At 41.4% G+C, this 136116-nt stretch overlaps 2 protein-coding genes across 4 annotated transcripts; one reads left to right on the top strand and one right to left on the bottom strand.

The window, feature by feature from the left end:
* Positions 1-28895: 28895 nt before the first annotated feature.
* On the bottom strand, positions 28896-79943 carry TECRL (trans-2,3-enoyl-CoA reductase like; the record flags this gene model as incomplete). Its single annotated transcript, XM_081344823.1, has 12 exons — positions 28896-29020; positions 29694-29739; positions 34837-34922; positions 37175-37232; positions 38199-38242; positions 38958-39030; positions 47472-47577; positions 58815-58930; positions 67496-67599; positions 73624-73668; positions 77647-77698; positions 79710-79943. 12 exons carry the CDS (start codon positions 79941-79943, stop codon positions 28896-28898), a joined length of 1089 nt encoding a protein of 362 aa, XP_081200949.1.
* Positions 79944-127996: 48053 nt separating this feature from the next.
* On the top strand, positions 127997-134181 carry LOC308677084 (ribonuclease P protein subunit p25-like protein; the record flags this gene model as incomplete). 3 transcript variants are annotated; one of them, XM_081343247.1, is made up of 2 exons in its annotated part: positions 127997-128081; positions 133511-134181. In XM_081343247.1, 2 exons carry the CDS (start codon positions 127997-127999, stop codon positions 133873-133875), a joined length of 450 nt encoding a protein of 149 aa, XP_081199373.1. In that variant the 3' UTR covers positions 133876-134181. The 3 variants fall into 3 exon arrangements, 1 of the variants encoding a protein (XP_081199373.1); XR_014028418.1 differs by lacking the exon at positions 127997-128081 and adding an exon at positions 129194-129316 and having other exon boundaries at positions 133511-133644; XR_014028419.1 differs by lacking the exon at positions 127997-128081 and adding an exon at positions 132565-132868 and having other exon boundaries at positions 133511-133633.
* Between the last annotated feature and the right edge of the window lie 1935 nt (positions 134182-136116).

Below are 136116 nucleotides of genomic sequence, written 5' to 3'. Positions count from 1 at the left end.
CTTTGCTTAGCCATTTGCTTTCTTTTAAGGCTTTAAAATTTATTCCCCAAGTATGCAGTTGCTAGTCTCTCAAAATAGGGGGAGGAAATTTTTGGAAAAGTCCCACAGGAAGGTAGTTAGGGGAATAAGAAAGGTAAGATCTCACCCAGGTCCTCCAGATTGCTTCATTGTGCTAGATGGTGCTTTGGACTTTCGGCAGGGAACGGCTTAATGATCGGCCATCTTGATGGCCGATCTCTTCTTCGAGCCAAAGGAGCTGCTCCGGATTCAAGCGGAGGGCTGCCACCCTTCCTCGATCACAGGGAGGCCCTCCTTGCAGTGGTCACCCCTCCAGGGCAACTTTCAACCTTTTTCAGGGTCCTCCAAGGAAGAAGGATCGGACGGCAGGGAGAGAGCTCTTCCTGGACATCCGCAAGCGCCACACGCGCAAACCGGAAGCTGCCTCAGAGTTCTTTGAAGAGCTCATCCATCAGAAACTTGACAGAGTGTTTTTAGGATGTTTGCTATCTCATCTGTTTTTATAATGCCTGCAAATGTAACTATATTTCCTAATTCTTTTATACATATGCTGAGCAGCACAAGAATTAGAACATGATCATGTGGTATACTATTCAACACTTCCTTCCAGCTTAATCATTGGCGTATCTGATTAAATATGATTATTCAACAAAATCTGCATATAGTGTGCTGTCTTCTCTACCAGAATTTCATGGGAGACTTCACAGATACTTTGCTTAAATCAAGGTTCATTTGACTACGAAGTTCCTATGGTTGATTTTTAACTGGTTATTCATACTTTTTTTTCTAAACATTCAAGCCAACTGCTTAGTAATCTGCTCAAAAAATTAGTTGGTATTAATATCAAGCTGATGGAGATTATTTAATCATTTACTCTTTTTGAAGACAGACATTTTCCCTTCTTGGACCCTCTATAGTTAGGCCTGACTTCTTTGATTTTTAGAGGTCACAGAAAGGGGCTCCAAGATTATATCCCAAGCACCTTTAAGACTCTTAGATGTAATTACCACATTTTTCCATGTATAAGATGCTACTTTTTTCCTGCAAACACAGATGCATTTTATACAAGTGCAGCGTCTTATACACGAAAAAATAATGTTAACCTCCGCAGCCCAGGGCATGCCTGTGTGTGTTCTTTACATGATGCTGCCATGCTGCCTGGTGCAGGTGTCAAGCCCCTGTGGGCTTGCCATTAACGGGAGGGAGACGGGGCAAGATTGTCAGATGGCGGCATCCAGAGGGGACTAGTAGCATGGATGGCAGCGACAGCCCTTTCTCTCCCTCATACCTGTATGCTGGCTGGAGACCCTGTGGAACACAGCTGCGAGGCTGTCCTGCTTGATAATAGTGGCCAGCCAAACTTCCGGATTTGCTGGCTCAGCTGTTCGGCACTCTGCTGAACAGCTGATCAGTGTGGAGAAATGGTGGGGAGTTTAAAACCTGTCTTCGCTTCCCTTGCCTTGCTGTTGTGCCAGTGCTCATGCCAGTTTTTTTACCAGGGTCGGAATGCTGCTGTGAACTGACTATGCATGCTCATCATGCCAGATGCTGGTTAGGGGGGTGGGGCTGGCTAGGAGGCATCTATTTAGAACACTGGGAGGCAATTGCTCCCAGCGCTGACTTTATTTGCTGTAAGCTTGGAACTTGCATGCTAGAGCACGTTATACAAGGTGCGTCTTATACACGGAAAAATACGGTAGTCTGATTTTGGAGACTTAAACTAATTCATTGTAGCACATGGTCCCTAACATCATTTAACTAATCTGAATTTGTCATTTCTTCCTTCAGCTATTTATTTTCTTTAGGTGCAGTTTCCTTTTGGGAAGAAGACCAAAGTAAAATAAGAGTTGAGCTATCCCCCTTTCTTCATATGTAATGTCACAGTTCCTTTTAAATAATTACATTTTTCAATTCTTATATTCCATTTGGGAGTTTCATTTCATCAGGTTTCAGTAATGCCTATTTAATCATATGTGGCTTCCTGCATTAAAACTTTAAGTTCTTCCAGTTTGTTCCTGAAAGAGACTCTGAAAATCTTGAGTCTTATAACTTGTTCTGTATGTTTCTCTACTCATGTGTAGAAAAAAAATCATATACTTATAAAACAAGCTAAAGGCAGCTAATTTTTTTGCTACAGTAAGAGAATTTCAATAGTTCCAGTAACATCATAGTTCAATATATCACTGAATGCCAATGTTTGATATTCAGGATAGGCACCCTGTTCAGTTTTATTATATTCCCCTCTCCCGCCCCTGAAGCACCATGTTAGAGGAATCTGAATGCCACTTTCTCACAATGTCTAGGCATGCTAACATAATTATTCCATCAGCTGTGCTTCATTATATTCCCTACCATATGTTGCTTTTCATCATCCTAAATGTCATTATCATACAGTTAGGAATATTAAACAACGAAAGATAAATATCTCTGAATTGGTTACACTGCTTGAATTGGCACATACTAGTTCTTTTCATAGGTATTCAAATTTATTCATTTATATTTTAAGCCCCCACCACTATTATTTAAGATATTAGCTTGTCTGAATTGATCTGGTATGAATGTAATTTCAAATAAAAGCAGAAGTATACAAAATGACCTGGTGATTCATGTAAAATATGATATTCAATGCTTCCAGCAATTATTGTCTCTTCTTAAAAACTTCCAGTGTTGTAGCGTTCACAGCTTCTGGTGGCAGGTTGTTCCACTGGTTAATTGTTCTAACTGTCAGGAAGTTTCTCCTTAGTTCTATGTTCTAGGTAAAACCTCTGGAAAAGTAAGCCTACAGCCTATTCTGCTAAGTTCCTGCCCCAAGCTCTGGGAATCATTCTGCACAGAGAGTACATCTTTTTGGGACAGATCGTTAGTGCCAAGATGTACAATAGCCTCCACATAACAGTCCTTGTTGGCATTCTTGATTATTTTAGAAATACGCTTCTTGTCCCTACTGGCAGTAGCACCTGGAAGACACCTGACCTTTTTCATAACCTCTGTATCCTTTCCTAAATTTACATCCCCTATAATTGAATCACCAACCAAAAGGTGGCTTCTCTTTTTGGATGCCTTTCTGTTCTTGCATGACTGGTGTGTAATACCAGATTCAGACTTCTCCCTGTCGAAAACAAGTTTTTCATCTTGGACCACGATCCCCTGCATATTTGAGTTATTATCACAGATACCTTTACCTGTCTCCTTAATGTCCCTATTAAGGTCAGAAAGGGCACTGTATCTGTTGTGCAGGGACACAGTGAAAGCTTTGGGTTTATGGTTCACAGATCTCACCCTGCCAGATCCCACGGTTGTCCACACTGCCCTTCTCCTGCAGGATCTTTGTGGTAGAGGGGGCTGATTGCACAGAGGCTCAATAGAGTAGAAGGGCTGAACTGGACACCTAATTTCTGCCTGAAGAGCACAGATTACAGACCCTAGATAAATAATCTGTCCTTGTAGACTAGTGATTTGTTTACAGATAGGACAGTTTCCAAGTTTGAAAAGGGTACTGTGAAAGACAGCTGCAAAACAAGTGTTGCACTGAACTAAGCCAGACATTCTTAGATACAAGGAATCTCAGACGCGCTTGCCCTGAATGTACCACTGCTGTTTTTTATTTTTAGTTATATAACCCACTACTTTTCTGGTGCAGCCTCCCCAAAACTTACAGAATGTAGCACTTCCCAGCAGCTCTGAGCAGTTGAAATACTGCTCAAAAACGATGCAGATCCAATCAGGGCCTCAAATGCAGTTCAAATACAATGCAATCCAATCAGGGCCCTAGCTACTTTTCTGGTGCAGCCTTCCCAAAACTTACAGAATGTAGCACAGAATGTAAGGAACACCCGCGATTTTCTGTTTGACCATACAGTTGGAGGATTGGAAGTTAAGAGAGAACTTGCAGTAGCAATATCACTTAGCAATAATGCTTAGACTTACTATATATACCAATTCACAGTGCTTTACAGTCCTCTATAAGCAGTTTACAGCATTAGCATATTGCCCGAACAATCTGGGTCACCATTTTACCAACCTTGGAAGGATGGAAGATTGAGTAAGCATTGAGTCAATGAGAATGATACAAAGTTAGAATGTCCAGGAAAAAGTTTGTGCGGGTATTCTTCATATGATGTCTTCCTTTTAGAACTGTAATTATTAGATGAGGATGTGGATGTGGATGTAGTAAAAGCAAAAGTAGCATCTAGAATCTAGATTGAAAGTTGAAGAAAGAATGCTACAGAACAAAAATAAAATTTCCATTCTCCCCACCATCACTACTACTTCTATCTCCCGTGAGCAACACTGGACTTACCCATAAGTTGCTCATTCTGCTCCAAGTAGGAATCAGAATCTACCTGAACATTCTTATGCTGCTGGCCAGAAGAACTGAGAATAGAAAAGAAAAAGAATACATGGGATGGAAATAGAAATGTTAACCCAGTTTTCCTTTCCATCTTACAGAATTACTCTTTCAGCAACATAAGCCTAAGGGATTCTGATACTTCCTTACTATCAAATTATACTAATATCTATTAGTCCTTAATTCAGCAGAAGAAGAGAATCAGAATAGAGCTGGAATAGACCTTGGAGGTCTTCTAGTCCAGGGCTTTTCAATCTTTTCACCCATTGTACCACTTTTAGGATAAGGCAATGTCCTAGTACCACCAGTCACCCAGCAGGTTGTCAAATACTTGACCAAAAACAAAAAAAGCAAAAAATGATAAAGTACAGGTAGTCCTCAACTTACAGCAATTCACTTAGTGATTGTTCGAAGTTATGACGGCCCTGAAAAAAGTGACTTATGACCATTTTCCATACTTATAACTGTTGCAGCATCCCCAGGGTCATGTGATTTACATTCAGATGCTTGGCAACTGATTCATACTTATGACGGTCACAGTGTCCCAGGGTCATGTGATCACCTTTTGCAACCTTGTGACAAGCGAAGTTAATGGTCGGGGGGGAACTCATCACTCAGGTTGCAGGATGCCTGTGTGCGGGGAATCCATGGGTCTCTGATGGAGAGGGGTTTCACTGGGGTGGGTGCCCTCCTTCCTCCCTGTCTCCAATTGTCCCTTCCTTCCTTTCTTTCCTCCTCCTTTGTCCCTTCCTCCTTCCCTCCCTCCCTTCCATTGTCCCTCCCTCTCTCAGATTGCGGGGTGCCTGTGTGTGTGTGTGTGTGGGAGAATCCATGGGTTACTATTGTGAGTGGCCAGGAGGGAAACCAAACTTTTCAATTGGCATGTTATTGTTTACTCCTACTTTTCCTCTTTCCTTCCTTTCTTCCTTCCCTCCCTCCCTAAGTCTAAGGCTTGGGGGGGGCAGGGGGGCTGGTGAGGAGAGAGCAGAGAGAATCCACCAGACTCTGCCTCTGGCTGCAGCTTCTCCTCCAATTGGTCCTGCTTTCCCTGCGCAGACCAAACAGGAGATCCACTCCAGGTTTTCAAGCAGGGCGCCTTCGCTTGCCAGCCAGCCCACCTGCCTGGTTCCCGAGTCAGGTGCGTCCTTAGGGCTAAGGCAGGGATAGGCAACCTTGGCTCTTTTTGTGACTCGTGGACTTCAACTCCCAGAATTCCTGAACCAGCATAGCTGCCCAGGGGCTGCTCTGGCTGCTGCAATTGGACAGCCCAAGTGACAGAGAAAAGCCGACGAGTGAAGGCAAGCGTAGTCAGGCTGCTTCCCACAGCTGTGGGAGAAGACACCTCGGGGGTGGGGTGGGACAGCTTCCTTCCCCAGGAGAAGCCAGCAGTCCAGGTGGCGGCCGCAGCAGGCATGGAGGGCTTCAGCTTCCTGGAGCTGGGAAGAAGGAAGCTGAACTTGTTCCGGATCCTCGTGCACCACAGCAGGGCAGCTCCACCCAGGGCTGGCTGCTCCTTCCAGTGGCTCCCAGCGCATGGCCGGAGGACACTGCCTCCTGCCTGCTCACTCAGCCTTATCTATGTCGAGACAAGGACACCATGAGGAGAAGTGGAGGGAGAGGAACGGAACGGAAGGGAGGAGAGGAGGGCACCAACACCGCACCTCCCTAGCCTGCTCACCACCACAGCAGCCTTCACCAGCTGGAAGCAGTCTGCATGGGAGCCTCTGTGTTACAACCAGGAGGGAGGGCTGGCAAAGGTGGATGGAGGAGTGACAGGCAGCCATGTCCCTGGCTTGGAGATGTATTGGCCAATCAGATTTTTAGATCGCCCATTCCAGCCAGCCACTTTTGAGGGCAGCTATGGGTTGTTAATTGAAAAACATGGGGAATAGTAGTAAGCTGCGGTGTCAGGCATTGGGTCACATCTCCTGCTCAGCAAAGAGAAATCACCTCAGCAGGTCTTAAGTGGAGCTACCAAATCTGGGCTGCTGATATCCAATAGATGAGAGAAGGCCTCGCGAACAGGACAGCCACACTTGGCAGAGGCACTGTTCGGGGCTGGAGGGGAGGCTGGGCAGATTGCAGGCACTGGCAGTGGTGCCAGCGCAGAGGGCGCTCATGCGTACAATCACCCTCCGGCCCTGAGCAGTGCCTCTGCTGTGTGCATCTGTCCTGCTTGCGTGTGCATTTGCCCTCTGTGCTGGTGCCGCCGCCAGTGCCTGCAATCTGCCCGGCCTCCCCTCCAGCCCCGAGCAGCACCTCTGCTGTGTGTGCCTGTCCTGTTTGCGTGTGCGATTGCCCTCTGCCCCAAGCACCACCCACAATCTATCTGGCCTCCCCTCCGCCTGCTTTACACAACTCCTCCTGGGGCCCCCACACCCGTTAACCCTCCTGCTACCATGCAGGGTAAGGTGACCACCCCTGCCCCGACCCAGATGCTCTTGCCTCCCTCAAGCATTTTTTTAAGTAACCTGCTTTCAGCTACATTCCATTTCTCCATTCCCTTCTCAGCCTTCCCCACGTGTTTGTGGAACTATCAGTAAAAAAGAAAAAAAAGTTCCATGAGACTTTCTAACTTCTTGTGAGATCTCACGAGAAGTTAGAAAGTCTCATGGAACTTTTTTTTGTCCCACAAACACTGAAGGCTGAGAAGTGAATGGAGAAACAGAATGCAGCTGAAAGCAGGTTAGTAAAAAATGCTTTTTTAAAACTTTTTTTGTTTTACATTTTTTTTACAGTGCTGTTCAACCAGTCCTATGTGTACCACCAGCCACGTGCTCACGTACCACTAGTGGTACGCGTACCACCGGTTGAAAAGCCCTGTTCTACTCCAGTCTTTTGTTCAAGCAGTAGACCTTATACCCTTTCAGACAAGTGACTGTCCAGTCTCTTCTTAAAAGCCTCTAGTGATGAGGTACCCGCAATGTCTAAATGCAAGCTGTTCCACTGGTTAATTGTCCTTACTGTTAGGAAGTTTCTCCTTAATTCCAGGTTGTTTCTCTTCTTGATTAGTTTTCATCCATTGTTTCTTGTCTTGCCTTCTGCTGCTTTGGAAAATAAATTGAACCCCTCCTCTTTGTGACAACCTCTCAAATACTGGAATACTGCTATTAAGTCCCCCTTAGTCCTTCTTTTCTCTAGACTGGCCATACCCAAATCCTGCAACCATTCTTCATATTAGTGTTTACCCTTACCTTGATGGAGGCTGAATGGTTATCATCACCAATATCCTTTTGCCCTTTTCTCCTTTGACCATAAATGAATGAAAGCAATTTTATACAATATGTATCTTGTACACATACACACACATTCCTCTTGCACAATTCCTTTTGGAATAAGCAACATAATGTAGAGTACAAGAAAAGTATAAGGAATAGTAAAGCAAAGAAATTAAAGGTATGAGATAAAGAAAAGGAAAGAAAAGAAATATAGCTAAAATTAGTATACACCAACATTATTCACTATGCCTATCCATACCTTCCTATCCTTGAAAGCCATCCTATCTAGATACTTTTTCATATAATACCTTTTGTTGTGTCTCTCTTTTGGAAGAGAAATCAACCATGATTTCTCAGCTTTCACTTTCCTTTCATTCTTCATATATTTCTTTTGAAATCTGATATTCATTCTTCTCTGCATATGAGAAAACAACTTTAACATATTTTTTTATTTCCATTACTTACTTTTGTATTAGATTCACATTTATTCACTGCTCAATAAGGTTAGTCTGATAATACATGAGTCCTGGATGAATGTGGACCGAGGACTAAAGGCTGTGACCAATACTTTCTCCTATTAACATTGCAGGCTTTATGCTATCATATAAACAATGATAGCATAAAGCATGCAATAAATAAATAAATAAATAAATAAATAATTAACAATAACTTATTTTGTAATATAAAATATAATTACTTAAAAAGGAGTGCTAATTTTCTTCTACATTTACTTCAGAGCCACTGAAGAAGACATTTTCATGTAGGAAAGTCATGAGGTATATAGCAGGGAACAACTTACAACCTTCTGTTGGCATCCATATTGACTTTGTTTGTGGGATGCCAGTAGGGAAAGTTGCAAATGGTTGTGATTGTGCAATGTGATTGTGATTGCACAATGCTGTAATGGCCTCAGCTTTGAAGATTGGTTGTAAGTACCACTCATTCAACTTCAAATGGTTGCTGAACAAGTGATTGAAAACTTAGGACTACCTGTATTAGAAGTGTATGAATTGATAAAAGTTCACAGAGAGTATGAGCATGAAGGGAAAATAAAGTGGAGCTGAGGCTCAGTTAAATTGGACTACAAAAGATTGGAAGTGTACATGTAGATTGAAAGAAGCAATTGACACTATGAACAGACCATATGCATTTAAATGTCTTGTATCAATTTCTATAAAATTTTGTGCCTTTGAATCATAATGGTCTAACATCTGAAATAAATCTCCCATTCTGATACAAAATAAAAAACTTGGTGTCAATGCTGCTAACATCGAAGGTGGTGAGCACAGCACAAGACATTGTGGGCGGTCCCCTGACATCACTGGATGACATCGCCAGGGCTCGCTGCCTTGGAAGAGTGAGGAAAATTCTCAGGGATGACTCATACCCTGGACGGTATCTCTTTACTCTCCTACCATCGGGTAGGAGATATAGGAGTATAGCCAGCCGTACTAACAGGCTGAAGAACAGCTTTTATCCATGGGCTGTTAGGCTTTTGAATGGGAAATAATATAATATAATATAATATAATATAATAAATATAATATAATATAATATAATATAATATAATATAATATAATATAATATAATATAATATAATATAATATAATATAATATAATATAATATAATATAATATAATATAATATAATATAATATAATATAATATAATATAATATAATATAATATAATATAATATAATATAATATAATATAATATAATATAATATAATATAATATAATATAATATAAACTTAATAATATAAACTTTATGCATAATTGACTTGCAAGGCTGGTGCATTGTGCAATTAGCTCACAGGGTGTAATAAGATTAAATTTCATGTGACTATTTCACCTGGGCAATGTTCCTGAGTGATGCAGGTTGGGCTGTAGGGCTGGGTGCCAGGGCTGCTGCCCTGCTGTGGGACATGATGTTGCTATAGTCGCAGTGGCAGAAGTGGTCGCTTCATCACTCACCATGGCTGGAGTTGGCTGGGCAGTGGGATACATCACTTGGGCCAAGGCTTCACATGCTCTGAGGTTATCAAAAGCCTCCCACAAGAACTTTATAGCTTGCTCGATCCAGTTCCCTCAGTAAATGGTTCCTCCTCCAGTTCCACTTGCTGCTCCCACCAGCAGCTGGGTTTTTCTTCCCAGTTTTCCTTCTTCCTGACCCCAAGGGACCATCAGGGTCTTGATGGATCACTACATATCTCCATGTCTCCTAGCCATTGAGAGAGGTCAGTCCTGGAGAGGGTTTTGAAGATGCCTCCCCCCAGGCTTTGATCTCCTCCTGATCACCCCGTTGAGCAGAACTTGTGTGCATGATCCCCACTTTAGAGGCAGCTTCTTCTCTAGGTTGACCACAATTGCAATTCTAGCCTAATGTCAGACCTGCCCAGTCTATTCTCTTAGGGAAAAAAGCTCCTTGACTCCATTTGTTGAAGTGATAGGTCTTTTTACTAAAAGATGTTGGTTGCAGTAAAGTCAGGCTAGAACTAAATTTCCCATGCTCAAAAAATATGCAAAGTTTCCCTGCATCCCACCTCTTCCCCCATGACCAGTTCATCTTCAGACAATAAGAGGCAACCTAGGTGTTTTTATAAGGCTCTGAAATGTTCACATTCTTTCACAGGGTGCAATGCTTTGGGTGCTGGCACAAACTGGTTCTGAGCTCTGCTGCTCTTTCTGAAGCTGTCATTCCCCCCTCCCAATTTCCTATCATGTATACAAGCAGGTTGATTGCCCATTTGTCCTCCCCCCAATGTTTCCCTCTTCTGTCCTACCATCTGAGGGCAGGATGCCAGTAAGGCTCCAAGCTGAAGATGGCAGACCTGACAAATGATATATACCAGGATGAAATGTAAATAGTAAATGTAATAAATGTAAATGAAATAAATAGGACAGTATTGGCATCCCTATCAAGAAGCCTCTCTCTGATATTTTCTTTGTTCCAAGAGCTAAATTATCTCTGAGAAATAACATTTAGAGAATAGGAGACAAAGGTTTGGTCCATTGATTCTCAGCCGTATAAGGAAGAAAACAATGTTAAATTCTTGAAGGCTTTCCAGTTTTTCATAAGAAACCAGTGTGGTAAAAAAACATTTCCAACCCCAAAAGCCAGCTTGGAAAACTGACAACTCAATACACCAACCCTGAAGTCTGTACATAATTTCAGTACTATTAATCCTCCAAAGATAGAGGGTCTGGGACCAAAGGGGAAAAATAGTTTTAGCCAACATTTAGCCATTTATGTATCCATAATCTTTATGTGACTTTCCTTATGTGATCCTCTACACTCAGGCTAGGATTCTTAATACAGTGAATGGCCTAGAACACCATCTTAATGATCTAAGTTGGACTTGATCCAGTGCAACGAAGTTGGGAAAAGGATCTAGCTGTGCACTAATGAGCATTTATGCCAGTGCTTTTGCTTTAAATAGTTTGCAATGATTTATGTCGAAACCATTGCTCTCGACAAAACCCAGAGCATCCAAAAGTAAATCAGTAAAATGGTATCTAAAGATAAGCTGCTGACAGCTTGCCTGAAGTAGCAGCAGACATGGGAGAAAGACTGAACAGAGAAAATGTCATGGCAAGTCAAGACCCTGCCATTGGCAGATAGCAGACAGCAATCCTAAAAAAAGTGGTTGCACTACAATTATTTTTAATTTTTCAAGAATACTGTCTATACATATAGGTGTATTCTAGGTATATAATGATTTCTTATTAAGAAACTATATAGTTTATTAGGTTAATCACTAGCTCTGCAGGAATTACAATGCTTGATATTTTCAGCTAGAGTCTGTTGCCCAATCCAGGCCTGCTGCAGACAGTTTTCATCCCTCTATTATTTTCCCCTCACACTAGGAACTTTGAGGGGAGAGGCATCTGAAAATAGCAGTAGCAGTGGCTAAAGCAAGGCCTACTCAGTAAATGAGGTCACTCTTATCTTTTTTTATGATAAATGGCACACCAGAAAGTAAAATTTGGAATAAATTCAAGATTGGTTCTTCTATAATAATTAAACAGGTGAAATTATGATTTTAATCATTCTACTTGCAAACAGTTTACTTTCCTGATTGGGTAGGATGTCTCCATTTCCAAAATCATGATCCTCAGATTATTTGAACTGATTTAGTCCAAGTGGCTTATTATTTTGTAATACATGAAAAAGGACTTTTGCCTCTGATTTATTATTTTAAAAAACCTGATATTTTTAAATATATTTAGAGAAATCTCATTGTTTCATTTTCAGTCATTGCCTGATTTATTAATGTTACTTCAATGTCTTTTTTATTTTCTTCCATCCTATAAATTGATATTTAATAGTCAGTTTTTAAAATAATCTTTAAATAATAATATATTGCTTCAAATCTTTAGGAGAGGTGTGAGAGCTAATAAAGAAAAACATTATTTACATTGCAATTGTAGGTCTCCAATTTGTTTTTTTAAAAAACAATAAAAATATAATATGAGATTCCCAATATTTGCTTGGACATTTAAAAATAAAACTGTGGCTGTTCCTGTAGACCTAGTAATCTTTCTGAGACCTACATGCTGTTTTTCTGATTCTCTGAATATTTAAACTCATTTTGCAACTGTTACCAAATAAAGGCACCTAAGCAAAAATAATAGACATTAAGTCTCAAGATGTACTAAGCAAAACAGGTAGTTTATCAAATTCAAATTTCTGGTCTTTAGGAAGCAAAAACAAAAATATAATTTTGAGAAATAAACACTCAAATTTAAAAGACGGAATTTATATATAAAAAGAATATATTGCTGTAACAAACATTTGCAAAGCTATTAAAAAAACACTGAAAGAATATTAATAGCATGTTAGATCCTGCATTAAACAAAACCCCCAACTTTACCATTGCTCTTTGGCTTGTACAAACTTTCCCATTTATATAACAGACCTCATTTGGTGTTTGTTTCAATAGATTGTATCTGAGACATTGTCATGCAAGAATATCTGATTGACTGTAGTCTTGTAACATCAACTGAGTCTCTGGTTGGGCACAAATCATAAATGTTCCAGCCATTCCCTAACCCTAGCCCTTACCAATCATCCAATAAACCGGAAATAGTCTCAGGAATGGAGGGAGAAAAAGAGATACACATATTCACATATTGATATGTTACAAACAAGGGAAAATGATACATCAATGATAATACATTAAATATACTATATAAATTACAATGATTAAACTAAACACGGGGAGGGAAGAACTATGCAAGAAAGAAAACATTCATAAGGTATCAATATTAAACTAATTTTAATTCTTAAAACTTATTAACTTATTATAACTTATTAAATCTAGACAAAATAAAACTTCCTCCTTTTTCTCATTTTTAGAATATGAAGTTTTATTCTAGATATGTAGTGAACCTGTCAGGGTCCGCTTCAAAACCTCATCCTAAGAAAGCAGAACTCATGGAAGCAAACTCTTCCAAAAGGAACTTGTATTAGGAGAAGCTGATAGCAGGCATAATAGACAGGATCTGAGTTTTCCCATGCAGATCGATAGATTAAAGTGTCCCCAAGCAAACCCCACTCCATAGTCCAGTCATTTCAAATCAGCCAATCCCCAGATGTTAAGTGGGAAAGGGGAGATAACATCAGGGCGGCTCTGGTTGTAATAGCGATGTTTAGGCAACTCTTCGCACCTTCTCTCGAGAGTGCAAACCAGTTGCTGGAGGTTACATTCCTTTCTCCCTCCCCCCTTTGCTAGCTGACAGTAAGGGAGAAGAAAGTTCAGAAAGAAACAACAGAGGAAAGCAAAGTGTTACATTGTAGCAATAGAGAAAATCAAGGCAATAAACCCGCAATCACTCTCCCCTCCCCTCCAGGAGTATGGCAGAAGCCAGGGAGAGAAGAGAACGGGAATTGGGTCAGGGAATGAATATGAAGGAGAAGTAGGAAAGCAAGATAGATATGGGTTCTGACAGAACCTTAAGCCATAATAACAAGAATATAAATTTATTTCCATCTAAGACATCATTCTTTTTGAAAAGCCTCAGGCTTCTTCATAAAATATCAAAATTCATATTTCAAACATATAATTCAGCATCAAATTTATATTTTAATTACTGTCAGGAACTACCTCAAGCCCACATCTTAAGAAAGCAGAACTCTTGGAAACAATTTCTTTTTTTAAAAAAATATTTTATTAGTTTTCCCATATTTACAATAATATCTTTAAAAAGCAACGTGGTGTCTGAGTTACAATAGTTCCATTTCAGACAAATACATATTATTACAAATCTCCATGTTATTTATAACCAATACTTCCTCTCTCTTTTTTCTTCGATATATACTATCTCTTATCTAAATTAACATATTTCTTATTACTATCCATCAATCATTTAATAGTTTATTTTATTTTATTTTTTGGATATATATCCATCAATCTTTTAGTATATTTCATATTTTAACATTCCATCTTTAAGACATCAAACACCTTATCTATTTTTTCTAGCTTTAATTTTTCATTGATATTAAAATTAAAATGTTTAAGATTTCTCAATTTCATATTACTAAATAACCTCTTTTCCCTTTATACAATTCTCTTCAATACCTAGTAATGTAGTCCAGTTCTCATTTACCTCATTTCCATATCTATATCAATTATACAATATTTAAAATAGTAGTCATTAGTCACAAATTGCGAGGAGAAAAAAAAGAGAAAAAAGAGGGAGAAAAAGAAAAAAAGAAGAAAGAAAAAGAAAAGAGGACATAAAATATTCTTGTTTCTCATTTATAATTTCCACATATTAAAAATTAACCAAAATTTGTTCCATTTTAACATTCAATACATCCTTCATGTCTCTGCATCCAAATATATTAGTTACATTCTATCATTCTTAGCATATTTACATCTTAACCCATATCATTTAGAAAAACTCAATATTTCAATGTTGATATTCATACATTTGTATTTTGTTTTTTATTTTTTTATTATTAGTTAATCAATATTTTTATCTACTCATCAAAACATTCTCGTAATCCCAGTACCATCCTGTCTATTTTAATATTATCTATTTCAGGCCTTTTAAAAATGTTCATATTTCTTCAATCTTATTCTTGCTTTCTTCCTTTGCCATGTCATCTTGCGCTTCTTTGCCTCAGGGTCATCAAAGCATTCTTGTATTACTATATCATATTGAAGTGGACCTCCAGTCTCCACCTTTGAAGAATTAAAGAATCTGCCAACAGCACCACATCTTATTATTTTCACCTCTTGATACAATTGTCCTGGTCCAAATAAACTTCCTTCCATATTTTCTCCATCACCATCTTCAAAAACCTGTATTTGTTGACTGTTTAATTCTTCTGCCAATGTATTTAATTGTTCAATTTCTTCTGTTTTCTGTCCCAGTAAAATATTAGTTGTAGTCACAGTTTGAATTTGAGTTTGTTTCATTGAAATGCTTTCTAATTCTTTTCCAAAAGCTCTTATTTCATCGCCAGCTGTAGAAAGGAGCTGATAAGTTTGGTAAGATATTTCCCACAGAGCATGAATTTGTTTTTGAAACTCTTCCATTGTAGACTTTCACATCTGATGTTCAAGGTTACTCTTTATCTTGTTTTCTTAAATATTTTATTGTTTTTTTTAAAGAGAAAGTCAAAATTGCAATTTCAAATTTAGCCACTGAGTGTCCCCCAAGTACTTTAAGAGTTCTTCTCTTTTGTTATTTCTTTCTTAAATGTTCTTTTGTTTCCAAAAAAACACCCCTGAGTTTGTTCGTCGCCTTCCGAAGGGAGGGTTAAATTCCCCCTCCCTCTCCAAAGGGAGGAAAGTACTTAGCAGCTTAATTAGGTGAAAAGAAGATGATTAAGGTACAAGAGAGGAATCTTACCCTCATCTCTTCCACGCTGCTTTAATGTTGCCTGATGGTAGATTTGACTTCGGCTGTCTGCAGCCTAGGAGCTGGCCACATTCCTATGGTCAGTCTTTCGTCCGCCGGTACAAAGAGAATGTAGGCACTAACTAGGGGGTTGCTGCCCCCCCGCATTTCTGCAAAAACCCCTTCTGTCTGGACACCCCTCCATGGCGACTCTTTAGGACCCCCCAGCGATGCGAATCTGGACGTGGAAGACGGGAGCTGTCCTCCAGGCATCCATTTACGGCTGTCGGCAAACCGGAAGTCCTTGGAAACAATTTCTTCCAAGCAGGAACTTTTATTAAAAGTAGGTTATAGTAGGCATAATAGACAGAATCTGATATGGGATAGCCAATCCCCAAGTTTTAAGTCCGTTGTGGGAACCGGGGAGATAACATAGGCTTGTCTCCAGCTGTCACGAGGGTTGGCGGCTTCTTCACACCTTTGTCTGAGAGCGTAGACATAAACCAGGCACTGAGGTTACATTCCTTATTTCCTCCTTTGTTCTTAACTAACAGTTTAAAAGATAGAGTTCAGAGAGAGAGATAACGCAGGATACAGACCCAATAAAGAAACTAAAGGATTACATTGTAGTGAATAGAGGAAGTGAAAGTAATAGCCCTGCAGGCACATCCCCCCTCCCCCTTGGTAGTATGGCAAAACCCAGCAAAAGGTGGAATGAAATAGAAATGAAATAAAATAAAATAAAATAGGAATGGGTTTTGACAATTACTGTATTTTTGTCAGCATTATATTAACCTACATTGTAACTTCAAACTGAAAGTTAGCCAAATTTAACATTCATGCTATTAGGTAATCGATTGCACATGTATGGTGGAAGTACAAAAGAAGATTAATTGATAAAGTGCCACTTTGGCTATCACCTCATGAAGCGCTACATAGATGATATCGGAATATAAATGGATGACATAAGGAGACATTGATATTTGAAAAAGAGGGATTCAAGATAAAGACAAGAGAACAATTAGTAAGTGCCAGGGGTTTGATCCTCACCAATAAAAGGTTGACTCAGCCTTTTATCCTTCCAAGAACTGTAAAATGAGGACCCAGATTGTTGGGAGCAATAGGCTAACTTGGTAAACTGCTTAGAGAACACTGTAAAGCACTGTGAAGTGGTATATAAGCCTAAGTGCTATTGCTATATCTTATATTTTGTAGAATTTCAAGTACCCCTAAAGCATCTGGATAATATTGTTTTGTCAATATATGTTTGAATTGTAAATATTGTTGCCATGCAAATGCTGCTGGTAGGTGATTGTTAGGATTGCTTAAAATAATCATTTGCAATCTTTGATAAGCCACATGGTTTAGACTGTTTGTCCAGGTCTTTGACTAAAACTTCTTCCCTGTTACTTTCAAATTTAGATTAATAGATTATTCAATAGTGTTAATTTATCATGTGATTCCAATAAAAATTTAATTGTTTACCAATCCAACAGCTTTCAGAGCTGGAACAGACAGACTATAATTACTATAAATTATGTCTAAAATTGGCAGCATTCAAAAACGCTCTAAACCTACATAAATATATATGTTAAAATGAAGGCCCAGGGGTAAAATTGAAAATCTAGTAAATTAACTTGCCACCATCATAGGACAACCTTAATTTAATCAATTTTTAAGGGTCTTAGCTTGTCATAAAACTATTACTTTTCCCCTGTGGCTATAGCCTCACTGGTTCTCAGAGACCAGTTTAAGCCACAAGTCTTTAAGGTTTTTTTGGACTATTATTAACATCTGAAAATTCCAGGATTCTCCTGTTGAAAAACCTTATTGTTACCATCACATTCTATGTTTGAAGGATCTAAGCTTTACCATTACTATAGGTATTCCAGCGAGAACTTTGGTTCCCCCCCCAATACTCAATGATTTCTCTCTTTGCATGTCAATGTGTTCTTAGCCAGTGGCGTAGCGTGGGTTGTCAGCACCCGGGGCAAGGCAAGTAATTTGCGCCCCCTAACCCTTGGATTTTAGCACTCGAGTCTCTTCCACTAGATTAGTTAAAGAAACCCTTACCGCCAAGCACATGTATTGTTTGTTATGAAAATACTGATGTAATTAAAGTAAAATGCATCTAATGCGCCCCCCCAGATGTTGCGCCCGGTGCGGCCGGCCCCCCCTGCACCCCCCACGCTACGCCACTGTTCTTAGCAATTTTCTCCAAAAATACACTTTCAAAGATATCAGTTCTATTTTATTCAGCCTTTCTCAGAATCCAGTTTTCGTAGTAATCAGTTACAGCTGAGCAAACCAGGACTCTATCAATGTATATCTTTATTGTCACTGTGATGTCCCTTCCTTTAAAAATTGCTTCTAGATCTGTCATAATTTTTCTTCCAAATGAACTCATTCTTCTCCACTTATTTGTATTAATTTGATATTATTGCCTGTTGACTTCTTATAATTATCATTATCATCATAATCAAACAGCTTTTTGCATTTTTTTCACTTTCATTTTCATCCAGGTAATAATATAAATAGCAAACATCCATGGTTATTACTTTAAAATAATTTTAAAAAATCTGGATTTTTTTAAAGTTTTATTGATTTTCTAGTTTTACATTAAAATATTTAAAAAGCAACATGGCAGCTGAGTTAATCGATCATTCAATAACATACAAATATCTTTAGTACAAATCTCCAACTATTACATTAAATATTTCCTCTCTTTTCCCCTTAGCGTTTACTGTCTCATGTTTAAACTAATACAATTCTTATTATATCAATTAAATAAAAATAACTTTCTTACATTTATCAATGTTGTTGTTAGCTGCGAAGTCATGTCTGACCCATCGCAACCCTCTGGACAACATTCCTCCAGGCCTTCCTGTCCTCTACCATCTTCTGGAGTCCATTTAAGCTCATGCCTACTGCTTCAGTGACTCCATCCAGCCACCTCATTCTCTGTCGTCCCCTTCTTCTATTGCCTTCAGTCTTTCCCAGCATTAGGCTCTTCTCCAGTGAGTCCTTCCTTCTCATTAGGTGGCCAAAGTATTTGAGTTTTAGCTTCAGGATCTGGCCTTCTAAAGAGCAGTCAGCGTTTGATCTCCTCTAGGACTGACCGGTTTGATCGCCTTGCAGTCCAAGGGACTTGCAGGAGTCTTCTCTAGCACCACAGTCCAAAGGCCTCAATTCTTTGGCGCTCAGCCTTTTTTATGGTCCAACTTTCACTGCCATACATTGCAACTGGGAAGACCATAGCTTTGACTATACACACTTTTGTTGACAGGGTAATATCTCTGCTTTTTACTGTGCTGTCTAGATTTGCCATGGCTTTCCTCCCAAGGAGCAAGCGTCTTTTAATTTCTTGGCTACAGTCCCCATCTGCAGTGATCTTTATCAATAGTTTTTAGTTTATACATATCCTAAGTATTTTAAAATTCAAACTTTATAGACTATCAACGTCCTAATTAGTTTTTCCCAATTTTTAGTTTCCTAATAATGTTTAACTTTAACATTTAATATTTATAATTTCCAAGTTTTAAATAACCACAGTTCCCTTTATCCCAATTCATCACCAAATCTAATGTTCAGGATACATGTCTTATCTATTTGAATATATTCTATTTCTCACCATCTTACATCAACTAATTAATAATATAGTATAACATTCTTATTTTCTATTAATTTCCAAATGTCTTAAATTTAGTAACCAAAATTTCTCTTATTTCAACATTAAATACTTCCTCACTTTTTCTCTTGGTGTCTACTATCTCATATTTCAACTGGTAATTTTTATTATAGCAACTAAATAAAAACATATTTATTATAGTTATCAATAGATTTTTAGCTTATATATATCTTAATTACTTTTACATTCAACTTTTATAAGCAAATCAATATTCAAATTTAACTTTTAATATTTATACTTCCAAGTTTTAAATAACCAAAATTTTCTTTAAATCAGCTCATAACAAAATCTACTACACATCTTGTCTATTTGAGTACGCTCTATTTTAATTCTCACTAATAAGTCAAAACCCCAATTTTCTTCAGCCTTATTCTAGCTTTCTTTCTTTGCCAACTTGCCTTGTATGTCTTTGCTTTTAAGTCATCAAATAGATCATGATCTTTATATTATCCTCTGTTGATACGAAAATTTTCCTTAGTTCTCTAAGGAACTAAGAACTACATATCTATGTAATGATCTTGTATCTGTTATTTCTTGTCCTGCATTCAAATGCTTTGGAGAATAGGTTGAAGTCCTCTTCTCTCTGACAGCACTCAAACACGGGAAGACTGATATCATGTCACTCATAGTCCTCTTCTTCATTACACTAGGTATATCCATTCCCTCAAGCATTCACCATACATTTAGCTCCCAGGGCCCCTAATCATCTTTGTTGCTCTTCTCTGCACTCTTTCTAGTATCATGGACCATTTCAAATGTGGTCTCACTTTTCATGATCTTTATACTATCCTCTGTTGATGCAACCTAGGACTGTTAGCTTTTCTGGCAATTACTGCACACTGTTGGCTCATATTTAACAGGCAGTCTACCAAGTTGTTGAAAGAAAAAATCATCAGGTCCAGTTCCATGCCAGGAGTAAATAAAATGGAGGGTAGGTTGCTGGAAATAAAAAATGGAGGCTGGTTATGAAAGAAGTTTCCAGTTTATTGATGAGCAGAACTGCAACAGCATGTAGTTCTGGGAAAGTTGACCAAATGTAATTGAGAGTGGATGGATCTTTATAGCACTCTAAGACTTTGAAATGGAAATGTTTCTGGGTTGTGCAGTGAGGTGGGCTTTTCTGTCTTTCCTAGTCTAAAGAGGGTGTAGGATTAATCCTATTATGTCCTGTTCTTGGATTTTGGGTGGGGGAATATAAATTCTTAATCCATCAGCTATGGAAGCTGAAGACATTTTGCTTATGAATGGTGTGCCCTAAATCTGCATTTCTAAAAGCTGGCCGCCTGAGTTTCTGCTTGGAGTGGGGCTGGTTTCTGCCTTTAAGATTTTTTTCTCCATTATTTCTTTGGGGAAATATAATATTCTGCCTTTTTTAATATCCCCCAAAATATTTCCTTCTGTGGGTGCTGACTTTCTACAAAGTCATCTAGATCCCTCTCACAATTACTACTGTTGAGTCACGTACCTCCTATTCTAACCTATTTTTCTTGCCTAAATGTAGTACCTTACTTTTCTTACCATTGAATTGCATTATATTGGATAGGGACCAGTTCTAAAGTATGTCATGATCCTTCTGAATCTTGAGTTTATCTTCTAAAACCTAGACTGATTTTAGAATTTATATTCCAGGCAATTCTTCATAAGATTATTCCTGGTATTTGTATCCAATCCCAGTCCACACTTTAGCTAACTGATTAGCAAAATGTTCATCTATTTTCTCTGCTGGGATGGCCTATAGTGTATACTTTTTGGGTTAGAGGCGGCTGGTTCTGGATGTGTTGGGGTGGGGCTTCAAATCCCCACGATGATAGGGAATGGCAGCAGGTGTGTGCACGGAGGGCCGTATCGACATCCGGGATCGCGCCCCCGCTGCTTGCGAGCGGTGACGTGCTCCAACCCTCCGGTTAGCACCCTTTTGCCCAGGGTTGAGGGTGATCAGGCCCCTGAGCTCAGGCTGGTTTACCTTAATGCCAGATCCGTTAATAAGTCTCCCCTTGTTAGTGACTTGATCGAGGAGGAACGCACGGATCTGGCATGCATTACAGAAACCTGGTTGAGCTTGGAGGGAAGGGTCCCTCTGACTGAGTTATGCCCCCCAGGTTTCCGTGTGCTACACCAGCCATGGGCTCAGGGTAGGAGCGGTGGGGTGGCGGTGGTTATCAGGGAGACTTTATGTCTGCGGGAGACCACCATTGTCCAGATTGGTGGGAGTGAGTCCCTCCTCCTGAGATGTGGTTCTCGGGTTCAGATGAGCTTGCTGCTTACATACCTGGCACCCAGCTGTGTGGCAACAGCTCTGCCTGAGCTGCTCGACACCCTCTCAGGGTTGGCGGTGGAGTTCCCCAGGCTCATAGTGCTGGGTGACTTCAACCTGCCTTCCCTGGGAGGGTCATCGGAGTTAGCCCGGGAGTTCATGGCTTCCATGACAGCCATGGACCTGACCCAGGTAATTCAAGGCCCGACTCATGTGGGGGGTCACACTCTCGACCTGGTGTTCCTGTCTGGACAGTGGTTGGATGATTTGGGAGGGGGTTTATCGGTTGTTATTCCCCTGTCATGGTCCGATCATCATCTCCTGCAGCTGGTCTTCTGCTATGCCACCCCCCACCACTGGGCAGCGGAACCAACTAGATGGTTCCGCCCCAGGTGCCTAATGGACCTGGAACGGTTCCAGATGGCACTGGGGTCCTTACCCATCGCCCTCACTCACAGCCCAGTTGATGCCTTGGTGGATGCCTGGGAAAAGGCGGCCACTGAGGGACTCAACTGTGTTGTACCCTTGCGACCTCTGACCCGGCGCAGATCCCGTTGGGCTCCATGGTTTTCTGCGGAGCTCCGGGAGATGAAGCGTCGGAGATGGGGTCTAGAGAGCGGTTGGAGGTCTAGCCATTCTGAATCTGACCGATTGCAGCTAAGAACCTTTATAAGGTCTTATCTTGCTGCGATGAGGACGGCGAGGGCTAATTACTTCGCTGCCCTCATCGCGTCCGCAGATAATTGCCCGGCTGCCCTGTTTAGGGTGACTTGCTCCCTTCTTAACCAGGAGGTGAGGGAGGATCCCTTACAGGGACAGGCCGAGGAGTTTAGTCATCATCTGATGGACAAAATCGCTCAGATCCGGGCCAGCTTGGACTCTGACTGGGCGGAGTCTGATGCGGAGAAATCGGACGGTCTTGAGCATGTTATCTGGACTGAGTTCGATCCTGTTTCCCCTGATGATGTGGACAGGATCATGGGGAGGCTAAGCTCCACCACCTGTTTGTTGGATCCGTGCCCCTCCTGGCTGGCTGCTAACTCTTTGGGTTTTATACCTAGTTCCTCATAGTCTCTTGATATTGTTTTCAGGTTCTTTGTTGTATCATTTATCCCCAGATAATTTTTTGGTTAAATTGACAAAAATATTTAAAAATTAAAATAAATAAATAAAAAACCATTTTGGTAAATGGTTATCAAAAGAAGGGATGTTTGATTTGATAACCTTGGGAATGTTTCAGGGACCAAAGATTAGAAAGTGGGCAGGATAAATTCCATGTTTCAGAAAAGGAAATAGCAGATCATGGGATTGGGAGCAAGCTAATCAAACATTGGCACAAAAAATGAATGCTCACTACAAATTTTATAAGGTAGGTAAGATAGATAATCTTATTTTGTAAACTGTGATTGTAAGGATCCTGTTGGATCAGGTAATCGTGGTATGCTTAGAATTATAAAATTCCAATCAAATGGTTAAGGCATCAAGACTCACCCATAAGCTGCAACATGAGAAAGCATGCCTATAACAGCCCTTCTGGCAATCGATTCTGGTAGGTCAGACTAAGACCAATGATACCTAAGCAGAGGCCTACAATGGTGCTCCTTAACAGAAGCAAAATTCTCACATCATGAGATGGAAACAAATAAGGTATCTTACAGACCTTCAAACCAAACTTTTTAAACTTAATCACTGATCTTACCAAAGAATTTTTTTTATCAATTCAGATAAAAATAGATAAAAACAGAACTTGGTAAATAACAATTCAAATAAAATTGAGTATGGTAGCAAAAGCGTTAGGGGCATGGAACCTAGGGAAAACAACTCTGTAATGTCCCTTTCTTTTGGTGCTTTAAGCAAATGCTTATTTTACTAAATTGTTAATTCATCATAGAAGTCAGGTTTCCCTTACCAGAGAAAATGCACAGAGATTTTATGTGCAAACAGATTTACTTCATTTTCCTCTTATTTATATTTCTGTTGGAATAATTTGAAGCAGGTAGAAAGAATCAGAATCAATCTTTATTACAGTCACAGACCAGAACAAAAGTTAAAGATTAAAATAAATATATTCTCTAAAAATTATTGAAAAATAACTAAGCAAAGTAGTAATATGAATAAGGATCTTTAGTTCTTTAGGTGTTTTTTTTCCTTATTATCATTGCAGCAGCACAAAATTTTGCTACTGCATGAGTGGTGGCTGGATTTGAATCCTGAAGGAGATGGTTCACGTAGAAATTATCTGATCGCCCTAGAAGTCTCTCTAATAGAGGGAGCATGTTTATTTATTTATTTATTTTTATTTTATTAGATTTATATACTGCCCTTTCCCGAAGGACTCAGGGCGGTTTACAGGGTATTTAAAACAAGAAATACAAAAGTTAAAAACAATTTAAAAAATTACATCAATCCCTGAAAAAAAAGTAAAAACCCCAATTAAAATTAAAATTAAAATTCTCAGCCTGGGCCAGAGAGCTTGAAGATCCAGGTCTTCAGGTCCCGGCGGAATGAACGGAGGTCGGGGGCAGTCCTGAGCTCCACGGGCAGCTGGTTCCAGAGGGCAGGCGCACCCACTGAGAAGGCTCTCCCCCTGGGTGTTATCCACCGGCAATCTTTTACTGGTGGCACCCTGAACAGACCCTCCCTGTGGGAGCGCATTGGACGAAGGGAACTTGATGCTGGCAGCAGGTGTTCCCTCAAATATCCCGGACCCAAGCCATTTAGGGCTTTATAGGTCATCACCAGCACCTTGAATCTCACCCGGAGGGCAACCGGGAGCCAATGCAGCTCGCGGAGTAGAGGTGTTACATGGGAGTATCGGGAAACCCCCATCACAACTCGCGTGGCTGCATTCTGCACCAGCTGAAGCCTCTGAGTGGTCCTCAAGGGCAGCCCCATGTAGAGAGCGTTGCAGTAGTCTAAATGGGAGGTTACGAGCGCATGAGTGACTGTGCGTAGGGCATCTTGGTCAGATCATTCACCAGCGCGACCAATGCTGTCTCCGTGCTGTGCCTGGGCCTGAAACCCGATTGGTATGGGTCCAGATAATCAGTTTCCTCCAGGAACAGAGGAAGCTGATGCGCAACCACACTCTCAACAACCTTCGCCAAAAAGCGAAGGTTGGAGACTGGACGATAATTATTTAAAACAGCCGGGTCCAGGACAGGCTTTTTGAGGAGGGGGTCTCACCACCGCCTCCTTCAAGGCGGCGGGGAAGACACCCTCCTTCAAAGAAGCAGTTATTACTGCCTGGAACCAGCCTTGTGTCTCCTCCCGGGCTGCGTAAACCAGCCAGGAGGGGCACGGATCCAACAAACAGGTGGTGGAGCTCAGCCTCCCCATGATCCTGTCCACATCATCAGGGGAAACAGGATCGAACTCAGTCCAGATAACATGCTCAAGACCGTCCGATTCCTCCGCATCAGACTCCGCCCAGTCAGAGTCCAAGCTGGCCCGGATCTGAGCGATTTTGTCCATCAGATGATGACTAAACTCCTCGGCCTGTCCCTGTAAGGGATCCTCCCTCACCTCCTGGTTAAGAAGGGAGCAAGTCACCCTAACCGCTCTCTAGACCCCGTCTCCGACGCTTCATCTCCTGGAGCTCCGCAGAAAACCATGGAGCCCAGCGGGATCTGCGCTGGGTCAGAGGTCACAAGGGTACAACACAGTCAAGTGCCCTGGCGGCCGCCCTTTCCCAGGCATCCACCAAGGCATCGACTGGGCTGTGGGTGAGGGCGATGAATATAGAACCAAGCGCCATCTGGAACCGTTCCAGGTCCATTAGGCGCCTGGGGCAGAACCACCTGGTCGGTTCCGCAGCCTAGTGGTGGGGGGTGGCGTAACGGAAGACCAGCCACAGGAGATGATGATCTGACCATGACAGGGGGACAATGGTTGGTGAATCCCCTCCCAGATCATTCAACCACTGTCCAGACAGGAACACCAGGTTGAGAGTGTGACCCCCCACATGAGTCGGGCTCTGAATTACTTGGGTCAGGCCCGTGGCCATCATGGAAGCCATGAACTCCCGAGCTAACTCAGACAGCCCTCCCAGTGAGGGCAGGTTGAAGTCACCCAGAACTATAAGCCTGGAGAACTCCACCGACAACCCTGAGAGGGTGTCGAGCAGCTCGGGCAGGGCTGTTGCCACACAGCTGGGCGCCAGGTATGTAAGGAATAAGCCCAACTGAGCCCGAGGGCCACATCTCAGGAGGAGGGACTCACTCCCGGCCATCTGGACAATGGTGGTCTCCCGCGGGCATGAAGTCTCCCGGACAACCACCGCCACCCCACCACCCCTGCCCTGAGCCCGTGGCTGGTGTAGCACACGGAAACCTGAAGGGCATAACTCAGTCAGAGGAACCACTCCCTCCGAGCCCAAACAAGTCTCTGTGATGCACACCAAATCCGCACATTCCTCCTCAATCAAGTCCTAGATGAGGGGAGCCTTGTTAACGACGGATCTGGCGTTAAAATAAACCAGCATGTATGTTGGTCTGATGTCCCGGTAGAACCTGCAGTACAATAGAACATGTGAGATATCTTCAAACCTCCCCCCCACATGTACAGATTTGCTCAGCTTTGGGGGTTTAATCATACCTGCCCTGCAGAAGTCTGGAGGGGAGGATATTAATTTTGGCTCTAAAAATGCTATTCAACTCTTAGGAAAAGTCAGGTCTTTCAGATACCTTGTTGGTTCTCACGCATCCCATTTAATTTGATTTGTGCTGTGGAGAGATATCCTGTTAAGTTCTAGCTGGAATTCCATGTCTCTTATTCTATTGGTTATCACTTGCTTGGCTTGATCATAGCCTAAGGATATTAAAAACGATGGGGAAAGTCCATAGCAGGATTTTACCAGTAAAACCATCTTATGAATTATCACTTGTTATCTGTCAGGACTTAAGGATTCAAGCCCTCTGGGAAGAACTGAAGTACTAAAAAGTTAATTATATAATAAAATAATAAAAATGAGAAGAACTGCTGCAAATGTATGTTGTTGGGCTGACAGTTCAGACTCCTCTGAAATTAGGTAGTGGGAGAGCTGCTACCACTGGCCCCAGCCTCTCCATCCCACTGTCTGCTTGCCTGCGGCCACAATGAACCAAGCCCACAGTGAAGCCTGGCCTCCGACTGGCCTGCCTGCTGGCCCTACTGTTGCTGGGACATTTCTTGACTGCATTGGTGCCATGTGTCTGCTGAGTGGCTGCCTATGCTGCTTCTGGCCTTGTGGGGGCTCTTTGCCCTCCTGGCCATGCTACTCTGGGCTGTCCTGATGGGCTGCTCCTGCCTGGTGCAGAGCGAGTCGACCCAGATCTTCCATTTGACCTCCAAAGTGCCCCCCACTGGTCTGCCAGAGCCCTTTGCTTGTGGCCACTGGTGGAACTGCACCACCAGCACCTCCACCTTTGAGCTGCTGAGCGCCATCCTGCATGCCTACTTGATGCTGCAGGTGCAGGTTTATGGGCTGAACTTGGCACTCTTTGGGCCCCGGCAGGCACTGCAGCTCTCATGCCAACTGTGCACTTTTGGCCTCTACCAGTTGCTGCTGCTGGCTCACCTTCTGCCTGGCTGGTTGCTGCCACCACCATGAGTCAAGGCAGGTGGCAGTGGGTGGAGCTGCTTCCCTCCACCTGCCATACACTTGCCAAAGCTGTGCAGAGTAAGATTGCTGCACCCCTCTGCCCAGATGCCCTTGCCTCCCCCAAGCATTTTTCACTAACCTGCCTTTCAGCTGCATTGCATTTCTCATTTGTTTTTTGCTGTGTGTTTGTGGGAATAAAAAAAAAGTTCAATCAGACCTTCCAACTTCTCTCCGATAAGTGTCCCAGGAGCAGAAGGGCCAGCAGGCAGGGTGGGGGGAGACTGGGGTGCACCAACAGCTTGGCCTGAGGGCACTGCTAGAATAGCCACAGAACTGTGACCACAGCTGAGGTCATGTGGGCAATAGTAGGTTGTGCAGCAGCCACATGGCCCACACAGGGAGCCACTTCTGCCTATCAGCCTGACCGAAGAGCACCACTGGCCCCCAGCAGCAGCAGCAGGTGCAGCAGGCACAGCATCCCAACCTTGGTGCTTTTTTAGGTTGCAGCAGCGGCAGCTTCTGAAATCGATCCAGGGAAGAATGGAGTTACATTTTTTCCCTTTTAGCCCCTTCTGCAGTCCCTTAAGAGCCAAGCAGCGATTGCTCAGGGAAAAGGTGGGAGGGGTGAAGAAATCTTCCTCTCCCCATAGGTACTCCTAACAGTCCCAATGTCAGTGGCCACACCACTCCATCTGGCTGATGATACGACTGCAGCTAGTGCTTACTTTTGGGGTAGGGGTTACTTTCGGGGAACCACAGTATCTCCACTTTCTGAATTGGACTACTGTATGTATTAGTGATATCCAATAAACTTGCAAAAGAAAAGTGCTGTATATTTAGGAATGTTAATGCAAGCAAAAGCAACTTTTTATTTAAAACAAAATTCATACAATTTCCAGAATAGGTAAGGAAAGAATATGATTTAATTTATTGACTTAACAGTTTCTGTGTCAAATGTACACTTAATCAATTTAATAAGAAATAATACTGGATTATATATAATATACATGCAAATTGATTGAATGAAGCATTATAATTTCATCAAACTCAAAATCCAAACAACTTATATTGCATTATTTAAACATACCTCATTATTGCAAACAATTTCAACATATTTCTGGTGCTCATTAAACAAAATACAATTTTTAAGACATGAAAAATAGCATTTTCTGATCTTAATCTCATTCTCACTCTTTAAACGTACCATCTCAAAGGTTAGGTATTAAATCTACCATCTAAATATTAAACTAAATGTTACACTTACCATCTAAACTAGTTATTGGAAGTAAGTTACAGAAAGTTCAGGGAGCTTTCTCCCATGTTTATATTAGATTCATTGTTGCTGTTGATTTTCTTAACTAAGTTTCAAAAGTAGTTATGGAAATAAAGCCAAAAAAAGAGAGGCTACCCCTAACTAAGCCTTACACAGTCAGACAATTAGTTTGTTTGATAGAAATACTTTATAAGATGTCAGACAGAGTGTCAGTGAGTGGAACTCCAAAGAGGTACTTTGCTTTTATAAAACATGGAAGTTTAATTGTGAAGCAAAGCAACTTTTCATTTTTAAGCCATGGACCAGCTTGCTTATCTAGTCTGTACATGCAAAGAAGCCATTTTGAGATGATATAGCTAGTTGGAGCATACAGTCCTTGATTCATTGCTTTGTGAAATTGAGCATGTCTCCTTTGCTGTACAAAGCATCAAAGAGTAATCTGGCATCAAGTTTCTCCCTCATATATCTAAATTTATATATCTAAAAAGTCATTCATATATCTAAATTGTCTTGGTATTGATTGGTTGTTGTTGTTTTTTAAAAAACCCATACATATGAATGAATATAAATCAATGTTCTACTATGTTTCTCTTGAAGAACAGAATGAATTGTATTACATTACTTTCAACTGACCAAGATAATGACAAACCACTTTGATATACATTCATAATATAAAGGGAATCATAGCTTTTCTCCATTTGTGCATAATACATTTCTTCAGATATAGTTGGTGCTTCTTTCGAGCCAATTGTACCATCTGGACTGACATTAGTAATGCAAAAACACCAACTAAAGAAAAAGAAGGAAATTGCTGGTCAACTGGGGCATTGCCAGAAAATATATTTTCTCTTACCCAACCTCTCTACCCAGACAAGATTGCTTTAGAACTGGGGAGGTTTTTAGTGCGTTACAGCTTAAGTGATGGAATTCATGCATTTTTGGAAGTAGTTTGATGAGCTTTTATTTTTAACAGCTTCTATGTTTACTGAACATTATCTATTTGAAAATAATGCTTCCTCAAATTGCCTGATTTGAAAGGAAAAAACTTATTATTGAAATGTTCTTCACTGCTGGATCAAAAATGTATTAATGGAGGGAAATTAAATTAAATAGTGCACACACTGTAAACAACTAGATTTTAATATCATATTTTATAAGATATGTTCTTGGTTTTCCTAAGTCAAAGTTCATCTTTGGGGTGGGGGTACTTCATTTTCTGGTAAGTGGGTATTTGTATTAGCAATCATGGCAACTTTTTTTGCAGGGTGTGTGTGCAGCCATTTTCATTTGCAGCATGTGATCCCAAATTCCAAGTGTGCCTTTGTCTAAGAAATTGTTGTTGAATTAAGAAAATAATAGAAATAAATCCTAAACTGATTCTTATTCTGCATAGTTCTGTGGAAGGTGAAAAGAGTCAGCTGCTACATAGTTCCTAATTAATACAAATCATATGTATTCTTACCTGGCAGAGTTTGTGTCATCACTGTAAAACACAACCAAGAGCCAATCTATTACAGGAATAAAAGAGAAAACCTTCACCAAATGGTAATATAAGTACCTTCTTTGCTTATTTTGACAGAATTGCAATTGTTGGACTCACATTGGTCTTCCATCAGTGGAAACTTTTCCATTTCCCAGGGACCATCTAGGGCAGTGATGGCAAACTTTTTGAGCTCAAAAGTTTGGAAAATACCTAACATGACTTTGTAGACATATTGCACACATTCATCCATAAAAAAGTGAAACAATTCTCCATCTCCCTCCCCCATCTACACTACCCTGAACAGAGGAACTTGGTAACAGCACTAAGGCTGCATCTGAGGTAAAGGCCTTGACTTATCAAAAGAATTTTAAACTAAAACTGAAGGGGGAGGGTAACCAATCTTTAAGAACTTTAGGATGTAATCCTAAGCATAAACCCCAAGACAATGAAGTAGAGAATGATGGTAAGGAAGAAAAACTCAGATATAAAGTAGGAGATATAGGAAGCATACCCAGAGTCAGTCTTAAAGGAATCAAATACCTATATTCAAATGCCCAGAGTTTTAGAACAAACAAAATGAACTTGAAATACCAGTAAATGAGGGCAAGTATGGTAGAATTACTGAAATTTAGTGGGATGAAATGGATGACTGGAATGTACTAATGGAAGGATACAAACTGTTTAAAAGAAATAGAAGTAATAGAAGAGGAGGTGGAGTTGCATTATATGTAAGAGATCATTACATCTCTACACAGATGCACAAAACCAAAACTGAAAGTCTCCTAGAATGCATATGGGTCAATATAAAAAGAAAAAAAGAATGACATTGCCATATGCATACACTACAGACCACCCAACCAAGCAGAAGAAATAGATGAACCTTTTGCTAACCAGTTAACAAATGTATGTAGGAAACACACTACAATAGTAATGAAGGACTTTAACTACCTTGACATCAACTGGGAAACAAACTGCAGCAAGTGGGAGATTGAACAGGTTCCTGACCAATCTGGCTGATAACTTTGTGATGATGATGATGATAACTTTATTGTCACACTTTGAATGTACACCAATCGGCATACATCAAAATGAAATTTCGTTGCATACAGCTCTCAAAGGGTCACCACCTCCGATATATACTTCTTGTTCGTGGCCCGCTCAAATTTCACATTGTCCATTTTAGTCTCTAGGAGTGAACGATGGCACACAGGACAGATGGAAATGGGGCTCCATGTGGATTAGCCCTCAAATTCGCTTGTATTCTGACAACCTCGCCTTCTTTCCTTTTTCTGATCCTGACTCTTCCACCTTTTCCTTAAAGAGACCTTGCTTCTTTTCGCCCCTGGAGCACGCTGCTGCTGCCACCAACTCCTCCAAAAGCCCCACTCCCTTCCTCTGGGCCTGCCGACAGCCTCATCCAGTTCCTTCACTCCATAAGCTCCAGGTCCTCTCCTCCTCTGCCTCCTCTGGAAACAGCCCTGATTTGCAATACAATCCATCACTGGGCCAGCAGTCAGATCTTGCTGCTGGTAGAACAAATTCAAACAGTGCCAACAACTTTTAACGGTCTCACCAACAGTTCCAAAACAACTAGAAACTTGCCATGCCAGCAAAGATTGTCGGTCGTATGTCGTATGTTACCTTAGTTCCACCATGTTGCTCAAACACATTAAAATCTTCCTGATCATGTGGCCTATAGCCCTTACTATCCCTCCCAAAACTATTTGCCTTCAAGAGCCAATGCAGCCGCAGCCATTCCAGGCGCCACCATCTTAGATCTTTTGTCATCCAAAAGGTAGAGGAGGGAATTTGAGGGACAGCTATACTGGATATAATTCTTATTAATAGAGAAGAAATGATAGAGAGGGTTGAAATTGCCAGAACTTTGCGGGAGAATAACCATGTCATATTGGAATTCAATATAATGCAAATGCAAATAATAGAACATAATCAAACCAGTATCTCAGCCTATAAAAGAGCTGATTTTAACAAACTTACAGAAAGCTTCCAAAGGATTCCATGGATTAAAATCTTAAAAGGGAAAACAACTCAAGAAGCTTGGGAAACTCTGAAAAATATGATTATAAAACCCCACTCCAGTCAAAACCACTGGAAAAGAAAAAAACAAGAAATCCAGGAAGAAACCAGCATGATTATACAAATAACTTTCTCATAAACTTAAAGACAAAAAGGGATAAGTAGAAAATATGGAAAGAGGGACACACTACTAAGGCAGAATACCAACAAATAGCCTGAATTTGCAGTGATGAAGTCAGGAACACTAAGTCTCATAATGAACTAAGATTACAAATAATAAAAAAAGTTTCTTTCAACTTTTAAAAAAACAAGAAAAAAGTCAAAGAAACAATTGGTCCACTAATGAGAGATGGCAAGAAAGTAACAGGAAGTAGAGAGAAAATAGAGCTGCTTAATTCATTCTTTGCATTTGTCTTCATGCGAAAACATAATACAGTCCAACCTACCAAAAAACATAACTGTAAAAAACAGATTAGGAATACAAATTAAAATAAGTAAGAAAATGGTAAGAGAACACCTATTCACTCTAGATAGCTTCAAATCACTAGGACCTGATGGATTACATCCCAGAGTTCTGAAGGAGCTGGCAGATGTGATTTTAGAACCGTTGAATCATATCTTTCAAAGATCCTGGAGCACCGGGGAACTAATAAAAGACTAGAAAAGGGCTGATGTGGTTCCCATCTTCAAAAAAGAGAAGAAAAAAACAGATTCAAGAAACTACAGACCAATCAGCCAGACATTAATACCTGGAAAGAGTCTGTGAAACATAATTAAGCAACAGATCTGCAAAAACATAGAAGCAAGCAAAGTTGTAACCAGAAGCCAATACACGTTTGTCAAAAACAGATCATGCCAAACAAATCTTATTTCATTCCTTGACAAAGTGCCTAAATTAGTGGGCCAGTGAAATGCAGTGGACATAGTATACTTGGATTTCAGTAAGGCATTTGACAAAGTATGCCACAACCTGTTTTTGATAAGTATCACCACAATAAAGGTAAAGGTAAAGGTTCCCCCGCATATGTGTGCTAGTCGTTTCCAACTCTAGGGGCCGGTGCTCATCTCTGTTTCAAAGCCAAAGAGCCAGCGCTTGTCTGAGGACATCTCCGTGGTCATGTGGCCGGCATGACCAGACGCCAAAGGCGCAAGGAACGCTGTTACCTTCCCACCGTAGTGGTCCCTATTTTTCTACTTGCATTTTTATGTGCTTTCGAACTGCTAGGTTGGCAGAAACTGGGACGAGTAACAGGCGCTCACTCTGTTACGTAGCACTCGGCATTCGACCCGCCAAACTGCCGACCTTCTGATCGACAAGCTCAGCGTCATAACCCACTGAGCCACCATGTCCCCACCGTGTCCCCACAATATGGATTTGCAATTGGCTGACAAACATGTAGTCCTTAATCTACATGGAGGGAAGTGAACAATGGGGAAGTCCAAGGTTCCATTTTAGACCCAAAATTCTTCAACATCTTCATAAATGATTTAGATGAGGGAGTAGAAAGGGAACTCATCAATTTTGCAGATGACATTAAACTGGCAGGAATAGCTAACAACCCAGAAGATAGGCTCAAGATCCAGAGGATCTCAACAGACTTGAACATTGGGCTCTATCTAACAAAATTAAATTCAATGAAGAGAAAAGTAAGGCAAAAAAAAAATCAAATGCACAGCTATAGAGTAGGTATATCTGGCTCAATAGTAATAACTGCAAGAGGGATCTTGGAATTCTAGTGGACAGTCACTTAAATATGAGTCAGTAATGTGCAGCAGCAGCTAAAAAGACAATGCAATATTAGGTTGCATTATCAGAGGGATAGAATCAAGATCATGAGAAGTAATACTATTGCTTTATAAAGTCTTAGTAAGACCACACTTAAAATACTGCATCCAGGTTTGGACACCACATTATAAAAAAGATGCTGAGATGCTGAAAAGAGTGCAAAAAGATTATTAGTGGGCTGGAGGCTAAAACATATAAAGAACAGGAACTGGTTATGTCTAGTCTAGTGAAAAGAAGTATTAGAGGTGGTATCATAGCAGTTTTCCAATATTTGAGGGACTGCCAAAGAAGAGATGATCAACATATTTTCCAAAGCAACAGAAGAAACAATGGATAGAAACTAATTAAGGAGAGAAGCAACCTACAACTAAGGAGAAATTTCCTAACACTGAGAATTATTGCTTGCCGTCAGAAGTTGTGGGTGCTCCGTTACTGGAGGCTTTTAAGAAGAGACTGGACAGCCACTTGTCTAGAATGGTGGTCTATTGTTATTCCGACTTCAGCCCTAGCACCCCCACTGCCAATCAAAAGGCCACCTCACATCATTCCCCAAGACTGACATCCCTCAGGATCCAGCACTCCCTAAGATGTGTCACATTTATCATGCTTCCATTAAGCCAATGTTCTTTTTCTGTTGACACAATCCCCTGTGGCATACCCGAAACTGTCCTCAGTCACACAAAGCCTTTGTATTTGAAGGAACCTCAGAAAATGCTCTTCTTTGACCTTTGCAGCCTCCAAAAAATATCTGATTCTTAGAAGCTGCAAAGATTATGCAAGAGCATAGCCCTCTAGTGTGACTTCCAGAGATCATGCAAGACCACAACACATTCTTATGTAACCTCAACCAGCCTCTGAAAATCAAATGAGAGTGGGGCATATTTTTGAGAACAATTGTTGTCAAGTGTGGTGAGTGCTGACAGGCCACCCAAATGACATGGTGTGTGGTGTTTAACATTTGTGAATCATCTATTGAGTAGAAGGCAAAAAGACAGAGAGCAGAACTGGGATCACTATAAGGCTCATTGTTCCAGAACATTGAAGGAGGAGAGAATGTGAAAAGAATGATCAGTCATTTGAAAAACATGACTGGCATATTGGTGGGAATGTTAGTTGACTAGGTAGCCAAGTCATGAACATTACTGTGGAAACATGGTGATCTCTGAGCTTCACTATTTTCTTTATCAAAATAGATAACATCATCAGTAGCAATATTACTTTTACATAAAATATTGGCCATTTTAAAAGTCAATTCTTTTGAGGGAGGGTAGGAGGGAGGGAAGGAGGGAGGGAGGATACCTCATATGTGTAATTTGGACAGGAAACAAGTGTAAAAATCCATGTGAAAGGATTGAGTGTTGGATTCGGAAAAGATACTTTATTTCCTGTCAGGAAAAAGAAAAATGGAAATATTGAGTGCCAGAAGAGATTTATTTATTCCATTGCATGCATATTTATTTTCATTTACAGAAAAGATATTTTCATTATAAGTTTATTTTGTGTTCAAGTATTTATGTTATAAATGTAATTCAATTCAATTCAATTCAAGTTTATACAGGATTCCAGGAAAGAAACTGTATTCATTCAAAATGTTTAAGTGTAGCTCTGTCAGGGTAGAATGTGTACTATGAATGTGTATTTATGTAAAGTAGCAATATTACCATAAGGTTATGGGAAAAAATGTCCTGCACCTAGACTGGAAAAATCAAATGCACAGGTATAGAATAAATGGTACTTGCCCAACAATAGTAACTGGGAGGAATCTAGATGGCCTAGTGAATCACCATTTAAGTATGACCCAGCATTAAGAGTCTTATAGTATTAATGTATTTTTTAGTGTAGTAATAGAATAACAAGGGACCTTGGAGGTCTTCTAGTCCAAACCCCTGCTCAAGCAGGAGACCCTATATGATTTCAGTCAAGTGGTTGTCCAGTCTCTTTTTAAAAGCCTCCAGTGATGGAGCACCCACAACTTCTTAAGGCAAGCTGCTCCACTGGTTAATTGTTCTCACTGTTGGGAAATTTCTCCTTAGTTCTAGGTTACTTCTCTCCTTGATTAGTTTCCAAACAAGATGTTTCTTGTCCTGCCTTTAGTGCTTTGGAAAATAGGTTGATCACCTCTTCCTTGTGGCTGCCCCTCAGATATTGGAACACTGCTATTAGTCCTTCTTTTTACTAGACTGTTTATATAAATGATATTTAAATGTAAATAGTATTTATAATATAGTATTTATAGTAAAGTATAGTTGCACATTTCCCAAACGTGGTGCTCTTTAAATGTGTTGGACTGCAATTTCTATCATAACAACAAGGCACAAAATGGATAGTACTATGCAAGGAAGGCTGCTCTAGAATGTCAAGAAATCTTCAATCTAGGATGCCACAATGATTTTGTTATTTCTTAGAATTATAGGGCTGGAAGGGACCTTGCATGTCTTCTAGTCCAACCCCTGCCATATCAAGAGGTTTATATCATCCAGGCCAAATGGTTGTCCAATCATTTCTTGAAAACCTCCAGCAATGGTACACCTATAACTCTGGGATAAAGTTGTTCCATTCATTAATTGTCCTCACTGCTGTCAGGAAATTTCTCCTTAGTTCTAAGCTGGATCTCCATTTCACAAGCTTCTATCCATTGCTTCTTGTCCTGACTTCAGATGCAACCTTTCTTGCATAGTACTATCCAGTGTGTGCCTTGTTGAGTAATGATGGGAATTCATTTAAATAGCACAACATTTGGGAAATCTGTAATTCTACTTTACTATGTAATATACTGTAAATACATTAATATTGCAAGACTCTTAATGCTTCAGTGAGTCAATGGTATCAACTGTTCTTTCATAATAAAGTTTAGCATTATATGGATACCTTTTTTCTGTGACTATGTTCAGTTTGATATAATGGTTAAGACATTGGCCTAGGAACCAGCAAACTGTGAGTTCTAGACCTGTCTTAGGCATGAAAGCTGAGTGGGTGACTATGGACAGTCATTCACTCTCAGCCCAACCCACCTGAAATGTTATTGTTGTGGGGAAAATAGGAGGAAGAACAATGATGTATGTTTGCCACCTTGAATTATTACAAAAGCAGATTAAAGAAATAAATAAGCCAATGCACACTGCATAATAGACTGCTTTTCCAAGATTCTTCAAAGAATAACACAGTAATTTTGTCCATCTTCAACTTTTCAGAAGTGTGATTATGTGCCATCAAGTTATTGCTGGCTTTTAGTAACCACATAAATATTCTTCATCATTCAGAAATGTAAATAATATGTATTTAAAATAATATTTGATCAGCATTTTCAGAACACAGTGATTCTACAATCAGTCTTTGTATGAAGGCTTAACTTTCTGACTGATAAGGCTTAACTTTTGTTCCAAAATTAAATAAAAAGTCTTTTTGCCGTACAATTAATAGAATTTTAAATAGATTCAAGAAGATCAGGAACTACAAAAGAATCACAAGAGAACATTTTTAATTGATAGGCCTCCTGCCAACATTAAGAGAAGACTTTGGAGAACCAGAAAGAAACATTGTCCTTAACCAATTATCTGTTTACATGAAGGTAGTTTATGGTACTCAAACCTATTTCCCAAACATATTAAAAGTTAGAACTGAAAAATAGACTACAAACCTGACTGATTTTGATGAACCAAAGCCGCATTGATAAAATGGTTTCCAGCTTCACATACCTGCAAAATATTTCAAATTTATTTCACTTTTATTTGTACATTTGGACACTATAATTTTGTAACCTGTTGATATATTATCTGGTGAGCCTTGAAATTTTAGGTTAGCAAAAAGCAGGAGAGCCCTATTTATATTCTCATACTGTTCAAGAATATCAATATCAGGAATATCATGAAAAACAAATATGCTGCTTACAAAACGTAAAATTTTTCCAACAGTAACAATATGAACTGTGTCCTCTAGGCTTTCTTCACCAGTGATTTATGGAGTACTCACTGCTGTTTTTATGAAATGTTACACTGCTAATATATAGCTATTAATGGAAAGTGTGCCTGCTCCAGAGTTAGCTAGCATTTAGCATTAAATAGGTTGAGGGTTCCCAGCTTAAATTAACAAAAGCCCAACCAAAAAGTGTTAGATTATCAATTACAACACTCAGAAGGCTTATATATGTTTAAAAAGTGGGGTGGAGAGAAGGTAAGATGGACTAAACATGAGAAAAGAAGCTAATGTTCCAAATGGAAGACAGTGACATCTTGGCCTTTGATAAAATCCTATTAAGGATGGCAGCACAGTGATTTCTCATTTGGAACCATCCCTGACTTATACAGTTGGTTCTCATGTTGTGACTTATAAAGATAAATACATGTAATTAGCTAAGCATTGTTTGCTGTGCACTGCATGGCCTGCAATCAGTTTTCCTGACTTAGCAAATTAAACTTTTTAACCTTAAGAAGATGCAGTTTATGAAGAAAATCTTACATGTTCAACTATTATAGTTTTGATATCAACATTAGAATTGCAGCTTTTCAGTTTCAATTCAGAAACAAATTCAGATAATACAAAACATAGGGCCTTCAAAGGAACTTTTAAAAATCCTCCACAAGTGTAATTTCTCTAAAGACATTTATATATACTAGATATTTTACATACTCATATTTATTCTTCAGCTGCTTGCCTATACATACCAGAAATCCAAAGGTAGCCAAAGAAACTTGCTTGTTTCCAAATGCTAGAACATACAATAAAATCATACATCAGCCTTAGATGATTGTAGATACTAGAGAAATATTCTAATATCCACAATCATATATAATTGATATATAATTCATAGGATTTTTTTCCTGTTTGGAAACCTAATTCTTTGATATCACTGTGATTTGTCCATCAATCTGTACTCAAAAACAAATGGTTAATTCACAATATTTAAATCAATATATTTCTACATATTTAACCCAACAAAAAGAAACAAAAATACTGATCTATCTTACATACATAATTATTATTTTGCTACAGATTTCCTACAGTTTATTGGATTAGTCCATTTCAGACATATCATTCTGGAATAAACCAATTAAGATATTAAATATCTGATGGGAAGTCCCCACCCCAAGATGGACTCCATACTGGATCAGTTCAATGAGGTCAGCTATGTTTCTCCTATACAAATGCATCTGTAATTATGTTACAATATTTATAGCTTCTACATCAAAATTTTATGCAGTAGCGTGAGCCTCACATTCTAAGAAAAATTCCATCGCTTTTCCACATTAGGAATATAAGGTGGAAAGAAAGAATGGGATGGAGTTCCTCTTCTAGCAAATGTTTACAAAAATAAGTATTTTCACTGTAAAAGTTATTTTTTAAAAAAATACCAATGCAAAAGTAAATCACTTCCACTCATGAGAATATGCAAAAAGAATGCTATCTAGATCTGTTCTACTTACATGGAGGAGTATACTGGGGGTGGTTGATGTAGTAAGCAAACCAAGAAGTAAATCCCCAGTAAAAAACACAGCCCTATAATGGAAAATACAGGTAAATAATAATAATAATAATAATAATAATAATAATAATAATAATAATAATAATAATAATAATAATAATAATAATAATAATAATAATAATAATAATAATAATAATTATTTAATTTTTATACCGCCCTTCTCCCGAAGGACTCAGGGCGGTGTACAGGGCAATACAATAAAATACAATATATAAAAATTAAAAGAAATATTAAATACAGTAGCCCAATTAAATAAATTAATACAAAATGTTAAAATACCCCTAAACCCATCAGACCAGGCCGGCTTGTTCAAATAAATATGTTTTTAGGTCACGTCGGAAGGAGCGAAGGTCGGGAGCCATCTGGAGCTCCACCAGTAAACGGTTCCAAAGGTCTGGCGCGCCCACAGAGAACGCCCTCCCCCTGGGGGCCGCCAGTCGACACTCTTTGACTGACGGCACCCTAAGGAGGCCCTCTCTGTGGGAGCACACTGGACGAAGGGAAGTTGATGCTGGCAGCAGATGCTCCCGTAAGTAACCCGGACCCATGCCATTTAGGGCTTTATAGGTCGTAACCAGCACCTTGAATCTTACCCAGAGGACAACCGGAAGCCAATGCAGCTCACGGAGTAGAGGTGTTACATGGGAGTATCGGGAAGCCCCCACCACCACTCGCGCGGCTGCATTCTGCACCAGCTGGAGCCTCCAAGTAGTCTTCAAGGGCAGCCCCATGTAGAGAGCATTGCAGTAGTCCAAACGGGAGGTCACGAGTGCATGAGTGACTGTGCGCAAGGCATCCTGGTCTAGATAGGACCGCAACTGACGCACCAGGCGAACCTGAGCAAAGGCCCCCCTAGTCACAGCTCCTATATGATCATCCAAGGAGAGCTGTGAATCTAGGAGGACACCCAAGTTACGAGCCCTATCTACGTGGGGTAATATCTCACCCCCCATAATTAGCGATGGAATATTCTAAATTTCCCGAGACGCCGGCACACACAGCCACTCAGTCTTGTCAGGGTTGAGTCGAAGCCTGTTCCTCCCCATCCAGACCTGGACCGCCTCCAGGCAACGGGACATCACAGAGAGGGCATCACTGGGGTGGTTCGGGGTGGAGATAAAAAGCTGGGTATCATCAGCATTTTTTTTTATTTTAATTCCATTTATATCCCATCCTTCTCCGAAGACTCAGGGCGGCTTACAAGCTTAGCAGTAGCCTTCATTCTACAGGTATGTATATGCCTGCTTATTAGGGCTTTCACACACACCCCCAACCCCAAAACCACGAATGATCTCACCCAGTGGCTTCATATAGATGTTGAACAGGAGAGGCGAGAGGACCAACCCCTGAGGCACTCCACAAACAAGAGGCCTCGAGGCCGACCTCTGCCCTCCTGCCAACACCGACTGCGAATGTCCCAGGAGGTAGGAGGAGAACCACCGTAAAACGGTGCCTCCCACTCCCAACCCCCGAAGACGCCGCAGTAAGATACCATGGTCGATGGTATCAAAAGCCGCTGAGAGGTCTAATAGGACTAGGACAGAGGAACAACCCCTGTCCCGAGCCCGCCAGAGATCATTCACCAGTGTGACCAATGCCATCTCCGTGCTGTACCCAGGCCTGAAGCCCGATTGGTACGGGTCTAGATAATCAGCTTCCTCCAGGAACAGAGGGAGCTGCTGCGCCACCACACTCTCAACAACCTTCGCAAGAAAGCGAAGGTTGGAGACTGGTCGAAAGTTGTTTAAAACAGCTGGGTCCAGGGCAGGCTTCTTGAGGAGGGGTCTCACCACCGCCTCCTTCAAGGCGGCGGGAAAACTACCCTCATTCAGAGAAGCAGTTATCACTGCCTGGAGCCAGCCTCGTGTCCCCTCCCAAGCCAAATAAACCAGCCAGGAGGGGCACGGGTCCAACAAACAGGTGGTGGATCTCAGCTTCCTCATAATCCTGTCTACCTCTTCCGGAGTCACAGGGTCAAATTCCTCCCAGATGACATTGACAAGATCACCCATGTTCTCACCGTCAGACTCTGCCCAGTCGGAGGCCAGACCGGTCCGTATCCGAGAGATTTTGTCCGACAGATGCTGGCTAAACTCCTCGGCACGACCCTGCAAGGGCTCCTCACTCACCTCCTGATTCAGGAGGGAGCGAGTCACCCTAAACAGGGCGGCCGGGCGATTATCTGCAGACGCGATGAGTGCAGCAAAGTAGTTTGACCTCGCTGTCCTCATCGCCGCGAGGTAAGACCTTGTAAAGGACCTTAGTCGCAATCGGTCGGATTCAGACCGGCTAGACCTCCAACAGCTCTCTAGGCCCCGTCTCCGACGCTTCATCTCCCGGAGCTCCACGGAGAACCACGGAGCCCACTGGGATCTGCACCGGGTCAGGGGCCGCATGGGTACAACTTGGTCGAGTGCCTCAGTGGCTGCCTTTTCCCAGGCTTCCACTAGGGCCTCGGCCGAGCTGTGAACTAAGGCGGCAGGTGGGGACCCGAGGGCCGCGTGGAACCGCTCAGGGTCCATTAGGCGCCTGGGGTGGAACCATCTAGTTGGTTCAACAGCCCCACGACGGGGGTTGGCAAAATGGAAGACCAGCCGCAGCAGATGATGATCGGTCTATAGATGTTGATATAGATTAGGATATACAAATACATACTATTTTGATACAATTTTATTAGTTTTTACAAAAAAGAGCATAAATACCTTGCATGACTCTAAAATAAGTACTAGGTTGAAGTTGTTCTATAGAGAATTTTCCTGTATGATGAACCATGCTCTTTCCTTTAAGTATCACATCAGAAAGGACATCACAGGAACATAATATAAACAGATCGCGATCTTCCCTTACATTTTTTTTGTTATCCAAAGGATTGTTGCATATTTATGAGCAAACACTAAAAACTACAGAAGAGCTCCAATTTCTGTTCAAAAGTATATATCCCAAATTAAACTTAGTGGGAGTTTCTTATTTGGTAAGATCAGGGCTTTTTTGTCATAGAACGCTCAGAACGGAGTTCCAGCACCTTTTTTGGATGGAACCTTGTAGGGTAGGCAAGGCAGGTTGTATGACATGTGTGAGTTCCGGCACCTTTTTCTTTTACAAAGAAAGCACTGGGTAAGATTGCTATTAAGTGAAGAACTCCGAGATATATAATTTCTCTGAGGCAATCACATGATGTTGATATTATGATAGCTCATGTTCCTGCAAAGGAGACATTACACTTAATATACTTATTGCCTCCTGCACTAAATGCAGTGCACACCTATAGTATGTCATCCAAAACAGCAGTAACAATTAAATATTTTTATTTTTCCAGATAGAACAGTATATTCCAGCAGCACTGAAGTTATATTTAGCTAAGGCTAAATTATTCTTTAATGCTCAGCTGGCACGTTACTCCTTTTATTCCTTTGGAAGGGATGCAGTCCAAACTCCTAAGAGCCATATTTTAGGTAGCCCATTGCATCCCAAATTCAGTATGTCGATGTGATATAGTTGAGGCAAACAAACTGCCCTCCTTCTCCCCTCACTGGAGTTGCACAGCTGCAATTGTAATTAGTTGAATCAGTTTATTAGGTGTAAGTCAAAAAAATATCAGGAAGACTGCTATTGCAAACTTTTTTTCCTTCTCTGTCTTTATATTGTTTCCAAGTCTGAGATAAAGGTCACTGTAATATGGTGAAGTGAAATACAGTGGATCTCAGGAAGAACAGATGGGGAAAGTAATAAACAATGCATAGGAGTAGAATTAAACTGTTTTTAGGGAACATTAAGGAACATTAAGTCTCTGGACTTTTCCTTGATAGGTATTTTAGCCATCCAGTTCATTTGGCCTATATTCTTGTATCTTACATTATTAGGCTCTTATCACTTCATCACCCACTCTCCTCAAATAGGATAAAAGTGCTCATATTGAGGTGATGACAAGAAAAAAGAATATTTTATCTTTATCAGAACTAATTGTCTTCAACACTTTCTTTGGGGAAGTAGAAATTATATATATCCTGCCAGGAATTACTGATAGCAAAATCCTTTTAGAAAGTTTTTTTACAATTAATAATAATGATATTTAGCAAATGGGAAGAACTATGATTTTTCATTAGTTACAACATATAGCTATTACTGAGCACCATAGGTTACTCACAGGAAAAAAATTGCTCCTAGCATTTGCCCAGTGGTTCTCCCTCCTCAGCCTTCTAACTTTCCTAAAGTTTTAAAGGACATTCTAAAACTGAAATACAAATATTACGTATCTGATGACATCAGCTTAATCAAGTACAATTTTTAGAAGACTAATCAGTTATACTGATGATTTTTTTATTATTCTTTCATACTTCATATAGTGTACTATGAAACACTTGTAATAACTCATAAAGGATACTCTTCTTATATAATGGGAATCAAATAATTAGCAAATTCTGTATATTTTAAACAGAATAACAGAGTTGGAAGGGACCTTGGAGGTCTTCTAGTCCAACCCCTTGCTCAAGCAGGAGACCCTATGCCATTTCAGACAAATGGCTTTTCAATCTTTTCTTAGAAACCTCCGGTAATAGATCACCCCCAACTTCTGAAGGCAAGCCATTTCACTGATTAATTGTTCTGTCAGGAAATTTTCCGTTTCTAGGTTGGTTCTTTCCTTGATTAGTTTCCATCCATTGTTTCTTGTTCTGCCTTCTACTTTGAAGAATAGGTTGACACCTTCCTCTTTGTAGGAGCTCCTCAAATATTGGAACACTACGATCATATCACCCTTATCTTTCTTTTGATTGGACAGGATATATCTAATTCCTGTAACCTTTCTTCATATGGTTTAGTCTCCAGTCCTGTAATAATCTTTGATCCTGTTCTCTGCTTTCTGTCTAGAGCATCAGTGTCTTTTTTATATTGTGATGATCAAAACTGGATGCAATATTCCAAATGTGGTCTCACCAAGGCATTATAAAGTGGTAATAATACTTCACATGATCTTGATTCTGTTAATGCAGCCTAAAACTGCATTGGCTTTTTTAGTGGCTACAGCACACTGCTGGTTCATAATTAAGTAGTTGTTCACAGGGACATCTAGATCCCTTCCACTGTTACTGTTATTGAGACTGGTACCTCCTATTCTGTACCTGTGCATTTGGTTTTTCTTGCCTAAGCATAAAATCCTACTTTTTTCACCACTGAATATCATTTTATTAGATAAAGCCCAGTGTTCAAGTCTGTTGAAATGCGTCTGGATCTTGAGCCTATCTTCTGGAGTGTTGGCTATTCCCATCAGCTTAGTGCAGATATGTCAAACTTGTGACGTCACGTGATGTCACGCAACATATCGGGAGAGCTTTGCCATTGCGGAAATGGGGTGGGCATGGCTTCGAGATGATGCGCCCAGCCCATGGTCCGGCAGTTTAACACCCCTGGCTTAGTGTCAAGTGAAAATTGGATGAATTCTCCTTCTCCTCCCCTCATCTAAATTGTTTATGAAGACATTAAAGAATACTCGGCCTAAGCCAAAATACTTCCCTTCATGTAGATGCAGTTTCATTAAGGACCACACACTGAGTAATGTCACTTAGCTACTAATCCATCTGGTAGTGATGCTGTCTAACCCACGTTTTTCTATCTTATCAAGGTTGTGGTCTACTTCATCAAAAGCCTTACTGAAATCTAAGTAAATTACAGTATCTCCACAGAATTTTGCTGGTCCGCTAATTTAGTCACTTTGTCAAAGAAGGCAATAAAGTTTGTCTGGCATGATCTGTTTTTAACAAACCATATTGGCTTTTAGTTATAGCTTTGCTTGCCTCTAGGTGTTTGCAGATGCTTGATTATCTTTTCCAGGATCTTCCCTGGTACTGATTTTAGGCTGATCGGTCTGTAATTTCCTGGATCCATTTCCCCCCCCCCTTTTTTGAAGATAGGAATCACATTAGCTCTTTTCCAATCCTGTCGTAGTTCCTTGGTGCTCCAGGGTCTTTGGAAGAATGGTACAGTGGTTCTGAGATTACATCTGCCAGCTCCTTCAGAACTCTGGAATATAATCCATCTGATCCTGGTGATTTGAACTTATCTGTGGTGGGCAGGTGTTCTCTTACCATTTTGTTGCCTATTTTAATTTGTATTGCTAACCTGTCTTTTATGATTCTGTGTTTGGTAGGTTGGGCTATTTTTATTTTTTGCATGAAAACAAATGCAAAGAATGAGTTAATCAGCCCTGCTTTCTCCTTGCTGCTCATCATTTCCTTGCCATCTTCTCCCATTATTGGACCAATAGTTTTGCTGTTGTTGTTAGCTGCGAAGTCATGTCCGACCCATCGCAACCCTATGGACAACGTTCCTCCAGGCCTTCCTGTCCTCTACCATCTTCTGGAGTCCATTTAAGCTCATGCCTACTGCTTCAGTGACTCCATCCAGCCACCTCATTCTCTGTCGTCCCCTTCTTCTATTGCCCTCAATCTTTCCCAGCATTAGGCTCTTCTCCAGTGAGTCCTTCCTTCTCATTAGGTGGCCAAAGTATTTGAGTTTTAGCTTCAGGATCTGGCCTTCTAAAGAGCAGTCAGGGTTGATCTCCTCTAGGACTGACCGGTTTGATCGCCTTGCAGTCCAAGGGACTCGCAGGAGTCTTCTCCAGCACCATAGTTCAAAGGCCTCAATTCTTTGGTGCTCAGCCTTTCTTATGGTCCAACTTTCACTGCCATACATTGCAAGGACCAATTGTTACATTGACTTTTTTCTTGTTTTTCACATGTTGAAAGAAAATGTTTAGATTATTTTTTACATGTTGAAAGATTTTTTTTTACAATTGCTGCAAGTCTTAGTTCATTCTGAGCCTTAGCTTTCCTGACTTCACCTTTGCAGAGTGAGTGTGCTGTCCCACTCACACACAATCCCACAGGTGTTAGGAGTCTTTATTGAGGCTTCCAAACCTGAATTAATATTCTCCCACAATTCCCTGTGCTAACCAGCTCACCTTAACAGGCTACTCAAAAGAAGCCAGCAACAGTTCACAAGCAAAAGGCAAATACATTACACCAGGCAAAAGCATCCCAAAGCAAAGGCAAATCCACAGAGCAAAGGCAAGGCCACAAGGCAAAGATAGATCCACAGTTGAAGAGGCATGATCCAAAGTTCAAAGCAAGAACACACAGCAAGGAAATGGACATATTTTTCTCAGCATCATTTCACTTCCCTTGCTGAACTAAATAATTGCTTCCTAGTGCAGCCCATCAAGAGGAGCAAGTCTGCCTCCTCACAAGTAGTCTGGTTGACTTTCTTTGTGCCTGCCTCCTCTCAGCCCTATGTGCTCTTGGAGGAGGAGGCAGATTTTTTTCATCCCCATTGACCAGCCCAGCTGTGTGCCCTCTCCATCCAAAGCCTCTGGGCTTCCCAGCTACAGCTGTGCCTCTCCTGTCTCTAGCTCAGCCAGCTGTTCATCTGGTTGTGTTTGGCCCCTCCACTCTGGTTCATAGCCCTCAACTTCCTCCCTTCCTGATGTGCCTGGAACCGGCTCATTCTCTTCCAAACTAGCATTTGGAGAGGCATCTGGAGAAGCATCTGGGGAGTCATCACAGGCTGTGTGCTGGTATTCTGCCTTAATTATGTGTCTCTCTTTCCATTTTTTATATCTTTTTTGTCTTTCAGTTTAGTAGAGAGTTCTTTATGCAACCATGCTGGTTCCTTCTTAGATCTCTTATTTTTCTTTTTCAATTGCATTCCAAAGATGCTTTTTCATGAGGCAATTGGAGTTTCTTGTTTTTCTTTGAAGACATTTCGCTTCTCATTCAAGAAGCTTGAATGAAAAAAGATTGAAAGAAAAAAAATCTCAACTGAAAAGAAAAAATGAAATATGGCCTGTAATTAGTGTTAAAGTTTATTAAAAATCAGTTTATAATAGTACAGATGAAATTCTTTTCTTTAAAAATTTTGTAGTTTTTATGGTTTGTATTCCAAAAGGAAATAGAGTAATGATTGCAGAGAAATAGAAACTGAGTATCTTATTGTGTTAAATTTTGTTAAGTATTTGTCCTTATTGCCTGAAGTGTCATATTATTGCTTTTTAGTAATCTTCATGGATTGTTCAGGTCAGAATTATTAAAAACAAAGAAAGTTTTTTGAATGCTAAGATAAAGAAAATCTTGATGTGTATATTTTATATGCTTTTGTATGTATATACACATGTCTATCTGTCTGCCTATTTGTCTGTCTGTCTGCCTGTCCATCCATCCATCCATCATTTCATATACATAAAGCACACACAAATACTCTGCCTGCAATTAAGTTCTCAGGGTAATTTGCTGACTTCTACCTATCATTTTCTCTTAGCCTAACCTAAGTTGGAGGGGTTGTTGTGATAGAATCTAATGCACCACATGAATATCTTGGAAAGCAGGACAGAAATGCAACAAACAGGCTGATAATACCTTTTTAATGCTTATTCATTTCTATAGAATATTTTTTGAACATTAATCACCTTGATCATATTTTTCAGTGGTGTATGTCCTTCTGAAATCTTGTGCACAAAGAGAGTTTCCAGAAGAAGCCTGATATAATGTAAACAGTGACAGATGCAGGCCAAACTGCAGAAATAATCAAGAGTAAGAAATAAACATTTTGAAAAATATGATGCTATTGTATTATAGCAAAGAATCTAAACAACTTGCTCTGTCTATGCTCTGTCTAAACAACTGCTCTGTCAGTTTGCTAAGTAGCCTATAGCAAATCATTCTGATTTTGAAAAATGGAGATTATTATAATGCTGAGGTTTTTTTTCATTGAAAAGATCATGCAGATGAAATATTTTGGATATATTAAGACATAATTTTGAAGTATTGTTATTAAATGGAGAAACTTTAGCCAACTTAAAATTCAACTTACTCAATTTATCAACTGAATTCAACTTAGCCATCTTATTTAATTTGAATATAACTACTAAAAGTTGCTGAAATTATTTTATTTCATCTGGTTTTTGTTGTGTTCATTTGTATTTATAGACTAAGATAGAAATTGCAGAGAAGACATGGTTCTGCAATAGTTAAAATACGCATGCATGATTTGAATTAACAATAAGTCCATGCAGTTTTATCATTTAAAAGCACAATGTATTTCAGTTAATTGTTTGCTATATTTATTGTTATATTGTTATATTTATTGCTATATTGTTTTATATATTTATATTTATGACTTCAAAACTACAGGACATTAGAATAGCTTTTTAAGAGAATACACCAGGGTTTTTCAACCAGTGGTACGGGTACCACCTGTGGTACATTGGCACCTGGCAGGTAGTACATGGCCATCCTAAAAAAGTGGTAGCAGGGGAGGGGAATGAGCTGAACTAGTGGCAGGCACCGCACAAGCCTGAACGAGAGATGGCTGGAGCTGCAGCTTTACAGCTGATTGGCGCTTCTTCGGGGCTATCGGCTCAGTGGAAGCGCCAGGATCAGCACTAGGCTCCAGCTGGAGCTCGGGGCTGATCCTGGCGCTTCTGCTGAGCCCAGAAGAAGCACCGATCAGCTGGAATGTTGCAGCATCTCTAGGGTCTTGTGATTTACATTCAGATGCTTGGCACCTCATTCATATTTATGACAGTCACAGTGTCCCAGGGTCATGTGAAGTGACCAAAACCTGCTGCAACCACCCAGCAGATGGGGACCAATAAAAACCAAACACCATCCCCCCGCTGCCAATCCTCAACAGAAATGCTCACAACAATGAAAACCTTGGACAGGAGGAAGAGCGTGCTGGACAGGCAGGCATGTGTTTTGCTTGGCTGTGGCTTGGGGGGCACTTTTTTCAGTGCCATTGTAACTTCAAACAGTCATTAAGCGTACTTTATCACCTTTTTCCTTTTTTTTGTCATCAAGTTTTTGACACCTTGCTAGGCGACTGGTCATACTCGGATGTTGCCATATCCTAAAAGTGGTACAATGGGTGAAAAGGTTGAAAAGCCCTGGAATAGACAGTCTTATCTTTCATCATATTCACAATGTTTACATACAAACACATTTATTTATTTATTTATTTATTTATTTATTTATTTATTTATTTATTTATTTATTTATTTATTTATTTATTTATTTATTTATTACATTTATATACCGCCCTTTCCCGGAGGACTCAGGGTGATTTACAGGGTAATTAAAAACCAAAAATACAAAAGTTAAAAAACTTTCCCAAGGATATTATTTCAAAATTCAGATATATAACTATTTAGAATTTATTTTTATTAATTTGAGTTTAGATACTTCTTTGGCCAAGGCCACTCTAAAAGTGTTCAAAAACAATAGTCACAGCTGGCCCCTTTCAAGATGGCTGCTGCATGGTAAGAGTTTCATTTTTCTCTTACCAATAATCTGCTGATTTTACTGCTAAAGATGCTTCTTTGGCAGTTCTGTTTCCTGGTTTTGAATGGGAACACTTAAGAATGGCCAAGGTGACTTTTTAACAATGGTGGATCCAGTGAGGAAGTTGTGTTTTTTTTTGAAAATTCTAATTCTCTCTGGAAGCAATTGAAAAGTCACTGGACGTATCCACCTTCCTGTCAGGTAGGAAAATTGGAAACGTGGGAGTGGGAGGCACCGTTTTACGGTGGTTCTCCTCCTATCTCCTGGGCCACTCACAGTCGGTGTTGACGGGAGGGCAGAGATCCGCCCCAAGGCCTCTCGTTTGTGGAGTCTCTCAGGGGTCGGTTCTCTCTCCCCTCCTGTTCAACATCTATATGAAGCCGCTGGGTGAGATCATTCGTGGTTTTGGGGTGGGGTATCATCAGTATGCTGATGATACCCAACTTTTTTTCTCCACCCCGAACCAACCCAGTGATGCCCTCACCGTGATGTCCCGCTGCCTGGAGGCGGTCCGGGTTTGGATGGGGAGAAACAGGCTTCGTCTCAATCATCCCAAGACTGAGTGGCTGTGCATACCGGCATCTCGGGTTAACCAGACTATTCCATCATTAATGATGGGGGGTGAGGTATTACCCCCCGTTGATAGGGCTTGCAACTTGGGTGTCCTCCTGGATTCATGGCTCAGTTTTGAAGACCATATAGGAGCCATGACCTGGGGGGCTTTTGCCCAGGTTCGCCAGTTGCGACCCTACCTGGACCGAGATGCCCTACGCACAGTCACTCATGCACTCGGGACCTTCCGTTTAGACTACTGCAACGCTCTCTACATGGGGCTGCCCTTGAGGACCACTCGGAGGCTTCAGCTGGTGCAAAATGCAGCCGCACGAGTTGTGATGGGGGTTTCCCGTTACTCCCATGTAGCACCTCTGCTCCGCGAGCTGCATTGGCTTCCGGTTGCCCTTCGGGTGAGATTCAAGGTGCTGGTGATGACCTATAAAGTCCAGGATATCTGAGGGAACACCTGCTGCCGGTATCAAGTTCCCTTCATCCTGTGCGCTCCCACAGGGAGAATGCCGGCGGATAACACCCAGGGGGAGGGCCTTCTCAGTGGGTGCACCTGCCCTTTGGAACCAGCTGCCTGTGGAGCTTAGGACTGCCCCCGACCTTCGATCATTTCGCCGAGACCTGAAGACCTGGCTCTTCGAGCTTTCCGGCCCAGGCTGAGTTTTAATTGGGGTTTTAACTGGGGTTTTATATGTTTTATATTTTTTTCAGGGATTTAGTTTAATCTTTTTTAATTGCTCTTAATTTTTGTATTGATGTTTTATATGCCCTGTAAACCACCCTGAGTCCTACAGGAAAGGGCAGTATATAAATTCAATAAAATTCAAAATTCAAATTCAAACTTTAATTTAGTTCTGTTTTATTATTATTGCTTTTCCTGTTATCACTAATGTAACATATAGAAAACAGGTCAACAAATTATTAATAGATTTAGTAGTTTAATTTTTTTTGGAGGGCCTGTTTTGCAAGGGTGGGAACTAATATTGTAGTAATATATTAATCAGCATTCAGCTAGAAGAGATAATATGTGTATAATGTGCTGTTGTGGTGATAGTGCAGTTTTTTAATGTTTTGATTGCTTTGTGTTTTGTGTTTTCTTTTATACCTTTTGGGATTATTATTTAGTGTTATATTTTGCATTTTAACTTTGTTCTGAATAAAATAATATGCATGTACACATGCACATGCACATACACATACATATACAGAATAATCGTGGCTGATGCTATTAAAATAATAAAGGTTCATTCATTCGGAGTTCAGTATAATCACTATACACCTGATACCCAGTTTATACCTCAGTTTTGGGGTATATTTTTTCAATGAAATAACAGAATAACAGAGTTGGAAGAGATCTTGGAGGTCTTCTAATCCTACCCCTTGCTCAAGCAGGAGACCCAATATTTAAAAGCCTCCAGTGTTGGAGCATCCACAATTTTTGAAGGAAAGTTATTCCTCTGGTTGATTATTCTTACTGTCGGGAAGTTTCTCTTTAGATCTATGTTGCTTCTCTCTTTGTTCAATTTCCATCCATTGCTTCTTGTCTTGTGTTGTGGTGCTTTGGAAAATAGGTCTTCATGGCAGCCACTCAAATATGAGAACACTGCTATCATGTCAGCCCTAGTTCTTCTTTTCATTAGACTAGACATATCCAATTCCTGCAAAACTTCTTCATATGTTTTAGCTTTGAGCCCCCCAAACATGCTCTTTTCTGCATGTTTTCTAGAACCTCAACATCTGTTTTATATTGAAGTAATCAAAATTGGATGCTGTATTCCAAGTATGGTCTTACCCAGTGCTTTTTTTCTAAAAAAAAAAAAGGTGCCTGAACTCTCATCTTGTTAATCTGGCATGGGTGTGGCCCACTGTGTGGGCATGGCCAGCTCAACGTCACTTGTGTCAGGGGCACTTGTTTGGAGCTGGGCAGGACTGGGGCAAATCTGAGAGTCTCCGGCAGAGGAGGGATGGGACTGGGGTGAGCACTGGGTCATGATCCACTGGAGGAGCCTCACTGATATTAAAGGGGGTGGGGGAGAGACATTAAAGGGGGTGGGAGAAGAGATTAAAGGGGGTGAGGGAAGACATTAAAGGGGGTGGGGGAAGACATGATATTAAAGGGGTGGGGGAAGACACTAAAGGGGGTGGGGGAAGACATGATATTAAAGGGGGTGGGGGAAGACATGATATTAAAGGGGGTGGGGGAGAGATATTAAAGGGTGTGGGGAAGTGTGTGTGTGTGTGTGTGTTTGTGACAGAGAGAGAGAGATCCCCTTTTTGTAAGCTTGCTTACTTTGCAATGCTTTCCTTTCCCTACACTTTTGCTTCCCTGATGGCTCTTTCTTTCTCTCTGCCACTTCTGCCACCCAGATCTATGGCTGCAGAGCAATTTCGCTTCCCCCCATGGCCAATCTTGGCAGCAAAAGCATTTTTGAAGCCTCTGGAGCTTGCATACATGGCCGTGGGGTGATTTTACGATGCTCCAGCGGCCCAATCCGGGCTTCGGAGGCCTGCAAAATGCTTCTGCTGCCCAAATTGGCCATGGTGTAGTAACAACAACTTGCACCTAAACATCAGCAAGATGAAAGAGATGGTGTTAGACTTCCGGAGAAAAAAGGAGGAACCTGCCCCACTTCACATCGGAGAGAACTGTGTAGAGAGAGTTTCCTCCTTTAAATTTCTGGGAGTCTACCTCTGTGAAGATCTGACCTGGAAAGTTAACACAACTCAGGTGGCTAGAAAGGCCCAACAGAGGCTTCACTTTCTTAGGGTCTTGTGGAAGAACAGGGTAGAACAACAGCTAATGACCCTCTTTTACCGGTCTACTATAGAGAGCGTCCTCTCGTATGGTATTGTGGTTTGGTATGCTGGTCTGACAGCCGCGGATAGGAAAGTATTACAGAAGGTAGTGAGCACAGCACAAGACATTGTGGGCTGTTCCCTGACACCACTGGATAACATCGCCAGGGCTCGTTGCCTTGGAAGAGTGAGGAAGATTCTCAGGGATGACTCACACCCTGGACGGTATCTCTTTACTCTCCTACCATCCGGTAGGAGATATAGGAATATAGCCAGCCGTACCAACAGGCTGAAAAATAGCTTTTATCTGTGGGCTGTTAGGCTTTTAAATGGGACATAATCTTATGCAGAATTGACTTGGGAGGCCGGTGTGTGGTGTAGTTGGTTCACATAGTGTGGTGGGATGGAGGGTTTGTTGTCACTGTGTGTTGGGGGGAGAGAACACGGGGGGAGGCTCAGCTAATCTCAATGTACACATGTTGTACTTTGACAATAAAGGTTTATTGTTATTTAATCATGTGGGGGTAGTGAAATTTCTCTGCAGCCCTAGATCTGGGCAGCAGAGGCATTTTGCAGGCCTCCGATGCCTGGATCGGGCCACTGGAGCATCGTAAAATCACCCCATGGTCATGGATATGATCTCCAGAAGCTTCAAAAACGCTTCTGCTGCCCAGATTGGCCATGGGGAGGGGAGCGAAATCGCTCTGCAGCCTAGAATGCACGAGTTTGGAGTTTGGAAAAGTGAGAAGGGCCTTAACATAAAAGGCTGGTTCTGCTTTCAAAAATAGAGAAAGGAGGGAAGATTATTGGGCTCCTTGCATCATTCCCATTTGAAGCCATTCTTTGAACAAGGAAAACTCCAAGCTACCCAACATTTCAAATATGTGTGCACTGAGAGGATAGCTATTTTTAAGATGCCAGTCCTGCACATCTATATCTAGGAATAAATCTCATTAAACGCATGAGGCTGTGAAACACAGAAAGGAAACACACCCAGAGACACACACAACGGCTTAGCCCATATGTCCAGTCTCAAGGCGCATGACAGGCTAATGATGCATCGGGAACAGCCAGTATCAACTAGCACTTTCAGGTCTATTTGTGCCCCTGACTTAGGGACTATGAGTTTAGCAGGTAATAAAAAAGGTAGGATGCGTCCACCATCGGGTCGTTCTCCCCTTCATCGTTGCTGTCAACACCGGGTAAAGTGGGAGTGGATCCGGTTGGTGGCCCAGCATCCTTCTGGGTGGGGCACGTAACCTGGATAACAGGCTCCTGGGTGATCCAGTTGGATTTTTCTCTCAGTGGCAGCTGTGAGGGTTTCTTCCTTGTTGTTGGATCTGGTCTACTCTGCTGTTGCGGGTAAGGACCTGGGCAGGTTGCTGCTTGATGTCCCTGCTGTCCACATCAAAAGCACTTGATTGGCGGACCTGTAGGTAGTCTAAGTCTTTTGGCAGTAGCAGACGTTGGGGGTTTTTGGGGTGGTGGTAGCCATCGGGATCCTGGTTTTGGTGCAGTTTCAGGTGGGGAAGGCTTTTTATAGCGGGCAAGCTGGACATCTAATTTCACCGCTGCCTGGTACCATTCATGCAGCTGGTCAGGTACAGCTCAGTAGATACATGCCTGAGAGAGGTGGTCATCTAACCCTTCTCTAAAAAGATGAATTATTGATTGCTCAGGCCATCTTTCTATCCGACCTGCTACCTTTCGAAACTCCCACACGTATTCTAGGGCAGGCTGGCCAGCTTGCTTTATCTTATGGATTTGTTCTTCTGCTTTGAGGGCAATGGATGGGTCCTCAAATCTTTCCCTGAGCCCCAGGAGGAAAAGGTGGGGATACTCCAATTCAGGGGCCTGCTTGTTATATAAATTGTTCAACCATTCAGATGCTTCTCCCTCTAGGTTGGATGCAATCACATTGACCATCGCACCCGGATCCGGGTAAGTGTGACCCCAGCAATTCAAGTGAGAGCGTATTTGGTTGAGGAAAAAAATCAGTTTTCTCTGGGTCCCCATCAAAGGTTGCTTTGAAGGGTGGGCTCATCATTGCTTGCTGAGGCCCCCTGTTCTGAACCAGCCCTCTTCTCGCAACCCCTAATTAAGAGAAGAGTCTGGAGAGCGTCCAAGGCTAAAAGGCTTCTGCCAAGATTTAATTACGCAGTTAACAAAAACACAAGAGCTTGTCTTCTCAAGCGGAAAAGTTGCTTTCAGCAACCAGCCCCTCCCCAAACACTTCTTTTATAGAGAGCTCAGGGCGTGGTCTCCCTGTGCCTCCTCCCGAGGAGTCCCATAGTCTTTCTTTGTTTGTCCCTGCTCGTCTGCCTCCTACGTCGGGCGTCCTTGAACAGGGCCAGCTGTGGGTCATCATCCTCCGCACTCTCGGGCTCACACAGCTGAGAAGAGGTCCCCGGCTGAGGACTCTGCAAAGCCTCCAAATCATCATCAGCCGGTTCGTTTCCCTCCTCCCCCACATCTGAGTCCTCCGATACATCGGACCCGGCTGTCGGACCCACAGGCTGGCCCTGAGTCACAACACCCCCATTGCTGCTGGCCCCACCCTAGTTGTTGGTTCAATGGCTGCTGGGGCCCCCATCACTGCTGCCCCCCTTGGTTGTTGGATCAATGGTTGTTGGGGCCCCCACTGCTGTTGTTGTGCCCCCAGTTGCTGCTGCCCCCCTCCTGGTTGTTGATTCATTGGCTGCCAAGGGCCCCACTGCTGCTGTTGGACTCCCAAATGCTGTCTACCCAATTGGTGCTGTTGTAGGCCCAGGGGCTGCACATTTGGGCCCTACTGCAGCCTTCCCTGCTGTGGTTGTCTGAGGGGACGGTGCTGTTGGTTAGCGGGATGTTGTGGCACCATCTGCTGTTGTAGACCCCTCAATGGTTGTTGGATGGGAGGGGTTTGCTGTTGTCTGCTCTGGATTTTGGCTGCAGGGAATGGTGGCACCCTCTGCTGCTGATCCACTAACAGTCGTGTTAGCCTCAAAGGCTGTGGTGCCTCCCTCACTTGCGGGCCCCTCAGTGGCTGCTTGGCACTCAGGGGTGGTGACCAGTCTCCATGGGATTGTTGTTCCCCAATTGGCTGTTTCCCTCCAGGCTTCTGCAGCACACCAATCTGCTGCAAGGCCTCTATCAGCTGATTTAGGCTCAGAGGTTGCTACCCCTCCTTCTGTGGGGGCTGCCACACTGCCCACTGCTGAGGGGGCCCTAGTTCCTCTTCTTCTGTGGGACTGGAGGCCCTAGCAGGGAACTCCAGGGGTTGGAGGGCCGTTAGCTCTGAGAAAAAGGGGCTGGGGGCCTCTTTTGGCAGGAGGTGTTCTGCACTTCTCACTTCTAGTTCTTCAAACTTTTCTGCTAAATTGTCAACTGATTGGCTTTGGGCTGTAGACGGATATTTCCACTCACCTGAGTCTTCAGTGTCAGCTGGCCTGGCTGCTCCCCACAGGTCTGGGGAATACGATGTGCAGGATTCTCTTTGTTGTCGTCCCACTTCCTCTGCCTTTGAAACCCTTGGGGATGGTCTGGCTGCTCCGAGGCTCCTAGACTCTTCTCTGGGCTTAATCCACTCTGACAACTAGACCAGTCCTCCTGGTTGTTTGGGTCTGGCTCCCAACTGGTAGGATTGCTGAAACTCTTTTCTCTGCCAGCTTCTTCGCTGGCCCTTCCCCCACTGGGGAGGCTGCAGGTGCCGGGGAACTGGCTTCAGGCAATTTTTCTTCCTCCATTGTGGGATCTTCTCCAACTCTTTCCTGTCTGCCTCCCAAACTTAGAGAAAGTGACGGGAGGTCGGAACTCCCTAATTAGTTTAAAAAGTAGGTAGATTCCAGCTTGATATCAAGTTTCCAACGTATGGGCTTTTCAAGTGACTCTGAGGCATTGTTTACCTTAAAAGTTCTTTATTAGCCTAATACACCGGCAAATGCTTGCTCGAAGGAAGCTGGAATCTGAAATCTCCGCCCCTTGCACAATATATTAAAACACAATTTTCCACCTTTCTAATTTTGTCATTAATCATATTCTCCAATTAATTTAAAGAATCAGCTTCCCTTCATTAGAAGAACCGCCAAAGCCTTATCTTCTTTAGAGAGACAAATGGCCTTCAAAGTGCATTCCTACTCTTTCCTCCCACCAATTTTAAACTAAAACAATACACAAGTCTTAAAGTAATACACAAGTTTAACATATGAAATAGCTACTTCTTCATCTCTTGTCAAGCAATAACATTCAATGTTAGCAGCGTTGACACAGAGCTTCCAATCTTGTGAGCAATTCCAACAGCTAAATTAGCCTGAGAGAAGTTCCAAATCTCCTCACCTTTCCAAACTCCAAACTCACATGGCCTACTTCCCACGCTTGCCTTCTCCAACTCCAAACTTCTCCAACTCCAAGATGAGCATCCTACACTTGTCTTCCCAGTTTGGAGTTCAGAGAAGACAAGCGAGGGAAGTAGGCTGTGAAACACAGAATACACACACAAACACACACACACACCAACACACCCACTAGCTGCTGAATGAACCTTCCTCTGCAGAGACATCTTCAGTGCCTTGTCGAGGCCAGGGGTTTTTGTCATGCTGCAAGTCTGCTCTCTGCTCAGCGCCTGCTAAGGGCTGGCTGATGGCAGAGGGAGTGGTAGTTTTGCGATGTGCTCCTTGCCAGCCCGCTCCTGTGCAAACTCTCTCGCTGACAGTGCTGAAGCGGCAGTCGCCATTGGATGCACACCTTCCCAAACTCCAAATTCACGTGTCCTACTTTCCTCGCTCGCCTTCTCCAATTCCAAACTCACATGTCCTAGTTTGGAGTTTGGGAAGGCAAGTGAGGAAAGTAGGACGTGCAAGTTTGGAGGGAGTAGCACAGCTTGTGCAAAAGTTTGTGTGTGTGTGTGTGTGTGTGTGTGTGTGTGTGTGTGCAAAAAAAGGTGCCGGAATGCCATTCTGAGCGTTCTATGAGGAAAAAAGCCCTGGTCTTACCAAGGCATTATAAAGCAGTAATATTACTTTTCGTGATCTTTATTCTATCATTCTGTTAATACAAAAGCCTAGAATTGTGTTGGCTTTTTGATAACTGTGGGACATTGCTGGCTCATATTTAAGTAAAAGTCTACAAGGACTCCCAGATTCCTCTCGTAGTTGCTGCTGTTGAGCCAAGTTTCATCTAGTCTGTACCTATACATTGCCTATTTTAACTTGTGTTTCTAGACAGTCTTTTAGTGTTATGTTTTTGTTAGGTTGAACTAGATTTTCTTTTTGCATGAAGACTGATGCAAATAATGAGTTAAGCAGCTGTTTTTTCTCTACTGCCTGTTACTTCTTTGCCATCATTTGCCATTAGTAGGCCAATTGTTTGCTTGACTTTTTTTGTTTTATATGTTAAAAGAAACTTTTTTATTGTTTTTGATATTAGTTGCAAGTCTTACTTCATTTTGAGCCTTAGTTTTCCTGACTTCATCTTTGCAAGTTCAGGCTATTTGTTGGAATCCTGCCTTAGTTATATATCCCACTTTCCATTTTTTATATTTATCTTTGTTGTCTTTCAGTTTGTCAGAGACTTGTGTAACCATGATGGTTTCTTCTTGGATTTCTTATTTTTCTTTTCCAGTAGTGTTGTGATAGACTGGGCATTTATAATCATATTCTTTTCACAAGCTTCTTGGGTTGTTTTCCCCTTTAAGATTTAAAATAGATAGATAAGAGAGGGAGGGAGATGATAGAATTTCCTATAATGTACAAAATATTTTCTGAATAATTTTTTTTGCATATTTGTGGAAGATCAAATAACATTAGGCAAATTTTAAATGTAAGAGGAGAACATGAATGGAAAACTACTTTCAGGAGAAATAAAAAGTGGAAAAGATGGTGACATCATAGACAGCCAATAACTGCCAATATTAATAAGGGTATTGGGTTTGTATTCATAGCTCACTACATAAAAGGAATTTTATTTGTTTCCAAGGGGGACTGAAAATAAATTCCAGAGAGTAACAAAATCTGACAGCCAGTTGTTTTCTTCTATCACTTTCTGTCTCTCTCTTTCTCTATGTGTGTATGTGTGTTGTGCACACATTTATGTATCTATGTAAATAAATATTAAATGCAGGCATTCTTACTTACTGAACTACAGGATGGCGTAAACATCTTGCACTTTCTTTTGCATCATAAATAGTTGAGAAGCGAAAATAAAACAACAGATAGATTAGAAGAGGACCTGTATATTCAGTTAGGAAAACCTGAAAAAACAAAAATAAAAAAGGAACAGAGAAAGATTGGTTAATATAAGGAGAACAGTAAGATAAGGCCTATATTCCTGAGAAATGTTTTACAGCTCTTTCAGCAAAAGCCAAAAGATCACGACACCTCCTTGCTCTAATCCTTGAAACAATCTAAATCTAGGGCAATCTAAATTTGCTCTTTTGTTGTAGCCAGATTTTTCTTTGTCCCAAGCATTAGGCCAGCAGATGTACTAACAGCTTACTATGAGACAAATTAAAGTGCAAGGATTGACGGAGTAATCCACTTATTGCCCTCCTCAAAGTCAGCTGGTGACTTTGATGCTAAATTTACCATGAATTCCCAAATACTGTCAGAAAGCCTCTGCACAATATTGACTCTCGAATAGGTTATCCATATAAATCCCTCTCATCTGAGGGATTAGTAGATGCAGTATAGGAATTATGGTCTATATTCAGTTATAGATTTAGATACCTTGGTTGAAAACAACTTGTCCTATGATGCACCATTTCATCCAGTAAAAGTTTACAGATACAAGAGTTTAGTAGGATGCTGAAAAAGCCTTTGATCAATTGGATTGGCAATTTTTGATCAAAGTACTAGAGAAAATGGAATTTGGGGACAAATTTCTGCAACCAATTAGGGCAATATATCAAAAGCAAACAGCCCGTATAATAGTTAATAATAGTTTGACTGAACTATGTAATATTGAAAAGGGCACAAGGCAGGGGTGCCCGTTGTCACCTATATTATTTGTTTTAACATTGGAAATATTACTGATTAAAATACGTGATTCGGGAAAAATTAGGGGAATTCAAATAAGAGATCAGGATTATAGATTGAGGGCGTTTGCAGATGATCTGGGTGTTACAGTAACCCAGCCGGATTATTCAGTTGTAGAACTGATGGAGATAATAATGTTATATGGGAAAGTTTCTGGATTTAAGATCAACATACAAAAAACTAAAATATTGTCTAAAAATATGACAGTATCACAAAAGGCTGTTTTAGAAGAGCTAACAGGATTTGAAATAGTTAAAAAGATTAAATATTTGGGGATATATTTGTCAGCCTCAAATGTGAAGTTATATAAAAATAATTATGAAATGTTATGGGGAAAAATACAAAAAGAATTAGATAGTTGGAAAAAATTACAATTATCCTTATTGGGAAGAATTGCAGCAGTGAAAATGAAAGTTTTGCCAAAATTTCTATTTTTATTTCAAATGATACCTATACTTAAAAAGGATTTAAATCTGGAGGAATGGCAAAAAAGAATTAATAAATTTGTCTGGGCAGAGAAAAAGCCACGAGTTAAATTTAAGATAATGCAAGATACGTGTGAAAGAGGTGGTCTTAAAATGCCTAATTTTAAATTATATTATGAGGCTGCTGCTTTGTCAGCGATAAGTGACTGGTTTAATTTGACACAAGGGAGATTATTAAAGCTTGAGGGTCATGATTTGTTATTTGGTTGGCATGCATATTTATTGTATGACAAGAAGGTGGATAATGTGTTTAAGATACATATTTTAAGGTATGCTCTGTTGAGAGTTTGGAAAAAGTATAGACATAAGTTAAATTATAAGATACCCATTTGGGCAATACCTAAACATGCAATAGAAAATATAAATGTGCGATTTAAACATGATGTGACTACATATAAGGAAATTTTAAGCTTAGAGAGGAATGTATGGAAACTAAAGTCATATAAAATTCTAAAAGAAGAAAAAATTGTACAAACTTGGTTTCAGTATGGGCAATTACAGGCTAAATGGAAAGAGGACCAGAAAGTTGGTTTTTCGATGACTGATGAAAATTTGGTAAAACAAATTAGAGATCAAGGTCAAGCACATATAAAAAGGATATATAATGCATTGATAGAAATTGATTCAGAAACGGAACTTGTTAAAGACTGTATGATAAAGTGGGCTCAGAATTTTCAAGAAGTTATAACAATGGATACTTGGGGAAAGATCTGGGTTAGAAATGTAAAATTTACACAGGCCCAAAATTTAAGAGAGAATTTTTATAAAATGTTTTATAGGTGGCACCTAGACCCTAAAAAATTAGCAAGTATGTATCCGAATTGCCAGCCCAAATGTTGGAGGTGTGGTTGTGAGGATGCAACGTATTTTCATATATGGTGGACTTGTAAAAAGGTTAAAGCTTTTTGGATTAAAATTTGGTGGAATATGCAAAAGATATTTAAGAAAAGGATAAAGTTTTCTCTGCAATTGTTTTTATTGGGTATTATTACAGATACTACTGTTATAGATGCTAAGTTGATGTTGAATTTAATTACGGCAGCGAGACTTTTAGTAGCTCAATATTGGAAGAAGGAAGAACTGCCGACTATAGAAGAATGGACTTTAAAAGTTTCTAACTTGGCGGAAATGGCAAAGATTTCAGCGTATTTGAAAGACCAATCGCAACAGAGATACATTGTGGAATGGAGGAGATGGATTGAATATATTCAGAATAAATATGGGACTAAAAAGTTTCATTTAGCATTTGAATAAGTAGTGGATTTATATGATGTATAATTAGTTAATAGTTATTTTATTAATAATTTGACGATGGAGAGTTAAAGTGCGATAGAACTTAATGTTTTATTGTTGTTAGCATATTTTAGATTATGTTTGTTTGTATTTTTATACCCTGTATTCAGCTCTGGGAAGTCGGGGAGGGGGGAAGGTAGAGTAGGGACGGGTTGGGGAGAGGGGAGGGGGAGGAGGGGGGGCGCTTTTTTGTATTTAAAAATGTATTGTAAAACTTTTCAATAAAAAAAAGTTTAGTAGGTACAGTCAAAACACAGTTTTTACATAAAATACGCAGCAGTAACAGTATTAATAGAAATTGATATTCACTTCAAATATCTTGTTTGAATCAATGAAACAGAGTTACATCATATAACAAGTTGTTGTTGAAGAAAATTTGACAACTAAAAATAAGACTTTAGAGCAAAGGAATTCAACTGCTCTTCCATGGAACAGTTATGTGCCACAAAAGATCTGCAGATATGCCATATCAGAAAGTCACAAACAAATATCAGAAAGTGGTGTATAGCTGTGTAGCCAGATCTCCACCTTTGTGACATCACCAGGGGCAGACTGCCTCTATTTCTGCTTGTAATTCCCAGCCACATGTGATGTCACAGAATTCCATGTTTGTGGTCCAAATGAGCTGTTTATCTTGAGTTGAAAAAATTGAATACAATTGCTATCACTAAAAGGAATTAAATGTAGAATTTATCTGATGCAGAAAATTTCTTATTAAATTTTGATTTAAACCAAGAATCTGAGTAACATTCAAACTTGTCTTCCAAGAGTTGAAGCTATAGCACTAAATTGTAGAAATCTGGAGAAGGAGGGAAAGAGAGAGGAAGGGAGAGAAAGAGCAAGAAAGGAAGGAAGAGAAGGAAAGTAGAGATATAAAATAGCAGGAAGGGAGGGAAGAAAGGGAGGAAGGAGAGGAGGGAGGAATCCTTGCTTAATGTTCTTTTGATGATAAATGAGTAAGAATGTGAAAAAAGGCTAACATCTGGTTTAGATTTGAACTATGATACAGACAAAATTCAATTCAAAATGTGATTTGAATTTTTAGAGCACCAAAATTAGATTTGAAACAATTTTTTTTAAAAAAATCCATTTATATCCCGCCCTTCTCTGAAGACTCAGGGCGGCTTACAAGCTTAGCAGTAGCCTTCATTCTATGTATAAGCCTGCTTATTAGGGCTTTCACAAACACCCCCAAGCGGCATTATTACAAAGTCGGCTTAATTGCCCCCAACAATCTGGGTCCTCATTTTACCTACCTCGGAAGGATGGAAGGCTGAGTCAACCTTGAGCCTGGTGGGATGCGAACCTGCACTAATTGCAGGCAGCTGGTGTTACTTAAGGAGGCATTAGCCCACTGCTCCACCAATTTAAAAGTAAAGACCACATCAAGTTTCAGCAATCATTTATGGTATAGAAGCATAAAAATGACTGCAAATGCTTTTTCTTTTTTTATAATTTATATAAAAAGAATTGTATATAAAAGAATTATATAATTCTTTTTATATAACAGGGTGAAGTTAATAGAGATGCTGAACTGTTTACAGATCTTAATTCTCCATTTTCAACTGAAGACTTTGAAGAGTTTGCCATAATCAAATTTCAAAATATTTTTCCCATGCTTCTTTTAAAAATAGTAAACATGAGAATAGGAAAGAATAATATAATCAGAAGGCTGAAAATGAGCTTGGAAGTCTTCTAGTCCAACTTGCTGCTCAAATTGTCTGTTCTGGACAAAATGTTGTCCAGTTTATTCTTGAAAACCTCTAGCAGCCAGAACTCCGGGAGGCAAGAAGATTAATTCTTCTCACTATCAGGAAATTTCTCATTGCTTCTAGGTTGGATTTCTCTTTAATGAGAGATCAATGAAAAGCAACCCATTGCTTCTTGTCCTGTCCTCAGGTTTTATAAGTCTTCCCCTCTTCTCTGTGACAGCCCCTCAAATAATGGAAGACAGTAACCAAATCACCTCTAATCCTTTTCTTTGATATGCTAGACATATTTAGCTTCTCTGCACACTTTCTATACTCTCAGCATCTTTTTTTGTATAATTGTGACCAGACCTGAACACAGCATTCCAAGTGTGGCCTCATTGTTGCAGTAAAAAGCAGTACTATCACTATCACTTAATGCTAATCATCTATTGATGCAACTTAAGACTATATTGGCCTTTTTGGCAGGACTTCTGGCTCATATTTAAATGGTGGTCCACTCTAGATCCCTGTCATACTTACTTATTGCTCTCATTTTTTCAAAAAGAAAAATATCTGCATCCCATATTATTTAATACTCTTGTCTTGGTTTCCTACAGTTGAAAATACTGAAGCAGGTTGAATTTTCACAAAAAAGGTCAAATCCAGCTGATACAAAATGTACTGAATGATAAGTATGCTTCTACTGTATATATCATCTATTTATACATGACTGAGAGATAGTAGGAGGACAGGAATGTGTCGTTTGATTCCATGAATACCAGAGTCAATATTCAGTTCAGACCACAAATTTCATATGCCTGGCTGATTCATTTAGATTCATCCTACAGTGATAGTAATGACTCAGCATTTTTGGTTAGCAGTAAAAAACAAATTGGGGACCAATGGCTTTTGTGTTTTCAGAACTGAAGAAAGCTTTGTATCCTGGGTGAAACTAGATACCTAATGTACCTTTCTCTAACAAATGCACTGAACTACTGAAAACTTAGCAAAAGATCTTTTGGCTGTGACATCTGGTCTAATATTTACATTGTCTTGTTTTTCCCCCATGATCAACTTTTTGTAACATTCTTCCTAAGAAAATTCTGTACAATCGGAAGCTTGATTCCCACTATGTATCATTTTAATTGATCTTATTAAAAATTTTTTTTTGCTATTTCATCTAGAATGGTCCATTCTTCATTTATCATATTCTATAATTCTTCTGAGATTACTGTTAGTGGCAATTTGGTTTTAAATTTGATAACCTATAAAAATAAAATCCACCTCTTGGTGATCTGGTTAGAATGCTTCTGTAAAGAAAGTGGGTTACTTTTTAAATGTCTTCCTCATCTTGTCATATGATATTATATACATATACCCAGTTACATGCATATGCATATTTATACATATACATATAGATATTATTTATATCTCAAACTTAGAAAATCACCATCATCCTCATAGAGTGATTCTGATCAGTCTACAAGTAAAATATGAAATATAAATTCTATATATAAATTTTAAATTTATTTATTTATTTATTTATTTATTTTAATTCCATTTATATCCCGCCCTTCTCCGAAGACTCAGGGCGGCTTTACAAACTTAGCAGTAGCCTTCATTCTATGTATATGCCTGCTTATTAGGGCTTTCACACACCCCAAGCGGCATTATTACAAAGTCAGCTTATTGCCCCCAACAATCTGGGTCCTCATTTTACCTACCTCGGAAGGATGGAAGGCTGAGTCAACCTTGAGCCTGGTGGGATGCGAACCTGCACTAATTGCAGGCAGCTGGTGTTACTTAAGGAGGCATTAGCCCACTGCTCCACCAAGGCTAGTGGTCAAACTAGATAAAATTTGAGTTCAAAATAAGAGGAGGATTTCAAGGTGCTAACTGGGGCCATGGTTGCATGCTTTTGTGAGCCTCAAGAGACATTTCTGAAGGGCCAAGAGAGTGGGGGCCCACTTCACCTCTGAGGAAGAATGTTACAGGGGCCAGAGGCAATGGCAGAGAAGACTCTCTTCCTGGACCACACAGTCAAAATTATCATGCCATGAGGCTTCCAGTTTGTGATTGCGGCACTGGCAGACATGTGGGGCGATAGCTCCCTCCACCATTTGGTTTTCTCCTGCTACGGGACCCTTAAGAGGGTCGGAAGTCACCCTGTAGGGGCGACAAGCATGAAAAGGACCCCCGAGTAATTGTGGAAGGGTGGTAGCCCTCCTGTTTGATCCAGGGCAGCTCTTCAAACTGACAGGGAAAAGATCGGCCATTTATGGCCCATCATCAAGCTGCTGACAGCCGAGGCCAAACTTACTAACAAGCACCTTGACAGCAATGTGGAGAAATTGGGTGAGATTTTACCTTCTCTGTACCCCAAGTACTTTTCCTGTTAAAAGCTTCTTTAAAATTTATCCCCACCCTCCAAAATGGCGGCATCTGCTTACTCAGGGGAAACAAAGCTTTGAAAAGATCTATTTAACACAATTGGATATCTATTTTCTGTTTGGAATTTGAGGATCCAAAAAGTTCTTATTCTTACTGGAACCTGCTATTCTACTTTATTTGCAAAAAGAACTTAAATCCGATAAGAACCTAGCCTGGGATCTGAAAAAGACTAAATACTATCAGGGACATCCTGTGGCGAATCTTGGTATGCCAGTTTTTATTACTTCTGACAAAGAGACTTGCTCACAGCCCAGATCTGACCTTGGTATTATCTATGAGAGACTTATCTTGGAGAAAGCAGCTGGGCAGTGAAATTGGCTTCTAGGAATGGTGGAGGTGAACATTTCCTGACTCTTGTTTAATAAATAGCCTTCACTAGAAAGATCTTCTCTATGTCAGAAATGGAGGAGGATCAACAAAAGACGATATGTTAAAATCTTTACTTAAAAGCATTTTGGCAAACACTGAGAAACTCAAACCTAATCTGAAAGACAAAGGTGCCAGTTTACCACCAGAAAGTGAAACCCTGATTGCAGCTAGAAAACTACTAACTCAAAAAACAACAGGAGATACCAAGTGGATACCAAGACAGAGGGCTTTACAGAACAACAAGCACAGTCTACTGAAAATCCAGACAATGAAACAATAACTCCCAAACTGGAAATGACCTTCTAAGCAAACCAGAAGAAATTTGAGAAACAAAAAGACCAGATCGAATTGAAGATAACTATATCAGAAACACGGGGATCTGGGATATCAGGGTGACAACCTAATGATTATAAATGGGCCAGATCTTTCAGAAAATTGGCAATGAAATGGTCTCCTTTAATTCAAATAATATATACAAGAATGAAGGGAGATCTATCTGATGATTTAAAAGCATTGGTATGGAAGCCTGGTTGGCAAAAGAAGAAAGCTAGAATTAGGTTGAAAAACTGGGGCCTTTTGATTTATTAGAGAGGATCCTAAACTGTCAGCTAATGGGGTAAAGGGAGATTTTGAGACAAAAAGAAATTTGATTACTAGATTTGAAATAGTTGGAAAATAGTAAAAAATAAGGGATTAATCTGTTTAATATTGAAGATTTCGATTTGCAAGGGAAATGAAAAGTAACTATTAGAAAATAGGTTTGAATTATTGACTAGCCCAGAAAATAAAGATGATGGATTTGAACTAATAAAGGACACTCTATTATCAAGGTGGTGATGTAGTAGAAAATGTTTATGGAATAGAATAAGAATATAGTTAAGTAACTAATATGTGCATTTTAGACATCATAATTTTTATGAAGTAAGATAAAGGAAATTTGGGTTACCTGAAAGTTAAATACTATGGATACTACAGATCAAACTGGAAATACATAATTAAAAATTAAAATTAGGTAAAATTTAATAACAGGACATTGATTGTTCATTGAGATTTATTGATATGTATAAGCAAAAAAATGTATTTATAAATGTGATAATGAAGTTTATATTAAGTTTTGAAACAATTAGAAATTTGTTAGCTTAAATATGAAATAGCAAATGTTAAGGGAAACAGAGAAGAAATATTTGATGATGTAACCTGAGATAGCTACTAAAGATTGTATTACTGAACTATTGTTTAACCCAATTACCACATTGTCTTCTAATTACTTATATGTAAAACTGGAAAATCAATAAAATATCTTTAAAAAATAATTATCATACCATGTTATATATCATATTATATTTACATCCCATATTGAGATTGAAGGAGACACATACTGCCTATAGGAATGAGAAAGGGTTTTTTTAATATACATTTACATTATATGAGCTGTTTTAGAACTGAATTATATGGCTGTGTATATTGGTGCTTCAAGAAAACTTATACTTACTGTTATCCAGCTCACTTGCTGTCCCATGTCTGTGAAATACAGTGTAATAATAGAAGATGCTGCAAGACTCTTTATATTAACAGAATCTTTTAAATAGGGCCCATCTGTTAAAAAAGAAAGCAAGAACAGGAGACATAATTATATCCTGCACAATATTTCCCTGTTAATATGTATGAGCAGAAAGAAATTCTGATAAAAAGCCTAACAAATGAAATACTATGTTTGCTTTTCTATGGTACCAAATGAAATTGTCAAATAATATATGTACCAGCAGTCCCTAAACCACTACTGAATGCAATCATGGGGATATAGTAATTGTGCATCAGGGATATTTACTTGAGTGCCTTTTAATAAGCCATAGTGTTTTCTGACTATGTTTCTGCAGAGTACAAATGTAACCTGAGCAATAACTTAGTGCAGCAGTTCTCTGTAACTTTAACAGAAGGAAGGATTATTAAAAGAAGAGATGGTGGAATTGTAAAGGAAAGTTGGTCAAGCAAAACCACCTATTTCCTAATTAGTTACATACCAACAGGGAGAGCATCAAAAATCAATGTGCTAGGAAGACAAAAGCAACCAGGGAAAGTGAGAGATAAAGAAATACAAAGAAGAAAATCCTAGCTTGTTGTCTATACCATCACTGGCCTTTGTTGTCAGTAGGCTGAGAGGTGCTATAGAGTCAATGCAACCGAAGTCACCCTGATAACAGTTTCAACCTGGTAATAACTTTGGGGAACTACTGTAGCCCAAATTTTCTTCCTTCTTTTCGTCTCTCTGGACATGTCTTTTTGTGTACGTGTACAGCAAAGAATCTGCTGAACTGTGAATGCCCCATACTGACTGCCATCTGTGTGGGTTTCCTCAACTCTTACTTATCTTATGGTTTCTAATACTTTCTGTCTGATGTTTTATTGTCCTAGTTTGACTGTAGTTATTTATTTATACATCTTCTCTCAAGAAGCCTTTTCACATAATTCCCAATTTGCTAATTTCAGCAAGAAAATTGGCACAGTGACACATTTCACATTTGTACATTGTTGTTGTTGTTAGCTGCGAAGTCGTGTCCGACCCATCGCGACCCTATGGACAACATTCCTCCAGGCCTTTCTGTCCTCTACCATCTTCTGGAGTCCATTTAAGCTCACGCCTACTGCTTCAGTGACTCCATCCAGCCACCTCATTCTCTGTCGTCCCCTTCTTCTATTGCCCTCGATCTTTCCCAGCATTAGGCTTTTCTCCAGTGAGTCCTTCCTTCTCATTAGGTGGCCAAAGTATTTGAGTTTTAGCTTCAGGATCTGGCCTTCTAGAGAGCAGTCAGGATTGATCTCCTCTAGGACTGACCGGTTTGATCGCCTTGCAGTCCAAGGGACTCGCAGGAGTCTTCTCCAGCACCATAGTTCAAAGGCCTCAATTCTTTGGCGCTCAGCCTTTCTTATGGTCCAACTTTCACTGCCATACATTGCAACTGGGAAGACCATAGCCTTGACTATACGCACTTTTGTTGACAGGGTGATGTCTCTGCTTTTTAGTGTGCTGTCTAGATTTGTCATGGCTTTCCTCCCCAGGAGCAAGCGTCTTTTAATTTCTTGGCTACAGTCCCCATCTGCAGTGATCTTGGAGCCCAGGAAAATAAAATCTGTCACTACCTCCATTTCTTCCCCATCTATTTGCCAGGAATTGAGAGGGCCAGATGCCATGATCTTGGTTTTCTTAATGTTAAGTTTCAACCCAAGTTTTGCACTCTCCTTCTTCACCCGCAACAAGAGGCTCTTTAGTTCTTCTTCACTTTCTGCCATTAGAGTGGTATCATCTGCGTATCTTAGGTTGTTGATATTTCTTCCGGCAATCTTAATTCCAACTTTTGATTCATCTAACCCTGCCTTTCTCATGATGTGCTCTGCATATAAGTTAAATAGGCAGGGCGACAGTATACAGCCTTGCCGGACTCCTTTCCCAATTTTGAACCAATCAGTGGTTCCATGTCCAGTTCTCACTGTTGCTTCTTGACCCGCATATAGGTTTCTCAAGAGACAAATAAGATGGTCTGGTACTCCCATCTCTTTAAGAACTTGCCACAGTTTGTTATGATCCACACAATCAAAGGCTTTAGCATAGTCAATGAAGCAGAAGTAGATGTTTTTCTGGAACTCCCTAGCTTTCTCCATGATCCAGCGTATGTTGGCAATTTGATCTCTAGTTCCTCTGCCTCTTCGAAATCCTGCCTGTACTTCTGGTAGTTCTCGATCCACATACTGCTGAAGTCTAGCTTGTAGGATTTTAAGCATGACTTTACTAGCATGAGAAATGAGTGCAATGGTGCGATAGTTTGAACATTCTTTGGCACTGCCTTTCTTTGGAATTGGAATGTAAACTGATCTTTTCCAATCCTGTGGCCACTGTTGAGTTTTCCAAATTTGCTGGCAAATTGAGTGTAGCACTATTACTGCATGGTCTTTTAAGATTTTGAATAGCTCAGCTGGAATACTGTCACCTCCACTAGCTTTGTTGTTGCTCAGCTTTTCTAAGGCCCACTTCACTTCACATTCTAGGATGTCTGGCTCGAGGTCAGTGACCACCTCATTGTGATTATCAGGGACATTAAGCTCATTCTTGTATAGTTCTTCTGTGTAATTTTGCCACCTCTTCTTAATCTCTTCTGCCTCTGTTAGGTCCCTGCCATTTTGGTCCTTTATCATGCCCATTTTTGCATTAAACGTTCCCTTCATCTCTCCAATTTTCTTGAAAAGATCTCTGGTCCTCCCTATTCTATTGTTTTCTTCTATTTCTTTGCACTGTTCATTTAAGAAGGCATTCTTATCTCTTCTAGCTATTCTCTGGAATTCTGCATTCAATTGGGCATATCTATGTTTTTCTCCCTTGCCTTTCGCTTCCCTCCTTTCCTCAGCTATTTGCAAAGCTTCCTCAGACAGCCATTTTGCTTTCTTGCATTTCTTTTTCTTTGGGATGGTTTTGGTTGCTACCTGTTGTACAATGTCGCGAACCTCTGTCCATAGTTCTTCAGGCACTCTGTCTATCAGATCTAATTCCTTAAATCTGTTTGTCACCTCTACTGTATATTCAACAGGGATATGATTTAATTCATACCTGAGTGGCCTAGTGCTTTTCCCTACTTTCTTCAGTTTAATCTTAAACTTTGCAAGGAGAAGCTCATGGTCTGAGCCACAGTCAGCTCCTGGTCTTGTTTTTACTGACTGTATAGAGCTTCTCCATCTTTGGCTGCAGAGCATATAGTCAATCTGATTTCTGTGATGACCGTCTGGTGATGTCCATGTGTAGAGCCGTCTCTTGGGTTGTTGGAAAAGAGTGTTTGCTATGACCATCGTATTCTCTTGACAAAATTCTATCAGCCTGTGCCCTGCTTCATTTTGTACTCCAAGGCCAAACTTGCCTGTTATTCCAGTTATCTTTTGGCTTCCTACTTTAGCATTCCAATCCCCCATGATGATAAGGACATCATTTTTTGGTGTTAGTTCTATAAGGTGCTGTAGGGCTTCATAGAACCGGTCAATTTCATCCTCTTCAGCACTGGTGGTTGGGGCATAGACTTGGACTACTGTGATATTGAATGGTTTGCCTTGGATTCGAACTGAGATCATTCTGTCATTTTGAGGATTGTATCCCAGTATTGCTTTTCCTACTCTTTTATTGACTATGAAGGCTACTCCATTTCTTCTGAGGGATTCTTGCCCGCAGTAGTATACCTGGTGGTCATCTGAATTAAATTCACCCATTCCTGTCCATTTTAGTTCGCTGATACCTAAGATGTCGATGTTCAGTCTTGTCATCTCTTGTTTGACCACGTCCAGCTTTCCTTGATTCATGGATCTTACATTCCAGGTTCCTATGGAGAAAAAATCTTTACAGCATCGGACTTTCCTTTCACCACCAGACACATCCACAGCTGAGCGTCCTTTCGGCTTTGGCCCAGTCGCTTCATTCTTTCTGGCGCTACTAGTACTAGCCCTCTGCTCTTCCCCAGTAGCATATTGGACACCTTCCGACCTGAGGGGCTCATCTTCCAGCGTCATATCGTTTTGCCTTTTGGTACTGTCCATAGGGTTTTCATGGCAAAGATACTGGAGTGGGTTTCCATTTCCTTCTCCAGTGGATCACGTTTTGTCAGAACTCTCGGCTATGACCTGTCCGTCTTGGGTGGCCCTGCACGGCATAGCTCATAGCTTCATTGAATTATGCAAGCCCCTTCACCACGACAAGGCAGTAATCCATGAAGGGGTTTGTACATATAGGCTAGGAAAGAATGATCGCCATAAACATGGAATATATTTATATAAATCAGTCGGAAGGATATGCATTCTCTTTGTTCAGCCTGGTTTGCATTTACAGAACACTTCTGACAAAGAATGAATAGTGAAGAAGTGAATTAGAATCCTTTATATACTGCTCAAAAAAATAAAGGGAACAGTTAAACAACACAATGTACTGTATTTAATAGTAGGATGTCTTATTTTCTGTTCCCTTGATTTTTTTTGAGCAGTATATGTTCCTTCACACCTCCCCGTTATCAAAAGTATTTGAGGTTCCTATGGAAACTCCTAGAGGGAATCTCAACTCTTTTTCAACATTCCAGCTGACCATCCCTCAGTTAAAAGAAGTAGACATCTGTTTATAAACTCTTGCCAATATTAGTGAAAAGCTTAGCAACAGAGTATTTGCTAAACTCTTTTTCTTGATTCATTGTTTAACAATTGAGTGTAAGGGATATTTTTGTTATGATGGTAACAAATATAAATTGTTGTTGTTGTTAGTTGTGAAGTCGTGTCCGACCCATCGCGACCCTATGGACAACGTTCCTCCACGCCTTCCTGTCCTCTACCATTTTCTGGAGTCCATTTAAGCTCACGCCTACTGCTTCAGTCACTCTATCCAGCCACCTCATTCTCTGTCGTCCCCTTCTTCTCTTGCCCTCAACCTTTCCCAGCATTAGGCTCTTCTCCAGTGAGTCCTTCCTTCTCATTAGGTGGCCAAAGTATTTGAGTTTTAGCTTCAGGATCTGGCCTTCTAAAGAACAGTCAGGGTTGATCTCCTCTAGAACTGACTGGTTTGATCGCCTTGCAGTCCAAGGGACTTGCAGGAGTCTTCTCCAGCATTATAGTTAAAAGGCTTCAATTCTTTGGCGCTCAGCCTTTCTTATGGTCCAGCTTTCACTGCCATATATTGCAACTGGGAAGACCATAGCCTTGACTATACGCACTTTTGTTGACAGGGTGATGTCTCTGCTTTTTAGTGTGCTGTCTAGATTTGCCATGGCTTTCCTCCCAAGGAGCAAGCGTCTTTTAATTTCTTGGCTACAGTCCCCATCTGCAGTGATCTTGGAGCCCAGGAAAATAAAATCTGTCACTACCTCCATTTCTTCCCCATCTATTTGCCAGGAATTGAGAGGGCCAGATGCCATGATCTTGGTTTTCTTAATGTTTAGTTTCAACCCAAGTTTTGCACTCTCCTTCTTCACTCGCAACAAGAGGCTCTTTAGTTCCTCTTCACTTTCTGCCATTAGAGTGGTATCATCTGCATATCTTAGGTTGTTGATGTTTTTTCCGGCAGTCTTAATTCCAACTTTGGATTCATCTAGCCCTGCCTTTCTCATGATGTGCTCTGCATATAAGTTAAATAGGCAAGGCGACAGTATACAGCCTTGCCGGACTCCTTTCCCAATTTTCAACCAATCAGTGGTTCCATGTCCAGTTCTCACTGTTGCTTCTTGGCACGCATATAGGTTTCTCAAGAGACAAATAAGATGGTCTGGTATGCCCATCTCTTTAAGGACTTGCCACAGTTTGTTATGATCCACCAAATATAAATATCTAGGAACAAATGCTTAATAAAGTGCTCCCATATCCTGAAAATTAAAAGACTTCCAAGGTTCCTTCCAACCCTGTCATTCTATATTCTATGTACAAACATTCCAATGATTCACTTTTTGGAATTGCATTTTCTGTACTGTAGAAAACAGATATTTATGTACTTAGAATTTCCAACAGAAAATATGTGTACCTAAATCTATACAGTATGTAGTAATGTGGGAAATGAATTATTTTCCTCAGGGAAAGGAGACTTTAAAATATTTTGATAGGAAAATGAATACTTACTACGTTCTAGTCGCAGGCCTATGCGAGATGGGTACCATTGTGGACCTGTTATCAAATAAGTGGGGAAAAAAAATACTTTACTCCCAGGCCTTTATTAAACAGTAAGATTCCTATTACTTTGCCACATCAGTCTGAAGTTTATTGCTTCAGTACTATTGCTTTATAGTATGACAGGGTACTTGAATAATAAATAATCACTATTATTTTATAAAGAATCCAGAAATTTAGATTTGCTTTGGAGACCAGCTGCTAACTGAATTTTGCTATTTTGATGTTCTTACAAATTGAGATAGAAGCAATGCATGAAAAGGGTGATAAGCTTTGTGTTGTGGATAATTTGAACCATGTCAATATATTTAAAACTATTAATCTGAATTAATATCAAACCTATAAAGTTATTTGTTTTATCATGATAAATAATAAAGTCACCCTGATATTTAACCAGTTCATTAAGAAATTATAACTTTTTGATCATAAAAAAATTAAGATAAAAATGCATGTCACTATCTAAACATAATGTTAAAATATGCTACATCAAAACATCTTCAGAATTTTGAATCTCTTACCAAAATTCCAGATTTCATCTCTTACGAAAAGTATTCCAAATCTGAAATTTTGAGTTGTTTCAGAACACATAAAGTACAATAAAGAATATATTTGTTGCTCAGTTTGCAACTCCTTGCTATTCCATAGAAAGAATACAGTCCCCAGCTAGCTCTAGAAATGTGCATCAAAAGCTGAAACTTATTGGAATGGTCAATTGCTAGTGGAGGAGTTATAAGGACAAAATGAGGAAAGCAACATTTTACTTTCACAGTGCAGACCTTGCTCCATAAAAAATGGAACTTTCAGCATGATGACCAATGTGAGGGTTTTTTGTTTTACTTTCTATTGTTTGGCTACTTATGTGTTGTTTTGTTGTTGTTATTGCTTAAAGACAGAAGAGAAGGGCTGACAGTAACAAGGGTAGTTTTTGTGTCACTATGTGTTTGTGTCACTATCTTTCTGTATAAGATATAAACTCCCCTGGGGTAGTTCTTAATGAGAGCTAGAGAAAATTAATGACCACATCTATTAGACAATATTTTTGAGTGGATGGAAATTGAATATTGCTAATTTGGACCTTATATTTTATACTGTCTCAAAACATGTCAATCTCCAGAACAGAAACTTTAAGACTATGCTTTGTTGTCAGTGAAAGCAGACACATTCTCTGAAAGTAAAATAGATCTAGAAATGTCAAGTCCTGGTTGGATTGTCTGGAAATAGCAAAGGTCATAATAAATGTCCTTTAAGACAGATGTGAATCTAGTGCCTGAGAAGTCTCAAGAACACTTCTGAATTACTGCAAAACAGATAAAGATATCACTTGGCAACCCTGTATTTCTTTGCTACACAAACTGGAAAATGTTCCCGGAAATGAGCTAAACCATCTGGAGGACTTTGTATTTCTGATTTCTTATTCACAAGCCTAACAACTTAAGAAAATGAAATAAGCTTTAAATTCATTGATTTTAATATGGGAGGGTTACACTTCAAAATAAACTTGGAATGAAATCAGTGAAACTGATGAGATGTATTTCACTGACTGAATTGTCTTTCTTCATTTGCCATGGTAAAAATTAACTGATATTCATAAGAGATCAAGAGATTCATAAGAGAACAGTATAAACGGAATCTCCCCACCCCAGCATCTCCATCCTGATGACGTTGGCAGTTGGCCAACGAAAGCTTGATTTTTCAGCAATAAAAACTGTTTTAGTTTTTAATTCTATCCCAGTGTTCATTTGTTTGTTAATTTTAACATGCCTGGGATTCGTATTTTTAATCTTATCAAGGAATAAGAGATCAATACATATTAATACAAGATATCACTAAATTCATATATTAAAGCATAGGGAAATAATTTGGTGATTAATCATTAACAAATGATTTATTGGCAGGCTTTACACTTTGTAATAATTTTGTCTAGCTTGGCTTTTATAAGCTATTGCAACTTATCCACTATAGCACTGAATGTGAACCCCTATCATTCGGATTCTTTTTTATTGTTAAATATATTAATGGTTTTAATCCTAATTGGTGGGTTAATAATTAAAGATGGTGCTCATTTCAACTAAGGACTAAGAACTAAAGCACAAGTCTTTTTATGCTGAATTTGAATCCATTGTTATAACATGGAGTAAGAAAACATATTAAGGAACATATTTCCTATGAAGAATGAATGCATTTCTTTTTCTGTAAAAAACCTAAAGTTTTGTCATTAATTACAAGCAGGTGAAATATGGTAATTTGACATGCTAGATGAGATCTAGTCTAGTTTTAATTCTTCTTGGTGGCAATAATTTTTAGGAAGAGGCCCTTCCCAACCTAAGATCTTCCTCTGGAACTGTCAGTGGTTAAAGATAGGGCTTTGGGAGTTGGACAGCCTAGATTCCGAACTCTGTGCGATCCAAAATTGCCTTTTCTGAAACAATCTCACAAACAAATTACACAATTGCATTTAAAGCATACTGGGAAATTATTCAGTTCATTTGTCTAAGGCAGCATTTCTCAAATTTGACAAACTTAAGATATGTGGCCTTCAATTTCCAGAATTCCCTAGATAGCCATTGCCAAGTTTGAAAACACTGGTCTAAGGGAAGACTGTTAATCAACCAATTTTTAATTAGTTGACAAAAATGTCATATCTGTCCTAATGCTTATGCAAAAAACAAAACAAAATTGCTAAGCACATTGATTTGTGCTTCTTAGATTGTAAGCCGCCCTGAGTCTTCGGAGAAGGGTGGGATATAAATGGGATTAAAAACAAAACAAAAAACAAAACAAAACCTCCAAGCAGATCCCAGAAAGGATGAATAAAACTGAGAACTGAGTAAAGCTGCAAGCATCAGTTTATGGTTAATCTAGGCAGCAAATCTCCTGGAACTATATATTGAATTATAACTTCTACAACAGGGGTCCCCAACCCCCGGTCTGTGGACCAGTAGTGGGCCGTGGCATGCCAGCAACTGGTCCACACAAACAAGGAAAGCCCATCCAGAGGATGCAGGCAGCACACAAAACCATGCTCCCTCCAGTCCACAGAAAAAACTCTCTCCACGTAACCGGTCCCTGGTGCCCAAAAGATTGGAGTCCTCTGTTCTACAATATCCTTTTTTTAAAAAGGAAGATTATCAGCATACCACAGTATAGTGGCAAATGCACAGATCAAGTAATGAGCTTGTCCATATATCAGTTCAAGGAATATTAAAAATAATTTTTTTGTTTGATGAAAAAAATGAATTTTAATTCGGTTCTTGGTCTTTCTACCTCCGATAAGAGCTTCATCTCAGGTAACAGAGACATGCTGCACTAATAATATGCATGAAGTGTTAATGAAGGGAGGGGCTAAGCATTTTAACTCTGCAATCACATGTCATTGGATTCTTAAGTCTCTGCCAATAATCATAATTTCCAAAGTTGTAGCCTCAGCAGTCTAAGCAGAAATGGAATGATCATGGACATAGGATGTGAACAATTTAATCAGGAATGAGATAGAAAAGGAGAGAAGAAGCAATAGAAGTAGCTGTATGAAAGAATGAAAGATAATGGGCAAACAAAGAGTTCTTCATACTGCAACATTACTTTGGAAGGAGCTGTTTCTTATCAACAGGAAGAAATATATCCAACTAGAAATCATATTTCGAGAGGTAAGTGCATTTAGAATTCAAGCATTATATTATCCACAATATTGGAAGAGTAGTTGCACATAGTTTATTTTCAACACTGCTGACTAACTCATCTTTACCAACATAATTAAAAGTGTGCAAATTCCACCACCACCACCACAAGTAAATAATATAATCCAATATCTTTACACTAACACTCTCTGAAGCATGCTCAGTCTGCAAATATTCTACCTATATAGTTTGGTCTAACCCTCTGATGAACTTGGTCCAAATAAATAGTAAGATAGTAATTTAATTTAAATTTAAGTAAGGTCTTTAAATTTAATCACTAAATAAAAAATTAGATCCTTACATATTTTGTGAAACTTATGTTTTACATCAAGAAGTGTTGATGATGGTGGCATCTGAAAAAAATGGGAGAAAGGTAAAAATTTGTATTTGTTTACATATATAAAATTTGGATTGCTAACAAAGAATTAAAGGGAGACTGGTATAGCTATTTCTCTCTCTCTCTCTCTCTCTCTCTCTCTCTCTCTCTCTCTCTCTCTCTCTCTCTCTCTCTCTCTCTCTCTCTCTCACACACACACACACACACACACACACGTGTGTGTGTGTGTGTGTGTTCAAAATACTGAATATTTAAGGATCCAGCATTCATACATAAGGTGCACAAAAGCCCGTTTACTTTGATTTGAGCAATTTCACATGCAGCAGACAAAAACAGTCAATCTATAACACTTTTAGGGCCTCTTTCAGTTACAAATATTTAAATATTTGTTAGATATTCTGTTAAAATGGGGCAAATTGATTAGACTGAACCAATTTTATTATTTCAGAATGAAGGTTTTTTTCATAATGTTTTGATCTGCTCACTAGTACCATAATTTCACTAATATCATAAAGTATGTTTACATGTGTTTTATTAAAATATCACCTTGACAGTCACTTAGGTTCCAATCGCAATGAATACAGGCAAATGCCTAACACATGATGAAATCTAAATGTCCTCAACACAGAAAAACTCTGACTTGATTTTATGTTGAATCAGTAATTAAACTCAACTAGTATTTTAATACTCTTTGCTTCCAGAAGTTCTTGAGATAAAGGAAAAATGGACAAATAAATTAAAAATTGACATTTAAGACACTACAGTAGCCCTTTATAAAAGCAAATGCACATACGCAATACTCATACAGCATTTGCTAATAGATAAATGTTCTGTGTACAAATAGGTGTTATAATAGAGGACCAAAGTAGATTTAAAAGAGCTAGTAATCCAGATCTAGATGTTAACATAGGGAAATAGGAACTTTAACACTTGGTCTTCTGCTGCAAAATATATTGGGATCTTTTCTTGAAAGCATTTGGTCCACTATACAACTATATCTAGTCATGTAGCTTCCATGTCTAATACACACACAGACACACAAATTGTATTATTAGACATTACCCTCACTCGTGTCTATAGGTTTCATAAAAGAAAATGAGCAGTGTTTAAAAATATAATAACTCATAAGCAGATTTACTTGAGATAATAAAATAATTTTCCCACTGAAATTCTCCTGTCAATCTCTGCAAACTGAAAATATTAATTCTAAGTGCCTTATACATTTGTTGCTGTAAGGATTTATAACACTTCTGAACATTTTACAATACAGTGCAAATTTGCTTTTCTGTATCAAAAATATTACAGCATATGAAATGTTTATGAAATGCTTTTTGTATAAACATGGGTATGATTTTTCAGAAACTCAGTTATATTCTAGAAGTCAAATTTATAATACTGAAGCTATCAGAAGAGCAAATGTTAAATAAAATTGGATATAAAATATTAGCACTACATAGCAAAAAATAATATTATGCAAATATTACTTATTTAAAAGGATTGCCTAAACATTGTAAGCACTATATGTCAAAATCTAAAGGAAAGTTCTTTTGCTCCATCTCGTAAGAACCAGTGAACTGCTGCAGATGGTATCATGTAACATTTAAATAATGGAAATAAAACCAGAAAAAAGTCCTATCTGTAAACACTTAATTTGGAGGGCTGGGCACAACAGGAATCATTCAGCAACATTTTGGTCAATTTCAAAAGCAAGGTCATACATTCATATTTTTTTGATTCACAATCTTATCTAAAAATTATAGTGGATCATTAAAGTGAGTTTTCATCAAAGCTATATTATAGTCTACCTTATTTAACAGAAAATGTTAAAAAAACACTGCAACATAAGTCTCACCTATCGGTACTATTTGCTTCTGTTAATGAATCAGCAGAAAAAATTAGAAATATTTTTGAGGAGAAGAATCACTAAGCCAATGCAAAGATTAAAATAAAATACTACAAAATACTGTATTTTTTAAAAAAGATATGTACTCTGCAATGTGCTGCTAAAAGCACTCCTAAAAACTTACCTTGTCCACTACACAGATCTGCTTTTTGCTGTGGGCATCAAGAATCTCCACTTCAATGTAACTGATTTTTGAGTGTCTAAGAACTGGCAGTGGTCTTAGGTGGCCAGCAGAAAGTACAAGTTGGGATAAGTTGAAAAAACTTTTCATGTCATTATAAGTTGTAGGCAGTGCTGATCCCTGGATGGCAAGATCTTTCTTATGCTCAAAAATGCTGGGTTTATGTCTCCTGAACATGACTGCATGAAATATAAGGGCCTGTCATGTCAACACTGGACACCTACAATGGGTGATCTGTTGTCTCTGCATCAGTTAAATACAAACACTGGCTGATGAAAGGTCAAGTGGCATTCCATTTAAAGAGTCTAAGTTTATATGGCAGGATTGGAAACAATGGCTTTCTAATCCATTACTATATTTAGCTGGCTATTGTGATATTCTGTACTACTGTTTTTATTTTAAACAGTGTTTGAAACAACACACCCTGTTCAGTTTCTTATCATGCTTCCTAACTATTACAATCCTATCCCTTTTTAAAAAAATAGTCCAAGAACTATAAAGGAATCAAAACTGATATGCAATGGAATACATTATTATATATAGAAGCTGGAAATACAAATAAATCCAGTTTTTAAAATGCAAGTCAAATGTCACATGGGAGTTGTTTCTTAATACAGAGCATGTCTATACTAAGATTGCAATGCCAATTAAACAATCAAACACTGTCAGATGTCTGCTATATATTGTCAAGTAATCCATGAAGCTAAAAATATGCTTGTGTAGGTAGATGACCTTCCATTCAATTGCATCATATTGTCATCGGATGCTAAAAGCAAAAAAACTTCTCCATATTATAGGAGTCAAAGTACACACACACACTTTATACAAATACTCTATTCAAATTTCAGTACAAACTTCATTGTTGAAACTCTGGCCTGGGAAGAACCAGCATAAAAAATGTAGAAATAGTGCTTCCATTTGTTGGCATCAAAGCTTGAATGAATACATTTTTCAGAGCCGAATTCATTTCTTCATATGTGTCATATAGTATCAGGGACATACTATATTCTAAATCAATTATGGTTCCATCATTGCATGTTCATACTGAAAACATAAGTTTACAACAATTAACAGAAGAATTTATACTTGACTGGGATAAACAATAATATTCTGCATGAATCCATAATACTTAGAATGATGTACTTACTTATGGTAAGTTTAAGCAGTAGGTGAAATACTGCAGCATGATCCCTATCCAAACTGAAGCATGCATGCTCCTGATTATGTAGCAATCAGAACTATTTTTTCTTCTTGATATGGAATAACATATTATTGTTCCAGGTAGAAGTGGAGAAGATCAGGAAAAAACAAAGGCTGAAGGACTTTGATGTTGTAGACCAGGGGTGTCAAACTGCCGGCCCATGGGGCGGATGCATCATAGTGAAACCGTGCCCACCCGATTGGCAGCAATGGCAAAAAAAGTCGAGATACATCGTGATACATCATGTGACATTGCGAGTTTGTCACCCCTGTTGTAGACCCATAACCCCAATGGTAACAAAGAAAGCAGTGAAAGATTAAAAGAGAAGGAAAAACCCTACCTATTCTCTTCCGGTGCAAAGCCACCACACTACTGCTAAGCTTGTAAGCCGCCCTGAGTCTTCGGAGAAGGGCGGGATATAAATGGAATTAAAATAAAATAAATAAATAAATAAATCCCCATTTTATGATGCAGATTTCAGTAGCAGCAGGTGAGGATTCAGAGAAGAAAAAGTATTAGAAAGATTGGGAGCATTTGGGCCAGTAACTTACATCATTTTGGGAGCTGTAGAAAGAAACTGCTGCCCAGAGAATAGGAAGCAGGCAATTGTGATTTCATAGAGAATAAAAGAAAGAAGAAAAGGAGACATGCTCATAAATAATCTACTCATCTGTAACATCACTCTGAGATTTTGTTTCTGCTAAACCATACCCACCTAAAATATTTTGATAATTTGATTAAAAGATAGGTTTTCTCTTGATTAATGTATTGCATATTCTACTTTACTTACATTTAAAATTGATCTTCCATGAGATTTTAAAACCTGATCTGCATAGATTCTCCATTTTGTTATTCTGCAGTCAGCACATTCACATCAAACTAACAGAAATATAACTATAGTTTTAAAATCTGTAATTTCTCAAATGTGGAAATTCTTCAAGGTGTATCCCTAATCTCTCTGTGTTTGATTGACTCATATATTTTTCTTAAAATATTTTGTCTTTTTTATTATACAGGCAATCTCCGAATTACACGTGTTCACTTAACGCTCATTCAAAGCTAGTACTTACGAGCAAGTCCTGAAGTTACAAATATTGCAGCACCACAGCAGTCATTCGCCCTTACGAGTGACCACAGTAGCTCTGCAACATTTATCTTGGTTATTCCCTCCCTCCCCACCCCCGCTTTGGGTCTCCCTAGGCACCAGGCCTTCAATACTCACCCTGCGAAGATCGAGATCCTTCACTTTCTTGGTTGCTCAAGGCCTTTGGTACGTTCGCAGAGAATGGAGGCCTAAAGTAACACAAGATCACATCAGATCAGTGGGGCAAGATCTCATACTACTGATCTCATATGATCTCATGGTAGTTTAGGCCTCTGTTCTCTGCAACAGAGAATGGAGTCAAAGCTGGGGGATGCTTCCACATGCCTCCGGAGGCTGAATCAGGGCTCCAGAGGGGCTCCAATCAGGCCTGGAAAAAGGTCTGGAGACTGGATCAGGCCATGGGGGAGGCACAGAAGCCTACCCCAGCCTCAAAGCTGGGCAGCAGCATCCTGAAAAAGGCCTCTGGAGCCCATATTGGGCTGCAGGGGGGCACAGAAGCCTCCCCCAGCCTCTGATCTGGGCCACAACGGCCTGGAAAAGGCCTCTGGAGCCCAGATTGGGCACAAGGTGGTTGAAGAAGCGTTCCCCGGCCTTGAATCCGGACAGCAGCAGGAACCGCAGCAGAGAGGAGATGGTTCTTTTCCAGGTGAGTCCAACATGGCAGGAAAGGAGGGGGAAGCATGCAGTATCTTAGTAGGTCAGGGAGGCCTTGGGAGCCTGTTCCAGCACTAGGCCCTTCATGGCCTTCCCCACCCTGAGATACCTCATGTTTGCTTAACGAGCTGTGTGCATTTTAACGAGCAAGAGAGTGATCTTGTACCTCAAACAAGGTTCACTCTACGAGTGTTATGAGTGGAATGGGCAGGCTCCATTACACTCAAAACTTGAAGACTACCTGTATACTCTTAATAGATTTCATTCTACGTCTACAATACTTTGTTAACTATAGACCCAAATGAATGAACTGGAGATTTCCTACCAAGCACATTATTTCTGTTCTTTTTATTATATATTCACAAAAATGAGTGAGATAGGTGTGAGCAACAGAAGGAAATTGTATGACCAATCTTGGCAATAATATTCAAAAGTGGGTTTTCCTCATTTTTGAGCTCAACATTCTTTTTGCGTGCCTACCCTGACTCTTCCTGCAACTATATCAAAATATGAAAATCCATATCATGTTTTAGTCCTGTTGGCTTTAGCTGAAATGTGTTAAAAGTGGATTTTCTAGTAACTGATGTTGAAGATATTCCTTTGGTTTTTATGAAACTTTTAGAAAATTTTAGGACTTCACATAATATCCAGTGAAATGGCTGTTCCATTTTCACCATTCAAGAATGCAGAGAACTTGTAGGTTCAGTTTTAATATTGTGTGCAATGTTATTTAATGGAAGCCATATTCTTCCATTCTTTGTCTCTCATATTTGTCTCTCAAATTTAATTAAATAAATAAATAAATAAATATCTTTCATTCAATAATACCATTTTCTTGCAGGATGATCTGAAACAATTAAAATGTGTACTCCTTTTTGTCAATATAACTATCAGTAGCTAAGAAATCATCAGAGTCTTCACTTGCCTGCTGATTAAAACCATAGGTTATTTTCTTTTCCTTTTTAGGACAAATAGTGTTCTGCTTTTAATCACTAGCACTTTTGACAACTAAAAATTGTTGTCATTCAGTGTTCCTGTCAGTGGGAGATCACCCATCGCTATTTGCATACATTCCAAGCTTCTCCTTAGATGCAAGAGGCTTCTTTCTGTACCTTGATAAGGGAAATTTCAATTAATGCAAACTTTTGATGCTGAGAAATAAATCTCTAACCCTGTTTCTAGGCTTAAATGTGCCTCATTTCTTAGCTAAAGCATCTTGAGATACATTTACACCCCAAAATAAATGTCTATTTTCACAGATGTGCTGATCTTAGGATAAGACAAATAGAATTCTAATAATTTAAGACCTGAGCCTCCCCCCTCAAAAAAAGTCAGTAAGCAATATGAGTAAAATGCTGGCTGGAGAAGTCTGGTCATCTGGGAGTTGAAATCTGTGTATTTTAAAGTTGCTGAGACTGAAAAACACTGCAACTGTCAAATACAAAAAACCAGGAACAAGTATAGAGTTCAAAACACTAAACGTTTATTTCATGTTACCTATACACAGAAATGTATGCATGCATAACGTGAATTATTTATCACTTAAATGTGATAGAAATTGGATCAACTAAGCCCTTCTTTAATTTACTTTAATGAACTATGAAATTTGTGATTATCAATGTACCGGTAGTGCTGATTTTCAATAAAGACACAGATTCATGACTGAACTCACCATCAATATTTGGCCTTCTTTTGGAGCTATTTTCTGAATCACAGGGAGCATGGAGTATCGCTTGCTGGCTAGCACTGGTGGAAAAATTCCCATGCCTTCCAGTCCATGTTTATTAGCCTCCTGGTGGCTAATAGCCACTGAGCTATATCTGCTTTTGGTTTCATCCAACAAGGCTGCCTTATTTTCTTATGCTTTTCTGATTTAGTATCTTATTGAAGAAACTCTGTGAAGCATGAGCATCACATCAGGAGGCTTGTAACTGTAGGGAAAACACTCAGCAAGACAAACATATCAACCTCCACACACACACTTTCTAGAAATATGAAATAATATCCAGATATTTTGAATGATGGTGCTTTAGGTTTCTAAAGCAAAAAATGTTATTTATTGTCCATATTGTCCAGTATATAATCCATGTATTAGATTATATCCTGGACCATACTGGCATCATCAAGGTGCACTCCTTGTTTATATGTAAATACTTCTTACTATTTCATTGCTGTCTACTCCTGAAAATTGTTGATTGTACCTGCTCTAGAAATTGTCATTGCCAAAAATAATGCATTTGTTGATTTCAGTTGGAATCAATCAAAAAAATTGCAACTTTGAAAGCTTAGGATCCAAAATTTTAAAGTAAAGTAAAATTTAAATGTTAAGAGATATTAGAAATTACTAGTTCTCTATCATTCCCCTCCATTTGGCACACAGAAGATGAGTGGGCATTTAAGTATTCTAAATAGTATGGAAGGTGCATTTAGCACTGCTTGTCTGGGAGTCATGTTTCATTCATCATCTTTCTTAAATAAGAGTCAATATTTCAGTGGAGTACTATGCAATCATCTCATGGGGGGAGAGAGCATTTGAGGCCATATCTTTCAACCAGGGCATCAAATGTCATTACTACAAAGATTTTAAAAGATCAAGGATCGGACTTTTGAACCCCTCACAAAATACTACACATATACACAAATGTGGATATACAGTACAAACAATGAAGTGCCACAACAGCATATCCACATGCTGATTACTGAAATATGCCAAAGATGAACTAAAAAAGGATGCATCAATCAGTAATAATGTGCTAAATAGAGCTTTTGAGAAACAAAGGGGAAATGCTGGTATACTTAAGGAATAAATAAATACTATCTACAGAAATACACAACACAAAGACTGAAAGCTTTCTTGAATTGATTTTTTTAGAGTAAAAAAAAGAAATGACATTGTTATAGTGTATACTACAACCACCCAACTAAGCTGAGGAAATTGATTAACTGTTTGCTAATCAGTCAGCTAAGATATGCAGGAAAAACACCACTGTAGAAATGGGGGACTTTGACTATCTGACATCAATTGGAGACAGAACAACAGACTTGTAAGGGACCTTGGGGGTCTTCTAATTCAACCCCCTGTTCAAACAGGAGACCCTAAACCTCTTCTTAAAAACCTCTAGTGATGGAGCACCCACTACTTCTGGAAGCAAGCCATTCCATTAACAGGAAATCATGACCATGGTATCCTTTTGGGCCATCTGCAGGGTTTGGTGCTGGCAATACAGTTTTGTGCTGGTTTGGCTCCTTTCTCCAAGGCCAGTCCCAAATGGTGTTAATAGGGAGTAAGAGATCCAGCCCACAGCTGATCCTTTGTGGCATACTGCAGGGCTCAGTTCTCTTGCCATTCATTTTTAACTTCTACAAGAAGCCATTGGGTGAGATCACTTGCTACCTGAGTATTCTGATGATACTCAACTTTACATATCCACTCCTGATGATCCTGGTGTTGCTGTTGCTGCCCTCTTGCAGTGCCTGGAGGCTGTGGGGGCCTGGATGGGGAACACCAGGATTCAGCTGAACTCTGGCAAGACTGAATGACTTTGGGTGCACAGAGTTTCCAGATCTGAAAGTTGCACTACTGTAGACAGACCTGATTTACAACTTGGAGTTCTCCTGACTTGCAATTCCTGCTTGAATAGCAAGAGGAAGTGACAGCTCAGAGACCCTTTGTACAAGTTTAGACTGTGCACTAATGTAGCCTTTCCCAGATCAGAAGTCTTTGCACTCAGTCTTTCAACCCCTGATTATCTCATATCTGTACTACTGAAATGTGCTGTACATGAGGCTACCTTTGAAAAACATTCAGAAGCTTCAACTGTGGGGACCTGGATAGTTATTAGTGTTGATTATTACTTTTAAAGACTGCATGGCGTAGGTGCAGATTACTTGAGGAACCATCTCTCCTCACTGGGATTGGCCTGCCCCACCCATGCTGGAAGAGGAGGCATGTTGTGGGCTCAGTCAAGAAATTCTGGCTGGTGGGGTCCAAGGGAAGAGCCTTCTCTGCCATGGCTCCTACCCTTTGGAACATTTTACCTTCTGAGGTGAGATTGGCTCTCATCCTTCTGACCTTTCACAAGAATCTGAAGACTTAGCTCTGCCAGATAATTTGGGTTCCTGCAGGAGAGCATCACACTGGAGATGGTTGATGAATTAAGAGGCAATCTCATCTTCCCCCACATATCATGTTACCTCCCCCCTCCCCATTTTAACTATAATTTTATTTTGATTGTGATTTCTATTTTTATAGTTTTAGAAATATTTATCTGTTAGGATTTAATACCTAATGCTGTAAACCTTATTTCAATGTGAGATGGGTGGCCAATAAATTAAATACATTTAATGAATAAATAATAAATAAAACAAAAACCTTCTTTGCTTCTCTCTTCATGCAAAAAGGAAAAAAACAGTCCTACCTATCAAAAGCAGCACTGTGGGAGACAGCAAGAATGCAGGTCAAAATGGGCAGGAAAATGGTAACAGAACACCTATCCATTCCAGGTGAGTTCAAATTGCCAGGATTAGATGGCTTGCATCTAGTGGTGGGATTCAAATATGTGGACAACCAGTTCTCTGTGTGGATGCAGTTTCCAGAAGTCCATTCTGGGCCTGGGCAACAAAAAATTAGCTTCCAGTTCTACTGAAGTGGTGCGAACCAGCTGAATCCCACCACTGTTTACATCCCAAGGAGCTGTGGGATGTGATCTTGGAACCATTGAACAGAATCTTTCACAGATCCTGGAGCATGGTGGAATTACAAGAGGACTAAAAAAGAACTGATGTGGTTTCAGTCTTCAAAATATGCCACACAAACCTTATTGCATTCTTCGATAAATTGAGTAAATTTGTGGACCAGGGAAATGTTGTGGATATAGTATACTTCAGATCCTTCAGTAAGGTATTTGACCACACTTGTAACACCCCTAAAGTGTGAGTTGCATTGCTTGCCATTGTTTTTTCAGGTGAAATTCAAGGTGTTGGTAGTTACCTTTAAAGCCCTTCCTGGCTTGTAACCAGTATACCTGAGGGATTGTCTCTTTCCAGTTATTTCTAATCCATTCAATTCTATCCAGTAGGTTAGGTATGCTACAGGTCCCACCAGCCAAGCAATGTTGGTTTATGAGGCTAGGAGGTGTGCCTTCTTGTCCATAGCCCCTGACCTCTGGAATATTATTGCTCCAGAGATTGGGATGGCCTTTGTAAGATCTTGAAGATCTAGTTATGTGCTTGGGGCCTCAAGCTGTTAAAAGCTCCATTTCTTGTTTATATTGATATTCATGGTTACAATGTTTCTTAGTTGTTATATTTATATATTTATTTTTATATTATGTTTGTACTTGGTTTTTATTCACTTTATGACTGTTCTCCAGCCAAAGTCACTTGTTTGAGACGGGCAGCTATAGAAAACAAACACTATGAATGTTATGTTCTGATAGACGAATGACTCAGTGAGGTTTAACAGCGAACAAGGTTTATTAATACACAATGGTCAACTGTCAACTGTCAGAATAACGCTGGCTTATATACTCGGGCCGTTAGAACTGTATCCAATCCACTGCCCGGAATTACCCGCCGTTTAACAATAACCAATAAATGCAACCGAGCTTCCCGCTTCAGAGAAACCCATTTACAACTAAGTTACTGACACAACACCCCTTCCCCCCCAGTTGATGTTATTTGTTGACATAATCTCTCAAGTATTTTGGTGGCTTATGGACCCTAGATGGGTATCTATTGGACTTGCAACTTACATCATTGTTAGCAGACTGGCTGCTCATTATGGGCCTAGAATTTTGGTTTACTGGTTCTGTAGGTACTCTAATAACTGATTGCTGTTGCTGATGTGGCTGTTGTTGTTGTTGTTGATCTTGCTGTTGTAGTTGTACAGGTACTGTTGGCCTGTCCGTAATACCTAACTCCCAATCAATTTGGCTATGCTGAGGAGTTGCTCCAGCTAACCTGGGTTGCGTTTCCACTTCTCCCCCACTATCTGACGAATCATGTTGGTTAACCCATGGCGCAGAATCACCCCTGTGTTCAATTTGACCTCCATTGACTGACACACTTTCGGGAACCCTCTTTCTTAGTTGATCAATATGTCTTTTGCTTACTCTATTCCCTTCCCCCTCAATGGTGTAAGACAACGGCCCCATTATGTCAGTGACTACCCCAGGCACCCATTTGTCCCCAGGTCCATAGTTCCTAGCCCAAACTAAGTCTCCAATGTTGAAGGACCTGTTTGGAATATCTGGTTCAGCACTTGCGGGTAGTCTGTCAGGGTGTAACCTGTCCAATTTAGTGGTTAGCCGTTTGCCCCACCTCATTTCCGCAGGGCTTTTCCCAGTAGCCGTGCAAGGGGTTGTGTGTTGAGTCAGCAAAAAGTCTGCAAGTCTTTGGTGCCAGTCGCCACGGATGATGCGCTTCAAGGCGTCTTTAGTGGTTCTCACGTTGCGTTCAGCCAAGCCGTTGGTGGAAGGGTGAAAGGGTGCCGATGTTGCATGTCTAATCGAGTTGGCCTTGAGGAAACCCTGAAATTCAGCAGAGGTGAATTGGGGCCCATTATCAGATACAATCACATCAGGTAACCCGTGAGTGGCAAAGAGGCCCCTTAAAACCTGTATTGTTCTATTAGAGGACATTGAAGTAACAGGCACAACTTCCAACCACCGGGAGAAACTGTCCACCACAACTAGGAAAGTTAGACCTTGAAATGGCCCCGCAAAATCAATGTGGATCCTAGACCATGGATTCCTGGCCATTTCCCACTTATGCGTGTGTACGTGTGCCTGCTCAGGCCTCGAGCGCTGGCACTGATAACACCCTGAAACACACTCTTCTATAGCCTTGTCCAGCCCCGGCCACCACAAATGACTTCTGGCTAATGCCTTCATTCGGACAATCCCAGGGTGACCTTCATGTAGTTCCGTTAAAATTGTATTCCTGTGAAGTTCAGGAATAACAACACGGTTACCCCACAATATACACCCCAAATGGGATGATAGTTCATCTTTTCTCCTAAAATATGGAGTGTACTTGGAGTCAAGGTTACTACTTGGCCAACCCCCTAGTACCCAGGTCATAATCCTATTGAGAATATGGTCTTTTTTAGTGGCCACAGCTATTTCTCTAGCTGTTAAGGGGCATTCAGGAATTTCATGTAAAGACATAATTTGTCCTACTGGGGCAGGGTCTTCCTCGGTGTTAGTTAGGGGCAGTCTGCTAAGGGCATCTGCATGGCCCATTTCCTTACCCGGTCTATGTTGCAATGAAAATGAGTATGCTGAGAGGAAAATTGACCACCTCAGCATCCTGGGAGACATTATTTGGGGTGTCTGTTTATCTGTGGTAAACAGTCCCAGTAACGGTTTGTGGTCAGTGAGTATGGTAAAGTTCCTACCGTAAAGGTAATCATGGAACTTTTTTACTCCTGCCACAATAGCTAATGCTTCTCTATCAATTTGTGCATAATTCCGTTCAGCTTGGGTAAGCGTCCTGGAATAGTATGCAATTGGCTTTTGAATGCCCTGACTATCCATGTGGCTGATTACAGCTCCCACACCATAAGGTGAAGCATCACATGCTAAATAGATCGGTTTGTTCTCAATAAAATGAGTAACTGTGGACTGGCTAGATAGAATATCCTTTAAGGTTTGAAAGCTGACTCTATGTTTTTCTTGCCACTGCCATGGGGTTTTTCTATCTAATAGTCTGTGTAATGGTTCCGCGATGGCAGCTTTATGTGGCAAGAATGTGTGATAGAAATTGACTAATCCTAAAAAGGCTTGTAATTCAGCCTTATTTTTTGGTTCAGGAGCCAATTTAATTGCTTTAATTTTTTCAGCTGTAGGGTGGATTCCTTTTCCATCAATTCTAAATCCTAAAAATTCAGTGGATTTAACCCCAATACAGCACTTTTCCCTTTTTAGTTTAAGTCCAGCCTCCCTGAATCTTCCCAGTACCTGTTCCAGACGCTCAGCTAAAATTTCTTCATTTCTTCCAGCTATTAAGACATCATCAAAGTAAGGGCATACACCAGGTATGCCCTTTAAAGTCCTCTCCATCACCTCTTGGAAGATGCCTGGAGCTGCTGCAATACCAAATTGCAGTCTGTGGACTCGGAACGCCCCCTTGTGGGTGACAATAGTTTGAGCTTCAGCAGCTTCCCTGGAAACAGTAAGTTGCAAATACGCCTGCGCTAAGTCAAGCTTGGCAAATATGGCGCCGTCCTGGATCGTGGCAAGGACCTGTTTCACCGTCGGGACCGGGTAAGCATGCTTTTTCATTCCGAGGTTCAGGGTGGCTTTGTAATCAGCACAAATCCTCACATCCCCATTAGGTTTTAGGGGTGTGACGATTGGTGTTTCCCACAAGCCACCCTCGACCGGTTCTAAAACGCCTTGGCCTACAAGCTTATCGAGCTCGGCCTCGATTTTTTGCTTCAGGGCGAAAGGCACCCGTCGGGCCTTAAGCCTGATGGGCTTAACTGACGGGTCTAAGTTAAAGTTAATTGGGGGCCCCTTATATTTCCCTAAAGATCCATCAAATACGTCTGCGAATTCATCGCAGACAGATTTGAGGGTCTTGTTATTATTAATGGTATTTATTCCCCCAACCCAAATTCCCAGAGCTGGGAACCAATTAAGTCCAATTAAACTGGTTCTATGGCCTTCGGTGACTAATAAGTCTAAGAAGCCATTAAACCCTTTATACTTAACTTTTAAGCTGACCTTCCCTTTAATATTTATTGGGGTTTTTTGGAAGTCAGCTAATTGAATTTTTGTTGGACTGAGTGGAATTCTTTGGCCACTCTTACGTTCGATGATTTTAAGGGTCTCGTTGGAAATTATTGATACCGAGGCCCCGGAATCAATTTCCATTTTGCAAGGAATTCCTTGCAATTGGACTAAGATTTTTAATTTGGGTCTTAGAATGTGATTTATTTTTGGTTTTCCTATGTGGTTGACTCGCGCCACCTCCCCGCGGTTGGGGTCCTGTGCCAAAGGTTTAGGGGTCTCAATGCCACTATAGTAAGGGGTTACCTTACCTTCAGCCCAAACGTCGATTTCGTGTAGACGATTGTCGCGAGGACGACCCCGGCAAATGGCTTGAATGTGGCCGGTCTTTCCGCACAATCTGCACTTAGCAGAGCGGAATCTGCATGTTGCCCTGGGGTGGTTGCCCCCGCAGCTTCCACATCTGATGTCGCTGTCGCGCGGTCTTGTTGGATTGTCTCTCGGTTGACGTTGCGGTGCTGTTGTTTGGAATCGGCGACTCGGTTCTGGTCCTTCGCTGCGGAATGGTTTTGCCGCCATTTTTCCGAACCTTCTGGTGACTTCGGCTATGTCGGCTTCCCATTGTTGATCCACCTCCCCACTGTCCACACGGCTTTCTAAATTTATTTCAGATGAAGTAGCCGTGCTATTGCGGGGGGGGTCTCGGTTTCCAGTGGATTCATACGTCAAAAGTTCGTCAAGGACTTCTTGCAGGTCGCCGGTGGGCTTAGCGATGATACGGTTTTGTAACTGTTCGTCTCGCAAGCCCAGCACCACTCTATCCCGAATCCTTATTTCTAAATTGTCATATTTACATCGTAACGCTGCTTCTCTGACCGCAGCAACGAATTTTTGGATTGACTCGCCCGGTCTCTGGTTGCGTTTTTCAAAAATGCGCCGCCAAAAGAGTTCTGATCTTTTTGGTGTAAAATGTACTTTTAATTTGGCCAGTAAGTCAGCGTACGGAACGCTTGATACTGGCAACGGTTGACAGAGTCCCACGGCAACCCGGTACACGGGTGTGCCACTGATAGTTAATAAGGCAGCCGCCTTCTTACGGTCGTCAGTTACGCCGTTCACTAGCAAAAAAGCTTCGACCTGTCCAACATATTCTTCCCAGTCCTCTGGGTAGTTTGGATCAAATTCTTTTAAAGAGCCTAGTTGCGCCATTCGGAGGTTTGTTGATTCCGCCGCGGCCGCTTGCGGTTGACTGTGTATTTTTAAATTTACCGCCTTACGCTCAGCTGGTAGGCGCCGATCCTTCACTAGTCGCCGTCTATCCCACCTTCGTCGCCACTTGTTATGTTCTGATAGACGAATGACTCAGTGAGGTTTAACAGCGAACAAGGTTTATTAATACACAATGGTCAACTGTCAACTGTCAGAATAACGCTGGCTTATATACTCGGGCCGTTAGAACTGTATCCAATCCACTGCCCGGAATTACCCGCTGTTTAACAATAACCAATAAATGCAACCGAGCTTCCCGCTTCAGAGAAACCCATTTACAACTAAGTTACTGACACAACAATGAACTTATTTCTTTATAAGAAAAATATGAATTTTCAGCCAAATCATTCACTAATTATGTCAGGATCCTACAATGCTGTTGATTTGACTTTGAAGATTTAACTTCATTCAAAATAAACAGATACTCCATGTCTATAATTCCCATCATTCTCAAATTCTTCTTTCCACTTTCTATATATACCTTTTTCTGTTTTAGATCTTCATTAAATAACTGTCCACATTATCTTATTTTGTGACTTCATTGTTTTTATTGGAAGTATTTCCAAAACTATTTTTATTTTCTTCTTTTTATTAAAGTCCCATCCATTTGAGTTCCTTTTTCCATTTATTTCTCCTGCCATGCATTTTACTTAATCATTGTATTTCTTAAAATACATTGTGTTCTAAGTCCAAGAAACATGCTGCTTAGAAAGGGGGCCCATAGCTATTTTTATCCTAAAAAACATAGGTTTGGCATTGCATAAATATTATGCTAACCATGTCTAATAGAAGACATTCAAGAAATTCTTATCAAAGCAGCTTCCCAACTAAGAATAAGTATTCTAAGCTTTTACAAGGGGCGCAAAGAATGAAAAAAAGCATCTTTATTCCAGTGAAATGGGCTGTGTGCAATAAATAGTATAAATTCTTTGTGCTTGCCAGCTGAGGGAACAAGAGGGACAGCTGTACTGGACTTAATTCTTACTAAGAGGGATGAAATGGTTGAGGGAGTAGAAATGACAAGAACTGTGGTGGAGAGTGACTATGACATATTTGAATTGGTAACTTAAACCAAGTCAGACTAATATTTTAAACTTTAAGAGAACTGATTTCAACAAGCTAAGAAAAAAACTAGGAAAGATTGCAACAGTGGTGAATATCTGTAGCTCAGATGTAGGATGAGGGTGAATTTTCTGATTTTGTGAGTTTCCAAACGTTTCATTACCAGGCTACATAACATCTTCAGTGGAGTTTAGGGGATATTAATGTCCATATTCTGCTTATAAGGGCTTTGTGTAGTTAGTAGGTATTGTGATGGATCAGGTGTGGATGTGTCAAGTGAGGGTCTTGTGGTGGGTCTTGTGATTGGTCAGATGTGTCATCAGGGGGAGTGTTGTGATGGGTTTTGTGATGGGAGGTTACATCAGGTAAGAGTCATTGGTTGGTGAAGTCCTGGTTTTGGGGGGGGGGCTTGCATGGGTTGGTTGAGGGTTGGTGCTGACTCTGGTTAGCTGTGAGGTTGATTTGAATTCTGAGGGTTTGAGGCTGGTTGTAGGTCAATGTGTTGATGGAATTGTTTCTGGAGTGCCAAGCTTCTATGAACTCACAAATGTGGTGGGTAGTAGTGTGGCTGATGATTTTTGTGTTGTTCCAGTCGAACTAGTGTTGTTTGGGTAGAGATTAAGGATTTGGGATTGTGGAATTTTATTGCCAGCCAGTGTTCATGGATCCTGGTTTTTAATTGATGTGATGTTTGTCCCATGTAGAATTGGTTGCAATTGTTAGAGTTGATTTTGTAGATTACATTGTTTTTTTTCCATCATGTATCTTGTCTGTAGTCCTGGACAATGCCTGGCAGAGTGTGGCTGTGGGTTTGTGAGAGCTATTGCTATTGATCTGATCTCTCTGTGTGGGTTTGCTGTAGATGTAGGTTTCCAGTTCTCCATTGTCAATGTTGAGGAATGGGAGTCTGTTGTCTATTTCCTCTTCACATATGAATTTGATCCCAGGGAATATGTTATCGAATAGCTGGTGTGTTTCTTCAATTTGGATGCATTTGATGATGATGAAAGAATCATGTACATAGTGTGTCCAGAATTTTGGTTGGATGGTGGGTAGAGCTATGGATTCAAGTTGTTGCGTGACTGCTTCTGCTATTAGGTCTGATATAGGTGATCCCATCAGGGTGCCTTGTACTTGCTTATAGATTTTCCTGTTGAATTGGAAGCATGTGTTGGGGCATAGATCCAGGAGTTTCATGATGGTTTCTGTGGACGTGGGGTGTTCGTGGTAGCATCATCTTTGTGGATATAGTGTTTAGTGAGTAGGTGTTGCATGATTTGTTTAACCAAGTCAATGTCAACAGAGGTGAAGAGCAAAAATCCAGAGGTGATTTCTAATTGGGAACAACAATAGATATGTTTTTTTCTTAGAATAGAGCAATTAATTTAACCATCTCTATTTTTTTCCTTGCTGTGGGAAATTATATTTTTGTTTGTAGATTTGTTTACTCTTTATAAACTATCATCACTTATATTAAAAAAATTTACTAACATTTCTTTAACCTTAAAGAGAAACCGCCCCCCTTTAAAAATAAACAAACACCCATTTTAAGACTAGAATTTTCTTTGAAAATATTTCTAAAATCAATAATACATCTTTTTTACTTCCTCCTAAAATTCATACTTTCAAATTCATTTTTATAATATTTTACAAGCTAAGGTCTATTCAAGAATTGTATATGGGGAAAAAATTCCAAACCACTTTATAAACTACATTAGAACTTTCTTTCAATTACATATATCAGACTAGTAAAAATCCATTATCATTAAGTTTAAATCTCTCCCTCCAGCTTATCCACAGAATAAAATTTTCCTCTTCTCTGGAATTTTTATCAAGTCTCCCTTTCTCAAAGAATTCTCAACCTTGTTAACGTTCAGAAAGAAAAAGTCCCAAACTTGTCTTCCTGAGAATTGTGGATTTGCTTGGAGCTCTTGTTTCAGTTGCACTGAGAGAGTCCATCATCATAATAAAGATTGCTGCCAGATTTGTATTCCAGAATTACAGTTACGTCCTTTACATTGTCAGATATTTGTGAAATTGCCTCAGTGGTTTGATAACTTCCTGTGAACATGGCTGATGGTTGACATGCCCAGAGAGGCTTCTGTCTCTGAATTGCCATTTTTTCGACTTACTAACAGAAAGAACAGGCATTCCTCTTGTTTATATATTTCTCCTGTCTTAGGGGGAGTCCTTGAATCACACCACCTCATCTTTACAGCAGCGGTTGTTGAGAAACTGTGCTTTGGAGAGACCAGTGAGCCATTCACCAGTTCCATTCCAACATGGCTGCACTTCACTGTTGAAAAAGCAGCTGTTTTGGAATGTATTTTTCAAATGTACATTAGGTTGTGCCTTTCATTTCTTAAGCAATTTATAGATTATCTTCAGAAGCTTATAGAAGCTCTTTTTAGTTGCAGCCTGTTACTCCTCTTTGAAGCTCTGCACCATTTTTGATTTTGATGGAGTAACAAGAAAGGAAACTGTGGTTTTATTTTACTACTTTTATTATGTGCCTTTGGGTTGTTTTGTTGCCAGTGGCAGAAACTTTTTGATTTTTATAAACTCTGATTGGCTAGGATCTAGGAACTGTTTTATAAAAAAGCTACTCTTTGACCACAAAAGGGAGATTACCGTAAAAGATGCTGTCAACCTCCAGCTGAAAACTTCAACCAAAGCAAAATACCAGAGCCATTGTGTTCTCTTATTGAGCAGATACAAACCGGCAGGGTTAAAGGAAAGCTAGCTCTGAGGAAATGGCGGGAAGCAATTAATTAAAAGGATGGAACTTTCCCTCCACTCTCTGACAGGTTCGGGTCACGTTGTTCAGTAATTATTGTGAGAAGAACCTTTAGTTCGCCAAAACAACTCTTCAACAGCTCCCACTCTTACACTGATAAGGACACCTGTGGATTCAAAATTCTCCCCTCTCACTCCTGCACTGTTGGCAAGTTAGAAGCACATAGTGGTCCTAAAGCCCATAGGGTTCATAGCTTGACAGGTTCCCCCACCCCACCCCCAGGAAGGAAAGGGAAGCTGAAAAATAAAAAGAATACACATTAATGCTTGCTAATCTTTCCCTTACACTGGTCCCGGTTCCGGGGGTACTTTTATTTATTTTATTTATTTATTTATTCGGTTTATATACCGCCCTATTCCCAAAGGACTCAGGGCAGTTTACAAGGCAAAATTTAAAAACAATCCAATATAAAATTAAAATAAAATTAAATTAAGTCTAGCTGAAAAAATTAAATCACAATTTAAAAACATTAAACCCCTCAGTCCAGACCAGATAGCTCAAAGAGCCAGGTTTTTAGGTCACGGCGAAATGAACGAAGGTCAGGGGCAGTCCGGAGTTCCGTTGGCAGTTGATTCCATAGGGCAAGCGAACCCACAGAGAACGCCCTCCCCCTGTGGATCGCCCGTCGGCAATCCTTGACCGGTGGTACCCTGAGGAGGCCCTCCCTGTGGGAGTGCACAGGACGATGGGAAATTGACGCTGGCAGCAGGTGTTCCCTTAGATAATCTTGGCCCATGCCATTTAGGGCTTTATAGGTCATCACCAGCACCTTGAATCTCACCCGGAGGGCAACCGGAAGCCAATGCAGCTCGCGGAGAAGAGGTGTTACATGGGAGTATCGGGAGACTCCCATCACAACTCGCGCGGCTGCATTCTGCACCAGCTGAAGCCTCCGAGTGGTCCTCAGGGGCAGCCCCATGTAGAGAACATTGCAGTAGTCTAGCCGGGAGGTCACGAGCGCATGGGTGACTGTGCGTAGCGCATCTCGGTCCAGATAGGGCCGTAACTGGCGCACCAGGTGAACCTGGGCAAAAGCCCCCCTGGCCACGGCTCCTATATGATCTTCCAAACTGAGCCGTGAATCCAGGAGGACACCCAAGTTTCGGGCCCTATCAACAAGGGGTAACACCTCACCCCCCATAGTTAACGATGGAAAAGATTGGTTAGTCCGAGATGCCGGTATGCACAGCCACTCAGTCTTGGCAGGATTGAGACGAAGCTTGTTTCTCCCCATCCAAACCCGGACCGCTTCCAGGCAACGGGACATCACATTGAGGGCATCACTGGGTTGGTTCGGGGTGGAAAGAAGAAGCTGAGTATCATCAGCATACTGATGATACCCCACCCCGTAACCACGAATGAGCTCACCCAGCGGCTTCATATAGATCAGTGTTTTTCAACCACTGTTCCGCGGCACACTAGTGTGCCGCAAGCTGTTGCCTGGTGTGCCGTGGGAAAAATTGAAAAATTCGAAAGATTTTTTAAAAAATGTCAAATTTTCGCCCACTAGGCGGGCGCCGGACTGGTTAGCTCAAGGCAATATAGCGAAAGCTATATTTCATTTGGATTTACTTTCACCGGAGATGCAAACAAACCAACTCCACTGTGCGTGGTGTGTGGTGAAAAGCTAGCTAACAGTGCTATAGTCCCAAGCAAACTTAAACGCCATCTCCAAACGAAACACCCTTCGCTTCAAAACAAGAATGCGGACTATTTTGTTCGCCTGCGTGAAAACATGGAGAAACAGGCAACTTTCATGAGAAAAACCACAAAGGTAAATGAAAGAGCTCTTAAAGCTAGCTATCAAGTTGCTGAACTTATAGCCAAGTCAAAAAAGTCGCACACTGTGGCAGAGACATTAATACTTCCCGCCTGCAAAGCTATTGTAGAGGAGATGCTCGGACCTGAAGCAGCTAAGGAAATAGTCCCTCTCTCAGACAACACAATTTCCAGATGTATTAATGACATGTCTGCAGACATCGAAAGTGTGGTTTTTGATGGTGCAGGAGCAGGAGGAACTAACTGAACTGAGACAAAATCGTGGTTTCAAGCTAAGATTTGCTGATCTACCTTTGGACAGTTTTTGGTTGTATACTGCCAAGGAGTTCCCCCTTCTGGCAAACAAAGCTATTTTGACATTGCTCCCATTTTCCACTACATATCTGTGTGAGATGAGCTTTTCAAGCATGATTGCTATAAAAACTAAATACAGAGAGAGACTGAGAGCTGTTGACGAAGAGCTACGTGTGTGTCTTTCTTCGATTCCAGCCAGAATATCAGCTTTGTGTTCAGCCAAATAGGCCCAGGTTGCGCACTGAATAAAGTATTTTATAATTTTTCATATTTCTGTTTAATAAAGTAATTATAAAATACTTTCTTTGTGTTTATTTGATTCCTATTCAAGAGAATTACTTTATATATAGTCAATATAGGCACAGAGTTAAATTTTTTAACATTTTTTAATGGTGGAGTGCGTGCTTTTTTCAAAACTTTTGCCCAAAAAAGGCTGAAAAGCACTGGTCTATCAGACTTTGATGAGGAGATTGAGGCTGATGAATGACAGGAAAGACAACTCTTAAGAGACTTTTTCAGTTCCCTTCTAGGAACTGAAGGTTTCAGAGGAGGAGTCAGCCCTTCTCTCTTTGGCTGTCCTCTGAAAACCAACTTTGTTTTGCCGGGCAACCATCTTTGTCTTAAAGCCTGGAAGAGGCATCTTGTTCTTCACCCTTGGTGTGGTCCTTCCACTTCCAAACTTCACTTTTCGGAAGCTGGCTATATTTTCAACACTGGGCATGTAATTCCTGGTGGTGTATGCAGAAGGAGAGGAAGGTGGCAGGATTTGAGGTTCTTCTGTCCCCTTAGAAATCCTTGAAGGCTGCACAGAGGTGGATATAGGTGGATATGGCAAGAGAGGCTGGGATCCAGTCATCTCAAAGCAAGAAGGAGATCTGGGTGGCAAGAACAACCTCAGAGATCGCCGAACCCTTTCTGGAAGTCCCCATCGGTGCTCTGATGTAAGATGTCTCAGATGGGCCTCCAAGAGTTCTTTTTCCTCAACGCTGAGAAAATCGAGGTCTTGAGTGAGGATTTGCACTTCTCCTTCCCGTGGGGGAATCTTGGTCACAGTGTCTGTGGTGATCTTCTCTGCTTTAAAGAGATGTGGGGCAAAAGCTTGCAACGATTTTAGCACTGTTGATGGCAAGCCCCATGCATGCTGGATTCTCTTCCACTGGATGTGGAATTCCAGAAGGTTCCGGCTGCTCTCTGGGACGAAAGAGAGCCCTGTCTTGGTACCGGAGCAAATCTGGACTTTAGTTTGCCTAGACTTGCCTGTTGCTCTCTGTCTCTTATTGCCAACTTTGCTGTTGGGCTTTTCTAAAGTCTTCTGCTCTGGCTTAAACAATACCGGTTCATAGATGTCTGTGGTTTGCAAACCAGGTCCACTTTTCTGTAAGGATTTGGGTGGTAAAGGCAAGAGAGGCTGGAATCCAGTCATCCCAGGATGAGAAGGAGATCTGGGTGGTAGGAAGGCCCTCAGAGATTGCCGAACTCTTTCTGGAAGACCCCATCTGTGCTCTGATGTACGATGTCTCAGATGGGCCTCCAAGCATTCTTTCATCTCAATGCTGAGGAAAACAAGGTCTTGACTAAGGATCTGCACATCTATTTTTCCCCTTCTTGGTTTCCTAGATGTGATTTTCCCAGTAGTCCTCTCTGATTGAAGAAGATATGGGGCAAAGACATGGAGAGATCTAACCACCATCGATGGTAAGCCCCATGCATGCTGGATTTTCTTTCGTTGGATATGGAATTCCAGAAGGTTCCGGCTGCTCTCTGGGAGGAAAGGGAGCCCTGTCTTGGTACCGGAGCAAATCTGGACTTTAGTTTGCCTAGACTTGCCTGTTGCTCTCTGTCTCTTATTGCCAACTTTGCTCTTGGGCTTTTCTAAAGTCTTCTGCTCTGGCTTAAACAATACCAGTTCATAGATGTCTGTGGTTTGCAAATCAGGTCCAGTTTTCTGTAAGGATTTGGGTGGTAAAGGCAAGAGAGGCTGGAATCCAGTCATCCCAGGATGAGAAGGAGATCTGGGTGGTAGGAAGGCCCTCAGAGATTGCCGAACTCTTTCTGGAAGACCCCATCTGTGCTCTGATGTACGATGTCTCAGATGGGCCTCCAAGAGTTCTTTTTCCTCAACGCTGAGAAAATCGAGGTCTTGACTGAGGATTTGCACTTCTCTATCCCATGGGGGAATCTTGGTCACAGTGTCTGTGGTGATCTTCTCTGCTTTAAAGAGTTGTGGGGCAAAAGCTTGCAACGATTTTAGCACTGTTGATGGCAAGCCCCATGCATGCTGGATTCTCTTCCACTGGATGTGGAATTCCAGAAGGTTCCGGCTGCTCTCTGGGAGGAAAGAGAGCCCTGTCTTGGTACCGGAGCAAATCTGGACTTTAGTTTGCCTAGACTTGCCTGTTGCTCTCTGTCTCTTATTGCCAACTTTGCTCTTGGGCTTTTCTAAAGCCTTCTGCTCTGGCTTAAACAATACCGGTTCATAGATGTCTGTGGTTTGCAAATCAGGTCCACTTTTCTGTAAGGATTTGGGTGGTAAAGGCAAGAGAGGCTGGAATCCAGTCATCCCAGGATGAGAAGGAGATCTGGGTGGTAGGAAGGCCCTCAGAGATTGCCGAACTCTTTCTGGAAGACCCCATCTGTGCTCTGATGTACGATGTCTCAGATGGGCCTCCAAGAGTTCTTTTTCCTCAACGCTGAGAAAACCGAGGTCTTGACTGAGGATTTGCACTTCTCTATCCCGTGGGGGAATCTTGGTCACAGTGTCTGTGGTGATCTTCTCTGCTTTAAAGAGATGTGGGGCAAAAGCTTGCAACGATTTTAGCACTGTTGATGGCAAGCCCCATGCATGCTGGATTCTCTTCCACTGGATGTGGAATTCCAGAAGGTTCCGGCTGCTCTCTGGGAGGAAAGGGAGCCCTGTCTTGGTACCGGAGCAAATCTGGACTTTAGTTTGCCTAGACTTGCCTGTTGCTCTCTGTCTCTTATTGCCAACTTTGCTCTTGGGCTTTTCTAAAGTCTTCTGCTCTGGCTTAAACAATACCGGTTCATAGATGTCTGTGGTTTGCAAACCAGGTCCACTTTTCTGTAAGGATTTGGGTGGTAAAGGCAAGAGAGGCTGGAATCCAGTCATCCCAGGATGAGAAGGAGATCTGGGTGGTAGGAAGGCCCTCAGAGATTGCCGAACTCTTTCTGGAAGACCCCATCTGTGCTCTGATGTACGATGTCTCAGATGGGCCTCCAAGCATTCTTTCATCTCAATGCTGAGGAAAACAAGGTCTTGACTAAGGATCTGCACATCTATTTTTTCCCTTCTTGGTTTCCTAGATGTGATTTTCCCAGTAGTCCTCTCTGATTGAAGAAGATATGGGGCAAAGACATGGAGAGATCTAACCACCATCGATGGTAAGCCCCATGCATGCTGGATTTTCTTTCGTTGGATATGGAATTCCAGAAGGTTCCGGCTGCTCTCTGGGAGGAAAGGGAGCCCTGTCTTGGTACCGGAGCAAATCTGGACTTTAGTTTGCCTAGACTTGCCTGTTGCTCTCTGTCTCTTATTGCCAACTTTGCTCTTGGGCTTTTCTAAAGTCTTCTGCTCTGGCTTAAACAATACCGGTTCATAGATGTCTGTGGTTTGCAAATCAGGTCCAGTTTTCTGTAAGGATTTGGGTGGTAAAGGCAAGAGAGGCTGGAATCCAGTCATCCCAGGATGAGAAGGAGATCTGGGTGGTAGGAAGGCCCTCAGAGATTGCCGAACTCTTTCTGGAAGACCCCATCTGTGCTCTGATGTACGATGTCTCAGATGGGCCTCCAAGAGTTCTTTTTCCTCAACGCTGAGAAAATCGAGGTCTTGACTGAGGATTTGCACTTCTCTATCCCATGGGGGAATCTTGGTCACAGTGTCTGTGGTGATCTTCTCTGCTTTAAAGAGTTGTGGGGCAAAAGCTTGCAACGATTTTAGCACTGTTGATGGCAAGCCCCATGCATGCTGGATTCTCTTCCACTGGATGTGGAATTCCAGAAGGTTCCGGCTGCTCTCTGGGAGGAAAGAGAGCCCTGTCTTGGTACCGGAGCAAATCTGGACTTTAGTTTGCCTAGACTTGCCTGTTGCTCTCTGTCTCTTATTGCCAACTTTGCTCTTGGGCTTTTCTAAAGCCTTCTGCTCTGGCTTAAACAATACCGGTTCATAGATGTCTGTGGTTTGCAAATCAGGTCCACTTTTCTGTAAGGATTTGGGTGGTAAAGGCAAGAGAGGCTGGAATCCAGTCATCCCAGGATGAGAAGGAGATCTGGGTGGTAGGAAGGCCCTCAGAGATTGCCGAACTCTTTCTGGAAGACCCCATCTGTGCTCTGATGTACGATGTCTCAGATGGGCCTCCAAGAGTTCTTTTTCCTCAACGCTGAGAAAACCGAGGTCTTGACTGAGGATTTGCACTTCTCTATCCCGTGGGGGAATCTTGGTCACAGTGTCTGTGGTGATCTTCTCTGCTTTAAAGAGATGTGGGGCAAAAGCTTGCAACGATTTTAGCACTGTTGATGGCAAGCCCCATGCATGCTGGATTCTCTTCCACTGGATGTGGAATTCCAGAAGGTTCCGGCTGCTCTCTGGGAGGAAAGGGAGCCCTGTCTTGGTACCGGAGCAAATCTGGACTTTAGTTTGCCTAGACTTGCCTGTTGCTCTCTGTCTCTTATTGCCAACTTTGCTCTTGGGCTTTTCTAAAGTCTTCTGCTCTGGCTTAAACAATACCGGTTCATAGATGTCTGTGGTTTGCAAATCAGGTCCACTTTTCTGTAAGGATTTGGGTGGTAAAGGCAAGAGAGGCTGGAATCCAGTCATCCCAGGATGAGAAGGAGATCTGGGTGGTAGGAAGGCCCTCAGAGATTGCCGAACTCTTTCTGGAAGACCCCATCTGTGCTCTGATGTACGATGTCTCAGATGGGCCTCCAAGCATTCTTTCATCTCAATGCTGAGGAAAACAAGGTCTTGACTAAGGATCTGCACATCTATTTTTTCCCTTCTTGGTTTCCTAGATGTGATTTTCCCAGTAGTCCTCTCTGATTGAAGAAGATATGGGGCAAAGACATGGAGAGATCTAACCACCATCGATGGTAAGCCCCATGCATGCTGGATTTTCTTTCGTTGGATATGGAATTCCAGAAGGTTCCGGCTGCTCTCTGGGAGGAAAGGGAGCCCTGTCTTGGTACCGGAGCAAATCTGGACTTTAGTTTGCCTAGACTTGCCTGTTGCTCTCTGTCTCTTATTGCCAACTTTGCTCTTGGGCTTTTCTAAAGTCTTCTGCTCTGGCTTAAACAATACCGGTTCATAGATGTCTGTGGTTTGCAAATCAGGTCCAGTTTTCTGTAAAGATTTGGGTGGTAAAGGCAAGAGAGGCTGGAATCCAGTCATCCCAGGATGAGAAGGAGATCTGGGTGGTAGGAAGGCCCTCAGAGATTGCCGAACTCTTTCTGGAAGACCCCATCTGTGCTCTGATGTACGATGTCTCAGATGGGCCTCCAAGAGTTCTTTTTCCTCAACGCTGAGAAAATCGAGGTCTTGACTGAGGATTTGCACTTCTCTATCCCATGGGGGAATCTTGGTCACAGTGTCTGTGGTGATCTTCTCTGCTTTAAAGAGTTGTGGGGCAAAAGCTTGCAACGATTTTAGCACTGTTGATGGCAAGCCCCATGCATGCTGGATTCTCTTCCACTGGATGTGGAATTCCAGAAGGTTCCGGCTGCTCTCTGGGAGGAAAGAGAGCCCTGTCTTGGTACCGGAGCAAATCTGGACTTTAGTTTGCCTAGACTTGCCTGTTGCTCTCTGTCTCTTATTGCCAACTTTGCTCTTGGGCTTTTCTAAAGCCTTCTGCTCTGGCTTAAACAATACCGGTTCATAGATGTCTGTGGTTTGCAAATCAGGTCCACTTTTCTGTAAGGATTTGGGTGGTAAAGGCAAGAGAGGCTGGAATCCAGTCATCCCAGGATGAGAAGGAGATCTGGGTGGTAGGAAGGCCCTCAGAGATTGCCGAACTCTTTCTGGAAGACCCCATCTGTGCTCTGATGTACGATGTCTCAGATGGGCCTCCAAGAGTTCTTTTTCCTCAACGCTGAGAAAATCGAGGTCTTGACTGAGGATTTGCACTTCTCTATCCCGTGGGGGAATCTTGGTCACAGTGTCTGTGGTGATCTTCTCTGCTTTAAAGAGTTGTGGGGCAAAAGCTTGCAACGATTTTAGCACTGTTGATGGCAAGCCCCATGCATGCTGGATTCTCTTCCACTGGATGTGGAATTCCAGAAGGTTCCGGCTGCTCTCTGGGAGGAAAGAGAGCCCTGTCTTGGTACCGGAGCAAATCTGGACTTTAGTTTGCCTAGACTTGCCTGTTGCTCTCTGTCTCTTATTGCCAACTTTGCTCTTGGGCTTTTCTAAAGCCTTCTGCTCTGGCTTAAACAATACCGGTTCATAGATGTCTGTGGTTTGCAAATCAGGTCCACTTTTCTGTAAGGATTTGGGTGGTAAAGGCAAGAGAGGCTGGAATCCAGTCATCCCAGGATGAGAAGGAGATCTGGGTGGTAGGAAGGCCCTCAGAGATTGCCGAACTCTTTCTGGAAGACTCCATCTGTGCTCTGATGTACGATGTCTCAGATGGGCCTCCAAGAGTTCTTTTTCCTCAACGCTGAGAAAACCGAGGTCTTGACTGAGGATTTGCACTTCTCTATCCCGTGGGGGAATCTTGGTCACAGTGTCTGTGGTGATCTTCTCTGCTTTAAAGAGATGTGGGGCAAAAGCTTGCAACGATTTTAGCACTGTTGATGGCAAGCCCCATGCATGCTGGATTCTCTTCCACTGGATGTGGAATTCCAGAAGGTTTCGGCTGCTCTCTGGGAGGAAAGGGAGCCCTGTCTTGGTACCGGAGCAAATCTGGACTTTAGTTTGCCTAGACTTGCCTGTTGCTCTCTGTCTCTTATTGCCAACTTTGCTCTTGGGCTTTTCTAAAGTCTTCTGCTCTGGCTTAAACAATACCGGTTCATAGATGTCTGTGGTTTGCAAATCAGGTCCACTTTTCTGTAAGGATTTGGGTGGTAAAGGCAAGAGAGGCTGGAATCCAGTCATCCCAGGATGAGAAGGAGATCTGGGTGGTAGGAAGGCCCTCAGAGATTGCCGAACTCTTTCTGGAAGACCCCATCTGTGCTCTGATGTACGATGTCTCAGATGGGCCTCCAAGCATTCTTTCATCTCAATGCTGAGGAAAACAAGGTCTTGACTAAGGATCTGCACATCTATTTTTTCCCTTCTTGGTTTCCTAGATGTGATTTTCCCAGTAGTCCTCTCTGATTGAAGAAGATATGGGGCAAAGACATGGAGAGATCTAACCACCATCGATGGTAAGCCCCATGCATGCTGGATTTTCTTTCGTTGGATATGGAATTCCAGAAGGTTCCGGCTGCTCTCTGGGAGGAAAGGGAGCCCTGCCTTGGTACCGGAGCAAATCTGGACTTTAGTTTGCCTAGACTTGCCTGTTGCTCTCTGTCTCTTATTGCCAACTTTGCTGTTGGGCTTTTCTAAAGTCTTCTGCTCTGGCTTAAACAATACCGGTTCATAGATGTCTGTGGTTTGCAAATCAGGTCCAGTTTTCTGTAAGGATTTGGGTGGTAAAGGCAAGAGAGGCTGGAATCCAGTCATCCCAGGATGAGAAGGAGATCTGGGTGGTAGGAAGGCCCTCAGAGATTGCCGAACTCTTTCTGGAAGACCCCATCTGTGCTCTGATGTACGATGTCTCAGATGGGCCTCCAAGAGTTCTTTTTCCTCAACGCTGAGAAAATCGAGGTCTTGACTGAGGATTTGCACTTCTCTATCCCGTGGGGGAACCTTGGTCACAGTGTCTGTGGTGATCTTCTCTGCTTTAAAGAGATGTGGGGCAAAAGATTGCAACGATTTTAGCACTGTTGATGGCAAGCCCCATGCATGCTGGATTCTCTTCCACTGGATGTGGAATTCCAGAAGGTTCCGGCTGCTCTCTGGGACGAAAGAGAGCCCTGTCTTGGTACCGGAGCAAATCTGGACTTTAGTTTGCCTAGACTTGCCTGTTGCTCTCTGTCTCTTATTGCCAACTTTGCTCTTGGGCTTTTCTAAAGTCTTCTGCTCTGGCTTAAACAATAACGGTTCATAGATGTCTGTGGTTTGCAAATCAGGTCCACTTTTCTGTAAGGATTTGGGTGGTAAAGGCAAGAGAGGCTGGAATCCAGTCATCCCAGGATGAGAAGGAGATCTGGGTGGTAGGAAGGCCCTCAGAGATTGCCGAACTCTTTCTGGAAGACCCCATCTGTGCTCTGATGTACGATGTCTCAGATGGGCCTCCAAGCATTCTTTCATCTCAATGCTGAGGAAAACAAGGTCTTGACTAAGGATCTGCACATCTATTTTTTCCCTTCTTGGTTTCCTAGATGTGATTTTCCCAGTAGTCCTCTCTGATTGAAGAAGATATGGGGCAAAGACATGGAGAGATCTAACCACCATCGATGGTAAGCCCCATGCATGCTGGATTTTCTTCCACTGGATGTGGAATTCCAGAAGGTTCCGGCTGCTCTCTGGGAGGAAAGAGAGCCCTGTCTTGGTACCGGAGCAAATCTGGACTTTAGTTTGCCTAGACTTGCCTGTTGCTCTCTGTCTCCTATTGCCAACTTTGCTGTTGGGCTTTTCTAAAGTCTTCTGCTCTGGCTTAAACAATACCGGTTCATAGATGTCTGTGGTTTGCAAATCAGGTCCACTTTTCTGTAAGGATTTGGGTGGTAAAGGCAAGAGAGGCTGGAATCCAGTCATCCCAGGATGAGAAGGAGATCTGGGTGGTAAGAAGGCCCTCAGAGATTGCCGAACTCTTTCTGGAAGACCCCATCTGTGCTCTGATGTACGATGTCTCAGATGGGCCTCCAAGAGTTCTTTTTCCTCAACGCTGAGAAAATCGAGGTCTTGACTGAGGATTTGCACTTCTCTATCCCGTGGGGGAATCTTGGTCACAGTGTCTGTGGTGATCTTCTCTGCTTTAAAGAGATGTGGGGCAAAAGCTTGCAACGATTTTAGCACTGTTGATGGCAAGCCCCGTGCATGCTGGATTCTCTTCCACTGGATGTGGAATTCCAGAAGGTTCCGGCTGCTCTCTGGGACGAAAGAGAGCCCTGTCTTGGTACCGGAGCAAATCTGGACTTTAGTTTGCCTAGACTTGCCTGTTGCTCTCTGTCTCTTATTGCCAACTTTGCTGTTGGGCTTTTCTAAAGTCTTCTGCTCTGGCTTAAACAATACCGGTTCATAGATGTCTGTGGTTTGCAAATCAGGTCCACTTTTCTGTAAGGATTTGGGTGGTAAAGGCAAGAGAGGCTGGAATCCAGTCATCCCAGGATGAGAAGGAGATCTGGGTGGTAGGAAGGCCCTCAGAGATTGCCGAACTCTTTCTGGAAGACCCCATCTGTGCTCTGATGTACGATGTCTCAGATGGGCCTCCAAGCATTCTTTCATCTCAATGCTGAGGAAAACAAGGTCTTGACTAAGGATCTGCACATCTATTTTTTCCCTTCTTGGTTTCCTAGATGTGATTTTCCCAGTAGTCCTCTCTGATTGAAGAAGATATGGGGCAAAGACATGGAGAGATCTAACCACCATCGATGGTAAGCCCCATGCATGCTGGATTTTCTTTCGTTTGATATGGAATTCCAGGAGGTCCCTCTCCTCAATGGGGAGGAAAGAGAGCACTATTTTGGGAGATAAGAATCTTGTTGCTTCAGTAGTCCCCCCTGTCTTAACCTGTAATGCTTTGGGAGTTATCTTCATCGCCCCCAAATGATGCTTTGCCTTTTGCAATGGCACTGAAATTCGGGGAGCAGATGATGTGTCTTGAAATGGTCTATACCTGCAAGGCCAGTGAGGCTGTGCTGGAACCTGGGAAGAGGGGAGAGAAGGCAGGAATGGATGAAATGAATGTTGAATCCGTTTTGGAATCTCCCACTTATGCTTTATGACCATGGTCCTCACACTGGTCTCCAGATGTTCCTGTGTATTTGTGTTGAGGAACCAAAGCTGCTGGGCCTTCGTTTCCAAATCTGCCTTGTCTCTTGGACTCCTCTGAGTTCTCTTTCTGGTGTGCTTCTGTAGGCCAAGTGGAAAAGGAGCAAAGATGCGCAGAGATTTCAAGATAGCAGATGGCAGTCCCCAAGCGTGCTGGATCTTCTTGTGGGTGACATGAAACTCCAAAAGATCCCAGGACGTATGGATGTAGAAAAGCAGCCTCATCTCCGGGGATCTGATGGCAGCCACTGGAAAGCTGGAACTAGTTCTTGCATCTGGTTTCCTCTGGTGGATGTTCTTCATAGGCTTCATGGTGGCTTCTTTCCAGGATAAAGTCCACCATGGTGATCCTTTTCTTCTGGAATGGGAAGCATGAGCTCCCTCTTGCAGTGGGAATCTGAAATGACGTTCACAGTGGGGTTTTTCATCAGTGACCTGTGGAGGAGGAACCATTGCTCTCAACGAATCTTTACTCAGAGACGATGGCACTTGTACCCCCCTGTGTGTTTTTCTTCCATCTCCCAATCTCTGTAGACCTGGACCTCTGAAGGACCTCTTCTGAGGCTCAGGTGGGACTAGTGCAAAAGCCTGTAGAGATTTGTGTACAAGAGCAGGTAATCCCCACTCGTGCTGGATCCTCTTGTATTGTACATGTAATCCCATAAATTCCAGGTCTTCCTGTTTAAGGGACATCGGGGTGGTCTCTTCATCAAGTGCCATCTTTTCTCTCCCAGACCTTGAGATTTTTCCTGGGGATCTTTCTCCTACAAGATCACCTTTGGGGAGAGCCCTCTTGACTGTGGTTACATGATGTATGTCTTCTGCTTTGTGCCATGGCTTTGAGGCAGTCTGGAAGAGTCGGTTGTAGGCATGCCGTGGGGTTTCGGCTTGACCCTGGTCGCCCTCAACCTGGGAACGAGAAGCAGGGGGCAGAAACATTTTCAGTGACTCCTGGACACGCTTGGGAAGACCCCATCGATGGACTGCAGTTCGGTTCTTCATGTGAGCCTCCAGTAGTATCTGTGTCACAAGACCCAAGAAGAACAAGCTGATGGTTATTTTAATTGTCACTTTTAATACACCCCACAAAGCGGTGATGGCAATGCCAAGTCCCTCCAGGAGCCGTTCTGGTTCTAAAGGGAGTGCAGAAAAGGCCTGAAGAGATTTTTGAACCATGGATGGTAATCCCCATTCATGCTGTAACTTCTTGCGCCGAATGTGCATCTCCAGAAGGTCCAAAATCTCTGTTTGGACAAAACATGGACCTGTCCTTGAGAATCTCAGTTCTTTTGTTCTGGAATCCATTACATTGGCTGTTTGACTCTCCTGGCCAACATTCTTCTCCAGAGTCCACCTCCTGAGCTTGGACATCTCTAGTGGTGGGCTTCCTACAATAACATTGCCAAACATCTTGTTTAAGGATTTAGTGTAGATACTGGGAAGACCCCAAAGATGCATTAATTGTTTGCATTTAATGTTCAAGTTCATCTTTTCCACAATGTCCTGTTCCAGAAAATACAAGCAAGATGGCCTGGGTTTGATTTCTGAGGACACAAGGGAACATTTAGGAAGAAAAGCATGTTCGATGGGGCCATAAAACTTCTTATAACTTATTAACTGGAACTTAATCTCCAGAGATTTTTTCTTGAGGTGAGTCTCCAGAGTATATCTAAGCAGATCTTCTAGACATCCCGTGTTATTTGGGAGGAGAATGTTGGTTTCTTCCCACCTTCCACTCTCCACCTGAGTTTCTCCAAATGTGGCTTGAGGTTTCTCCTCTGGAAGTAGTGAGTGAAAAAACTTTACAAACTGATGGACTTTCTGAGGGATTCCCCACTTTTGCTGTAACTTTAGCCGTTGAATGTGGAGCTCCAGGTTTTGTTTGACTTTCTCAGAAAGGAAATGCAACTCTAGATGAAGCAAGGAAATCTGAGTCACCGCCTTTGGAAGATCGCGATGCCACTTGGGTGGTTCTCCAATTAAGCTTCTAAGGGGCCAAGGTGGTGCTACATGACACAACCTAGGTCAGGGGTAGGCAACCTCAGCTCTTTTATGACTCATGGACTTCAACTTCAACTATGCTGACTCAGGAATTCTGGGAGTTGAAGTCCATGAGTCATAAAAGAGCCGAGGTTGCCTACCCCTGACCTAGAACTAAGGAGGGATTTCCTGACAGTTAGAACAATTAATCAGTGGAACAGCTGGCCTTCAGAAGTTGTGGATCCTCCATCACTGGAGGCTTTTAAGGACACAGCCAATTGTTCAGAATGGGATATGGTCTCCTGCGTGAGCAGGAGGTTGGACTAGAAGACCTCCAAGTTTCCTTCCAGCTCTATTAATTAATCAGTAGAATGGCTTGCCTCCTGAACCTGTGGGTGCTCCATTACTGGAAGTTTTTAAGAAGAGATTGGACAACTATTTGTCCAGGATGAAGTAGGGTCTACTACTTGAGCAGGAGGTTGGACTAGAAGACCTCCAGGATGTCTTCCAACTCTGTTATTCTGTTCCATGCTCGGTTGAAGAGGGCGGCTTGCAAGCTATTTCTCTAAGAGGACACGGGGTGAATGTTTCAGCTGAATCAAGGAATCTTAGGACTCGGAGGGACCTTTGAGGTCATCTAGTCCAACCCCCTGCTCAAGGCAGGAGACCTTATACCATCCTGAACAAATGGTTGTCCCATCTTTTCTCAAAAACCTCCGGCATCCATGACTCTGGGAACCAAACTCTTACGCTGATTACAGGTAGTCCTCAAGTTACGACTACGGTTGTGTCCAAAATTTCTGTTGCTAAGAAAGACATTGGTTGGGTGATTTTTGCGCCATTTTGACAAGCTTTCTTGCTACAGTTGTTAAATGAAGCACTGCAATTGTAAAGTTGGTCACACGGTTGTCAAGTGAATCTGACTTCCACATTGAGGAAAACTAATTCACTTAAAATTGCGGACTCTGCTTAACAAACACAGCAGTCACTTAACAACCGCTGCATAAAATGTTAAAAAAGCGTATCCAGTCTTGTGATGCCTTGACTTACAAGCACAATGACTTACGGCCATAATCACGGTTTTGATTATGGTTATAACTTGAGGAGTCGTTGTATGCCCAGTTCTACTGCCTTTGTTTTAAGTTAAATAGTGCCTTTCGTTCATTTTAAATGGTTAGTCCTGGAGTAAGGTGCTGTTGATTACTTTTGATGGATATGCCTTGATTAATACAAGGTAAGCTGTCCTGGGTAGCATTTTTAGAGAAAAGCAAAATTGGAACGAAACAGAGAGGATCGCCCTTGGCAAGGATGACAAGCTCATTGGTGAAGTGATCCATATTTTTGGGAGACAGTTAGGTGTCATGATGATAGCATCAGGCTAGAATCCGGAATCTGGGATCCTGAGTTCTAATGCTGCCTGGGGCACAAAGCCAGATGAGTGGCCTTGGGCTAGCCACTTCCTCTCAGCCCTTGGAAGCAGGGAATAGCAAACCACTTATGAAAAACCTTGGCAAGAAAACTACAGGGCCTTGCCCAGAAGCGGACACAAGGGAACAGAAGAAAGAGACAGAGAGAGGGAGAAGATGATAGCTAGCTAGGGAGATAGAGAGATAAAGAAATAGAGAGATGATAAAGATAGATAGATAGATAGATAGATAGATAGATAGATAGATAGATAGATAGATAGATAGATAGATAGATAGATAGATAGATAGATAGATAGATAGATGATAGATGATAGATAGATAGATAGATAGATAGATAGATAGAGATAGATAGATAGATAGATAGATAGATAGATAGATAGATAGATAGATAGATAGATAGATAGATAGATAGATAGATAGATAGATAGATAGATAGAGATAGATAGATAGATAGATAGATAGATAGATAGACAGACAGACAGACAGACAGACAGACAGACAGAGATGGAGAGATAGAGGGATGGAGAGAAAGATGATGAATAGATAGACAGACAGACAGACAGACAGACAGACAGACAGAGATGGAGAGATAGAGGGATGGAGAGAAAGATGATGAATAGATAGACAGACAGACAGACAGAAAAAGTACTGCAACAAACTGGTGGGTTAAATGCTTGTAAAAACTTAAAACCTTTTCCGATGGTTTTAGTTTCCTGCAGGCTGGCCTCACTTTTCTGCTGAACCTGCAAAGAGACAGAAAAAAGAAAAAAGAAAATCTTTTCTCCAAGTGATGACCAGGACTTAGGGATCAGTGAATGTGTCCAGATGCCCACTCTCTCTCTGGTCACTTGCAGGCCTCTGAATGCTGGGTCATGAAAGGACAGCAAAGGAAACACCCAATGTTCTAACTCAGGGCTTTTCGACCTTTTCACCCATTGTACCACTTTTAGGATATGGCAACATCCGAGTACCACCAATCGCGTAGCAAGGTGTCAAAAAGTTGATGACAAAAAAGGAAAAAAGTGATGAAGTACAGGTAGGCCTTGACTTACAACAGTTCACTTAGTGACTGTTTGAAGTTACAATGGCACTGAAAAAGTGCCCCCCAAGCCACAACCAAGCAAGACACCTGCCTGCCCAACTGGTGGCGCTCTTCCTCCTGTCCGAGGTTTTCATTGTTGTGAGCATTTCTGTTGAGGATTGGCAGTGGGGGTGGGGGGCTGTTTGGTTTTTATTTCTCCCCCTCTGCTGGGTGGTTGCAGCAGGTTTTGGTCACTTCACATGACCCCGGGATACTGTGACCGTCATAAATATGAATCAGTTGCCAAGACTCTGAATGTAAATCACAAGACCCTGGAGATGCTGCAACATTCCAGCTGATCGGCGCTTCTTCTGGGCTCAGAAGCACCGGGATCAGCGCCGAGCTCCAGCTGGAGCCTGGTGCTGATCCTGGTGCTTCCGCTGAGCCCTGACAGCCCTGCAGCTCCAGCCATGTTTCGCTCAGGCTTGTGCGGTGCTGCCACCGGTTCAGCTCATTCCCCTCCCCCACTACTTTTCTAGGATGGTCGCGTACCACTTGCCAGGTGCCAGTGTACCACAGGTGGTACCCGAACCACTGGTTGAAAAGCCCTGTTCCAATATTTGAGGGGCTGCCACAAAGAATAGGGGTGTGTGTCAACCTCTTCTCCAAAGCACCCAGAGGCAGAAGAAGAGGCAACGGATGGGAAACTCATCAAGGAGAGAAGCAACCTGGAACTAAGAAGAAATTTCCTGACTGTTAGAACAATTGACCAGTGGAACAGCTTGCCTCCAGAAGTTGTGAATGCTCTCCAACACTGGACGTTTTTAAGAAGAGACTGAACAGCCACTTGTCTGAAATGTATAGGGTCTCCTGCCTGAGCAGGGGGTTGGACTAGATGACCTCCAAGGTCCCTTCCAAGTCTGTTAGTCTGTTATACACCAGGTTTCTTCAGCATATTCAACTACAGACGTAAGACTCAGGCCTTGAATTCATCTTATTAAGAAAAGTCACATTTTTCTCCCTATGACTTCTTCCCTATGGCACAGATGTCTCAAAAACTTACAGATTCTGCCTTGGGAAACCATTTACGAGGGTCCAAGAGGAATTTCAAGCTGCTTTGGATCAGCTCAAAAGCCACACGCCACACTGTGAAAGTTTTCAAGATTTTCAAGATAATAAAGAAAACTAAGATCAAAGGGGCATTTTTGCCGAGAAGTATGATCAATTTCTGAAGAGCTAAAATGCCAAAACATGGAGCTGCCAGCTCCATACTGGAAAAAAAAAATCCAGATAGCTAAAGTCCTGGGCTGGGTTTAAATATAAACAGGGTCTTTGTATGATGTGTTCTGAGCGCATCATAAAGGTCACCACACAGCACTATGCCAGCCCCATCTCAAAAGTCCCTCATCATCCTCTTCCTGGAAATTGTCACATAGAAAAGCCCTCACCTACTTGCTAGAATTCATGATGCTCCACCCTCATGTCTATACATTTATCATCTGGAGTTTATCATCTTAGAAAATCAGAATAGAGCTGGAAGGGACCTTGGAGGTCATCTAGTCCAACCCCCTGCTCAGGCAGGAAACCTTATACCATTTCAGGCAAATGGCTGTCCAGTGTCTTCTTAAAAACCTCCAGTGTTGGAGCATTCACCGCTTCTGGAGGCAGGTTGTTCCACTGGTTAGTTGTTCTAACTGTCAGGAAGTTTCTCCTTCCTTCTCTCCTTGACTAGTTTCCATCCGTTGCTTCTTGTCCTGCTTTCAGGTGCTTTGGAGAATAGCTTGACTCCCTCTTCTTTGTGGCAGCCCCTGAGATATTGGAACACTGCTATCATATCACCCCTCATGTTAGGTTCGAATAGACGATCACACCGTGAGGTTTAATGCAGGAACGTTTATTAACACAAGCATAAGTCAACTGGCAATTAACCGTTTAACTCCCCCTTATATAGTTGGCTACATTCAAACAGTGGCCAATCCCCACTAGAGCTACCCCTTGGAATCAACTCCCCGTCGTCATTGCCCAGCTGAGGCACTACGTTAGGTGGCCTGGTTTGTGTTTCAACTCCACCCTCACCGTCCCTGGAAACTGTCGAGCTCAGGCAGTCAGGATTGAGTATGACATCTTGAGCCTGTGTGTATTTGCCCACATCATTTTTTCCAATATCAATTTCTGGGGCCCTTTTCCTTAATTGGTCGATATGTCTCTTCATTACTCTATTCCCTTCCCCCTCAATAGAATAAGACAATGGCCCCGTGACATCAATGACCACTCCTGGTACCCATTTGTCTCCCGGACCATAGTTCCTGGCCCACACTAAGTCACCAATGTTGAGAGACCGGGTTGGTATAGCCGCCTCAGCTTCTGTGGGTAGTCTGTCAGGGTGAAGTCTGTCCAGCTTTGTTGTTAATCTTCTTCCCCACCTCATCTCAGCTGGGCTCTTCCCTGTGGCTGTGCAGGGTGTAGTGTGCTGTGACAGAAGGAATTGTGCCAATCTCTGTTGCCAGTTGCCGCGGATGATGCGTTTCAGAGCGTCTTTTGTTGTTCGGACGTTGCGTTCAGCCAAGCCATTGGTGGACGGGTGAAAGGGTGCCGAAGTCGTGTGCCTAATCCAATTGGCCTTGAGGAAATCCTGAAATTCAGCAGAGGTGAATTGGGGCCCATTGTCAGAGACAATCACGTCAGGTAACCCATGGGTGGCAAAGAGGCCCCTTAAAACCTGAATTGTTTTAGCTGATGACATGGTTTGAACAGGCACAACCTCCAACCACCGGGAGAAACTGTCTACCACAACTAGGAATGTTAGGCCTTGAAATGGGCCTGCGAAATCAATATGGATACGTGACCATGGATTCCTAGCCGCCTCCCATTTGTGTGTCGTAATGTGAGCCTGTTCCGGCCTAGATCTTTGACATAGGTAACAACCAGCTACGCACTCTTCAATTGCAGTGTCTAGCCCAGGCCACCACAAATGGCTTCTAGCTAGAGCCTTCATGCGTACTATTCCTGGGTGGCCATCATGTAATTCAGCTAATACTGACTTCCTATGAATCTCAGGAATCACCACTCGGCTGCCCCACAACAAACATCCCAAATGAGATGATAACTCATCTTTTCTCCTAAAATAAGGTGTGAATTTGGGGTCTGGATTCTTATTGGGCCATCCCCCCTGAACCCATGCTGAAATTCTGTTAAGTGTGAGATCTTTCTTAGTGGCTATGGCAATGTCCTTTGCAGTCAATGGGCACTCAGGTATTTCATGTAATGACAGAATCTGGCCCACTGGAGCAGGATCCCTCTCAGTGTCAGTCAGTGGCAACCTGCTTAAGGCGTCTGCATGGCCCATTTCCTTGCCAGGTCTATGTTTTAGGGAGAATGAGTATGCTGAGAGGAATATGGACCACCTAAGCATCCTAGGGGACATGATCTGAGGTGTCTGCTTATCCGTGGTGAACAATCCTAATAAGGGTTTGTGGTCAGTGTAAATAGTAAAGTTCCTACCATAAAGGTAATCATGGAACTTTTTTACACCTGCCACTATTGCTAAGGCTTCCCTGTCAATTTGGGCATAATTTCTTTCGGCTTTTGTAAGTGTTCTCGAATAATAAGCAATTGGCTTTTGTTGACCCTTGTCATCCATATGGCTAATGACAGCACCCACACCATAGGGTGAAGCATCGCACGCTAAATAAATTGGCTTATTTTCAATAAAGTGTGTAACTGTGGAATGGCTAGACAAAATGTCCTTCAACGTTTGAAAACTGATTCTATGTTTTTCCTGCCATTGCCAAGGGGTTTTCTTTTCTAAGAGTCTATGTAATGGTTCAGCTATGGCAGCCTTATGTGGCAAAAATGTATGATAAAAATTGACTAATCCTAAAAAGGCTTGTAATTCAGCGTTATTCTTTGGTTCAGGTGCCAATTTAATTGCTTTAATTTTTTCAGTTGTTGGGTGAATGCCCTTCTCATCAATTCTAAACCCTAAAAATTCTGTTGATTTAACTCCTATAAAACATTTTTCCCTTTTTAATTTAAGTCCTGCAGCTCTAAATTTCCCCAGTACCTGTTCCAATCGGTCAGCTAGGATTTCTTCAGTTTTTCCAGCTATCAGGACATCATCAAAGTAAGGGCATACACCAGGTATGCCCTTTAAGGTCCTCTCCATCACCTCTTGAAAGATGCCTGGAGCTGCTGCAATTCCAAATTGAAGCCTGTGAACTCAAAACGCCCCCTTGTGGGTTACAATCGTTTGGGCCTCGGCGGCTTCCTTAGACACGGTAAGCTGTAAATACGCCTGCGCCAAGTCGAGCTTGGCAAAGATGGCGCCGTCCTGGATTGTCGCGAGGACCTGCTTCACCGTTGGGACCGGGTAAGCGTGTTTTTTCATTCCTAAATTTAGAGTGGCTTTATAATCGGCACAAATCCTCACATCCCCATTAGGTTTAAGGGGTGTGATGATTGGTGTCTCCCACAGGCCTCCCTCGACCGGTTCCAGTACACCTTGGCCTACAAGCTTATCAAGCTCGGCCTCGATTTTTTGTTTAAGGGCAAAAGGCACCCTCCGGGCCTTCAATCTAATTGGCTTTACAGCGGGGTCCAAATTAAAATTAATGGGGGGGCCTTTATATTTACCTAAAGATCCATCAAATACATCTGCGAATTCATTGCAAACAGATTTGAGGGTCTTACTTTGAATTGTATTTATTCCCCCTACCCAAATTCCTAAAGCAGGGAACCAATTAAGGCCTACTAAACTAGTCCTTTGGCCCTCAGTCACTAACAGGTCCAATGATCCATTGAACCCCTTATAACTAACCCTAATGGAGATTTTTCCCTTAATGCTTATGGGGGATTTTTGGAAATCGGCTAGCTGGATTCCTGTCGGTTTAAGCGGAATTTTGTGACCACTTTCCCGTTCAATGTACTTCAGGGTTTCGTATGAAATTATTGATACTGAGGCCCCTGAGTCTACCTCCATTTTGCAGGGTATTCCTTGCAACTGGACTATGATTTTTAATTTAGGCCTCAGTACGTGATTTATTTTTTGTTGTCTTATGTGGTTGACTCTCGCCCCCTCCCCGCGGTTGGATTGTTGTGCCCTAGGTCTAAGGGTCTCTATTCCATGCTCCTGGGGGGTTACCTTACCTTCGGCCCAGACGTCCAATTCGTGGATTCGGTTGTCTTGCGTCCGGTTGCGGCAAATGGCCTGGATGTGGCCAGTCTGTCCACACGATCTGCATTTCGCTGTGCGGAATCTGCACGTTGATCTGGGGTGGTTGCCCCCACAGCTACCACATCTGGTGTCCTGGTCTCTAGATCTGGGCAGGCTGTCTTGGGGCACTCTTGGCGTTGCTTGTGGTTGTTGTCTTCGGGCCTGGTCAGGAGCTTCGGTCCGCGGTGGTCTGGCTGCCATCTTACCAAATCGTCTGGAGATCTCAGCTATGTCGGCCTCCCATTGCTGGTCCACCTCCCCGCTGTCCACATGGCTTTCTAGGTTGATTTCGGCTGCGGCGGCCATGCTGTTTCGGGGGGGTCTCGCGTTCCGGTTGATTCATACGTTAATAGCTCATCGAGGACTTCCTGCAGATCTCCCGTGGGCTTAGCGATGATTCAATTTTGTAGATTCTCGTCCCGCAAGCCGAGCACCACTCAATCTCGGATCCGGATCTCGAGGTTGTCATATTTGCACCTCAAAGCCGCCTCTCTAACCGCTGCCACGAACTGTGTAATCGATTCGCCAGGTCTTTGATTCCTTTTTTCAAAATTCCGTCTCCAAAATAATTCAGACCTTTTTGGCGTGAAGTGTACCTTCAATTTTGCCAACAAGTCTGCATACGAGACGCTAGAAACCGGCAGTGGTTGACACAGGCCGACGGCTATCCGATACACAGGCGTCCCGCTAATGGTCAGAAGAGCCGCGGCTTTCTTCCTGTCGTCCGTAATGCCGTTTACTAACAGGAACCCTTCAACCTGGCCTACATATTCTTCCCAGTCTTCTGGAAATCGCGGGTCAAACTCTTTCAATGAGCCGACTTGTGCCATTGTTTTTTTTTTTTTGGCAGCGTTGTACTTCGGTTGACTGCGTTCGAATTTTCCCGCCTCGCGCACAGCTGATTCCGCCGTTCCTTCACCGATCTGTCGTCTATCCCATCCTCGTCGCCAATTGTTAGGTTCGAATAGACGATCACACCGTGAGGTTTAATGCAAGAACGTTTATTAACACAAGCATAAGTCAACTGGCAATTAACCGTTTAACTCCCCCTTATATAGTTAGCTACATTCAAACAGTGGCCAATCCCCAGCCCGGAAACTCCCGCCTAAATTGCATCAGCCAATAATTGCACTCAGAGCTTCCCGCTTCCAGAAAGGCCCCACTTAATTAATCTACAGACACAACACCTCACCCTTCTCTTCATTAAACTACACATACTCAATTCCAGCAACTGTTCCCTATTTTTGTCAGTGTTGTTGGGAATAGGAAAGACAAATTAGGTAGGATGTGCATTTTTTATCTCCCAAACAGTAATTCTCCTGGCAGCTCTATAATCCATTTTGTTAGATCTTTCTTATCCTCAAGGTGCTTTGGAGAATAGCTTGACTGCCTCTTCTTTGTGGCAACCCCTGAGATATTGGAACACTAGTTATCATGTTACACACACACAGTCCTTTTCATTAAACTTTGTTGTTGTTAGTTGCGAAGTCGTGTCCGACCCATCGCGACCCTATGGACAACGTTCCTCCAGGCTTTCCTGTCCTCTACCATCTTCTGGAGTCCATTTAAGCTCATGCCTACTGCTTCAGTGACTCCATCCAGCCACCTCATTCTCTGTCGTCCCCTTCTTCTATTGCCCTCAATCTTTCCCAGCATTAGGCTCTTCTCCAGTGAGTCCTTCCTTCTCATTAGGTGGCCAAAGTATTTGAGTTTTAGCTTCAGGATCTGGCCTTCTAAAGAGCAGTCAGGGTTGATCTCCTCTAGGACTGACCGGTTTGATCGCCTTGCAGTCCAAGGGACTCGCAGGAGTCTTCTCCAGCACCATAGTTCAAAGGCTTCAATTCTTTGGCGTTCAGCCTTTCTTATGGTCCAGCTTTCACTGCCATACATTGCAACTGGGAAGACCATAGCTTTGACTATACGCACCTTTGTTGACAGGGTGATGTCTCTGCTTTTTAGTGTGCTGTCTAGATTTGCCATGGCTTTCCTCCCAAGGAGCAAGCGTCTTTTAATTTCTTGGCTACAGTCCCCATCTGCAGTGATTTTGGAGCCCAGGAAAATAAAATCTGTCACTACCTCCATTTCTTCCCCATCTATTTGCCAGAAGTTGAGAGGGCCAGATGCCATGATCTTGGTTTTCTGAATGTTTAGTTTCAACCCAAGTTTTGCACTCTCCTTCTTCACTCGCAACAAGAGGCTCTTTAGTTCCTCTTCACTTTCTGCCATTAGATTCATTAAACTACACATACCCAATTCCAGCAACCGTTCTTTGTATGTTTTAGTCTCCAGTCCCCTAATCATTGTTGCTCTTCTCTCTTTCTAAAGTCTCGACATCTTTTTTACAACGTGGTGACCAAAACTAGATGCAGTATTCCAAGTGTGGCCTTACCAAGGCATTGTAAAGTGGTATTAACACTTCACACGATCTTGATTCTATCCCTCTGTTAATGCAGCCTAGCATTGTGTTGGCTTTTTGGCAGCTGCAGCACACTTCTGGCTCATATTGAAGTGATTGTCCACTAGGACTCCGAGATCTCTCTCACAGCTACTACTATCGAGCAAGGTACCACCTATACTATACCTGTGCATTTGGTTTTTCTTGCCTAAATGTAGAACCTTACTTTTTTCCATCATTGAATTTCATTTTGTTAGATAGCACCCAATGTTCAAGTCTGTTAAGATCCTGCTGTATCTTAAGCCTATCTTCTGGAGTGTTGGCTGTTTCTGCCAGCTTCGTGTCGCCTGCAAATTTGATGAGTTTCCCATCTATCCCCTCGTCCAGATCACTGATAAAGGGAAAAAAAGGTTATTCTTTTATAAATGGTACCAAATGTAACACCAAATGTAACACCAATGAATTGTATCAAATGTAACACTAAGATGTGGGGGCCATCTATTTCCTGCTTAGACAGAGAATTCACACATGGTAATCAACAAAGCTCTTTTGAAATGTTAAAAAGGGTACTCACCTCAAGAAGGTGAGTAAAACAAGATAGTATAGTGATGGATGTAAGGAAGTTGTTACAATGAGTCTTTTGGAAGTAAAGGTTCAAAGAAGATCTTTTTGACTTCAAAGACTGATTTAAGTTTCTTAAAGGGGGGGCATGTATCGAGAAAAGAAAGTATAAATACTTGCTTTGAAACTTGCTCAGCGCGCTCTTCGAACCCAATCCAACTTGGGAAGGGTCTAAGAGGCCACGTTTGCAAACGTCTTTTTTTTTATTAATTTCTTTGTTATTTTCAATTTCTTTTCAATAAATCTTTGTTTTTGTTAACCAGACTTGTCTTTGAGTTGTGAGCATCAAATTTTGGGTTTTTAAATCTCACAATCTTGGCGACCAAACGTGGGGCTTGAAAGAGCCTCTTGGGGCGAGCTGTTCTCAGTAAAGTCCAGGGGTGCGCCTGTTGATTTCAACTGCCTGGAGTTGTCTGAGATCTAGCTTCCCATTGCAGGCTCCGAGCCAAACTAAATTAACAATTCTGGTCTACCAAATCAAAGAATAGGAAAAAGGAAGAGAGTCAACAACTGAGGCCCAGGACCAGGTAACCCAGTGCACTGGCCCAGGTAAGAAACTTTTGCCCCAAAGGAGGGAAGCACGCAATTGTACCTGGGTGGTCAGGAGAGCGATTGTGGGAGGTTTCTGCGATAATGGCTGTGTGAGTGTGATGGGCTGTGTTCTGGGAACACTGGTAAGTCCAAAGCGAGTGCGGACCTGAAAGGTTGCATTTCCTTAACCCGTGAGGGGAAAGGACAGCCTGAAGGGAAGCGAACTGGTGTTGAAAATTTTGAGTGGCCATAAAATCGAGAACCTCAGGGAACCATAATCAGGGAAACTCTCAAAGAAGATGGGCAATTGTTGTAGTTGTTGTTGTAAACCTAAAGAAAAGAAAATTCAAAGAAATAAAAGCAAGTTTTTCTTCTATCTTTTTCTTTTAATCTAGCTCTTTGGACTATTCAATTCCCTTTGTCAAAGGTGAGGTGAGGAGGGTGCTACTTTTCCCCTCCCCGTTTACACTTGCAAAAGACCCCAGGTTCAAAATTCCTTTTAGTCTTTCCCCACTGTCTTTTGAAGTTGGTGGGATAAATTGGAGGTAACCATAAATGTTTTCCCCCTTTTTTTAATTAAAAGGGGAGACCTGTTTTGGCCTAAAACCCCAAATTGATATGTGTGTTTTGTTTTGTTATATATATATATTTGGACATTTGGAACATTAAGCTTGGACTTGGAATGGTGAGAAAAATAGGAGATGGTTAAAGGGCCCTATAGAAACCATGTTCGGTTGGAATCACCTCATGATTTTTCTCACGTCTTGTAAGACAAGCCATATGTCTAAACAAATGTTGTTTTAATAGTATCTGTGTATATATGTCTGTCTGTGTTGTTCTGTGTTATTTCCAAAACTTGGAAGAGGGTCAAAATCCTCTCTGATAAAACCAAACAAAAAGGCCTTATTTAACAATGTATGGTTTGTCTGGAGAAAGTATGAAATGAAATTTTTGTATGTGAAATTGTTTATGCAAGCAGTCAGAATGGAAGTGAATGAGTTAATTTGCTGATATGTAAATGTGTGTGTTAGCCTTCAAACATCACTCACCCCCACCAGTCCCAGGCTGTGAAAGGAATAGTAAATTGCAGATTTTATTGTTGTAAAAGTAAATGAAAAAACAACAACAATGAGACAAGTTTCATGGACAATGTGTGAGAGAATTTATGGAAAATGCATGTGAAGGACAGCAAAAAAAAAATTAGTGGTGAGATTTTTGTAAAATTTCTTTTACTCCTGTCTCTTTCTCTTCCCCCCTCCCCAGTTACTTTACAAGAGAGAGAAGGGGGGGCGGGTCATTTTAACCATTTTTTTTCTGCTTAGAATTCTGGTCTGAGGAAGGGGGGTGGGTGTGAAATGTAATGCCCACTCTTGCAGTTTCAGCTTGTAAATTTTTTTTTGGAAAGAGGATACAGTAATTGTTGGACAAATTTGTTTTGGAAATCTTTGAGTTTTAGAAATTACTCTAATTTTTTGTGGAGGTTTTTTTTTTATGTTTTTGTGTCTGTGTGCAGGACACATTGATGGAAGGTGATATCTGGGAGAATTGGGGGAATTGCAATTCTGTCCTTGTTTGGAACAGGGAAGGGAGTTGGCAATACGACCTTTTCAGAAAATTCAAATTGACTATATTGAATTACCAAAAGCAGGAAAAATAAGGTTTTTGCTTGTCATAGTGGATCATTTAACTCGATGGGTAGAAGCTTTTCCATGTGTGAATACAAATGCTAGCACCACGGGTAGAATATTGTTAGAAAACATAATACCCAGGTATGGTCTTCCTGAAGTAATAGACAGTGACCAGGGGATGCATTTTACGGCAAGGGTAGTAAAATTAATTAATGAGGCCGTAGGAATTAAATGGGATTATCACACAGCTTGGCACCCCAGTAGTTCTGGGATTTCTGAAGATGCTAATCAAAAATTAAAACAAACTTTGATTAAATTAATGGAGGAAACAAATTTACCCTGGAATAAATGCCTCCCCTTGGCCTTATTAAGGATACGAACACAACCACGTAAAGATATTGGATTGTCATCATTTGAACTCATGTTTGGAGTACCTTATATGGGGAAGGAGGGATTGCCATGAGTTGAACTGAAAGATAAAATAATAAGAGAATATGTACTTGAGCTGTCCAGATGTTTTTCTCTCTTGCGACAGAAAGGCATTCTTGCTCAAACTCCACCCTTGGACTTTGCAGTACACCGATACAAAGCAGGGCAGTGGGTGTTGATAAAAGCCTGGAAAGATGAAAAACTAACTCCAACTTGGGAGGGACCTTACATCGTCTTGTTAACTACTGAAACAGCCATCCGGACAGCTGAAAGAGGTTGGACTCATTACTCCCGAGTGAAAGGGCCCGTGCCAGCCCCAGAGAGGTGGAAGGTGGAATCTCACCAAGGAGATCCACTGAAGTTAAAGCTTCGAAGGACCTAACAGACTCTTGACAGAAGGAGGGGTAAAGAGACATAAGGACTAAACATTGCATTTTTTTTATGCTTCCACTCCCAGAGAAAAGCCAAGATTGAGAAAAATCCAATATCTCCAGGAGGTGCTGGTTTTGTAAGTGCCTTTGTGGATGTTGTTGTTGCTCCCATTATATTGATTGCATTTTATGTACGGGGTGTAAGATGGAGTGTGATATTAAGAGCATAGAGGATGTATTGGAACGTTACTGGGTGGTACTTGGGAGTTCTTCTTATTATACTCTTAAAACCTGTCCAACCACTAGAACCATGTACGCAATGTGTAAAAATGACAAAAAGGGAAGGGAAAATTGAGAAAACAATGATATACCATACTATGATTCCTGAATGTTTACAAACTAACTTAACAGACTGCATTCAAAATGACACACAATATAAGCGTTGTCACACCAACATAGGGGTAGAATGTTATGACCCAAAGGCAATAGGACCAGTAACTGCTAAAATGTGGGTGTATGCTTATAAGGGAGGGGTAGGTGCAATTCAGATGTTCTCATTAAGTCAAATCAGACGAGGTTACATAGCCCATAATGAAACCAGGGGCGGAACTAGTGTGGGGGTGTGCTTTGATGCTTGCCAAGCTATTAATAATGGACAAGGATCTGATAACTCGTTTGGGGTGAGATGTGAAAACTTAGAGTGGGAAAGAAATTATATACAAGAAAGGAAGTATTTATTTCAGAGAGTGCATATATTAAGTGCAGGACCTGTTGCCATTGCTCCAAGCTATAATTATTGGTACACTACTACGGTCCCAAATGAGAGAAGTATAGGTCCAAAGGAAGTGAATATTAGTATCGGAAGTACCAGGACTGATTGCACTCAAGGAAAATGTAACCCAATGTGTATACATATAAATCAGTCATTAGAAAAAGGAATTCAATATAAGGACTTTGGAATAGGAATAGATGGAACCGGAAAAGACCCGTGGGGGTGGCTAGTATTAAAAATAGAAACAACTAAAATAAAACCAATACGCAAGAGTATCTTTTGGTCATATTATCAGGAATTCGAAAAATTAGAATTACCTGAATTATTTTTATTTATTTATTTTATTTACCTGAATTTCCTAAGAAAACAGTGAATATGTTTGTACAATTGGCTGAAGAAATTGCTAAAACTCTAACAGTAAGAAATTGTTTTGTTTGTGGAGGAACAAATATGGGAGAACAATGGCCATGGGAGGCTCAAGAATTAAAACATGACATTGTGGTGGAAATGTGGAAAAATAAAACTCTCAAGTTCACAAAAGGAAAAGAGGGAACATGGGCATTAACCACAAATTTAGTAGGGAAAGTATGTTATGAGAGACAAAGAAAGAATAGGAAAGTCACAGTAGGAGACATGATTTGCTTGGCTGTATGGAACAATGACAGTTGGTGGGGAGAAAGTGGAATATCAAAGAAAGAGACATTAAGTGAAATAACTGAGATGGCTTATTTAAAAGATCCTGAAAACGACACCCTGGACTGGGTAGCCCCGGAAGGTATGTATTGGATATGTGGAAAATATGCCTATGGGTATCTACCCAAGGGGTGGTATGGATCTTGTATCTTAGGAATAATCAAGCCAAGTTTTTTCCTTCTCCCCATCGAACAAAAACAATCGCTGGGACTAACTGTATATGATGATTTATCAGATAAAGTCCGAAAGAAAAGAGCCATACAACCAAGCAATATGAAAATTGGAACCTGGAAAGATGATGATTGGACTCCAGAGAAGATCATCAACTATTATGGACCAGCTACATGGGCGGAAGATGGCACTTTAGGTGCCAGAGAGCCCATCTATATTCTAAATAGGGTAATTAGGCTACAAGCAGTGCTTGAAATAATTACAAATGACACTGTAAGTACTCTAACGCATTTAGCTAAGGAAAGTGTAAAGTCTCGAACTTACATTATGCAGAATCGGTTAGCCTTAGACTACTTATTAGCTCAAGAAGGAGGTGTGTGTGGAAAATTTAATCTGAGCAATTGCTGCATTGAAGTAGATGAGAGTGGTATAGTAGTAAAGGAAATTACAGACAAAATGATAAAATTAGCTCATGTCCCAGTCCAAACCTGGAAGGGGTTGACCTTAGATGGGGTAAATAATTGGTTTGGAAGGTGGTTTGCAAATTGGAAAGAACTAGCAAAATTTGCAATACTAGGATTCTTGGCTATTATGTTTTTACCATGTTTGATTCCTCTCATACAAATACTAATAAGACGAACAATGAAAAGTATGACCTTAATAACATCTTCAGTTGAAAATGGGAAAAAAGAAACAATGTTAATAATGAAGATAGGAAAACAAGGGTTGGGGAAAGAAGATTCAGAATACAATAACTTGGTTCCACACAAATTTGAAAAAAAATTAGGAAATGATGAATTCCTAAAAGTATAAAAGAATAATTCAGGTAGAAGAGAAAAAGGGTGGAATTAAAGGGAAAAAAAGGTTATTCTTTTATAAATGGTACCAAATGTAACACCAAATGTAACACCAATGAATTGTATCAAATGTAACACTAAGATGTGGGGGCCATCTATTTCCTGCTTAGACAGAGAATTCACACATGGTAATCAACAAAGCTCTTTTGAAATGTTAAAAAGGGTACTCACCTCAAGAAGGTGAGTAAAACAAGATAGTATAGTGATGGATATAAGGAAGTTGTTACAATGAGTCTTTTGGAAGTAAAGGTTCAAAGAAGATCTTTTTGACTTCAAAGACTGACTTAAGTTTCTTAAAGGGGGGGCATGTATCGAGAAAAGAAAGTATAAATACTTGCTTTGAAACTTGCTCAGCGCGCTCTTCGAACCCAATCCAACTTGGGAAGGGTCTAAGAGGCCACGTTTGCAAACGTCTTTTTTTTCTTTATTAATTTCTTTGTTATTTTCAATTTCTTTTCAATAAATCTTTGTTTTTGTTAACCAGACTTGTCTTTGAGTTGTGAGTATCAAATTTTGGGTTTTTAAATCTCACACTGATGAAGATATTGAAGAGCACTGGGCCCAGAACAGAGCCCTGGGGCACCCCACTACACACTTCCCTCCATGTAGATGCGGTTCTATTGAGGACCACACGTGGACTTTGCCTGCCGGTCAGCCAGCTACAAATCCATCTGGTGCGGCTAGCCCACATTTTCCTATCTTATCAAGTGGTAGGTTGTGGTCTACTTTATCAAATGTCTTACTAAAGTCCAAGTTGCACCCTTTTATGTTTACAGAAAATAGAATAAGAACTTTATTGTACTATAAATAAATCGGCATACATTAAAATGAGATTTTCGTTGCATATAGCTCTTAATATACACAAATAACAATTGCAAGAGCCTTGACTGCAAAAGAAAACTAAAAATATTGATGAAAGCGATCACCGCACCATAAGCAATCCCCAAGCAGATTTATACAAAAGCTGAACGATGGGAAAAACCTGAGTGATGATAAACCACGTTTCTTGGTCAAGGAAGAACCAAACCTCGCATAGTTTTTACAAGCTTCTAAAGCCACGCGACGGGGGCGTTCCGGAAGAGAGAGTTCCGCCCACAGCAGCTCTGGCCAATAGGAAGAAAAGGGCGGCCCTCCCTCTTTGTGCAGGCGCGAGTCTTTCCCCGCGCTCTGCGTTGTAGCGCATGCGTGGTCCATCATTCGCGCTGAGGAAGCCAGGTAGGCGCCATTTTGGTTGCGGCCCGGTGGCGCCGGTGGCGGCAGCAATTGGTGAGCGGAGGAAGGTGTGGGCTGGGGATGATGGGAGTGAGTGCCCGAAGCCTAGGGAGACCAGTGGTGAGGCGAAAAAAGTCCGGGGCCGCGTTCACATGTTTCTGGGTCAGCCCGGGTTGGTCCCTCAGCAGTTCTGAGGGGAATCCACGGCTCGGCGCTTTGCCGTGAGGTGCGTTTTTATTTAATTTATTAATTTTTATTTCGCCTTGATGGAATTTTTATCCTGCTTTTTATGTATTTGGGATAACTCAAGGTAGCAAATTTGCCTGATCCTATTTTCCCCACAACAACCCTGCGAGGTGGGCCTGCCTGGCCTGAGAGAAAAACCGAGCCAGCATTCCTCCCAGCCCCATAAAGACCATTTATACAGTACACTGCAAAAGAAGGGGATCCAGTTCAAAGAAACCAAAATATCTGCAATATTATTTCATTATCAGCAATTGATTAATATTGGTGAGTTACTTCACCACAATAATTCGCTAATATATTCAGGAATATTACTGAATGGTCTCTGTAATCCAGATAATAAGGACAGAGTGATAGTCTTAAATAATATTACTTCGCTACAGTAATTCAGGAATATTAGTGAATTGTTTCGCTGCAGCCCAAATAATATACGTAAAAGGTAGCCATCTAATTAATATTTCACAAGCATAATTTACTAATATAACCCTTGACTTACGACCACAATTGAGCCCAAAATTTACGTTGCTAAGCAAGACAGCTGTTGTGAGCTTTGCCCCATTTTACAACCTACCTTGCCACCATTGCTAAGCAAATCAAACGGGTTGTTACCGTAAATTAGTCGCCCGGTCATTAAGTGAATCTGGCTTCCTCGTTGACTTTGCTTGTCAAAAGGTTACAAAAAGACCCTGCAACTGTCATAAATGTGAGACAGTTGCCAAGCATCTGGATTTTGGGGAGGCTGCAGTGTGAAAAATGATCTTGTCATTTTTCCCCCCACTGCCCTTGTAACTTCAAATGATCACTGAATAAATGGTTATAAGTCAAAGATTACCTGTGGTACAAGGCTTTCTCTAATATTCCATTTAAAAGTACATCAGCAACTTGTCCTCTCTTTCAAAGGAAATGAGAGGATGGAGTTGTGTGATTAATTGAATACTGATTGCATCAACTGATTAAAATTGATGGCTTAAATGACAGAACATTTTCTTCTAGATTTGCATAGCACTGATTGTTGAACATGAGATATTAATGAAGAACGCTTAAAGGTAAACCAGCACACACTTGTTTGCCTGCTCTGCTTAATAAAACATTTATTTTTTATGACATTTATATTCGGCCCAGCTCAATCTGCAAAGTGTCTTTGGGTGGCTTAAAATTCACTTGCTGCACATAAGCAACATTACATAGAATAACAGAGTTGGAAGGGATTTTGGAGGTCTTGTAGTCCAAACTCCTGCTCAAGCACTTATACCAGAGGTCCCCACCTTTTGGGCACCAGGGACCAAGAGAGAGGAGAGAGGTTTTTCCACGGACCGGAAGGTGCATGGTTTTGTGTGCTGCCTGCATCCCACAGATGGGGCTTTGCTTGTTTGTGCGGACCGGTTGCTGGAATGCCACAGCCTGGTACTGGTCCACGGACTGGGGTCTGGGGACCCCTGACATACCATTTCAGACAAGTGACTGTCCAATCTCTTCTTAAAAGCCTCCAGTGTTGGAACACCCACAACTTCTGGAGGCAAGTTGTTCCACTGATTAACTGTTCTCATTGTTAGGAAGTTTCTCCTTAATTCCAGGTTGCTTTGCTCCTTGAATAGTTTCCATCCATTGTTTCTTTTTTTTTTTATTGAAAAGTTTTAAAATACAGTTTTCCTTTAAAAAAACCCCCTTCCCCCTCCCTCCTCCCCCCCTACCTCCCCCCTCCCTCCCTCCCTCCTCCCCCCCCTGCCTCCCCCCCTCCCCCCCTCCCCCCCCCGACTTCCCAGAGCTGAATACAAGGTATATATATAAAAAGAGAAAGAAAAAAAAAAGAAAGGCAAACATAAGCAACCATGTACTAACAACTATAAATTCTAAAATCCATCACTCTCTAGCTTATATAGGATAAACCAAACCTTGGCAATATTAAATATATATAAAAAACTAAAATAAAAAAACCACTTTCTAGCTTATATAGAATAAGACAAACCTTAATAATATTAAATATACATTAAAATCAGGAAAAAGAACCCCAAAATAGAAAGAGAAAAAAAAAACAGAAAAAAAAGGAAAAAAAAAAATTATTCAAATACTATATAATACTTCTCAACTTATACTAAATAGACTCCATCCCTTTTTGTCCATTACATGATATAACGTTCTTACAAATAATCTTTCAAATTAACCAAGATCTTCGCCACCTCAACCAAATCAGAAAACTTTAAAGTCCACTCTTCTGTAATCGGCCGTTCCTCTTCCAGCACATCTATAATTATTCCAAACAATAAAAAAATTGCAAACAAAACTTTAACCTCCATTTGGAAATCTTCTATATATTCCACCAAACTTTAATCCAAAAAAACCTCACCCTTTCCACAAAACCACCACATGTAAAAAATATATTGCGTCTACACCCAAATCTTTTCCCACCTCCCATACTTGACTATGAATACGTCGTAGAAATTCCATAGACTTCTGCAAATCCTGCTATTTTCTCTTCTTAGATCGTTTTGCAGCAGCACGCGTCACCCTCTGTTCTATTGAATCATCCGACGAAGTTGTATCTTGATCTCTTCCAACACCGTTGTCTTCTATCTGACCACCTTCGACCTCTTGATGCATTCCTTCTCCAGATCCCCTTTCAGCTTCCAGAGATGTTAATGGCGTTGCATTTAAAACATTATTATAGAAATCACGCGCTTGCATCACAGTAACCAGACGGTACCTTTTACCTTCGTGCGTCACCATCAACCCAGCTGGGATCTCCCATCTAAACCTTATATCTCGTTGCTTGAGCTCTTGCACAAGGAATGTAAAATCCTTCCTTCTCCTTAAAATCTTTGGAGGAATTTCTTTTAAGACCAAAACTTCTTGATTAGCAATCACAACTTTAGTATCATAAGCAGCTCGTATAACTTCATCTCTAGTTTCCCTTTTTGCAAAATATACCACCACATCTCTAGGCAACTTTCTCTGTCTAGCAATCCATGAATTCACACGAAACACTTTATCCATGCCTCCTTTTATTTCAGATGCTGGCTGTTTCAACACTTCTTCAAAAGCCTCAGAAACCAGCTGCTTTAGATCTTCCTTGGTATTCTCCTTTAAGCCTCTAACTCTAATGGCGAACTGCATCTGGTAATATTGAGCAAGACTCAGTTCCTTTTCCACTTTATCTTCATTCTCCAATACTTTTGCTTCTAATATAGCATTCTTTTGAGTCAGATCTTCTAGCTTTTCCTCCAATTCTTCCACACAGCGAGCCACTTTACACACTGAAGACAAGATGTCTGCCTTCATCACTCTGAACTTCTGTTCCATCCTCTCCTCCATTCTCTCCTCCAATTTCTCCAATTTCTCCTCCATCTGTACAAATCTAGCATTAATTGATTCCAAAATTACCTGGGCGTGTTTTTCAAGAGCATCTTGTAAGTCCTTTGATGTCAATACATCAGGAGGATGCAGCGCCTGCAATAATGATTGTTGCACAGGAGAAGTTCCAGCACTCCGAAGAGTTTTAGGGGGTGGTTTAGCCGCCATCTTTTACCAAATGCGACGCACTTTCACTTCAGATTTATAATCCAAAAAAGTTCATCAAGCTGGAGAGTAAAATATCACCTTTTCCTCTTGTATCGCTCTGCCTGCTCCTTTAATCCATAGTCATTCCTTCAGGCAGGGGTGGTCGCAGACGCCTGGCTCTGCTCCAAGAATCAGGAGCAGAGGCGCCGGCCAGCTGGGAGCAGCCCAGGCTACGGGGGAGTTCAATCCTTCAGCCGCCCAAGCCATAAGCTCAGGCGGCCCTGGAGAACTCTACCCCTACCTGGGAGCTCGCCCCCTCCTCTTCTCCCGAGGAGGGGGCTTCAAATTCGCCCGAACAGCTGATCGGCGCTGTTTCGGGCGAAAAAACAACAGCTGAGCCGCGGGCAGCCCGGGAAGGCTGTCTCCGTCGCCGCGGAGCCACCGGAAGTCCTCCATCCATTGTTTCTTGTCTTGCCTTCAGGTCCTTTGGAGAATAGGTTGACCCCCTCTTTTTTGTGGCAGCCCCTCAAATCCTGGAATACTGCTCTCATGTCACCCCTGGTCCTTCTTTTCTCTAAATTGGCCATACCCAATTCCTGCAACCATTCTTCATATGTTTTTGTCTCCAGGCCCTTAATCATCTAGTTGCTCTTCTTTGTACTTTTTCCAAAGTCACAACATCTTTTTTGTAAAGTGGTGACCAAAACTGGATACTGTGTGGCCTTACTAAGACTTTATAAAGCAGTACTAATATTTCATCTGATTTTGATTCTACACCTCTGTTTATACAACCCAGGATTGTATTAGCTTTTTTTGGCGGCTGCTGCACATGGCTGGCTCATGTTTAAGTGATCGTCCACTGGGACTCCCAAGGTCCCATTTCTCTTTCTTGTTCTTCTTGAAATCCTCCAGTGATGCGGCACCCACAACTTTTGAAAGCAAGCCAAAAGCATTAGTTATATATGGGTGACTGAAGCTTCCCCTTATGCATTATTAACGAGGGTGTGAATAAGAGCAGGAATAAGGATGCTTTAATGTGACGAAGGCACCTTGGAGTGAGTTGAAACATTGATCTGGCTTGTCTTTGCTAAACAGTGTTTTCGGTAATTATTGTTTCATTGTACAGTTATCTCTTTCCCTTTTTTTCTTTTATTATTATTTATTGGGCTTACATGCCACCCATCTAGCCTAGAGCCGACCCTAAACAGCTTACAATAAAAAAAAGCTCAAGATGAAACATTTAAGCGTAATAACCATAAATATTAACACTAGGATTAAGTTGAAATTGCAAGCTGGGAAGAAAGGGAAGAAGATGCACAAAAGGAGGAGGTGGGGTCTTAGCACATTAACCACCTCCAGAGTGAGATGCCCCAGTTGGGGGCCCAGGCCAGCTGGCAGAGCCAGATCTTTAGGCCCTTTCAGGACGTGTGCAAATCTCACCTGCGGGGTGGTGGATGATATTTCAAAGGGCAGAAGCCACAGCAGAAAACGCTCTTCTCCTGGCCCCCACCACCTGGAATGTCTTGAGTGCCATGGTCTGCAGTAGACCTCTTCTGCTAGCACAATAAGGATAACCTGGGCCCATGCCTGAAGGGTTTTTATCACCCTTGAAGATGGAACAAGGGACTGGGGATAAACCTCGTCGTGTTCAGCGGGGTAAATTCCCAGATTTCTAAGACTTTGCATCCGTAATCCTATAGCATAATTGGATCCTGAAATGCCATTTCTGTCCTTGTTCCTTACAGCACTGCAAACCATGGAGAATTACCAGAAGTCCAAGGTAGTGGAGAAGCCTTCTCCTCTCCCTTTCACCAGCTTGCCCTCAGACATCATTGAAATGAAAGTGAAGGATGGAAGCAAGATCCGGAATCTGATGGGCTATGCCATTGGCAAGATGGAGCAAGAGACGACGAGACAGATGCTCTTCAGCAGGGTTGGCAAAGCCATCAACAAGACCATCACCTGCGTGGAGATTATGAAACGGCGGCTCAAGGATCTTCATCAGATCACAAAAGTGTTCTTTCAGCAAATAGAGGAGGACTTACTATCATTCATTTTGTGCCAATCCAGCTTCTTTTTGGTCTTGGTGGCCACAAAGGCGAGGACCTGAGGCCTTCTCACCACAACCCTGACCCCCAGGGGCCTCCCCAAGGAGGAAACTGGAGCAGAGGGCATGAAGTTCCTGTGGGACCTGAGGAGAATCCAGGACATCCCCAGCAGATGCTGGAGCCTCTTGGCTAGCCAGTGAGACTCTAAGCTCTGAATCATAGCTTCTTCCATGAAGGAGACGGACACAGATGGAAAGTGCATCTCCTCTACCTTGGCAGCCTCGGGAGAAGCTGGCTTGGAGCTTCTGCTACTCTTCTGCTTTTGAAGGACCCTTTTGTGGTGCTTAAGGGACCTGCAGCTCCTCAGTCTGCTGTTGTATGCATGCTGATAATTTGTCTAACCTTGGCTTATACTTTGTAAGTTTGAGAGCAACATGTGCAGCACTCAGGTCATTTGTTAATCTGTTTCTAGTGTCAGATTTGATATAATTCAAAGCTAAAAACAGTGTGCTTGCTCCAGAGGCTTGTTTTGGCTAGGAAGGGGCTTGAGAAATGGCTTTTTCCTGCAAAAACTTAGCCAAAGAGCGAGGTGCGCATGCTCACAGAGAGGGCTCCAAGTGCCGCCTCTGGCAACCGTGCCATAGGTTTGCCACCACTGGTATAGGGTTTCCTGCTTGAGTAGGGGATTGGAGTAGAAGACCTCCAAAGTCGCTTCCAATTCTGTTGTTCTGTTTTTCAAGAGCATAGAAACAGCCCTTGGAGTAGCTACAATTTTGGATATACAGGCTGGTAATACTTATAAGAAAGATGGTCCTTTGTGAGGTGTGTGCGAATATGCCCTTTGTAATGTTTAATTTGGTGGGCATGCAGTTCCAGTAGGGATGGCCTTATCTTATTTTGCTGAGTGTGTAGATCTTTTCTTTGGCAGGTGTCTACGTGCTGATTCTGGAATGCCACCTCTATATGCTCAGGGAAGTTTGTATTATAAGGGATTTTCCCTGTTTGCTATTATTTGCTTGATTTAATCAATTTCAGCCTGGCTGTCAATTATCACCTAAACTAGTTGAAGAGCATGTGCAACCTTATATTGTCTTTGCAATTTAGTTTCTGAGGAGACAGTATTCTCTGAGCTTGGTTGTTTTCTTGCAGATGTTTCACAACCCAGACTAGGACTACTAGGACTGATGGTGTTAACTAGTTGGGTCATGAAACATCTGCAAGAAAACAACCCACTTCAGAGAGCACCAAAGACTCCTCCTCCTCCTCCTCCTCCTCCTCCTCCTCCGCCTCCCTTCTAGCACTGATGATGTTACCTAGTTGGGTCCTGAAATGTCTGCAAGAAAACAACCCACTTCAGAGAGCACCAAAGACCCCACATTCCTCCTCCTCCTCCTCCTCCTCCTCCTCCTCCTCCCTTCTAGCACTGATGATGTTACCTAGTTGGGTCCTGAAATGTCTGCAAGAAAACAACCCATTTCAGAGAGTACCAAAGACCCCACATTCCTCCTCCTCCTCTTCCTCCTCCTCCCTTCTAGCACTGATTATGTTACCTAGTTGGGTCCTGAAATGTCTGCAAGAAAACAACCAAGCTTGGAGAGCACCAAGGACCCTACACTTCAACTCTGAGCTACAAATATTCTCCTTTATTAATATTTATTAATATACTGTCTTCTGGCTACAGGCACGTATATGATTAACGAAGTTCACAGGGAGTGCATGAATAAAATTACTTAAATTGTAAAATTATTTCAACAAGCATAAAGAGCTTCAGGGGGGGATGACCAGCATTTTGAACTGGACTGGGATGCTGACCAGCAACCAAATTGGTCCTACTCATGACTTGCAGGATTGTTGTATAGGTAGTCCTTGACTTACAACCACAACTGAGCATCCCAGGGTCAGGTGAGCCCCATTTGCAACCTTCCCAGCTGGCTTCGAACAAGCAAAGTCAAGGGGGAGAAGCCGATTCGTTTAACGATCACATGATTCCCTTAACAACCGCAATGGTTCACTTGACCATTGGGTGCAGCTTCCTTAACCACTAACTTGCTTAGCAACTAAATTCTGGACCCAGTTGTGGTCATAAATCGAGGACTTAGCCAGCAGTAAAAAAATGCTCTTTGAGGAGCACATGAGTGACCAGTCTGTGGTGCTTCATCCCTCAAGGCTTTCAAGAAGAGAGTGGACAGCCAGTTGCCCAGAATGGTATAAGGTCTTCTGCTTGAGCAGGGGATTGGACTACAGCAGTAGTGTCAAGACTGATTCGCCCTTTTACCCTCGCTTATAGCTTTACAGTGGGATGG

The sequence above is a fragment of the Vipera berus genome (genome assembly GCF_964194415.1).
Source record: "Vipera berus genome assembly, chromosome: Z".
Taxonomy (NCBI): domain Eukaryota; kingdom Metazoa; phylum Chordata; class Lepidosauria; order Squamata; family Viperidae; genus Vipera; species Vipera berus.
The sequence above is the reverse complement of the archived record's forward strand: the minus strand, read 5'-3'. Positions and strand labels throughout refer to the sequence as shown.